Source organism: Megascapheus bottae, chromosome Y (genome assembly GCF_031878675.1).
Source record: "Megascapheus bottae isolate mThoBot1 chromosome Y, mThoBot2.hap1, whole genome shotgun sequence".
Taxonomy (NCBI): Eukaryota; Metazoa; Chordata; class Mammalia; order Rodentia; family Geomyidae; genus Megascapheus; species Megascapheus bottae.
The window spans coordinates 10,230,263-10,357,953 of NC_143548.1; the positions used below are offsets into that span (position 1 = coordinate 10,230,263).

At 41.1% G+C, this 127,691-nt stretch overlaps 1 long non-coding RNA gene and 1 pseudogene across 1 annotated transcript; both read right to left on the reverse strand.

Annotated features, from left to right (window-relative positions):
• Nucleotides 1–16,694: 16,694 nt before the first annotated feature.
• Nucleotides 16,695–91,689, reverse strand: LOC150040334 (uncharacterized). The gene is made up of 2 exons (XR_016534023.1): nt 91,556–91,689; nt 16,695–17,059 (listed from the first exon to the last, which is right to left on the reverse strand). It is a non-coding gene; the product is annotated as an uncharacterized LOC150040334 (long non-coding RNA).
• LOC150040335 (putative ATP-dependent RNA helicase Pl10) lies at nt 23,310–41,117 on the reverse strand (annotated as a pseudogene).
• Nucleotides 91,690–127,691: the final 36,002 nt, after the last annotated feature.

The window sequence follows — 127,691 nt, forward strand, 5'->3', positions numbered from 1 at the left end:
GCATTTATGTACATATATGTACATGTGTATATACACATACACGTGTATGTGTGTGAGTGTGTGTGTGTGTGTGTGTGTGTGTATTGGCCACTCATGGGGCCTAAACTAATGGCCTGGTCACTGTCCCAAAGTTTTTTTGCTCAAAGCTAGCACTTTATCACTTGAGCCACAGCACAAATCATTGCTTTTCCTGTGTACACAATACTGATGAATTGAACTGAGGTTTTCATGCACACTAGTTAAGCAAGCTACCACATTCCCAGACCCTAAATATTTTCCCACCATTAAAAAAAGTAAATATAGGGGCTAGGTGTGCCGCCTAAGAGCACAAAGACCCAAGTTCAATTCCTCGGTACCACATACATAGAAAAAGCCACAAGTGGTGTTGTGGCTCAAATGGTAGATGACTATAGACTTGAGAAAACTCAAGGACTGGCAAAACAAACATAAAGCTAGGGTTATGTGGCAAATGGCAGAATACTGGCTGCCAAACACAAGGCTCTGAGTTCAAATCTTGGTATTTCCCCTAAAATCAACTAGTAAATATAAAATTATAGCTTTATCATGATATTTACTTAACTGAATGAGACCTAAGAAAAATATAAAGTGAAGCCAGGTATAGTGGCTCACACCTGTAATCCTAACTACTCAGGAGGCTGAGATCTGAGGACTGCAGTACAAAGCCAGCTGGAGCATTAAAGTCCAGGAGATTTTTACTTCCAAATAAGCACCAGAAAACAGAAGTTGTGCTGTGGCTCAATCAGTAGGGCAGTAGCCTTGAACTGAAGAGCTCAGGGGCAATACCCAGGCCCACAGTTCAAGCCCCAAGATCAACCATAAATTAAAAAATAGAGAGAAAAAGAGAAAAAAGCCAGATGCAGTAGCTCACACCTGTAATCCTAGCTACTCAAGGAGGCTGAGATCTGAGGATAAAGGATCAAAACCAGCCCTGACACAAAAGACTTTTTTTCTTTTTGCCAGTCCTGGGGCTTGACTTCTTTTTTTTTTTTTTTTTTTTTTTTTGCCAGTCTTGGGGCTTGAACTCATGGCCTGAGCACTGTCCTTGGGTCTCAAGGCCAAACCTCTATCACTTGAGCCACAGCACCACTTCCAGCTTTTTCTATATATGTGGTACCGAGGAATCGAACCTGGGTCTTCGTGCTTGTTGGGCAAACACTCTACCACTAGGCCAAACTCGAGGCTCAGACCTAAGACTTCTATCTCCGTAATTACCTATAGAAAATGGGAAGTAGGGCTTGGTTCAAGGGTTGGGGAGTAGCCTTGAGCTAAAGAGCTCAGGGACAGTGCCAGACCCAGGAAAGAATGAACTAATAAACGAAAAAAAGAGGGAGAGAGAGAAAGAAGAGAAGGAGGAAAAAAAAGAAAAATAAAAAGCCAAAATACAAAGTGAAACAAAAATACATCCTAATTGGACACAATAAGCTAGTCTCTTACACTGTACTCCTACTCAGGAGAATTAAAACTTAAAGCTACCCCCAGTAGAAAATTCTATGGAACTTCAACAAATATTAGACTGGGGACCTGACACATGTGGGTACAGTTTCAGACATGAGTAAAAGAACTGAAAGAGCCACAACACCAGAGCATACATACAACACCATCACCAACAAAAACATATCATTAGAATCCAACAAAACAAAAATAATAAGAGTAATATAGCAACTAAAGCCAGCCCAGGCTGGCTTTGAATTGTGATCCTCAGATCACAGCCTCCTGAGTAGCTAGGAGTATAGATGTGAGCCACCAGTACCTGGCAAGCAAACCTTTTGAAAATGGTATTGTGCTTGTTTTGGTGACAAAAATGTCACATGTTTAAGTCTATCAACATATAATGAAAGTATATGTTCGTTCAATTTTAATGTAATTCAATTGTGCCTTAATAGTTATTTTAATTCAGAAAAGCAGGGAATGACAGTGTATCTCAGTACATTTGCATGTGACAGGAGGCCTTAATTCACCAATGTCTGTACATGGGAAAAGAGAAAAAGAATTCCTTATGGATATAAGCCCACATATAAAATTAACCCAACTGCCAATTAGAAGTCTCACTAAATAACTTAAGTGTTATGCTAATGGTTAAAATCAAATATTTCTCATCATAATCAATAGTTAACAATATACATGCAATATACATATACATTATACTGTAGTTAGTACAGCTACAGTTGAAAAAATGGCTGAGTATGGTTGCTCATTCCTGTAATGCTAACTACTCAGCAGCTCAGTTCTGAGGATTGCAGTTCAAAGCTAGCCCAGGCAGACTATGAGACTCTTATCTCCAATTTCCCACTAAAAAAAACCAGGAAATATGTTTGTGGCTCAAAACAGTTAGGGTGGTAGCCTTGAGCTAAAGACCTTATGGACACACCCAGGTTCTGAGATACGGCAGTAACCTTGAGCTGAAGAGCTTAGGGACAGTGCCCAGGCCCAGTGTTTATGCCCAATGAGCATCAAAAAAAAAAAGAAAGAAAAAGTTGAAAAAATGCCTAGCTTCTCTATTAATATTTAAACCTAAAATAAAGTATAAGTAGGGCCGGGAGTTTGGCCTAGTGGTTAAAGTGCATGTCTAGCATGCACTGGTTGGATCCCTTGGTACCACATACATAGGAAAAAAAAAAAGCCGGAAGTGGTGCTAAGGCTGAAGTGGTAGAGCTCTAGCCTTGAGAAAGTCCAAGGACAGTGCTCAGGCTCTGAGCTCAAGCCCAGGACTGGAAAAAAAAAAAAAAAAAAAAAAAAAAAAAAAAAAAAGTAAGAGAAAATGTTAAAAAAAAAAAAGGACTGGGAGTTTGGCCCAGTGGTTAAAGTACTTGTCTAGCATGCACAAAGGCCCAGGTTCGATTCCTCAGTACCACATACATAGAAAAAAAAAGCCAGAAGTGGTGCTGAGGCTCAAGTGATAGAGCTCTAGCCTTGAGAAAATCCAAGGACAGTGCTCAGGCCCTGAGCTCAAGCCCAGGACTGGCAAAAAAAAAAAAAAAAAGTATAAGTATCATCTAAAAAACTCATTTCCAGCTGATACTTAATATTAGCCATGACACACTAGAAACTAATGTGTACACAAAAGTATTTCATAGCTTAAAATTCTCAACCAGTATTTTTCCATATTATAAAAAATTCAGATTATGGGGCCGGGAGTTTGGCCTAGTGGTTAAAGTGCTTGCCTAGCATGCATGAAGACCCGGGTTCAATTCCTCGGTACCACATACATAGAAAAAAGCCGGAAGTGGTGCTGAGACTCAAGTGGTAGAGCTCTAGCCTTGAGAAAGTCCAAGGACAGTGCTCAGGCCCTGAGGTCAAGCCCAGGACTGGCCAAAAAATAAAAAATAAAAAAAATAAAAAAATTCAGATTAATGTATTCACTATGATAACTAAAGTAATAGATAATGACCATTTGGGGGGGGGGGGAAGAGGACTATTGTTGGACTTGAACTCAGAGCCTGGGCTGTTCTTGAAGTCTTGGTGAGCCCAGTGCCTGGACACTATCATTGGGCTTTCTCAAGCGTAGGGCTCTACCACTTGAGTCATGGCACCACTTCTGGCTTTTTTCTATGTATGTATGTGGTACTGAGGAATTGTGCATGCTATATAAGAACTCTACCAAATTCCTGGCCCCATTCATGAACTCCTTTGCTTAAGGCACAGTGCCATTTTCTTGCTGGATAACTCAAGAAAGAGTCTCATGGACCTTCCTGCCCAGGCTGGCTTTGACTGTCAGATTTCAGTCTCCTGAATAGACAGGATTACAAACATGAGCTACCAGGCCCTATTATTACCTGCATTATTTTTCAAATACTACAACAAACTTCAAGTTGAATCAGAAAATTACCAACTACACTACTTAAAAATGAAAGACTATTATTTTCTTTTTATATAAAGGAAGAAATGAATAACTACTGTATTTAAAATTATTATTCAAGGAGCAATTTTCATTCACAATTTTTACTCCATTTTTCTCAAAAAATAATGAAACCAAGCACAGTGGCTCACACTTATAAAAACATCGCTAGTTGGGGCCGGGAGTTTGGCCTATTGGTAGAGTGCTTGCCTAGCATGCCCGCCTAGCATGCCCAAAGACCAGGGTTCAATTCCTCGGTACCCCACATACATTGCAAAAAGCCAGAAGTGGTGGTAAGGCTCAAGTGGTAGAGCTCTAGCCTTGAGAAAGTCCAAGAACAGTGCTCAGGTCCTGAGCTCAAGCCCAGGCAAAAAAAAAAAAAACCCTCAGTAGTGAGGAGGTTGAGATCTGAAGATCACAGTTCAAGGCCACCTCAGCCACTAAAATCCTTGCGACTCTTATATCCAGTTAACCACCACAAAACAGGAAATGGCACTTGACTCAAGGGTTAAGGTGGTAGCCTTGAGCTGCAAAGCTCTAGGACAACTTCCAAGCCCAGTGTTCAAGTCCCATGACCAGCAACAACAACAAAAAGATTATTATGCTGTACATTCGTGATTATTTGGGAACAAAACAAACAGAAATACCTTAGAAATTTAGAGACTATGCTTAATCTAACTACTGACAAAAATCTATGAAAGTTAAATCTTGTGAAAACATGGTATAGGGGCTGGAAGCATGGCCTAGCTGTAGACTGCTCACCTAGCATACAAAATCCCTAGGGTTAGTTCCTCAGTATTACAGACCCAAAAAAAGCTGGAAATGGTGTTGTGGCTCAAGTGGCAAAGTGCTACCCTTGAAAAGGGTCTAAGGACAGTGCCCAGGTATTGAGTTGAAACTCAGTAGTGGCAAAAAAAAAAAAAAAATGTACATATACAAAATAGCAGGATGAAATCCTGCTATTTACAACAAGGGGAATGAAACTTTTAGATAATTAATGCCAGTTAAATCAGGCATAGAGAGGAAAGTACAATCTGAGTAAAAGAACAAAAATGGTTTTTATCAAAGACCTATCAGGGAGAAGTAAGGATTAGATAAGGAGCAAGCTCCACTATCACTAAGGTACTATATATTTTTAAAATCTATACAAGGGGCTGGGAGTTTTGCCTAGGTTCAATTCTTTGGTACCACATACATAGAAAAATCCATAAGTGGTGTTATGGCTCTAGTGGTAGAGCTTTAGCCCTGAGAAAGGCGAAGACCAGTGCTTAGGCAGAGTTCAAGGGCCACGACTGGCAAAAGAACAAAATAAAAAAAAAACTACAAAAAATAATTTTAAGTTTTCACCATAAAAAAATTGAGATGTTAAAATGATATAAAAAATTGCCCAATGCATGTATATATAGAGAATTATTAATAAACATAGTATTTATAATTTCTTGTATTTGTATCCAAAGAATAAAAGTGGTAATATATCATTTGAAGGTATAAATTGTCAAGTTCTCTCAATTACTGATTTCAGTTAGAAAAGATTAAGTGTATCTTTGGATAGACATAATATACAGAGAGAAAATAAATTGTGTTTTATTCAGAATTTGGTTCATAGCGTAGTAGAGAAACAAAGGTTCAGCGTGGGTACCTGAGCCTCTTATCTGCAATTTACTTGTAGAAAATGGGAAGTGGGGTTTGGGTCAAGGGTGGGGTGGTAACCTTGAGGTGAAGAGTTTGGGGATGATACTGAACCTGAGTTCAAGCCCTATGATCCAGAAAAAAGAAAGAAGAAGGAAGGAAGGAAGGAAGGAAGGAAGGAAGGAAGGAAGGAAGGAAGGAAGGAAGGAAGGAAGGGAGGAAGGGAGGGAGGGAGGGAGGGAGGGAGGGAGGAAGGGAGGGAGGGAAGGGAGGAAAAAGAAAAGGAATGAAAAGAAAGAAAGGTTAGGGCTGGGATTTTAGTCTAGTGGTAGAGTGCATAGTATGCATGAAGATCTGGATTTAATTCCATGGTTCCACAAATATAGAAAAAAGCCAGAAATGGTAGAGGTGTAGCTTTGAGAAAACATAAGGATAATGCTGAGATCTTGAGGTGAAGGCTGAGGATAGATTAAAAAAAAAAAGTTATAAAACCTTTACATCAAAATATCGAGTTGATAGCTTTTAAAATGTTGATTTCAATGTTGAATGTGACTTGGATTCTTGTATAGGAAATGTTTTTTGCTTTTTAAATTAAGAGTCATTGTTTTACATAATGGGCTTCACTATATAGTAGGAAAGATTTTCCTGTTTATATATTTTCCTTTTATTAAAGCTTTTGTGTATTTTTTCTTCCCAGTGTTTCCCGCCATCTTGCCTGATAACAGGCATTAAATAAAGGGCATTGTGCAGTATTTGTGTAGGTTGTTAAATTCTAAAAACATAAATTACTTAATTTCACATAAAAAGTGGTGTAGTCAGTAAGCAGGAGGAAATTACAATGTAAACCTTTGCGGAAGGAGTGTGTATATATATATATATATATATATATATATATATATATATATGAAAGGAGTATATATATAACATAAGTGGGAGGGGAGAAACTATGTAAGTCATGATATGTGAAAACTTCATTCTTGTTCTTTGATGGTAAAATTTAGGTATGACTGAGTTTAGAAGAAAAAAGTTCCGTGAAATAACGGATAATTAATAATATTAATTTGTTGGGGCCTGGTTCCAAAGCGTTGCGTCGTTAGGAACATGATGGCAAGAGCGTGAATGAGTTTTGGACTGCGTCTTGGACATTGTTGTCGGCCATTAAAGGATTGGCGGGGTAGGAGGGAGACTTGGGCCTGGAGGATCAAGAACTGGTAAGCCAAAAAAAAGTGTACTCGTAGTTGTCTTACCTTTGCAAGAAGCGTTTTGGTCGTGGCGCCATCTTCACGAAGGGTTAGGAATCCGAAGAGACGGCTGTGGGAAGAAATACGGCTTGTTAAAACTGATTTCAGAGTGGTAGTTAAAGGTCCTTTCCCGAGAGACAAGCTCCAGTCACCACGGCCGGCAGGCTTCAGTTTGGTGTTTCAGAAGAGTGGCGCCCGCCCATCTGCAGCTAACTTGCCCGGCGGCTGCTGTCTGTACCTGTCCAGTCCATCGAGCGACTCCTTCTCCTTTACGGTCAGACCGAGAGTAAGCTCTTCGCCGTCTGCACCCGCTTTTTCCGCCGCCATTTTACTTTCGTCATCACTGAGGGGAGCAGTGGTAGTAGGGAGGGACAATCCGCCGGATTTCATGAAAATGCAACGAATTTTTTCGACCTCTAGCACTCTCGCCCCTCCCAACTCCTCCCTACCGAGAACTTAACGCTGCTCCTAACTGCAGCTTGACATCGATAAAGTTAATCTCCTCTTTTGGCGGAGCCACAGAAACGTTAAAACAAAACACGAGAGCTATAGATGTAGACACTACAGTGGCCAGGGCAGGATCACTAGAAGAACTTAGCAGTGTTACAGAGCCGAAGAGAAATTCTCAGAACATTACATTTAGCCAGAAGCGCGTAAGTACTGCGCTAATAGTGTCAAAGGGCGAACCCCAAGCAGTTGCCTTGTATTCGCCCCACAGCTACGCAGCCTGACCTATCGAACCTACTGGATCGTCTCACGTGATCTTTCTTGACTTACGTCAGCAATGGTGCCACTAAACTTGCTAGCTGATAAACTCCTCCCTAAAGAAACGTACACCTGCTAAGGAAAACTAACACACTAACTTTAGTGGGTTGTGTTCATAAAAATGCTTATTGGAAATAATTACTGGGACACAAAACGGAGACGCAGTGAAAACTTCGCGCTGTGTAATTCGCTTTTCACCTTGAAAAAACACAGTGTGCAATGTAAATTAACAATCTACTTGTACATATATATTGCTACCTTTCTCTAGCACTTCTCTTTTTTTCTGAATTCAGAAAAATAAAATCCCACCTTATTGTTGGACAACACTGTTTCACACATATATCAAACAGGCCAAAAATAAACAATAATAATCAGCAAAAGGAAAAAAAGAAACCTTTTCATCTTTGGCCGTTTTAACCAACTACTTTATACTACACCTAAGTACATATACAAAAAATGTTACTTCAACGCTTGGAATAAGATTTCTTGTTTTTGCTTTCGTTACAAGGTTTTTTTTCCTTTGATTATAATGAACATGGTCACACTACAAGTAATCACATGAACGACAAAACGCTCTGAAGGCTGGTTTGGTCATCCAACATTATTAAAAATGGCTGACCCTAACAATATATACAAAAATATAAAATGTAAATAAAATAATGAAGAAAAAGCAACACAAAATAGCTGAGACACAGCTGTTAGCAAAGAACTGCAAAATGGAGATTTTTCTTTTCATTTTTTTGACAGGCCTCCATCATTACTACAGCCTAAGCACTGTTCACTTCCCACTATTTCTGTGTATGTGTAGCACTAAGGAATAGAACCAGGGCTTTGTGCATGCTAGGCAAGCACTCTACAACTAACCTATGCTTAAATCTTTTATTAAAGATTTATAGGAACAGTGACACCTAGAAAACAGTATTTTCTTGTCTTTTTAAAACTTTTATTATTTTATCTTTTTTGTGAGTTGAAAGGCTTGATCTCTACCTGGAGCTGTGGGCACTGTTCTTGAATTCTTCAGCTCAACACTACCACCCTACCATTGAGCCAAACCCCATTTCCCATTTAATTAGAGATAAGGATCTCAGGATCCTTGGATCCTGGTATTTGGCCAAGTGCTAGAATGCAGGAGGACACACTTTGATTCCTTGTTCCCACATACATTAAAAAAAAAAAAAAGCCACAAATGGTGCTGTGCCTCAAGTGGTAGAGCTCCAGCCTTGAGAAAGCCCAAAGACAGGTCTCAGGCCCTAAGCTCAAGGCCCAGGACTGGCTAGAAAAGAAAAGAATTTCAGGTCCTTTTCTGCCTGCAGGCCCAACCTCATTTTATTTATTTACTTTTTTTGCCAGTCCTGAGCTTGAGCTGAGGGCCTCAGCACTGTCCGTGGACTTTCTCAAGGCTAGAGCTCTACCACTTGAGCCTCAGCACCACTTCTGGCTTTTTTTTCTATGTATGTGGTACCAAGGAATCGAACCTCAGTCTTCACGCATGCTAGACAAGCACTTTAACCACTAGGCCAAACTCCTGGCCTCCAACCTTATCTTTTAATTGTAACTAAATATTATACTGTACAAGTGTTAATGACATGTAAGTATATATTTATGAGTGATACTTACTTACATAAAAGGCAAATTTATGATAAACATATGGAACATTTCAAAAACTTTTTAGTTAAAATATTACCATTTGCAAATCTTTCCTTTACAAATATAGCAGTTTATATGCTTTTGAAAAATTCCTTGATATCTGAATGGACACATACATTTAAGCTTTTGATATTTAAATTGAAAAGCAGAGCTGGGAACATGGCCTAGTAGAAGAGTACTCACATAGGATGCATGAAGCCATGAGTTGGATTCCTCAGTTCTACATACACAGAAAAAGATGGAAGTGGCTCTGTGTGTAGCTCTGAGTGCTAGCCTTGAGCAAAAAGTGTTCAAGGACACTGCCTAGGCCCTGAGCTCAAGTCACAGGACTGGCAAAAATAAATAAATAAATAATAATAGCTGAGTGTGGTGGCTCCCGCCTGTAATCCTAGGAATTAAGGAAGCTGAGATCTGAGGAACAAGGTTCAAAGCCAGCCATCCACAAAAGGACCTAAGACTCATTGCTAATTAACCTCTTGAAAATGGGAAGTGGAGTTTAGCTCAATGGTAGGGCGGTAGCCTAGAGCTGAAGATCTCAGGAACTGCACTAAAAAGGCAAGTAGAAGTCCCATGACCCATAATGATTATAATAATAATAATAAATTACAAAACAAAGGCTGGCATGGATCAAATCTTATAACATTTACCTAGAATTTTAGAGACTCATTTCTCAAGAATAGGAGAGTAAATAAATAATCTAATTTGCTGGGCATTGTGGCTTATGCCTGTAATCTTAGCTATTCAGGAGGCTGAGATCTGAGGATCCCAGTTCAAAGCCAGCCTGGGCACTAAGTCCGTGAGATACTCTTATCTCCAATTACCCACCAGAAAACTGGAGGTGGTGCTGTGGCTCAAACTGTAGGGTGGTAACCTTGAGCTGAGAGCTCATGGACAGTGCCCAGGAACAGAGTTCAAATCCCACAATCAATAAAAAATAAAATAACAATAACAATAATGATTTAATTAATTACTTGCTTTCATAAAAGATAATCTTGTAAGGAGAAAATGTATCATTATGGAATTGTAGAAATTAGGGACTGAGGTTTAGAGCCCTTTCTTTCTCCCCCTGCCCTCTGCCATTGTTTACCCAGACTTAATACCCTTCCCCATGCTTCCCTCAGTCACCATTTACCTAAACTTAACACCCTTTCCCCTGCCCTTCAGTTACCCAGAATACGCCTGTATCTTGAGACATCTTGGCACCCACAACTCGATGAATCTTGACTATAGATAAAGAAGGAGATTTATGGTGTGAACTGCCCTCTCCCCCACCATGTTTGCTGGCCTCCTTTAAAACCTGCCTGCTTTTGAAGATCAGGGCTGCACTCTGAGATCCCGACCTTGGGCTATAGCCCTATCATGTCAGCTCCTTCCCCGCTCAATAGACTTTAACATCTCAATTGTGTTTGGAGTGGTCTCATAGTTGTCCACCTCTGGACCCACTATAATGTTGGTAATGTTAACATTAATGAGAAGTCATGGAAAATGTATTTTTTCACTGTTCTTTATAAACAAATAGCTAAACCAATTTTATTTTTATTTAATTTTATTTTTTTTTGCCAGTCCTGGGGATTGAAATCAGGGACTGGGCACTGCCCTGGAACTTGCCTCAAAGCTAGCAATCTATCACGTGTGCCACAGTACCACTTCCGGGTTATTGTGTGTGTGTGTATGTGTGTGTGTGTGTGTGTGTGTGTGTGTGTGTTACAGTGAAATCAAAGCCAGGGCGCTTCATGAATACTAGGCAAGCACTCTACCAATACACCATGCTTCTGACCCCTAAATCAATTTTATATAATTCAGTCTATTATTCTCTCTGAATCAAATCTCAACTCAATTTTAAATAGCTATAGAATTTTTTTTTTTTTTTTTTTTTTTTTGGCTAGCCCTGGGCTTGAGCTCAGGGCCTGAGCATAAAAGGTAAATAGAGACTACTGGAAGTGGCTTATCAGCCTGGTTAGTAGGGATGTAAAGACAGAAAACTGAGGATCACCAAGTAGGCATAGTGGCTTATGCCTACAGTAATAGCTATAGAGGAGACAAATGAGTATCACTTTTCAAAGCCAGCCTTGAGGTTGAGAGTTTGTCTTAGTGGTAGAGTGCTTGCCTTGCATGCACTGCGAATTTTAATTTTGAAATTTGATCAAACTGGCCCCGCCAGAGATAGCAGCAGAGAGCAGCTTCAAGGAAAATAGTAAATTCTAGACAACTCCCAGTGCAAAAGCCACCCCAGTGATTAAAGACTCCAGATAACCATTGTGATATCCTCACCAGCTGCCCTGCAGCTGCCCTACAGTTCTGCAAATATTCCCTTGCCAATCAATTCATAAAATGTCAACACTTTGAGCTAACCAATCACTTCCAGCCATATACCTACTCACCAATAGCTGCACAAATCAATTTTGCATATTGTTCTTTGATTTTTTTTCCTGCATCATATTATGATTTGCTCAAATTCCTGACTAAAGTTCCCAAAACCCTATAAAAAGCCTGTACACAGGAAGTTGGGACTCACTGTGTTGGTGTCGGTTGTGAGTCCCAGCCAAACTTGCAATAAAGACTCGTGCTCTTACATTGGATTGGCTCTTTGGTAGTCTTTGGGGACCCTGAAATCTGGGCACAACAGCTTGAAGCCCAATGTTTTGATTCATCAGTACCACATTCACAGAAAGTAGAAGTGGTGCTACGGCTCAACGGGTAAAGCGCTAGCCTTGAGAAAGCCCAAGGACAGTGTCCAGGCTCTGAATGTAAGCCCTATGACTACCAATAAATAAATAATCATAAAATACAATGCAAAAAGGAGAACAAATTAAGATTTGCATATCTATGATTAGCCAACAAAATGTCAAAAGTAGAGGTGTGGCTTAAATGGTAGAGCATTAGCATTAACCAGAAATAAAGGCCACTAGGGGGTGAAGAGGTGTCTTAGTGGTAGGATGCTTGGGTAGGATGCATAAAGCCAGAAATGGTGCTATAACTCAAGTGGTAAAGCACTATTCTTATTTTTCTTTGTGTGTGTGTGATGGGGCTTGAACTTGGCCTGGGTGCTAACACTGAGCTCTTCAGTTCAGGGTTACCACCCTATCCCTGGGCCTGGCATTGTCATTGAGCTCTTCAGCTCAAGGGTACAGGCCTAACTATGAACCTAACCCCACTTCCCTTTCTATAGGCTAATGGGAGGTTACTGGTGTGAACCACTTTGTTTAGTTTGGAGCACTATTCTTGAGAACTCCCAAGGACCTTACTACCTTGGACACATGCATTTAAACTTTTCTTTTTTTTTTGCCAGTCCTGGGCTTGAGCTCAGGGCCTGAGCACTGTCCTTGGACTTTCTCAAGGCTAGAGCTCTACCACTTGAGCCTCAGCACCACTTCTGGCTTTTTTTTTTTCTATGTATGTGGTACCGAGCAATCGAATCCGGGTCTTCATGCATGCTAGGCAAGCACTTTAACCACTAGGCCAAACTCCCGGCGCATTTAAACTTTTGATATTTAAATTGAAAAGCAGAGCTGGGAGTGTAGCCTAGTGATTTTTGAAATGGTGCTGTAAGTGACTCAAGTGCTATCCTTGAAGGATAGTGATCAGGCCCTGAGTTCAAGCCACAGTTTCCAAAACAATAATAATAATAATAATAATAATAATAGTAGTGGTAGTAGTAGTAGTAATAAATTGAAAGACAAAGGCTGGTATAGATCAAATCTTAAAACATTTACCTAGCATTTTGGAGACTTATTTTTTAAGACTAGAAGAGTAATAAATAATCTAATTGGCTGGGCACGGTGGCTTATGCTTATAATCCTATCTACTCAGGAGGCTGAGATCTGAGGATCCTGGTTCAAAGCCAGCCTGGGCACTAGAGACTCTTATCTCCACATCTCCACCAGAAAGTGGTGCTGTGGCTCAAACAGTAAGATCATAGCCTTGAACTGAAGAGCTCATGGACAGTCCCAGATCAATTCAAGCCCCAGGACTGGCAAAAAAAAAAAAAAAAAAATAGGCCACCAAATAAAACATTACCAAAACCACAATTCATCCACAAAATGGGTATAATGGTGATAGCTTTTAATTTCAGCTATTAAAAAGGTAAATAGATGTTAGTCCAAGTTAAACTAGTCATGAATGTTAGAATTTGTGGGGGGCTTTTGGGGGGATGGGAGGTGGTCATTCTGTAGATTAAAGCTATACCACTTAAGTCACATCACCGTTTCTGGCTTCTATGTACGTGATACCAAGGAATCAAACCCAGGTCTCCATGCTTGCTAGGCTGGCATTCTACCATTAGGCCAAACTCTGTAATCCTAGCTACTTAGAAAGCTGAAATCTCAGGATTGCAGCTCAAGGCCAGCCTGACACTGAAGTCTGAGAGACTCTTATCTCTAATTAACCACTAGAACACCACTAAAAGTGGTTCTGTGGCTCAAATTGTACAGCTATAGCCTTGACAATACCCAAGCCAATAGTTTAAGCCCCATGTTTGACAAAAAAAGATAAATTGGGAAAGATATTGTGGCTCATTTCCCCCATCATTCAACCTCAACCTCCAGTACTAAAAACAAACAAAAAACTGAGTTTGAGGGGCTCATGCCTTTATAATCCTAGCCACTTAGAAGGCAGAGATCTGAAGATCTCATTTTTTTACTTTTTTTCCCAATCCTGGGCTTGAACTCAGGGCCTGAGCACTGTCTCTAGGCTTTTTCAAGGCTAGAGCTCTATCACTTGAGCCTCAGCACCACTTCTGGCTTTTTCTATGTATGTGGTACAGAGGAATCGAAAGCAAATTTTCATGCTTGTTAGGCAAGCACTCTACCACTAGGCCAAACTCCTGGCCCCCAAAGATTTCATTTTTAAGCCTAACTAGGCAGAAAACTTTGTGAAACTTTAATATCCAAGGAATATCAAAACCCAGCAGTACAGGTATAGCCTGAGGTAGTGTACCACCCTTGAGTGGAAAAGCCAAACGAGTGTTTGAAACCCTGAATTTTGCCACTTCTTGGCCGGAGGAGGAGGGTTGTGGGCCTTGAACTCTGGATCTGGGTGTTGTCCCTAAGCTCTACAGCTCAAGGGACTGCTCTACCCTAGGGCAAAGCCTCCCTTCCCGTTTTCTAGGGGTTAACTGGAGGTAAGATTCAGAAGTCCTTTTGTGCCCAGCCTGGCTTTGAACCTTGATCCTTAGATCTCAGCCTCCTGAGCTCGATACTAAGTAGCTAGGATTAAAGGCATGAGCCACTTCACCTGGCTCAAAATCTTCTTAGCTCCATTCATTTCCTCCTAAATGACATGGTACATAAACTGATCAGTTCTGGGCTGCTTCTACACTAACCTACATAAATAGTCAAGAAAATATAGAAGTACAAATTTTTTAGCTAAGCACAGTGCTCATGTTTCTAATCCTTAGCTACTCAGGAGACTGAGATCTGAAGATCATGGTTCAAAGCCAGCATGGGCACAAAAGAACCTGAGACTTATCTTCAATTAACCTATAGAGAAATGGGATGTGGGGGTTGGATCAAGGGAAGGGTGGTAGCCTTTAGCTGAAGAGCTCAGGGACAATACCAAGGCCAACGGTAGGGTGGTAGTCTTGAGCTGAAGAGCGCCCACAAAAACAAAACAAATGTTTTTAGTGTATCCTAGTTTATTCTGGATGGATGCCTATGACAGGTATGGCTGGATCCTTGAGTAGTTGGTTTTTGAGATAGCTCCAAACCACTGTCTACAATTGCCTCACCTTACATCTCTGCCAGTTCTCTGCTGTGCTTTTTTGCTTTGTTTTGCGTTTTTGGTTGATCATGGGGTAGAATTAAGAACCTGGGTCCTCTTCCTGATTTTTTTTTTTTTTGGTGGGTCTTGGGGATTGAATTCTACACCTGGGCGCTGTCCCTGAGCTCTGCAGCTGAAGGCTTCTACCCTACCCCTGGAGCCACAATCCCACTTACTGTTTTTCAGAGGTTAACTGGAGAATTTCCTGTTCTTTAGAGCCTGAAATGAATGGTGATCCTCAGATCTCAGCCTCCTGAGCAGCTAGGATTACAGATGTGAGCCACCTCACCTGGCTTGAGGATTTTTGTTTTGATTTTGAGTGTTCTATCACTTTAAAACCACAGCTCCACATTGTTTCTAGTGGCTAATTCAAGGTAAAGACCTCACAGACTTTCCTAGGTTGGCCCTAAGTCAGAATCCTCAGAACTCGGCCTCTAGTAGGATTATAGGTATGAGTCATTATTACTTGACTTGTTTTGTATTGTTTTGTTTTGTTTTTTGGTGGGTCTTAGGGCTTGAACTTGGCCTGGGCGCTGTCCTTGAGCATTTCAGCTCAAGGCCACCACCCTGCCATTGAGCCAAGCCCCACTTGGAGATAAGTCCCAGGTCTCCTGAGATCTGAGTAGCTAAGCTTACAAGTATGACTCGCTGCACCCAGATATTGGTTGTTTTTAATTTCCTTTATGGACAGGGAAGATGAGCACTTCTTCACAGGCTATCCTTCATGATTATCCTTTCTAAGAAGTCTATATAGCTCCATTTCCTTGGTTAGGTGATTGGTTTGGGGGGATTTAGTTTCCTTGTATATTCCTTTATTTTTTAAAGAATTTATTATTTATTAATGTTGATTTTTACATCATATTTTAAATGACAACTTTAACAAACAAGTGTTCAAGGAGGGAATCTCTACTTACAATCACTGGGACTTAGAATTTAGAACTTAATCAAAATTAGGCTAAGGGTTTGAATATCATAGAAACAATAATTTAAGAAATAAAACTTTATGACTATAGATATATTCCTTTATTTTAAATATTAAGCTCTTATATAAATAGATGGTAATACTCTCCTCCCAAGAATAGGTGAAAAAAATATTAGTTTTGGTGAATCTTAAATGCATAAGGAAATTGGATAAGCTAAACATGGTACTTCACTAGCTACATCTTTAATATGAACCACTCAGTAGGCTAAGTACCCTGGGATTTCAAGCCTTTCTGCAGAAAAAGCAGAAAGGCTCTATCTTCTACTAACTAGCAAAATACCATACTAGAAGTATGACAAGAAGTAGAACATTAAGAATGAGCAAAAAGGATTAAGAAAAAGGGCAAATGACAATCTGGGTGCTTACCGGCATGACTCTATAATTGTAGTAAGAGACTGAGGTCTGAGGATCAAAGCTCAAAACCAGTCCATCTAAGTAGGAAACTCCTGGGACTCATCTCCAATTAACCAAACTGAAGGAATGCTGTGATTCAAAGTGGAAGAGAGCTATCAAAACAACTCAGGATCAGTGCAAAGAGTTCATGAACAGCGCTCAGGTTAAGACCCATGACCAACAGAAATTAAAAATCCAGGTACTGGTGAATCATGCCTGTAATCCTACTTAGGAGCTGATATTGTAGATTGTGGTTCAAAGCCAGGCTTGGCATGAAAATCCAATTTAACCACCAGAAAACCAGAAGTGGTGCTGAAGTTCAAAGTGGTAGAACACTAGCTTTGAGCTGAAAAGCTCAGAGACAGTGCCCAGGCCAAAGTTCAAGCCCCATGACTATCCCCCCACCAAAATAAATAAATAAGGATGAAGTTGTCACAGTACATTTATTAACAAATGATCCTTAGTCACAAAATTATAATGCAGTTTGGGGTGGGACTAAGCAAGAGATGAATTAATCCAAACTACAGGTTTTCTTTGAATCAGTTAACAAGGATGCTGATCATTCCTTTCATTTCTTCTTATGTCTGAGCTCCTTTGAAATTTTCAGGAGAATCACAGCTGGTGATACATTGAAGTACTTGAAGCTACAGGAAACATTGTCTGGCTAAAGTTTCATATTAACTTGTATAAAAGGATGACTGCTGAAAGTTTAGTTGCCTCACCAGTCAATCCCCTGGGAGTTATAATTTCCTCCGTATCCATCACTATTGTAGAATGCTCCATATCCACCTATCAAGAAACATTTAAAAAGAGAAATTAGTCCTCTACTGTTGATATCTTTTTCCTCAACTTTTTTTTTTTGTGTGTGGGTCAAGGGGCTTGAACTCTGGGCCTGGGCGATGTCCCTGGGCTCCTCAGCTCAAGGCAACTGCCTTACCTCTTGAGCCAAAGCACCACTTTTGGTTTTCTGGTGGCTAAATAGGGCAAAGAGTCTCACAGACATTCATTCTCTACCTAGCTTTGAACTTCGATCCTCAGATTTGTCTCCTGAGTAACTAGGATTACATGAGCCACCATGCCTGGCTTGAAAGTTTTAATAACTCTCCAAGTAACCACTAGAAAAATTGAAGTGATGCTGTGGCTCAAGTGGTAGAGCCCTACCCTTAGTGACAGTGATAGTGATGGTGTGGGGCCTAGTGGCCCCCTCTTTCACAGCCCAGCATGCTTGTTCCCTTGGTAACATTAGGCCCATCCAGGATAATTAGCTCCCAACCCCCTTGGCCAAGGACAGCTCTCTAAGGCTCAGCTATTACCATGGAGGCCAGCAAGGTTCTCTGATCACCTGAGGTGATCATGCCATGACCATATAAGGTAGTGGGGTCCCTCCCAATCCCTACAGGTTATATAAAGTCATCCCAAACACCAGCCAGTGTTTCATCTCTCTATGTGCTCAACTATGTGAGAGGGAGTCTGCCAGTCCCTTGCCAGCATTAAAGTTCTTCCCTTGTTCCCTATTCCTGGATGTCTGCGTGGTTTTTGGCAAAGTCTACATATTATCTAACATGTGGTTTATGCCTTCAAATCCCACACTTGATAGGAGATCAGCACTACACCTCAGTGTATACTTACAACTATACTAGTTGGGCATAGCAACCCACAGGACTCCTTGCCCTGTTTCACTGAGTCGGAGGCAATATTTTAATCCTTGGTGATACTTTCAAAAACTGGGATTTGTGAGAAAGTTCATGAGAATCCATATTATCTAACACTTAGTGAAAGCCCAAGCACTGAGTTTGAGGAAGGGAAAATGTGACATGGTAAATGGCTGCCAGGGATTTAAAGACACAAGCATAAAGCTTGTCTATGCTGGTCGTGGTGGCTCACACCTTTAATACTAACTACTCAGGAGGCTGAGATCTGAGGATCAAGTTCAAAGCCAGCCCAGGCACTAAAATCAAGGAGACTCACCTTCAGTTAACCACTAGCAAACCAAAAGTAGTGCTGTAGCTAAAGGAGTAGGGTGGAAGGGAACAGGGGCCGGGAGTTTGGCCTAGTGGTTAAAGTGCTTGCCTAGCACGCATGAAGACCTGGGTTCGATTCCTTGGTACCACATACAGAGAAAAAAGCCAGAAGTGGTGCTGAGGCTCAAGTGGTAGAGCTCCGGCCTTGAGAAAGTCCAAGGACAGTGCTCAGGCCCTGAGCTCAAGCCCAGGACTGGCAAAAAAAAAAAAAAAAAAAAGATTAAGGGATCAGCCTGTAGTGAACAGCCTGTAATCCCAGCTACTCAAGAGGCTGAGATTCAAGGATCCCAGCTCAAAGACAACCCAGACAGTAAAGACCTTGATACTCTCATTTCCAATTAATACTAGAAAATGGGAAGTGGTGCTGTGGCTCAAGAGGTTGGGAGGTAGCTTTGAGCTGAAGAGCTCAGAGACAGTGCCCAGGACCTGAGATTCCTCCCTGCTCCTGGGGGGTGGCGCAGAGGGGGAAATAAGGGAACTAAGTCATTTGAGGGAAATGAAGCGTATAGCAAATACAGGAGACATTTCTTTAGGTACTTCACAAAAGTCATTTTAGGAAAAATGAAGCAGGAATCTAAGGAAACTCACGCTTGTGAAAGAAACTCAAAAATATGGTATTCAGCTGGGCACAGTGATTCAAGCCTAGCTAATCTGGAGGCTATTTGCTAGCCCAGACACAAAACGACCGGAAACTTTTATCTCCAATTAACCTCTAGAAAATGCGAAGTGGGGCTTAGTTCAAGGGTAGGGTGGTAGCCTTGAGCTGAAGAGCTCTGAGACAGCACTCACGCCCACTAGCCTAGAGCTGAAGAGCTCAAGGATAGCACCCAGCCAAGTTCAAGCTCAAAGAACCACCAAAAAAAAAGGTATTCAAAAGTGCTATCTTTGCTTCAAAGAAAGATAAGAGAATTCATTTCTTTCTGAGTGACAGCTGACAACGTCCTGTGTAAGGGTAGCAGAACTCCTGCTTAATGGAAGACACCAAGAGATGCTTCTTACACAAAAGCAAGAGCGAGCTTTATTCAGGCATGCTCGGGCTCTCAGGTACACGTGATCTCAAGACCTGTGAGGTTCGGGTCAGTGGCTGAGAGCCCTGAGGCTTTTTGAAGAGGATCTTATATAGGGCTGTACCATCTGTTACCGCAGAGCCAGCGCATTGATAACCAATAAGTTTAAAGCATTACAGTAAGGTCTGCACGCAGGCAGCCAATCCGTTTGGAACAGATCATACACGTTAACCAATCATCTCAGGCAGGAAGGTATGTCCTAATATGGGCTAGCAGGGCCTACGGTTCCAATGGGCCCGAGGTCCTGGGGAAAACGACCCTTGTCCTGGTATAGTCAGCACGGCTGCCGGCCAGCTGCAGATTTCACATAATAGGACATAGGCTTTGTCCTATGCCCCGGGGAGGGGCGAAAGTCCCTTGAGCAGCCTTTCAGGTTTATTTGGTGGAGAATTACTCAATTATATGAGGGGTGGTGGGGTAAGCAACTTAATTTTTCTTTTATGAAGCCTTATACAGAAGCCAAAAACAGCTTGGTTAGACTGAGGGGAAGGGGACTTAATTTTGCTCCCTTACACCCGAGAAAACTAACTACCTGCCCAAAATATAAGTAGCAGGGGCCTTGTCTCAGACTTCTGCTTTATGGAGAGGATACATTCTTCCTTGGAAACTCAACATTAGACAAAGACAAAACACCTATCTTTGCATAACATTCAAGTCAGACCCCTTTCCTTTACCCTGTAAATACCCCAAGTCCTGTTTTTCTTTCTTTGAGAGCTCCTGCCCTGCCCTTCTTTTTATCTGCTTCTAGTCTACTTGTCTGTCTATATACTAAATAAAGCTCTGTCAAGTTTTCTTACTATCATTATTTGCCTAGTGAAGAGCTAAAAAAGCACCCCCATTCTGAAGCAGCAACTGTCTTGTTGTTTATGTAAGCTGTTCAGGGTGTAGAGATGAAAAATAACTACCCTCAGACCCCAAATTATTCCCCTTCAGTAAGCAGAATAAAAAGAAAACTCTGATTCAAAAAATCTCCAATGACCCAAAGGCTGAATAAACAGGAACTTCTGGACCCTAGTCGGCCATTGTTCGCACAGGTGTCCATAAGCTCCAGGAACTAACCTACTTTGTGTCAAAATTAGACTGCATGTATAACATTGTATAGCATTTGTTTCCCAAACCATAAAACTACCTTTTGACAGTTGAATGGTCCAGCCGGCATGAGAACTTCCTGTCAGTTTCCACCAGCCTGGGAAGCTTCCTAATCCCTATCTTATCTCACTCGACCAGCTGATGGCTGTAAACCTATGATGTTTGCCTTTAAAAAGACTGTGTGAACCCTTACTGTCAACTCTCACCTCCCCCACCTCACTGCCTCATTGGGGTGCGCGTGGACAGAGTTCCTTGCCTGGCTCATAACCCGCAATAAACTTTGCTTTTGCATTTTGGATGCCTCTATCTCGGCGGTTTTCTTTGGGGACCCCATCTCAGGGCACAATACCTAGAAATTCTTTTTTTTTTTTTTTTTTGCCAGTCCTGGGCTCGAGCTCAGGGCCTGAGCACTGTCCTTGGACTTTCTCAAGGCTAGAGCTCTACCACTTGAGCCTCAGCACCACGTCCGGCTTTTTTCTATGTATGTGGTACCGAGGAATCGAACCCGGGTCTTCATGCATGCTAGGCAAGCACTTTAACCACTAGGCCAAACTCCCGGCCCCAATACCTAGAAATTCTTATTCTGCATTGAAGTCAAGGACCCTAAGTGAAGAGTTCATATATTTAAACCTCGATCCTCAGATTTCAGCTTCCTGAGTAGCTAGGATTATAATTTATTGAGCAAAAAAGGGTGTGAGACTCTTGTCTCCAACAACAACAAAAAAGCAAGAAATAAAGATGTAGCTTAGTAATAGCCTTTAATTAAAAAAAAAAGAAAGAAAGAAGAGCCACAGCTTAAGAAGCCTGTAGCCCAGGACCATAGCCCAGTTTATTTCCAGTTCTGACCTTAAATACAGTTCTTTAAACTAGGGAACTGCCAGGGGCTACATTCGTACAAACAGTATCAAGTCTCAAATAGGTTGAATGAGAAGCTATCAAGTCCCAAACAGGTTAAATGAGATGCTATTGATACAGCCCAAACTCATGATAAGAGCTTACTTCCTTGTGTACTCAATTGTGCGGGTCCAAGGTCACTGACCCCACAGTCAGTCCCCAACAGAGATCTAGCCTTGAGAAAGTCCAAAGACTGTGGTCAGGCCCTGGACTCAATCCAGGACGGGCAAAAAATAAATTAAAAAAAAACAACAACAAAACCCTAAAGATGGCTGGGAGTTGGCCTAGTGGTAGAGTGCTTACCCAGCATACACAAAGACCCAGGTTCAATTCCTCAGTACCACATACATAGAAAAAAGGCAGAAGGGGTGCTGTGGCTCAAGTGGTAGAACATTAGCCTTGAGGAAAAAGCCCAAGGACAGTGTTCAGGCCCAGATTCAAGGCCCAGGACTAGCAAAAAAAAAACCCAAAAAGGGGCCAGGAGTTTGGCCTAGTGGTTAAAGTGCTTGCCTAGCATGCATGAAGACCCGGGTTCGATTCCTCGGTACCACATACATAGAAAAAAGCCAGAAGTGATGCTGAGGCTCAAGTGGTAGAGCTCTAGCCTTGAGAAAGTCCAAGGACAGTGCCCTGAGCTCAAGCCCAGGACTGGCAAAAAAAAAAAAAAAAAAACAACCCAAAACAAAATGGAAAGAGGTTTTACTATCTAGTAAGCAAGAGGACCTGAGTTTCACCAGGAAAAAAGTAACCTAAAATTTTTGAGTTGTACATATACTTATGTACATTTATATTATTTTCTTTATTTTGCTTTTTTTTTTTTTTTTGCCAGTTCTGGGATTTGAACTCAGGGCTAAGCACTGTCCTTGGGCTTTATCAAGGAAAGAGCTCTACTACTTGAACCACAGCACTACTTTCAGCTCTTTCTATGAATGTAAGTAACAAGGAACTGAACCTAGGACTTCATGCATGTTAGGCACAAACTCTATCACCAGCCGATCTCCCATCCTATTTGAGTTGTATTTTGTGTTCTTCATACTTAAATCTCAACTAGGTAGCTCCTATTTGTATTCCTAGCTATTTCAGAAATTCAGTTACTAGTTCAAAGACAGAAGGCAAAAAAAGATCCCCGAGACTCTCTTTTCAATCCAAATAGGAAAAGTTCAATATGGTCCAAGAGTTTGGCCGAGTGGTAGAGTGCTCACCTAGCATACAGTCAACTGAGACCTGAGAGGGAACCGTACCTAAATGAGTGGGACAGACAAACACAAAGAATGAGACCAAGACAGTGTTCTGATCAACGTCTGTTTATTGAAAGTCAGAGGGGGTTTATATAGGGCTTTAAAGCAGGGGCTAGCGCAGCAGAATTTTTAATTTGCAAGCATATCATGGTAAGCAGGAAACAGGGCCTGAGAAAACAGGACATGGGGCAAGTTAACCTGTCGAGATAACAGTTCAAACATTCCTTAGCATAAGGCAGAGCAGTCTATAGATTAACTTTGTCAAGACAGCCGTCCAGATGTCTCTAAATACAGAGCAAAGCAACCAGTAAATAAAGATAATGATCCAGATGTCTCAGCACAAAGTAAGCAGCCTAAAACTTTTTTTTACTAAGCCTATCATATTAAAAAGTATTAAGCAGCATGTTAAGAGACACTGAGGCAGTCTCCAACAAGTTCCCCTTTTTTGTTTTTAATATAGAACACATATGGCATCATTGGTGATGATAGGCATTAATCTGAGAGGGGAGACAGAGGAACTGATCCCTCATGCACTTTGGAGGTGGAACAAGGGGAGCAAACTGTTGGTTGGTACTCACAAGGCCGCGTCCCATGATGATGGGACACCAACCCCTATGCTATCGCGTGTATCTCTCAAGGGGTCCCACTTGCTAGCCTTACGAGCCCCTTTGCACTAGCAGTGCACCTCTTAAGCAGATGCCTTCACCCAGAGGGTGTGCGCCACGTGGGACTAAGGCACAGTCTCCATAGGAGAGCCATATGGTACATCCAGGTCTTCATGAGCCAATCGGTGGTAATGGATTTGTATGGGTTTTGCCATCAGAGTATCTACCTGCTGCTTAATAAATGAAACAAGTCTATTAACAATACATGGTCCAATCATAGCAATTAGTAATAAAGCAAGCAAGGGTCCTAGCAGGGGCAAGAGATAAGGTAAGAGTCCATTGAATCTGCTCCAGAGGGGGTTATCAGCCAGCTCTTTTCGCCTTCTTTCCAAATCTTCCTGAAGGTTTTTGATTTTGCCCTGGACGATGCCAGACTTGTTTGCATAAAAGCAACATCGTTCCTGTAAAGCCAAACAGATACCTCCCTTTTCTGCAGTTAACAAATCTAACCCTCTCCTGTTCTGAAGTACTACCTCTGCCAAGGAATCTAGCAGGTCCTGTAAATATTGGACAGTACTAGATAATGCTTGTACATCTCCAATTCCCATCACCAAGAGTTTTTCCAGTCCTCTCAGGGAACAGTTGTGTGGTGGTGGTGGAATCAGGCAGGGCAGAATATGTGGCAGCAGCTTCATCTCTCAGGAACTCCAATGGAATATCACACCTCCTGCTGGATTGCCTGCAAATTTCTGCACAAACTGGTTAAAGAAGCTTAACCTAAGGCCTGACTTCGGTGAATTCTCCCAATGATTCCCTTTTTCTAAAGGGGATTGATGGGAGGAGATTCAGCTTCTGTAACTTCTTCAAGCTGACTTAGGGGCATTGTCTCTGTACTTGACCAAGGACCTTAAAAGGTTTAGCCTATTTTACCAAGGGGTTGCCAGGATTAGCTATCAGGAGCAATGATTTGCTCTGAACTAGAGATCATATTCAACATTTAACAACTGCACAAACCTTCTTTGGCTACAATAGTTTAGCTTACTTAGCAACCATTTGCAAAGGCATTTTCTTGATTGTCTGGGGAACGTAATCCCTGTGACTCTAACTATGCTTCAATTGGTCAACACAGAAATAGTCTAAGCATGATATTACCTGAAACCTGGTAAGAGCCAAAGTTACATCTGAATAAGGATTGCTGTCCTTCTCCATGGGCCAGCTGGAAATTGCTATAAGGAGACTTACAAGAGCAGGCTAAATAGCAATTAAGCAATCATTTTGGTAGTCCCTTCACTTTCAAATTTTGTTCAGAAACTCTTTTCTAATGTTCTTTAAAACTTTTACAGATATTTGCTTAAACATTTAACCCTTTAGTCTTTATTTGCATTTGAAAAACCTTCAAGGGCTCAAGGAACTTGCTTTTGTCTCCAGGCCCCCTAGGGATCAAGGCACTCCCCTTACCTTAGAAGAGGCTTTTTGTTTTTTCCTGCAGTTTAGATTACTGCCTAGAACTACAACAGTTTAAACTCAAATAACAGTTTTTCCCTAATGCAAGAACTACGGACAACAGTGCACCAAAAGTCTAAGTCTGGACTTAGTTTCCCTTTTTTTTTTTTTTTAAATACACCCAATTGCATGGAGATAAACCTTTAAACATTCCTTTAAAATACTAATCACATTATCCACATTTTACCATCAGATTTCTAGTGTCAGTCTGCAAGAAAAGACACACAGGCAAAATTTTTGACATTAATAAACAAATTCACATTTAAATCTTTAATACATATCTCCAAACTTTAACTTAAGGTAATAAATCCCAAATTCCCTAATACCTCTGTGCTAAATAGGATACAATGTTTGCAATGTAAACAGCTGTATCCATTGCAATACCAGATTTTTAAAATGCAGATTTCAAGATCTTTAGAAAAATACTTTTTACCAGTTTCCCTTTAGAACAATGCACCTTTGAGACATAGGAAACATTTAAACCTAATACTTTTCTTGAAGTTTAAACAGATTTACCCAATTGCTTTTGTGTTTCAAGTATAAATTTATCCTTTGTTTACGTAGCATGCTGACAATTTAATTTGAATATATTCATTCACACCCATTCACACACACATTCATACTCAAAGATCTTAAAGTGCGCAAAATTAATATCAGGCGTACATTTTCCAGAAGTTTAGTGACAAGAGATTTTTTGCTAATCTTATTCTTGTGGGTAACAACCAAGTTTTAAAACAAAGCTTTTTAATGAAGCGACTAGCTGAAATTTATTTTTTCAGAGCTAGTTCCAGATATTAGACAAATTACCATACCACCTTTTACAGATGAAAGTTGGATGGGAGTCTTAAACTTAGGAGAACTAAGACTGAAATTTGTGTCCTGCCACCAACTGTCTCCAGGCTGTCACTTCAGCAGGTTGTAGGAAAAAGGAAGCTAGAGGAAGCCTGCAGCTGTTTTGTCTGGCCTCTGGTCACCTGAACTGCAGCTGATTGGGAGGGGCCATACCAGGCCCGAGTGGGGCCAAAACTTTTACTTCCCAGAAACATTCAAATAGATAACAAGGATGTGCGCTTGAGTACATGCAGAAAAAACATAAGGATCCATATTTAAAACTGGTACCAATTTTAAAGACAAAACTGGACAAGGAAAAATATGTAACACGAACAAGACAGAGAAGCAGAGACTTTTAAGTAACTCCTAAACTTTTGATGGCATGCTGGGCCTTAAACTACCAGAGTGACGGAAAGATAAATTTCCATTTCCTGGTAGCTGGCAGGCTGAGGCCATCCTCACCTACCTACAAAAGGCTCTGAAACAAAATCAGACATTGACATATAACAAGAAAATTGGACTTAATCAGATACACTTAACACAAAAACATGTGTTCAGATGAATGTTTTCACCAAACAGCTGTTTTTAGATTTAGACAAGTCTTGCTGGTGGGACTCTCAGGCATACCCTGTTATCAACAAGAAACTCAGAAGGGGGGTCAGGCATCCCTTGACCACCCAGGCCTTAGAGACTTTGCTGCATCCAGCCTTCTTTTCTCTCTGTTTTAGGACCACAGTGCACGTTCTTAAAAAGAAAACACAGACATACAGGGGGTCGGCCGATTTCTACTTACCTCCAGAGGCCTTTGCTTTTCACCTAGGCATCTTTTACAAAAAAGGTTGTTAAAGGAAAACCACTGTTTCTAGAAAAAAGCAATCTTTTATCTCAATAGCATAAATATACAAATTATTAGGAATTGGTGAAAGACTTGGGAGCCCTGGTTGGGTGGTTCCCATGAGCATACTTACTGAGGGGAGATTATGAATAAACCTGTATTTGAAACTTGTATTTGCCTGATCCTTCTTAATTTTAGTAGCCCCGATTGTTTTTCCGGCCAATAGGCCACTGCTCCCCATGCGATTAGGCTGTGGCCCCTAGAATTTGGGGAGCAGTTCTATGCCATTTTTTTCATAACTAATGCAGTCATCATAGAATGTCACAACATCTGTATCTTGTCTCTCCCTAGAGATTATAGGGCAGGTTCTCTTTAAGAGCAGCGGCTGAATGGCTATGGCCAGCACAGGGGGCATGCCAATTGCTAAGATGCTGCTAGGCCAGCTACACCCAGGAGTTGGGCCTGCAGCAGTTTCTAGGCCGGAGGCCTTTGCTTTGCTTTTCCAAGCCCTTGGCCGGGAAGAATTCCTTGACTAAGCATTTGCTGTGTTACAATTTCATTTGGCCCACACATAAAAAGCGTCACTTGAGAGAGAATATCCCTCTTCCATAAGTTAACTGGGATATTTTGAACTACATAGGGCTGAACTGTGTCTTTACTTCCTTCTTGATCCTCCCATGTTAAAATTTTTGAGCTCTGGAAAGGTTTGGAAGACTGGCTGATTCCTTTTAAATGTGTTAATGAGGGGGTAAGTGGCCAAGTGACTGGCCATTAATTTTGAGCAATAATGGTGGCATCAGCTCCTGTATCCAAAAGTAATGTGTCTAGAAGGGATAATGGCCTGGACCCAATAGGCATCGGAGGAGCCAAAATTAGAGGATTCTCTAGATTTTAAGAAGCTTGGGTTATTAGTATTTAGGGGTAATAAAGCCAATTGAGCGATTTTCTGTCCCGGATAAATAGAGACAGGGCCATCCTGTGCAAAGGCCATGATTTTTATCTCACCTGTGTAATCATTATCAATTATGCCAGGTGAAATATTATGTTCCTGAATAACTGAGTTGCCTCTTCCTAAAATAAGGCCAAATACATTTGGCGGCAGGGGCCCAAATTCTCCAGTGGATGGAGCTGGGTTCCCACCTCAGGGGTTAATATTGTATGGGTGGAGGAACAGAGGTCAAGTCCTGCGCTCCCTGGGGTGGCCCCTATGAGGGATGAGACACTGCAGGGGCCACCTGCTGTGGGGAACAAATCTGACTGCCCCAGAAGTTTGTTGACTGGGGCCCTGAGGCTGGCTCTTCCTGTAGTTTCCCGCCAGCCCAGAAGTTAAAGGTTTTCCTTGAATACCTGTCTTGGAGTGGCACTCGGAAACCCAATGTCTGCCCTTTTTACACCGTGGACAAAAGGGCGGAATTTGTCCCTGCTGTGGGGAGTTCCCGGGAGCTGAGTTAATAATTTTGGGCTGTGGGCACTCCCGAGCAAAGTGTCTCGCCTGGCCTGAGGGCAGTTAAAACACAGGCAGTTTTTTCTGGGTGTAACTCTTGGAGTGCCGCTCCAATAGCTAGGCCAATATTTCGGGAAGTGGAGTCTACATCTGAGCAGATTTTTATATAATCTGAGAGAGTCTTATGGCGCCGATGAGACCGTAACTTGGCAGCTTGGCAGGCGGCGTTGGTGTTTTCAAAGGCCAGGTGTTTAATAAAATCACTCTCAGTTTCGTCTCTACCAGAAATACGCTCAGCGGTTTCAGTAAGTCTCCCCACAAATTCATTATAAGGCTCTTGTGGTCCCTGACGAATTTTAATGCCATAGTCTTTTTTTGGCCAGTCCTGGGCTTGAGCTCAGGGCCTGAGCACTGTCCTTGGACTTTCTCAAGGTTAGAGCTCTACCACCTGAGCCTCAGCACCACTTCCGGCTTTTTTCTATGTTATGTGGGGTACCGAGGAATTGAACCCAGGTCTTTGTGCATGCTAGGCAAGCACTCTACTACTAGGCCAAACTCCTGGCCCCTCCCTGACGAATTTTAGCAATGGAGGAAAAAATAGAGCCTTCCAGGTCTGCAGCGCAGCAAGCTGGACCTGTGCTAACAACCCAGGAGAAACCCTGGCTTGTCACTCAATAGTGTTATAGGGAGCCTGTCCTAATAATTTTTTAAGCGTCCACTTGGCCATTTCTGGTTTAAGGACATTGCTCCTTTCTTGCTCTCGACATCTTTCAGTATAATCAGCTTTCCAGGAAACATATGGACCTCGGCTAAGAACTGCCTTTGCCAGGGTTTCCCAATCATAGATAGTGAGGTATTATGAGCACAAGGTTTCCAACAGAGACAGAGTAAAAGGGGCAGTTGGCCCAAAAGGAAACAGCATTCTTTAGTTCTTTAATTTGTTTAAATCTGAAAGGCCGATAATTATTTTGGGCTCTGAGGATTAACCGGGGGCCTCTTTCTCCCTCTTCTTCTGACTCCTCACTCTGATTATCGGAATGGTCTATTTGATCTCCTTGAGGGGAGTCATTTCCTGACTCCCCTTCACTCCAGGATTTCTGCCTCCTTGTTTTGGCTGTCACCGCCCTGGGGTAATTTTAATCTGAGAGGGAGTGATTGGAGAAACAAGTAAGGGAGGGGCCTGCTGTTTTACCTGAGACTTGTGTGGATTCTTTAAGGGTCTAACTTTTAACTGGGAGATGTCCAAATCAAGCTGACGCAAGGCCTGCAATGTTAGCCTGCTGTAAGCTTGTGGAGGGAGGAGGGGTCAGAGTCTCCTCGAAGAATATCATTGAGGGACAAAAAGATATTATTAGGCAATTTTAAATAAGGCCTGAGCCATTGAATATCTAAGGGTATGGAGGCAGTCAACACGACATTGACTTTATCAGGAGCTATTTGCAAGCCAAGGTTAAGAAAGGCCTTAGAAAGTAGATCTGGCCTGTCTTGAGCGGCCAACAAAGTATCATCAGGGTATAGGGGAATTGTAAAAAAGCAATCTTTAAGATTAATGATCATTTTAACTACATAAAAACAATTCCTTGTCAAACACATTTGGAAAAGGCTATTTACAGTGTACATGGCCAAGCATACACTATTTATAGTTTCAAGCAGAATATGTTCCTTATTTGACCACAACTGCAATAATTACATGAAAATTCTTATAAAAACATGAATCTTCTTAATCATTTAAACAGTCCCCAACTCTTTGCCATTTAACCTCATTAATCATTCCCTCTTTGGGGAACCAAGGATATAATTCTTCTAGGTAATTGAAAAATGCCTTTGAATCTTTGTTTTTAACCCAAGTTCCTTGTGTTTTGAATGAAGCTTTTAAGCCTTGAACTCTTGCTTACTAAGTTTCTGTCCCAATTCGTCGAATTTCTCCTACCTTGGCAGCAGACGCAGGCGGGTACTCCTCGTGCTCTGAATTTGGGGTGGCTTGGACTGCGCAGTGCTTCTTCGGTGGCGACAGCTTTAGGCGGGGTTCCCATGCCTCGAGCCCCACGCTGGGCGCCAATCTACCCCAGCCCACGGGGTTCAGTCAACTGAGACCCGAGAGGGAACTGTACCTAAATGAGTGGGACAGACAAACACAAAGAATGAGACCAAGACAGTGTTCTGATCAACGTCTGTTTATTGAAAGTCAGAGGGGGTTTATATAGGGCTTTAAAGCAGGGGCTAGCGCAGCAGAATTTTTAATTTGCAAGCATATCATGGTAAGCAGGAAACAGGGCCTGAGAAAACAGGACATGGGGCAAGTTAACCTGTCGAGATAACAGTTCAAACATTCCTTAGCATAAGGCAGAGCAGTATATAGATTAACTTGCCAATGACCCGAGTTCATGTCTTACTATGGGCATAAAAAAGCTTGTTCTTTAGAAAACTCGACTGTACTTGTGTGAAGATGTGTATTGAAGGGACCCCCTCTCTAGATTTCCCCCTAAAATAGGGGCCCCTTTGAGATCCCTCTTCCATTTCCTAAAGGCATTTCCAGGCCTCAAGACAAAAAGTACTTGACTCAAGTTGGGGACTGTAAATTCCCTGAGCTCAGATTACAGGCACAGCCTGACCAGGTGGAGCTACCAGAGCTCCTTGAGGGTAAGGAAATCCCTTTCCCCTTTCCTTTGTTGTCAGAGTAGTGCAGCAGGAGACCACTGAGATAATAGGTCAGCTCAAACAACAAAGGCATCAGTGGTCACCTCAGCAGTCACTCAAGTATGTTGAGATTCCATTGGCTACCTGTGTATGGCCAAGCCCAACCACATGGCTGTAACTAGCCTGTAAGATTAGGCGGGTTGCTCTCTCAATCACATCTTTAATAGAAGGCCCTGACCAGTCATTATGACTCTGGATGCTAGGCGCAGTATAACTCTGTTAACTTCCACTTTTGTGTCAGACTTGTTCCTTTGATCACAGACCCTAATATTTGGGGATTGAAACCTAACATTATATGTATGTGAATGTGTTATAACTTCAATAGAAAGATTAATATTACCTCCACTAAATCCTCTGTTACTACCACCTCCATTACTGCGACTGCTGCTGACAAGAATACTACTAAAACTGGAATTGTTGGATGCACAACTTTGTCGATAGTCTCTGGCACCAAATCCTCCACTGAATCTTTAAGGAAAGATATTATGTAGTGATCCATGGATATGAAATTCAAATAAAATGGCTATTTCTGGTCGGAAGTTTGACCTAGTGGGAGAGTGCTTGCCTAATATGCACAAAGACCTGGATTAGATTCCTTGGTATCACATACATAGAAGAAAGCCAGAAGTGGTGCTGAGGCTTAACTGGTAGAGCTCTAGCCTTGAGATGTAATACCCAAGTCTCAGGAAGACCACCAGAGACCACCAAGAGTCAGATGCTGCGAAATGCAAAAAGCAAGGCTTTATTCAGGTGAGTTGCATTTCCGGCCTTGTCCTTCACACCCATACAGCGGGAGCTTAGGAGAAGGCTCTGAGCTAAATTTTTACATTGTTTTTAAAAAGGCCAAACTCCCGGCCTACTTCTTGCTTTTTCTATCTGGGGTACTAAAAAATTGAACCCCGATCTCTGTGTCTACTAGACAAGCACTCTACTACTAGGCCAAATTTGCAGTCCCATGATCACTTTTTTTTGGTGTGTCAGTCCTGGGGCTTGATCTCAGGGCCTGAGTAATGTTCTTGGGCTTGTCCCTCAAGCCTAGCCCTCTGCCACTTGAGCCACATCACCATTTCTGGATTTTTCCATGTATGTGGTAACAAGGAATCAAACCCAGATCTTTGTGCATGCTTTTTTCCAATTAAAGCGAAAAGTGGTACTGGGGCTAAAGTTATAGAGCACTAACCTTAAGCAAAAGAACTCAGGAATAGTGACCATACTCTTGAGTTCTTGTCAGTGCTCATGATGACAAGAAAAAAAATTAATCTAAAATTAATTCAACTGTTTAGATAACAAGTATAATTTTTTTCTTCTTTCTTTCTCCTTCCTTCCTTCTTTCCTTCCTTCCTTCCTTCATGTCAGTTGTGGGGCTTGAACTCCAGACCTTGGCATTGTCTGTGAGCTTTCTACCATTTGAGCCTTATTACCACTTCTGGCTTTATCTGTTTAGTGATACTGAGAAATGGAGCTCAGGTCTTTGTGCAAGCTAAGTAAGCACTCTACCACTAGGCCACACTCTAACCCACAAAGTATAATTTCTTGTCCAAACAAGTAACAGAATAAAGGCTAAAAATGATATCTATGTCTTAGACCACCCACGACTGCTACCCCTGTAATGGTGTTCTTTCCAACCAAGATGGTACTACTTGTTTAGCTTCAATAAGAAGATCCAACAAATCCTTGATGATATTTATACTTCTTTCATTAAAAAATGATGTGGCAAGGCCTAAAAAATTAACAAAACTACTTAGAAGCCTAAGTTACCTATAATGTAATGATACAAAACATTTTTCATTTGAAATTTTGCCAGATAGTGCAACAACAAAAAGAATTCACTAGCTTTACTTATTAAGTTTCACCCAGAATTAAAGGATTACCTTTTAGGATACTGTGTCAAATACTTTGCAAAGTATATTTTTTAAAAATGATAGGCTTGGGGCTGGGAGTTTTACCTAGTGGTAGAGTGCTTGCTTATTAGTATGCAGGAAGACCCAGGTTCAATTCCACAGTACCATATACAGAGAAAAAGTTGGAAATGGTGCAGTGGTTCAAGTGGTAGAGCTCTAGCCTTGAGAATTCCCAATGATAGTGCTCAGGCCCTGAATTCAAGCCCCAGGACCAACAACAACAACAACAAAAAAGATAGGCGTTAGTGGCACATACCCATAATCTTATCTACTCAGGAGGCTGAGCACTGAGAAACCACAGTCCAAAGTAAGCCTAGGAAAGTCTATGAGACTTTTTTTGTGTTGGTCATGAATTCCACCTGGGTACTGCCCCTGAGCTCTTCAGCTTAAGCCTACCACCCTACCCTTGAGGCACCACTTCCCATTTTCTAGAGGTTAATTGGAGATAAGAGTTTCAGTCTGGCTTTGAATCTTGATCCTCAGAGCTAGCACTAAAAAACAAAAAACATTTTACCCAGGTTTCCTACACGCTCTGTTTGTCCAATACGATGTACGTATTCTTCAATGTCACTAGGCAAATCAAAATTGATAACATGCTTCACATTTGAAATGTCCAGACCTCTTGCTAACACCTAAAAGGAACAAACATTAATTCAAAGAAAGCAAAATTTACAAGTGACTAAGTAAAAAAAGCAAAAAACATATACATACAGCAGTAGCCACTAGAATTGGACTTTTTCCTGATCTGAACTGGTAAAGAGCGTCCTCCCAATCTCTCTGTGATTGGTCTCCATGAATACTTGTGCATGCATATCCTTCATGTTGTAAGTAATCTTCTAGAGAATCTGCACCTTTTTCAGTCTCCACAAATACTAAAGTTAGTGAATATTTCCCTGAAAATCCAGAAACATTTGTTAACAGATACTTGACATTATCATCTTAAAAAACACAAGAGAACAAAGAAAGTTGAAGAGCTAATAGTTAAAGGGACTAAGTTTACACTAACAGATTCTATGATACAATGTTTTACTTGTTGCATTTAAAAGATCAAGCAGAAATGACCTTTTGTCAGAATCTTCTATCCAAACTACTTTTTGTGTGATGTTCTCAGAAGTAGAGCCAACTCTATCTACAGCAAGAAAAATATATTCATCCAAGAAGTCACAAGCAAGCATCTGAAAATGCATGCGTGGGGAAACATTTAAATTATCCTGTAAGTTACATAACTTATCCAAACAATCACCTAAAAACACAAACATTCCACTGGAGGAATTTTAGTAATACCTGAATCTCCTTAGGAATAGTAGCACTAAACTTCATGGTGTGATGAACACCCTTTGATGGCACAGTATCTTGTTGTATTATTCGTTGTATTTGAGGTTCAAATCCCATATCTAGCATTCTATCAGCTTCATCTAACACTAAATATCTGTTAATGAAAAACAGATTTAGGCAAGTTACTGGCTACATATCATAAACATATTGAGTATGATGTTTCTAAAATTAACTATGCTAAACTATTCAGAAACTAAAGAGTCTCAAAATGTCAAATTTCACTTTTCACTGTCATTTTTAAAATCAGTGAAAAATATTAAAATTAAGACAAAGTATTATAAGAAGAAATGATCTTATAATTAAAAACTTTTAGATAAAGCTGGATGTAGTGGCTCACACCTGTAATCCTAGCTATTCAGGAGGCTGATACCAAAGGATTGTGGTTAAACTACTGGAAAACTGGAAGTGGCACTGAGGCCCAAGGGGTAAGGTAGCAGCTTTAAGCTGAAGAGCTCAAGGACAGTGCTGAGGCCCAGAGTTCAAGCCGCACAACCGACCAAAAAAGAAAAAAATTAAAATAGCATTACTATTACAAAAAGTTAATCTCCATTTGTAAAAACTAACATACTTGCTGAAGTCTAATCCAATTTTTCCTCTTTCCATCATATCCAGTAGACGCCCAGGAGTGGCTACTAACAAGCGGCATCCACATTCTAAGTCCCGAATCTGCTGCCCAATTTCAGCACCACCATATATTACACAAGGATGAACTCTAGACCGGTATGAAAACTATAAGCAAAAAAATTTATTAGTCTTAGAAATATTATAATTAATAATTAAATCAACAATCAAAGGCTTATTTACTTTTCTGGCTTCCGCAGAGATTTGTACAGCCAATTCTCTTGTGGGAGCCAATATCAGGGGGACTGGATATTGTTTGCAGCACCCATATCTTCCATTTCCCTAAGAGTAAGTATAACATTAAATAAAATACAATAGTTTCCATTTTTTTGTTTCAAATAAGAACAAGATGACTTATGTAATCTAATTTACCAGAAAGTAATGTATAACTGGTTGTACTAGAGATCTATAGTAATTCTTGTTCATTACTTTAATTAGTACACATCTAGGATTCTTCTTGCAGAGGATCACAATAGTTCAAAAGCTAAGCCGATGGTTAATTTCACGTGGTTACTGCATCTAACTTTGTTATTTGGTATGTTGTATATATGTTTATTTGAAATAGGAAAGGGAAGGAGGGAAAACAAGATGAGTGGGGGGAAGGAAGGAAGTGGGGACAAAAACATGAGAAGATGTATCAATATGTGAGAAGTAATTCACCCACTGCCTGATAAATGTAACTGTAACCTCTTTATACATTACCCCGACAACAAAATAAAAAAAAATCACTTTACGAGTAAGTTTTTACCTTCATCATCTTTACAGCTTCTCCTGGACCATCAGTGTACATCTGGCTCAATATGGGTAGAACAAATGCTGTTTTTCCAGAGCCTGTTTTAAAAAGCCATGCCTTAACAACTTTATCTAAAGAAAATTTATCTTACTTTGTTAAAAACAATTGTCAGTTCTTTATGGTGACAAACTATCAAGTTTGTCTGTTATTAGGACCATGAATGTAGCCCCCATGGTAGAGTACTGGCCTAGCATACATGAAGCCCTGGTTAAATTACTAAGTAACACATAAATAGAAAAATATTTCAAATGACTAAAGAGGTAGAGTTTTAGCCTTGAGAAAAGTGTGAGCTCAAGGACAGTGCCCAGGCCCTGAGTTCAGTCTGGCAAGACAAACAGAAAACAGCCAGAATGGGCTGGAACATAGCTCATTGGCAAAGCATTTGCTAGAAAGTGCAAATGTCTTGAGTTTGATCCTCAGTACAAAAAAGGAGCCAGCCTGGTGCCTCACACCTGTAATCCTAGCTACTCAGGAAGCTGCAATATAAGGATCAAGGTTCAAAGCCAGCCCAGGCACAAAAGGATCTGAGACTCTTATTTCCAATTAACAGGAAGTAGAGCTTGGCTCAAGGGCAGGGAGGTAACCTTGGGCTGAAGAATTCAGGGACAGTGTCCAGGTTCAAGCTCCAAGACCCACAACAACAAAAAAGACAAAAATAAAAACAAACAAAAAACCCCCACATTAACTCCCCCCACACAGAATAAATAAAAACATCCAGGAACAGAAGATATCTGCCAGTGACTCACTGCTATAATCCTAGTTACTCAAGAGCCTCAGATCAGTGATCCTGGTCCAAAGCCATCTGGGGCAGGAAATTCTATGATAAAACTCTTATCTCCAATTAATCACTTTACCATATGATCAAAGCTCCACTTCTGGGTTTTTTTTTTTGGTGTTTGGTTGTATATATAGAGTCTCCTGCCTGAACTAGCTTCAAACCACAGTCCTCATTTCATTTTTCCATCTCCTAACTGGCTAGGATTTTAAAAATGACTACTAGTGCCTGATAACGAAGTTTTCTTTCTTTTCCCTCCCTCTCTCTTCCCTTCCTTCCTTCTTTTTCGTTCTTGTTTCATATATTTGCCAGTCTTAGAGACTGAACTCAGGGCCTGAGCATTGTCCTTTGGGCTTTCCTCAAGGCTAGAGATCTACCATTGAGCCACAGAACCACTTCCTACTTTTCTATGTAATTTTCTTGTTAATTGTTGTATTGAAACATAAGATGAATTTTAGTTGAATACCAAAAATAAAAAGACAAGTTTTTTAATGCAAAGGAAGACAAGCATGTGAATATATATCAATAAACATAAAGCACACAAAACATAAGAAATACTATTCATTTCACCCACAACCAAATTGATAAGCAATTCTACACATCTCTGACTCATTCCCCCAAAAACTGGAATGCACATTTTTATTTTTTTTCCAGTCCTGGGCTTGAACTTCAAGGCATGGGAACTGTCCTTGGGTTTTTCTCAAGGCTGGCACTATACCATTTGAGTCACAACACTACTTTTGGTTTTTGTGCCTGTATATGTTACCAAGGAATAGAACCCGGGGCTTCTGGCAAGCATTCTATCACTAAGGCATGCTCTCACCCCTCTTTTCTTTGTTTTACATATTTTTCTGATTTTTACATTTTGTATTTATAACACTAATTCTCATCTCATCAAATTTATACTTTTTTTTTAATGTGCTAGCAATCTAAGCTGGCAGTTTGCTAAAAACTTCCCCAAAGGCTTTTGCTAAAAAAAAAAAAAAAAATACTAGTCACATTCAGTAAAGATTCAAACGCCTAAGACAAAAAGACATACACCAACTAGTCTTAGCCTATCAGAAAAACAGAATAGACAGGTTTCCCTAAATATTACTTTTTTTTTTGGCCAGCCCTGCCTTGAACTCAGGGTCTAAGTACTATCCTAGGTCTTTCTCAAGGCTAGAGCTCTAACTCTTGAGCCACAGAACCACATCCATCTTTTTCTATGTATATGGTACCAAAGAATTGAACCCAGTCTTCTGCATGCTAAGTAAACACTCTACCACTAGACTCCAGTGCAATTTTTATTCTTTTTTTTTGTGGGTTGTATAGCCTGAACTCTGGGCCAGGGTGCTGTCCTGGCCCAGAACTCTTCACCTCAAGGCTACCACCCTATTCCTGGGCCTGGGTATTGCCCCTAAGCTCTTCAGCTCAAGGCTACCACACCCTCACCTTGAGCCAAGCCCCACTTCCCATTTTCCTGGTTAATTGGAGATAAGAGTCTCAGGACCTTTAGTCCCTGGGGTGGCTTTGAATCTTGATCCTCAGATGTAAGCCTTCTGAGTAGCTAATTTTATTATTCTTTTTTTTTTTTTTTTTTTGTCAGTCCTGGGCTTCAGCTCAGGGCCTGAGCACTGTCCTTGGACTTTCTCAAGGCTAGAGCTCTACCACTTGAGCCTCAGCACCACTTCCGGCTTTTTTTCTATATGTGGTACCGAGGAATCGAACCCCGGTCTTCATGCATGCTAGGCAAGCACTTTAACCACTAGGCCAAACTCCCGGCCTAATTTTATTATTCTTAATTTTTTTTCTTGCCAGTCCTGGGCTTGACCCCAGGGCCTGGGTTGTCCTTGGGTTCTCTCAAGACTAGCACTTTACCACTTCAGCCACAGCACCACTCTGGTTTGCACCCCTCCCCCTCCCCCCACCCCATTATGTGGTACCAAGGAATTGAACCTAGGTCTCCATGAATGCAAGGCAAGCACTCTAAACCAGGTCACAGTCTGGTTTCCTAAATACTACTTTATAGTAAGTCTCAGTTAAAGTATTCTTTTGTTCTTTAACAAGCAAACTTACTTGTCTGCGCACAAGCCATTAAGTCTCTTTTTTCTCTGATAATAGGAATAGCATACTTTTGCACTGTGTAACCAATAAGCTCAATGTTCCCCAGGCTAATTTCTCCCATCTCTATATCGCTGAACTATAAAAGAAGTTAAACTAAGTCAATATAAATAGAAACGTTACATCTATAGGAGTTAGGAGGGTGGCATGATCTGTGTATGCCAGAAATGAGATTGGACTTAAGTTTTGATCCCTGAGTTGGTTTTTTCTTTTTTTTTTTTTTTTTTGTGGGGGGCAGCCCAGTCCTGGGGCTTGAACTCAGGGCCTGAGCACTGTCCTGTGGCTTTTTTCTCAAAGTTAGCACTCTACCACTTGAACCACAGCATTACTTCCCATTTTTTTCTGTGTGTATGGTAGTGAAGAATTGAACCCCAGCCTTCCTGCATGTTTGGACAAGCATTCTATCACTAGGTCAAACTCCCAGCCTGGTCCCTTAAGCTTCTTACTTTACCGTTTGAGCCACGTTTCACTTCTAGCTCTTTGTTCATTAATTGGACATAAGATTGTCCCGGGCTGGGCACTAGTGGCTCATGCCTACAATCCCAGCTACTCTGAAAGCTAAGATCTAAGGATGGTGATTTGAAATCAGCCTGGGCAGAAAAGTCTGTAGACTCTTGTTTCAAATGAATTACTCAGAAAAAGCCAGAATTGGCTCTGTGGTTCAGGTGGTAGAGCACTAGCTCTTAGCCCAAAGACACTCAAGGACACCATCTAAACCCTGAGATTAAGTCCCAGGGCAAAAAAAAAAATACTCTGGATTTCTTACCCAGGCTGGTTTGGAACTATGATCCTGAGATCTTAGCCTTCTGAGTAGTTAAAATTTGCAGGTGGTAAGCCACCAGCATAGAAATTTTTATTTCACACTAATATAATCAAAATAACCCCAATAAATGATTAATATAAATATTTCTTTTCTTTTTTTCTTTGGCCAGTCCAGGGGTCTGAGCTCAGGTCCTTAGCACTGTTCTTGGGCTTTCTGTAGAAAGGCTAGAGCTCTACCACTTGAGCTACAGAACCACTTCTGGATTTTTGAACTCAGCCTGATGTTATCCCTGAGCTCTTCAGCTCAAGGCTACCAGCCTATTCCTGGGCCTGAGTGTTTTCCCAGAGCTCTTCAGCTCAAAGCTACTGTCCTACTCTTGAGCTAAGGCTCCATTTCCCGTTTTCTAGTGGTTAACTGGAGATAAGAGTTTCAAGTTCTTTGAACCTCAGTCCTCAGATCTCAGTCTCCTGAGTAGCTAGAATTAGAGGTGTGAGCTACCACACCTGGCCAGGGTACTCTTTTTTTTTTTTTTTTTACCAAAATGAAAAAAATTCTTGGTCTAATACAGATATTAGTTTCAATTTCAAATTATTCATAATTGTAACTATCATTTTTTTTTCATAGCACATAGCTTAAAAAATAAAACCAGGTGCTGGTGGTTCATGCCTGGAATCCTACCTACTGAAGAGCCACTGAGAATGTAGTTCAAAGCCTGCCCAGGCAAGAAAGTCTGAGACTCATCTCCAAGTAAACACTAGTAAACCAGAAGTGGATCTGTAGATCAGAGTGCTAGGATGCTAGACTCGAGTAAAAGAGTTCAGCACCCAGGAAAGGCCATAAGTTCAAGCCCATGACTGACTAAATAAAAAGTAAACAAAAACTCACATTTTCAATATGTGTAGGACAGTTATTGTCAGTTGCTCCTACTGGTATATCATATTTTTCAAAGTTAATCCCAGTGTTCCCTCCACAAAAAAGTTCCCTGAAATAAAAATTAGTATATATAATAGGAATTTGCTTTGTTCTCATAACTCCATGTTGTTCCCCTCTTAGCCCAACTTTTTATGCATTCAAAAATCCTTTACAAAGGAATTGCCTTTCCCTTTGTGGCCCATTGTTTCTATATACCCAAAGATACTATACGTAGGATAGACCCCACCAAATACCATGTTTGCCCAGGAATGTGATGGCAAGCTGGCCATACATGCAGACTGCCTGACTTCAGCTGGGCAATCTATCCCAACCTGGCTGTAAAAATTTCATCCTGGAGGCTGGGAGTTTGGCCTAGTGGTTAAAGTGCTTGCCTAGCATGCATGAAGACCCGGGTTCGATTCCTCGGTACCACATACATAGATAAAAGCCAGAAGTGGTGCTGAGGCTCAAGTGGTAGAGCTCTAGCCTTAAGAAAGTCCAAGGACAGTGCTCAGGCCCTGAGCTCAAGCCCAGGACTGGCAAAAAAAAAAAAATTTCATCCTGGCCCAGCTGAAAAGCCTCCCACTTCCTTTTGCATTAACTTCTGCCTCATTGCTGAGATAACATGAAAGCCATTCCTGTCCCAGCTCAGACACACAGTCTCGAAGCCCTCAGGAAGGCTGGGTCCCTCACTGTTGCTCAATTAACAGTCCTTACCTATGGAAAACTAAATCCAGACTGTTTCCTTCCTTTCTCCTCCATTTTCAATACATATCATAGTATGTTAAAGGTTTCACTATAAGTATCATACATTTCCAAAGTTAACTTACTGCTCTAAGCGTTCATTTGGTGGAAGAGGTTTGGACCAATCATGTTGATCTGTCACACCAACAACCATGTCCACTTTGTTCAAATTTGCCAAAGCCAGTTCTGTCACCACGGATGCCAATACCCTCACAGTCACTACTACCATGATCATTAAATCTGCACATATATAAGGTATTATATTACTATCTCTAGAAAGGTACCTTAGTAAACAAGGCATTGGTGGCTCTTGCATGTAATCCTAACTACTCAGGCACTTGAGATCAGAATGAAAATTGCTATTTGAAGTCAGCCCAGGCAGGAAAGTTGGCCACACTTTTTTTTTTTTCTCTTTATCAGTCCTGGGGCTTTAACTAAGGGCACTGTACTTGAGCTTTCTCAAGGTTAGCACTCTACTACTTGAGCCAACAGCACCACTTCCAGCTTTTTCTTTGTATGTGATACCTGGGAATGGAACCCAGGGCTTTGTTCATTGGAGGGCAAGCACTAGCTTTGAGCAAAAGAAGCTAAAGAATAGCACCCAAGCCCTGAGTTCCAGTTCTAGTCAGTGCTTGCAGGGGGAAAAAAAAGAATAGGTTCCTGGGTAATAGGTTAATTTTTCTTTTAATTGTGTGTGCTGAGATGAGGGCCCGTAGCTTTTTCTTTTTTGTGTGTGGGTGATGGAGCTTGAACTCAGCCTGGGCACTGTCCCTGAGCTCTTAAGTTATCTAAGTACTGTTGAGTCAAGCCCCACTTCACGTTTTCTAGAGGTTAATTAGATGTAAGAGTCTCATGTCCTTTTGTGCTGGGGCAGCTTTGAACCTTTATCCTCAGATCTTAGTTCCCTGAGTAGCTAGGATTACAGGCCTAAGTCACTGTGATCAGATTCATGGCCTTTTCAACTGCATTTGAATCCACAAGTTTTTTGTTTGAGAGAAGAGTTGTCTCATGCATTTTCCCTCCCTTCCTCCATTCCTCCCCCCCTCAACATTCTGTGGCTTGAACTCTGTCTTAGGTGTTATCTCTGAGCTCTTAACCTCAAAGCTACTGCTTTACCACTTCAGCCACAGTGCCACTTCTGGTTTTCTGGTAGTTAATTGGAGTTGAGTCTCATGGACTTTTGTACCCAAGCTGGCTTTGAACTATGATTCTCAGATCTCAGACTCCTGAATAGCTCAGATTACAATATGAGCCCCTCAAGCCTAGCTCATAAATTTCCTTATCTGAGCTGGGTTTAAACACGCAGATTTCCAGCCTTCTCGGTAACTCAGTTTTAGATATAGATCCCCAGCCCTTACCCAAATTGGATGATGTGTCCTGTGCTAGCCCCACATCAATTCCTGAACCTGCAAATTTTTATTCTGTGGACCAGTTTGTTTACAGAAGGAATCAGGAAATTTGGGAGCCCTCCAGAAAGCACCATCAAAAGTAAAAGTTCTGGAAAATGTTATGGAGGAACCTCCACCAACCTAGGCCCCATTGGAATGTGAAATATCCGCCATGAAAAAATTATGTTCTGAGTCTAAAAATGGGACTACTAAGCAGTGTGGCCAAAGCTGGCTTGACCTTTGCAAAAATGAAAAAAGGAAATTTTACTAAGAGAAATTAGGGTAAATTAGTCATAGTTTCTGTTTGTTATTCTAAACACAAGGCTCAGGGAGAATCAATCAAGGAGATGAATTGCTATTTGTAATTTCTTCTGAACTCAGCTTTCTTGCATAAATGTTAACTCTCACAATGATAGGTTCAATTGTAGACCATAGACCAATGAGACACCTGTTTGATTTAAAATGATTGGATGACTGGTTACCATTCATGTTAGTCTCCCCTCCCCCACCCCCGCTTTTTTTTTTTTTTTGCTTGCCAGTCCTAGGTGTTGAATTTGAGGCTTTATCACTGTCCTTGGATTTTTTCTCAGGGCTAGAACCCTACCACTTCTGGCTTTTTTCTATGTATGTGGTGCCAAGAAATCAAGCCTAGGTCTTTGTGCTTGTTAGGCAAGTTCTCTCCCACTAGGTCAACTCTTGGGCCCCACTAGATGGAAGGCTGTTGCTACACACTATTATCCCACTAGTGGGGTGTAGTTGCCTTGTAGCTTAGTAAAACTTCTAGCTATTTACACTGAATGATGGGGTGCCTCTATGCTTTCTGTGTTATATCACTAGGATTATATGTATAAACCACTGGTGCCATGCTTGGCTCAACTGCTTAACATTTCTAAAAGTAACAATGCCTATAATCCATCCTACTTTGGCAAAAGTGAAGATGGGGCCAGGCGTGGTGGCTCAGATCTCAGGAGGCTGAGATCTGAGGATCAAGGTTCAACGCCAGCCTGGACACAAAAGGACTTCAGATCTTTATCTCCAATTAATCTCTAGAAATGGGAAGTGGGTCTTGGCTCAAGAATAGGGATGTAGCCTTGAGCTGAAGAGATCAGGGACAGCAAATAGGCCAAGCCCCATGACCCACAAAAACAAACAAACAAAAAAGATAAAAAGGAAAACAAAGGTGGAAGGATCACGATAAAAGGCTGATTATAGCCAAAATTTAAGAAAATTTTGGGCTGACCATGCAGCCTAGTGGTAACATGCTTGTCTATTATGCAAGAAAACACAGGTTCGATTCCTTGTCACTGCAAACATAGAAAAAAAGCTGAAGTGGTACTGAGGCTCAAGTGGTAGAGCTCTAGTCTTGAGAAAGCTCAGGCCCTGAGTTCAAGCCCCAGGCTGACTGGCAAAAAAAAAAAAAAAAAAAAAAAAAAAAGTTGTCTAAGAAATGCCTGAAGTATATAGAAAGTCCCTTCTTGAATACTTATTTGTTAAACACGTTACTTGAAATATGATGTCAAAATCAACATTAATACCTTCTTTAAATTAAAAAAAAAAAAAAAAAAGAACTGAAATGCCTGGTAGTGGCTCACACCTATAATCCTAGCTACCTAAGAGGGTGAGATCTGAGGGTCACCATTTTTGCTTATGACAGCAAAAAAAAAAAAAAACCCGAAAACAAAAGTATATATAAGAGGTATGCTTTCCTAGCAAGAGACCATACCTCAAAAGTTGGAATTTCTTTCCTTTCTTCCCTTTTTTTTTTGGTCAGTCCTATGACTTTGAACTCTAGGCCTGGACACAGTCCCTGAGCTCTTCAGCTCAAAGCTACTGCTCTACTACTTGATCCATAGTGCCCCACATCTGGTTTTCTGGTGGTTAGCTGGAAATAAAGTCTCAGTAACTTTCTTGCTGGGGCTGTTTTTGAACTGCAGTCTTCAGATCTCCTGAGTAGCTAGGATGACAGGTCTGAGCCACCAGGGTCCAGATAAAAGCTAGTATTTCTCACACACAAAATTTCTACTTATTTATTATGTCACACACACAGTGTCTCAACCAGTAGGGCAGTAGCCTTGAGCTGAAGAACTTAAGGACAATGCCTAGGCCCAGAGTTCAAGTTCTATGAAATAGTAAAAAAAAAAAAAAAAAAAAAAAAAATATATATATATATATATATATTAACACCATTTGTGAAATGCTCTTTTGACAATATAGAGCATTTACCATAATTTTTATTTATTTATTTTGTGGCTCATGAGACTTAACTTGGCCTGGGTACTGTCCCTGAGCTCTTCAGCTCAAGGCCACCACCCTACCCCTGAGCCTGGGCACACGCCCTGAGCTCTTCAGTTCTAGGCTACCCATCCTATCTCTGGGCCTGGGTGTTGTCCCGAGCTCTTCAGCACAAGGCTACCAACCTACCCTTGAGCAGAGCTCCACTTCCCTTTTTCTAGAGGTTAACTGGAGATGAGTCTCAGGTTCTTTTGTGCCTGGGCAGGCTTTGAACTTTGATCCTTAGATCTCAGCCTCCTGAGTATCTAGGATTACAGAGCCACAATGCCTGAATAACCATAATTTTAAAAATAATATAGTATTCATTACCTAATTTATATATGTAACTCTTTGCATAATACCTTTATAATTACAAATTTTAAAATATAATGTTCAAGCATTTAAAAATTTTAAATATAATGTTCAAGTATTTAAAATGATATTAGTGTTCAATAATTAATTAGATGTTGGCTAATGTATCCTCAACATTTTGCCAAAACCCAATCTGTTGATGAAGATAAGCTTCATGTTAAATTTTTGTGTTTGTGTGCTAATTTCAGGACTTTTCCATTCATTTTTATTATTCTTGGCTGACATATACCACTTTTATGTATACAAATAAGCTAAGTTCTTACCTTAATAACTGGGCTTTCATTTAAAGTCACGAGACTCAAAACTGCTGTAGTCATCTTTATGTTTACTAGAACTCCAACCTCAACTGTCCTTATCATAGAATCCTTGAAGAAAAAAAACAAAATTTAGGGGCCAGGAGTTTGGCCTAGTGGTAGAGTGCTTGCCTAGTATGCATGAAGGCCCCGGCTTTGATTCCTTGGTACCACATACATAGAAAAAAGCTGGAAGTGGTGCTGAGGCTCAAGTGGTAGAGCTCTAACCTTGAGAAAGTGCAAGGACAGTGCTCAGGCCCTGAGCCCAAGCCCAAGACTGGCAAAAAAAAAAAAAAAAAAAAATTTAAAGTTAGTAATTCTTTATTATTCTTGTCTTCGTAAATAATGCTTTATATTATTCCTATCTTCATAAATATATTTGTCGTGCACATAGCTCTGCTATTTGAACCTTGTGGGATTAAAAATCAATGGTTTCTCCACAAATAACTTTTAAATATATTTTTTATGCCAGTACTGTGGCTAAAGTTCAGGATCTCTCTTCTACTTTGTTTTTGCTAAACTCTAGAGTTCTGCCATGTGGGCAATACCTGATTCCCTGCTTTTTGCTGTTTATTTGGAGATAAAAGTCACTCTGATTTGTCTGCCTGGGCTGGCTTTAATCTTTGATCTTCAGGTGTCAGCTAACTGAGTAACACTATAAATGTGAGCCACCAGCAGCTAGCTAGCTAGCTATGTCTCTTGTTTCTCCTTCATCAGAAGGCAACACACAAAGAAAGTTTTTTGCCTCAAGAATAATGTTCTGGTCAGATGACACATTTCTGTAAACCAAAGACAGGGTAAAGCAAGAGGAAGCAGCTGAGTGCTGGGCTCACGCCTGTAATCCTAGCTACTGAGGAGGCTAAGATCTGAGTATCATGGTTCAAAGCTGTCCCAAGGAGAAGACGGTGAAATACTTATCTCCATTTAGTGACCAGAAAACTGAAGTGGTGCTGTGATTCAAGTGGTAGAAAATTGGAAGTGTTGCTGTGATTCAAAGTGATAGAGCAAGGCCAGGAGTGAGGTCTAATGATAAGAGTATTTTGCCTAGCATGCTATGAAGCCTAAGTTCCATTCCTGTACGATAGTATAATATGTACAGCAAAAGCTGGAAGTGGAGATGTTGTTCATTGGTTGCGCAGTACTCTTGAGAAAGCTGAAGGTTAGTGCTCAGGCCCTGAGTTCAAGCCCCAAGATTGGCCAAAAAAAAAAAAAAAAAAAAAAAAAAACCAAATCAGCGAGAAAGCACTAGCCTTGAGCCCAGGAGACAGTGTCCAGTACCAAAGTTCAAGCAATATGGCCAACAATCAAACAAAGTTTATGAGCAGTCTAGCCCTGTATAAATAAAGAGAAAGTGCCCCGGCCCGCGGGGTTCAGTCAACTGAGACCCGAGAGGGAACCCTACCTTAAATGAGTGGGACAGACAAACACAAGGAAATGAGACCAAGACAGTGTTCTTATCAAGGTCTGTTTATTGAAAACCATCAGGGGCTTATAAAGAGCCCTAAGGCAGGAACTAGGCTCAGTAAAAAAACCAAAAGAAAAATTCAGCATGAGTCAGTGGGAACAGGACATGGGCAATTTGGTTGCTAAGATAAGGGGTCTGTGAGAAAGATAACAGGTCTGTGAGAACAAGACAGGGCAATTTGATGGGGGGGAGAGGATGGGGGCAATTTGGTCCAGGTGTTTGTGGTCTTTCCTGAAACAGAGTATAGCAGCCTAAAACCTATCATGTTAAAAGTCTTAGTCAACAAGTTAAGAGACCCTGAGGCAGTCTCCAACAAGAAAGGAATATAGAAAGGAAAACGTTTTATCTGAATCTAAACTAAGAAACACATAAATAAAAAAGCCAGAAGTAACATTGTGGCTCAAGTGGTACAGTGCTAGTCTTGAGCAAAAGAAGCTCAGGACAGCCCTGTCCCTAAGTTCAAGCCTGAAGACTGGCAAAAAAAATACAAATAAAAATAAATAAAATATGAAATAATTTTTTAAAAATAAAAACTTAAGGGGCCGGGAGTTTGGCCTAGTGGTTAAAGTGTTTGCCTAGCATGCATGAAGACCTGGGTTCGATTCCTCGGTACCACATATATAGAAAGAAGCCGGAAGTGGTGTTGAGGCTCAAGTGGTAGAGCTTCTAGCCTTGAGAAAGTCCAAGGACAGTGCTCAGGCCCTGAGCTCAAGACCAGGACTGGCAAAAAAAAAAAAAAAAAAAAAAAAAAACTTAAGATATAGTAACAAAGCTTTTGGTTTACCTAGTTCTGTACTAACATAAGTCACTAACAATCACACAAATAGCTCAGCTTTCACTCCTTACTAGTAAAGATATATGCCCCAGAATATAGGACTTCTCTTAAAATTTTAAATTAATTTGAATTAAATTTTTGGAAGGGACTTCAAAAGATCCTGAAAGACCCGTGGAGACCCGCACCCAAGGACGCACACATGAACCACTGGATGCAATAGGCAAGAGGGTTTTATTCAGGCATATGCTCGGGCTCCCAAGTCCACTAGACCACGAGATCCGCAAGGTTCGGGCCAGTGTCTGGGCTAGGGGCTTCTCAGGTACACATGACCTCGAGATCCGTGAGGTTCGGGTCAGTGGCTGAGAGCCCCGATCTGTCTCGAGAGTGCCTTTTTATACAGTTCTACAGTCCATTACAACAGAGTTCGTGCTTTTACAGCCAATAAGTTTAAAGTATTACAGCAAGGTCTGCACGCAGGCAGCCAATCCTTGGGAAACAAGTTATACAATTTGACCAATTATTGTTCAGACAGGGCCCGGGGGAAATATGTCCTTGGTGTGGGGAGACGATCCTTATCTGAGGTAGCACATGTTATTTATGAGGCAGGGTGGCCAGCTGCAGAGACTGGTCAACAGGATGTGGACTAGGGGATGCGACCCTTATCTGAGGTAGCACATGTTATTTATGAGGCAGGGTATAGAGATAAAAAATAACTACCCCCAGACCCAAAGTTATTCCCCATCAGTAAGCAGAATAAAAAATCCCCAAGGACCCAGAGGTTGCACAAACAGGAACTTCTGAGCCCTAGTCAGCCATTGTTTACACAGATGTCCATAAGCTCCAGGAACTAACCTATTTGGTGTCAAAACTAGACTGCACATATAGCATTGTATGGCATTAATTTCCCAAACCATAAAACTACTCTGACAGTTGAAGGGGCCCGGCGTCTTAGAACTTCCCGCTGGTTTCCACCAGCCTGGGAAGCTCCCCAATCCCCATCTTATCTCATCCGACCACCTGATGGGTGTAGATCTGTGACATTTGCCTTTGAAGAGACTGTGTAAACACTGGCTGTCAGCCTCTCCCCAGCACCTCACAGCATCACTGCTTTGAGGTGTGAGTGAACAAGTTGCTTGCCAGCTCCCTTGGAAGGAGTTGACAGGGTTTACACAGTCTTTATAAAGGCAAAAATCACAGGTTTACACCCATCAGGTCGTTGAGTGAGATAAGATAGGGATTAGGGAGCTTCCCAGGCAGGTGGAAACTGACAGGAAGTTCTCACACATTCAACTGTCAAAGAGTAGTTTTATGGTTTGGGAAACAAATGCTATACATGCAGTCTAATTTTGACACAAAATAGGTTAGTTCCTGGAGCTTATGGACACCTGTGCGAACAATGGCTGACTAGGGTCCAGAAGTTCCTGTTTATTCAGCCTTTGGGTCCTTGGAGATTTTCCGAATTCGAGGGTTTTTTAATTCTTTTATTCTGCTTACTGAAGGGGAATAATTATGGGTCTGGGGGTAGTTATTTTTCATCTCTACATAGCCACGTTTAATCCTACTTCCACCCCAGACCCTAATTAAGACTTCACCATGGTGTAACTCATCAACTTTCTATTACAACAGAAAGTGGGGAGGATAGCCAGAGGTTTTGAAGCCAGAATTATTTGAGCAAGGAGGGAGGAAGTTAGGTCTTCAGTGAAAAGGACATATAGAGAATAAAAGATATACCCCAAAGGAGTGTCCCATCTGTTTAGTTTATTAGTCTAACTTCCATCTTTCTCCTTAGTATGTTACCCTAGACCTTCAGCAGAAAGGTTTGTTTTTTCCTGAAATCAGGTGGTACAGGATTCCTTTCCCCGCTGAATACAACAAAACAGTTGATGTAGGTAACTGCAATCTCAAATGGCAGCTCCTCCTCCAATGCAAAATTTCCCTTCCCTTTTTTGTGTGGCTACAGCTGCAAATGTTAACCCCTTCAACAATGCAGTTTCCTGTCCTCATATCTCACATGAACCAGCCCTTATAAGTCATGTTTGTGATCCAGCCATACTGCTAGTCTGACTTCTAGGTCACTGACAAATGCCTTTTTCCTTTTTTTTGGTGACTATGTTGTCTGGGAGACTTTTTGGGGTAAGTTCATTGGTGATATGACTTGAGTGGGCCCTCCCACCAACCTTGCTCTTGCCCCTGTTGGGAAATCTGAGCTGCTTCAGGTCACTAGCCCACCCAGAACAATCAATCACTGGAGGTATTGTTTCCTTTCTGCAAGTGCTCTGACTTCATATTTACCAGCGGCCATCAAGACCCACTGATCTTTCTTTGGTGAGTGAGTTCCATTCCAGAAAACCAGATTCCATCACTGACTTCTAAAATTCTTGGTATCAAGCTCTGGGATTCTCTTCAGACCCTTTGCCCTTTTATCTTTGTCCAGGACATGTGGATTGTAGGTGACAAATCCCTTTCCCATCTCTTTTGAACTTTTGGGGATTTCTACTATATCTCATAAGCAATACTGTCTATTCCTCATCATGGGAGGGTTCTCCTCATACATCAAATGTATGTGTGATTTAAGAAAAAAAAATTGTTTTTGCCAGTCCTGTAGCTTCATCTCAGGACCTGAGTGCTATCCTCGACCTTTCTCCCCTCTCCCCCCAGTATTTAGCACTCTACCACTTGACTCACATCACTACTTATGACTTTTTCGGTTTATGTGGTCTTCAGGAATAAAACCAAGGAATTCATCATGCATGCCAGGCAAGCACTCTACCACTCTGACATTCACACCCCTTCCAGCAATGTCTTCTTAATAATCTTATTCTGTCTCCAGGCCTCAAGCCTTTCACAGGCTTGTTTGGTTGCATAACTAAATTTGGTTCCTTTATACTCTTGACAATGACTCAAAATGACCACTTAATGATTGTGCCCTCATTCCCAGTATTTTATGGGACTTTTACAACTTCTGTGAACACTTAGAAAATGGAAAGATTCCCCATACACTAGTTCTTTCTCTGCCACTTCTAAGCTACTCCCTTTGTAATTGCTGCTCTTCCTTCTCCAACCAACATCTCCTCCTCCCTTGGATCCTACTGCACTGCTGCTGCTTCTCTTCAGTCTTCCCACCACTGGATCACACTCAACCCACCTCTCTGACACCATTTCTCACACTTTATTTCTTCTAATACAGGACACTCCTTTAGGGTATATCCTATGCTCCCTGTTGTTTTCACCAAATCGCATGTGTCCCTGGTTAAATTCTTTTAGCTTCAAAACCTCTATCTTATCCCCCACCCCTAACCATTCTAAGGTCTTTCTCTGCTAGGAGTTCAGAGCACCGCAAGCTTTCTGTTCTGGGCCAAATACTCAATTGTTGCCACCAGAACTCCCTGAATTTTCATACCCTTTGGCTACACAAGAGGCTGTTCACTATTTGAGGACTCATTCTATCTACTATCTAAAAGCCTTTGTATAAAGTAACCAGCCACAGTCTGTGACAGAGGCACCCCTACACAGACCTAGGAACTCCAGGACACCCCTCCCTTCCTGTCCCCAAGAATCTCTCATATTTTGCTTTGACATCTTTTACCTTAGTCTGGCTAATTTTGTTGTTGTTGTTGTTACTACTGGGTCTTGAACTCAGGGCCAGAGCACAGCCCCTAAGCTTCTTTTGCTTATGGTTAGCACTCTACCACTTGAGCCACAGCATCACTTTTGGGTTTTTCTGTGGTATGTGGTACTGAGGAATCATACTTAGTGCTTCAAGCACGGTAGGCAAGCACTCTACCATTAGGCCATGTTCCCAATTCTAAAGCTCTTGGGCTGATTTACAGCCCCTACCCGCAATTAATTTGTCTACCCTGATCTCGTCTTAGTACTTTTAATTTTGATATTACTTTCTATAAATAACAAAATGGTAGGGGGTCTAAGGCCCCTACACTCAGCCATCTTCTTCCTCCCCACCAGCTTGTTTTGCCCTGCAGAACAAGTTTTTATCTGCTGTAAGTCTCCTGTCATCTCTCCCCCCACCATTCTCTCCCTGCCTTTCTGCAGGTGGGGTCCCTCTTGGTTTTCTCTCAAGGCTAGCCATCCTGGCTTAAATTAGCTAAAATCCTCTTTCCTTAAATATTCCCACACTGTTACCAGGTGATACTGCCTTCCTTTCTGCTTGTCTGCTTTCTTAGTAGAGCTCCACCAATTCCTCTTACCATCCTGACTTTTGCTTTTTAACCTCATGATGGGTTTGCATGTGTTCCTCATCCCAACCTTCTAACAAGTGTATAAAGGTCATTGAGTATGTTAATGTGTCTCTTTACCAAAATTGTTTTTAAAGGTTTTCAGGTAATTGTCTCCAAATGCCAAAGAAAAATACAACAAGCAGTTAAAAAAGATAGACCTCATGCATAAAGTTAGTAAATTTGGTATGTAACTAAGTTGGCTATAATTTTTTTTTTGCTGATCCCGGAGCTTGAACAAGAGGGCCTAAGCACTGTCCTTGGGCTTTTTCCTCAAGGCTAGAGCTCTGACACTTGAGTCACATCACCATCCCATATCCAATTTTTCTGTTTGTGGTACCAAGAAATAGAACCTACACCTTCTTGCATGCTATACAAGCACTCTAGCACTAGGCTAAGCTCCCAAGTATCATTCTTTTATGTCCATCTATAAATGTAATTGTGCCCTAGTAAGTTTCTCAATTTGTTGTTGTTGTTGCTGGTTGTGGGGCTTGAACTCTGGGCCAGGACCCTGGCCCAGAGTTCTTCAGCTCAAGATTAGTGCTCTATGACTTCTCATTTTCTGGTAGTTCATTGTAGACTAAGAGTTTCATGGGCTTTAGTGCCCAGGCTGGATTTGAACCCTGATCCCTAAAGCTCAGCCTCCTGAGTAGCTATGGTTACAGGTGTGAGCCACCTGGCAGTTTCTCAAATTATTAATACGTGTTTCCCAGGTATGTAAGCCATCTTGGATACAGAAACGACAATGGATTCAATCTTAAGTAGTATCCTAAAATGGTAATATTTAAGCAGCTGCTCTTTTATAACCCTCATGTTTGTTTTGTCATTACCAACTTTTATCCTATTTACTTTTTAAAATGGGACCCACAGAAAAACAAACATTGTTTATCCATTTTTAACAAGGTAAAGGTAAACCCAACTTATTATTTCTATTGATCATGTTGCTTTAATTAGGATTAAAAGAGTTAAGTGGCAAAGGCTCACTTCAAAAATTGCAATTCAATACCAGGGCAGAAAAATTCTTCTCAGACTCATCTCAAACCAATATTAGAAGTTACAATGTGGCTCAAGTGGTAACACTAACCCCAAGCAAGAGTTCAAAGAGCAAAAATGAGCAATAGTTTAATGAATAAAAATGTAAATTAGGACAAGCCATTCAACATTCAGTATATACAACCCTGAGATAAAGCCAGTACTGAAAATGAAGGATCATGAAGTGGAGTGAGAAGGGATAGTATCATATCCTAAATAAAGTCATTCTATTCCTGCCCTTCAAAAACTAACCATAACTGGGAGATGAAGAAGGATGAGGAGGAGGATGCAGGGAGAAAAGGAAGAATAGGAAGAGGAAGAAGCAGAAGGAGAAGCAGAAGAAAAAGAAATCAATAATGAACATGCTTGATGTTCAAACCTGTTTATTTTGTTTTATTGGGTTATGGGGTTTGAACTCTCGCTTCTGCTCTGCCTCTGAGCTGTTCAGCTCAAGGTTACCACCCTATTCATGGGCCTGAGTGTTGTTCCCGAGCTCTTTAGCTCAAGACTACTGCCTTACCCCTAGAACCACAGCCCTACTTCCTGATTTTTTTTTTCGGGGGTGGGGAGGTGGGGAGGAGTATGGGACTTGAACTTGGCCTGGGCACTGTCCTTGAGATCTTCAGCTCCAGGCTACTGCCCTAACCTTGAGCCAAGCCCCACTTCTCACTTTATAGAGGTTGAGAGTAAGTCTCAGGTCCTTTTGGTGGATATTGGGGCTTGAATTCTAGGCCTTGGTGCTGTCCCTGGCCATTGTCCCTGGTGTTCACTTCCAGGCTACCACTGTACCCTTGAGCCACAGCCCAACTACCTGTTTTCTAGTGATTAATTGGTGTCTCTCATTCTTGAGTGCTTGGGCTGGCTTTGAACTACAATCCTCAGATCTCAGCCTCCTGAGTAGCTAAGAGTGAGCCACCTAACCTAGCTTCATACCTGTTTTCTAACTAGACAAAAAATTAAAGAAGTGAGTCTTAAGACTCAGAACAGTTAGCCTTGGCAGCTTTTGGGCTCTCCCATATATCTCTATAATCAAAATACCTAACATGCCTCCCATCACCTCATAACCACTCTAATCCAGTCCCAGCTACAGACTGCTTATTAGCTTATCATGCTCTCTCCTACCTAGCTATCCGATGTCAGAAGCTAGGGATTAGGGCTGGAGCAAGGCCTACTGGTAGATACCTGCCTACCATATAAGAAGCCCTGGGTTCAATTCCTTGATACTACACAGAAAAGGCTGGAAGTGGTGCTATGGCTCAAGTGTGACCTTGAGAAAGTCCAAGGACAGTGCCCAGGCCCTGAGTTCAAGTTTCAGAACTGGCAAATTAAAAAAAAAAAGAAGAAGAAAAAGAAGTAGCTAGAAGCATTTTTCACCAACTCTAGGATTGCCTGGAACACAAGAAATAAAAACTAGTATAAATAGCCAAGGGTTCTGCCCTGAAGTTTTCCTTCTGCCTTTTCCAAAGGGTCCTTACAGAACTAAGATTTAGTTTATATATCTAATACCAGTCAACCTGAATGCTCTGCTTACTTTTCACCCTTTCTAATAAATAGGATGGAGCTCATTTTATTATTTTTACTACTTCAATAGCCACCAAGGTCCACAGCTGCCCACACTGGATTCACTCCATTAGCATCAAGTGTGCTCCTCCATCCACCATAGGAACTCTGCTGATCACAAAAAAGGTGGAGCCAAGCCTGCCCAACATTCTGGAAGTCTGAACTGCAGTAAAACATCCTAAGGACATGGTATCCATGGATTAGTGCTCCCCCGCTTTTCAATCATCCCACTACTATCAACTTCTCTTTATTTTGTGGACCAAGCTCCTTTTTTTTGGTGGATCAATGGGGCTTGAACTTAGCCTGGGCACTGTCCCTGAGCTCTTCAGCTCAAGGTTACCACCCTACCCTTGAGCCACAGCTCACTTCCTGTTTTGTAGATGTTAATTGGAGGTAAGAGTCTCAGGTCCTTTTGTGTCCAAGCTGGCTTTGAACCTTGATTCTCAGATCTCAGTCTGGAGTAGCTAGGATTACAGGCCTGAGCCACTGTGCCAGCTCCAAGCTTTGTTTCTACTCCAGGCCCTTCCTATTTTGCTAGATTTAGTTCAGGATTTACATAAGCAACATATGTTATATTTTAGTTTATGTCAAAAGAGATATATACCTTTTTCCAGTGTCTTTTACTCTCTTACCTTCTACTCCATGTGTTTCTCCTTACTCTGGACATTCTGGGAACCTTACAAAAATCCATATGCCTAGAATTTTTATTATACCTATCTCCCCAAAGGAACTCTCCTCTGCCTGGTGCCACTCCACAGGAAACAGTGCACTCATCATCTATTCTTTCTTTGGTAGGCCATGTGGCACATGGCCAGGGTGTTGTCTCTTTAAGCTCTCTAGCTCAAGGCTACTATCTTACAATGGAGCCAAGACCCACTTCTCATTTTCTAGAGATTAACTTGAGATAAAATGTTGGTCCTTTTGTGCCCGGGCTGGCTTTGAATCTTGATCCTCAGATCTCAACCTCCACAGTAGAATTACATGCATGAGCCAAGCACTGAGGCCCATAATCTATTCTTACAATCTAAAACAAGCTTGTACTTAATGCCTGATTTGGAACACTTCACTTCCTCTTGTGTCTGCCCACTGCAAATCTGTCTTTATCTCTGAATCCACAACTTCCATATGTCTGTCCTTCTCCATCTCTATGGTTTTAAAACTACATTCCTCCTGTAGCCTAGATTCTACAAGTGTCTGTTCTAAGCCTGGAAGCAGCTAGACAAATAGGGCACCCCATTTTTTCTTTCCTGAGCCAAATCACTTCAAAATCTGGATTCTTAAATTTCTTCCTCAAGGAAAACTCCAATGAGGATGCTATAGGCCCCTTCTCTCCCCCAAGTTTTCACAGGTCCAAAAGACTGACACCTTGCTAGGAAGATACAAAGGACACATGGTGGGATTTCATGGGACCTCCACTCTCCAAGCTTCACCAAAATTGTTTTAAAGGTTTTGTTTTTGTTATCAATGCTCATTTAAGTACGGATGAACTGTTAAATTGTTTGTTGTTGATTAAATCTTAAGGTTTTTTCATTTACTTTGTGGGCCACGAGGCTTGTACCTGAAACTCTTTAGCTCAAGGCTTACCACACTACTCTTGAGCCAAGCTCCACTTCCCATTTTTCCTAGGGGTTAACTGGAGATGAGTCTCAGTCTTTAGTGTGGGGCGGTCTTTAGTGCTGGGCCTCACTTTGAACCTTGATTGTTAGAGATCTTGAGTGGCTAGGATTACAGGTGTGAGCCACTGTGCCTGGCCTAAGTCCTAAGTTTTGATGTGTTTTGTTTTGTTCTGTCAGTCCTGGGCCTGAGCTCAGGGCCCGAGCTCAGGGCCCAACCACTGTACTTGGGCTTTCTCAAGGCTAGTGCTCTACCACCTGAGCCTCAGCTCTAGCTTTTTCCTATGTATTTGGTACCAAGGAATCATACCTAGGTCTTCATACATGCTAGACAAGTACTCTGCCACTAGGCCAAACTGCCAACTAGCCTCCTGTTATTTCTTTTAAAGATTTTTATTAGCATTGATTTTTTTATGGATTTTTTATTAAAGAATTTAATAACATTGATTTTTACATCATATTTCAAATGTTTAACAAAGTTATTCATGAAGGGATAATCTATATATAATCACGGCCACATACATTTTGAAACAATTAAAATGAAGCTGAGGGTTTGTGTATCATACACACATATTAATTTATATAATAAAACATTGTATCTATAGAGTATATATCCCATCATATATTTTTATGTCAATGTAGTTATATCTCCAGGACCATGTCCAAAACCGTGGGTACGCTAATATTGAGAATGGCTGTTGTACTGTTTGGATTTAATATCCACACATTAAGGAATACCATGTGCCTTTTGTTCCTTTGGTGTTGACTCACTCAACGTGATTCACTCTAGTTCCATTCACTTCCCAGCAAATGCCATTATTTTGTCAGTTGCCAATGTAGAATTCCATTGCATACATATACCGTATGTTTTATCCATTCATCTGCAACAGAGCATCTAGGTTGTTTGTATCACTTAAGTATTGTGAATAGTGCAGAGATGAACATGGCTGAGCAGGTGTCCTCATAATCAGTTATGATGCTCAGAATAAATGCCCAGATGTGGTATGGCGGGACTGTAGGGTCTTTTTTTTGTGGGTCATGGGGCTTGAACCTAGCCTGGGTGCTGCTGTCCCTGTCAGCTCAAGGCTACCACCCTACCCTTGAACCAAGCCCCATTTATAGTTTTCTCAAGGTTAGAGATATAGGCTCTTTTGTGCCTGAGAGGCTTATTTTCATGTTTTTAAGAAACCTCTAGGCTGGGAGCTTGGCCTACTGGTAGAGTGCATGTCTAGCATGCACAAAGACCTGAGTTCAATTCCTCGATACCACATACATAAAATAAAATGCTGGAAGTAGTGTTATGCTCAAGTGGTAGAGCTCTAGCCTTGAGAACAGTTCAAGGACAATGCTCAGGCCCTGAGTTCAAACCCCACAACTAGCAAAAAAGAAAAGAAACCTCTGAACTTGCCTTCTAGAGTGGCTGAACTAGCTTACATTCCCATCAGCGGTGCAGTAGAGTTCTTCTTTCTCTACAATCTCGCCAGCATTCGTCATTGAGTTTTGACTTATTTATCTAGTATTGCCTGATTACTTAGCATTGACCAAGTGGTTCAGTGGGCAAATGTCTTTTGCTATTTAGCCATTGAAATTGAAAAGAACTATGTCTGACTTTCATTTATTAAAAAAAGCCCTAAACAAAAACTATTTTGGTTTACCTATATTTCCCCCCAGTTCTGGGGCTTGAAATCAGGGCCTGTGTAGTCCTTAAGACTTTATTTTGCTCAAGGCTAGTGCTCTGCCACCCGAGCCACAGTGCCACTTGTTTTTTTCTATGTATGTGGTACCCAGGGCTTTATGTATGCGAGGCCAGCAATGTACCACTAGGCCAAACTCCCAGCCCTCTAATTGTACATCTTGTGTCAAGAGTTAACTGTTAATTGCAAGTGTGTCATTTGTTAAAAAGAAATATCTTTTTTTTTTTTGGTCAGGGCCTAAGTGCTGTCCCTGCTAAAAGGAAACATCTTCATCAAGGAAAGTAATAGAAGAAATGAGACCCAGCTCCACTCTTAGACAGTTGTGATGAAAACAAGTAAGAGAAGTTAGTAAAGAAAGCCTTGGAAAGGAAACTGATAGATTCCCTTGCATAAGAAATGACTTGTAAAACACAAGGGGTTAGCTGTAACCCCTTGATTAAATTGCAATTAAAAAATGATTTATAGCTGGACACTGGTGGCTCATGCCCATAGCTACTTAGGAAGATGAAATCTGAGAATTGTGGTTCAATGCCAACCTAGGCACAAGAAAGTCCAAAGACCACCAGAAAACTGGAAATGATGCTGTAGGTCAAGTGTTAGAGCAATAGCCTTAAGGTGAAATGTTCAAGTTCCACAACTGACCTTAAAAAAACAAACAAAAAAAAACTGTCTTAAATGTTTGTTCCAAAAGGAAAAAAGGTAGAAGACAAATAAAAATGCAGCAGATTGGTATAAGTATGTCTTGTAAGACAGTAAAGTTGGTATGCAAAGAAGTTGGCTGTGATTTACACTGAAAATTTGCACCTTTTATGTTCATACATAAAAACCATTATGTAAATCAAAATTCACTTAAATGTTTATGAAAGCTGCCTTGGATACAAAGCTAAAAGGAGGGGCCGGGAGTTTGGCCTAGTGGTAGAGTGCTTGCCTAGCATGCACGAAGACCCAGGTTCGATCCCTCGGTACCACGTACATAGAAAAAAAAAGCCGGAAGTGGTGCTGAAGCTCAAGTGGTAGAGTGCTAAGACTTGAGAAAGTCCAAGGACAGTGCTCAGGCCCTGAACCCAAGCCCAGGAATGGCAAAAACAAACAAACAAACAAACAAAGCTAAAAGGACACCAATTCCTGCTGTTTATATCATAATCACAATAGTGATACTTAACAGTGTCTTAACCTAAAGTGTTTTATATATAATTAAGATGTCACATAATGTTTTAATGGGATAGGTGGTTCAGTCACCCTTGGGTGATGGATCAATAAACCTTATTTCGATTTTTTTTTTTGGCCAATCCTGGGGCTCAAAATAGAACCTTGGACCTCCTCACTGCAAAAAGGGGAACATGCATCTTTAAGAGAAGTATCGCTGCTCTGAACATATATAACAATAGGCAAACTCTTCTGGGTTTGGGCTCATCACTGCAATCATTCCTATAGAATCCACTATTTTTTATTTTTTGGTCGGTGGTAGGGCTTGAATTGTGGGCTTGGGCATTGTCCCTGAGCTCTTCAGCTCAAGACTTCTACTGTACCCTTAAGCCACAGTAGTAAACTGGAGTCTCAAGTTCTTTAGTGCCCAGGCTGGTTTTGAACCATGATCCTTAGATCTCTGTCTCCTGAGTAGCTAGGATTACATGCCTGGAGAGTACACTATTTCTGCTTGACTTAAATTTTTTCTTTTTTAAACCTAGAGCTTGAACTCAGGATCTGGGAGCTCTACCACTTGAGCCTTAACACTTCTAGCTTTTACAGTGCATTTGATACTAAGTAATCCTACTCAGGGCTCAGTGAATGCTAGGCAAAAGCTAGGCCACATTTATGGTCCCACTGTTTTATGTTTAATCTTTTTTTTTTTGGGGGGGGGGGCCAGTCTTGGGCCTTGAGTGCAGGGCCTGCACACTGTCCTTGGGCTTCCTCAAGGCTAGAACTCTTCAACTTGAGCCACAGCACCACTTCCAGCTTTTTTCTATGTATGTGGTACCAAGGACTCAAACCCAGGTCTTACTGCATGCTATGCAAGCACTATACCACTACACTATGGTGGCTAACTGTAGATTATATTCTATCACTTGAGGCATAAATCTACTCCCAGCTTTTTAGGCATCAACTTCTATTCTTATAGACTCTATTCTTTTTCTTTGATCCATGGTGTTTGCACTCTGGACCTAGGCGCTGTGGCTGAGCTCTTTAGCTCAAGGCTACTACCCTACTCCTGGAGACAGTGTCGCTTCCACTTTTCTAGTGATTAATTGGAGATTAAGAGTCTGAAGATTGGGGCTGGGAGTTTGGCCTAGTGGTTAAAGTGCTTGCCTAGCATGCATGAAGACCCAGGTTCGATTCCTCGGTACCACATACATAGAAAAAGCCGGAAGTGGTAGAGCTCTAACCTTGAGAAAGTCCAAGGACAGTGCTCAGGCCCTGAGCTCAAGCCCAGGACTGGTAAAAAAAAAAAAAAAAAAAAAAAAAAGAGTCTGAAGATTTTAGGGCCCAGTCACCCTAGGAGCTGGAATCCTCAGATCTTAACCTCTGTTGTAGCTAGGATTACGTGTCACTTCACCCAGCTTAGACTATTTGTTCTTTCTTCTTGTTGTTGTTGGTCATGTGGCTTGAACTCTGGGCCTGGAAGCTGTCTCTAAACTCTTTAGCTCAAGGCTACTCTACTACTCTAGAGCCACAGCACTACTTCCCATTTCCTGGAGACTTCGCATTTTCTGGAGATTAACTGGAGATAAGGAGTTGTTATGTGCCCAGGCTGGCTTTGAACTATGATGCTCAGATCTCAGCACCTGAGTAGCTATGATTATAGGCATAAGCCATCATGCCTCACCATTCCCAGCAATAATACCAAGTTTTGTACTAAACAATCTTAGAATATTCTATTAACTAAAACTTCCTAATTTTAATCTGTACTCTTAGATCTGAGCTGATCACTGCCACAGTCAACTTTGCAACTTTCTGAAAGACCATCTTGTGTGGAAACTTTCCTGAAAACATGCACTGCTTTATCTTAAAGCAAATAGTTGAAAATTCTAGAAACCATCTGCACCAGTTCTGCTGCAAGGGCAAAACCTAATTTAATGATCATTCAGGCTATATGCTGTGACCTAAGGCTATTTCAAGTAATACCTTTCTTACTTCAATTCTCCCAATTTATTTTATTTCTTCTGCCAGTCCTGGCTTGAACTCAGGGCCTGAGCACTTCCTTGGGCTTTCTCAAGGACAGAGCTCTGGCTTGGCTTTCTCAAAGACAGAGCTCTTCAATTTGAGCCACAGAACCACTTCCAGCTTTTTTCTATATATGTGACACAGAGGAATCAAACCCAGATCTTCCTGCATGCTAGGCAAACACTATACCACTAGGCTAAAATCCCAGCCCCTCAATTCTCCCATTTAATTAGAAGCTAAAATCTGCATCACTGAAGACACATGGAAGTGAAATCTTCCCAGGGCTGCCACCAAAGCAATCTCCTTTCTCTGCCCAGAAAGGATAGGAGTCCCTACCCTGATACAACTTGGGTTTCAGACTTTGGGCCTGGGTCTAAATATATAGATTCAGTTCATTGTACTGAAGGAATTGTGTCTGTTTTCAGTTTAATGTCAGAATCCTAGACAGTTACATAATTAAAGGAACAGTGCTTTTCATGGTTTAAATCCCTTGATCCAGCACCAACATCCCTGGTCTGTCTTTTTCTCTCTTACAGGATTTAGCTGTGTCTTACTTTTAAAACTCATTGCCTCTGAACTGACTCCTCCTTCACACACTCAGAAGGTAGAAGTTCAAAACCAGTTGGGTATTGGCATATGAAATGGATTATCAGTTTATGTGGGAAGAACAGATGAGAGAACTGTGGCCCAAACTTGCCATAGTTAAAAACACCAGTCTGAATTACATTTTTCTAAAGGGATTGAGAAAGATGGGTAAAACAATGGAAAGGATGGCACATGGTGATACTCAAATTTCCCAACAACTCACCAAAAATGTGAAGTGGATCACTTTCACTTAGTGACAACATGGTAGCTGGCACATAAAAATTAGGGTGATAGTATATAGATTCCCTTCTTGAATACCTGTTTGTTAAACAAGTCATTTGAATTATGATGTAAAACTCAATGTTAATAAATTCTTTAATTAAAAAAAAAAACTAGAGGGATAGTACCGAGATCAACAAGATTCACAGGACTAGCACACACATATACACACGAAGATTCAGTATACTATTTTGGTACCAATATGGAAAAGTTCATTTTTATTCATGTATTCTTGGATCTAAATGCCTAGTTATTATGTTACATTATATTCACCCGATAGGTGCACTACTTCACAAACATTGATACCCTTTCTTATGTCTTGGTCCCCATTTCCCTCCCCTCATCCCTGCCCTTGGATCTTTTATTTTATTCAGATTTGGAGAATTTTCCTCTTACAAGTTCACTGTCTAGGTTGTCTATGCCTTTAAGTTTATATATCAGCTCCTTCTTTTACACCAAAGATGCATATGCTTGGCATTTGTACCAAAATTATGGTCCTAATTTATTGGGTTGGTGGTAGTGGGTGGAAAGGGTTTGTATCCATCCTAACTGCCCATGAGTTTTTGTTTCCTTAAGGCTAGTACTTTACTGACTTCAGTTGTAGCTCTTCCAGTAGTTAACTAGAGGTAAGTATCTCATGGGCTTTCCTGCCCAGTCGGTATTGCAGCCTAATCCCTATATCTCAGCTTCCAAGTAGCTACTGGTACCCGGCTCCTTTTTTTTCTTTTGCCATTTCTGGGTCTTGAACTTGGGGCCTAGGCTCTATTCCTGAGCCTCTCTGTGCCCAAGATTAGTGCTCTACTGCCGCAGACCGACTCAGCGGGAGTGCGGGGAGACCAAGTCTGGATTCACAGGTCAGGAATGGATTCGGCGATGACAGACAGACACAAACGCAAGGGAGGTTTGAAGTCTGCTGCGAAGTTTTACTTGTTGAATGTGAGATTATATACAGTCAAAGTAGGAGCATTTTCTTTCAGTTGGCATAAGGTCAAAAGATTACAATCATGTTTAAGAATGGTTACAGGGTACATTTTTCTGAGTAGAAAAGAAACTTCTCCCTCCCTTCTAAGGAGTTATGGTTAATATGTCAGACATTGTGGTTAGGCGTCATCCGCCTTGGCATTAATCAATATTAGTTTTGTTTACCATCTGTTCCATTCTAGTTCTTCCTATGATTTTGTTTCTGAGTCAGTAATTATTACCCTGTGCCAGGAATTGTAAAACCTTAAACCTAAGAGTCCATTGTTGCTGTTCAGTTAGAGCACACCACGGTGCTCTAGCCCTTCTAATCCTTTCCCATATGATTCATTATGTACTTGCAACATTTACACAAGTAATGCAGATGCATTAAAGGCATATTCAGGCAAACTAACATTTATTACTAATTCAAAGATCATGTTTTCCATTTTAGTTTCTAATTCTGTCTTATTATTAATAGAATGAGGTCATTAAGGCTGCTGTGGGTGTGTCTTGTGCCAGAGTAGCCAGGCATGCACTTTTAGTTCCTGGAGCATCTAGTCGCTCAATTAATTGTTTAGGCCAGTAGCTGGCACAGAATATTACTGCCATACCATCAACTATCAGAAATGAAAAGAGTGATAAAAGAATCCCAGCACCCAGCATTATGAGCATTCCATGCATATGTCCCGGTCTCTGCCAGGGACCTCCAGGAGGCCTGATCACCGTTGGTGCGAACCTCAGGACTGGCAGCCATTCAAGCTCTTTCTGCTCCATACTGCACAGACTCCACTGGAGTGGGTGTGGCACTCTACCACTTGAGCCATAGCACCAGTTCCAGTTTTTTCTGTCTATGTGGGAAGGAGGAACCAAACCTAGGATTTCATGCATGCTAGGCAAGAACTCTACCGCTAAGCCACATTCCCAGCCCAACTGGCTGCTTTGTAAAATGTTAATGGGATTACTTACCTTTTTTTATTTTTGGGGGGTGATCATGGGACTTGAACTAGGCCAAGGTGTTATCCTTGAGCTCTTCCATTCAAAGCTACCAGTGTACCACTTAAACCTCAGTGAAACTTCCAATTTTCTTACTGTTAATTGGAGGTAAGAGTCTCCTGGACTTTAGTGCTCAGGCTGGCTTTAAACTACGAGCCTCAGATCTCAGCATCCTGAGTGTTATGAGCCATTGGCACCCTGCCAAAACTTAACAAGTCTTTCTTCCTCTTTTTTGTTGGTCATGCAAGTTGGACTCAGGGCCTGGGCTAAGGCTCTGAGCTCTTCAGCTCAAGGCTACCTACCACTGGGTTGGGCATTGTACCTTAGCTCTATAGCTCCAGGATACCAAAGCCTCAGCATCACTTTTGGGTGTTTTTGTTGTTGTTGTTGTTTTTGCCAGTTGTGGGCTTGAGCTCAGGGCCTGATGTCCTTGGACTTTCTCTACCACTTGAGCCTCAGCACCACCACTTCCAATTTTTTTGTTTTCTATGTATGTGGTACTGAGGAATCGAACCTGTGTCTTCATGCATGCATGCTAGGCAAGCACTCTACCACTAGGCCAAATTCCTGACCCCACTTTTGGTTTTCTAGTGATTAACTGGGTATAAGCCTCATGGTCTTTAAGGCTAGCTTTGAACCACAACCCTTAGATCTCAGCCTCCTAAGTACCTAGGGTTATAGGTGTGAACTACTGTGCCCTGTTGGAATGCACCAATCCTGTAACTTTGTATTTAGTTAAATGTTCCTAGATAAAATTTCAAACATATTTAAATTATATCCTTGGGGAAGAAATTTTCTTGCCATAGCAAGAACAGAAATGTCCCTAGCTTTAATTCTAAAATGCTTCATTTTTAAAAGTCAAGCCTTTAGAAATAGCAGTTGGAATCATATAAATGTTTTCTGAATTTACATAATTGCTGATTTTTGCAATTAGTAATGTCAAAAGATGTAACAAATCAGAAGCTTACATGACATATTGGTTGTAAATGAATTATTGAAGGACAATATCCTCTATATCCTCAACTTACCAAGTGCACTGAAATTCAACATATTCATGGCTTCATGTCACAATTATATATTTTACTTGAGTGGCACAAATTGACTGCCTATACATATTCTCCAAGTGTTTCTCGGTAAGGTAAGACTAGGCAAAATTATTTTTATGCATATTTTGTGTGTGTGTTTGTGCCTGACTTGGGGCCTGGGCACTTAGCTCTAGTTCCAGCTTTATGGTGGTTAATTGGAGATAAAAATTCTCAACTTTCCTGTCTATGATGGCTTTGTGACAAGCACTCTGTGTATTTTTATATTTTAATTTTTTTTATTATGTCAGTCACAGGGCTTGAACTTCTGGGTTGGGAGCTGTCCCTGAGCTGTTCAGCTCAAGGATAAGGGCTTTAGCCAGCCTGGACATAAAAAAACCTGAGACTCTTATCTCCAATTAACCTCTAGAAAATGGAAAATGGGGCTTGGATCAAAGGTAGGGCAGCAGACTTGAGCTAAAGAGCCCCGGGACATGCCCAGGGCTAAGAGCTTTGAGCTAAGAGCTCAGAGACAGCATCCAGGTTGAGTTCAAGCCCCATAACTCACACACACACACACACACACACACACACACACACACACACACAACAAAAAACAAACTTTGGGCTGAGAGCATGGCCCAGTGGTAGTGTGCTCACCGAGCATACACAAAACCTTGGGTTTGATTCCCTGGAACAACATAAACAGAAAAAGTTGGAAGTGGAGCTGTTGCTCAAGTGGTGGAAGGGCACAAACCTTGAACAAAACTTGTCCAAGGACAATGCGTAGGCCGAGTTCAAGCCCCAGGACAAGCAAATCAAATAAATATATAAAATTTTAATCTGTCTCAGTGAAGATTTTAAGGCTGCAAGTATAACTAAAATGAAGATAGCATTTAATATAGTACAAAGCATTACTATAAGTTTGCAGCAAACTCACAAAGAATCAATCTTGGTGCCCACAAAGACAAAGGATGAAGAGAAATATGGTATATACAAACTGGACTATTAGTAAAAGAGAGACTGTTCATTTTTGGGAAAACCAACATGAGGAGAGAAAGGAAAAGAGGAAAGGGGGCTGAATGAAAAACATTATACGCACATATAAATATATCACATAATTCCATTAAAAAATTAAAGGGGGACCATGTAGTAACTCTCAAACTGTAATCATATATTCTTGGCAGGTGGAGAACTGGGAGACTGCTCTGTAAAATTCCGTGACATTTTATCTCAACCATTCTACATTTTTTTGGGGGGGAAGCAGGGGACATGAACTCATCCTGGGATGGCTTTGAACCACAATCCTCAGATTTCTCAGCCCCCTGAGCAGCTAGGATTACAGGTGTGAGCCACTGCATCTGGTTGAGCAATTTATTTTTTTTTCTTTTGCGAGTCCTGGCTTGAACTCAGGTCTACTTGAGCTGGAAAACATAACTTTTGGCTTTTTTCTATGTATGTGGTACCAAGGAATTTAAGCTGGGTCTTCAAGCATGCTAGGAAAGCACTCTACCAATAGGCCAAACTCACAAGTAATTAATGGGTCACCTAAAAAAGTCATGCAGGAGTCAGGCACAGTGGCTCACACCTGTATTCCTAGCTACTCAGGATAGTGAGATTTGAGTATCAAATCTTTTGTGCCCGAGCACAAAAGAACCTGAGAATCTTACCTCCAATTAGCCATTAGAAAATGGGAAGTGGGGCTTGGCCTAAGGTAGGATGATAGTAGCCTTGAGCTGAAGAGCTCAGGGGCAATGTCGGGCCAAGTTCAAGCCCCATGACCCACCAAAAAAAAAAGAAAGGCAGGAACTCAGAATAAGAAAAGCTTAGAAGCTTGGCATACATTAAAAAAAAAAAATCTTAAAAATAAAAAAATAATCAACTAAAAATCATTAAGTAGAAACCTGATGTATTTCTCCATCAAATTGTTAAACATCAGGCTCAGCTCCCCAACTCAAAGAAATAGAGCAGCAGATTGGATCAAAAAACAAAATTAATGCTGGGTACCAGATGGCTCAAGCTTATAATCCCTCAAAAAAACTGAAATGGCACTGTGGCTCAAAATGGAAGAATGGTAGCCTTGAGTGAAAAAGCTGAGAGACAGTGCAGCATTCTGGTTCTGAGTTCAAGACCCTTGGCCCATAAATGAACAAAATAAACCCTCCAATCATTTGTTTCTTCATTGCAAGGAGATCTAGGATTCAACCCTATCCAAAGTTAATAAAATAATCACTAAATGGAGAAAAGAACATAGGAAAGACTTCTTAGAAGAGGTAAGAATTTCAAAGAAACATAAGGAATGCTCACGTCTGGTTGTAAAGGAAATGCAAAACAGAACAACTCAGAGATTCTCTCATTCAGTTAGATTATCTGATACTATGAATATGAACAATAACAAATGTTGGTGGGAATACTTTTATTAACTTAAAAGTTTGTGGTTGAATCCTCATTCTTGTACTGTTTGGATCTCATAGCCACATGTTAAGGATACCATACACCTTCTGTTCCTTTGGTCTTGACTTGTCTCACTCAACATGATTCGCTCTAGATTCATCCACTTCCCTGCAAATGCCATTATTTTCTCTTGTCTGCTGACTATATAGAATTCCATATATATACACACCACATTTTCTGTATCCATTCATCTGGAGTAGGGCATCTGGATTGTTTCTATCGCCTGGCTAATGTGAATAGTGCAGAGATAAATATAGCTGAGCAGATGTCCTTTATCATATCTTGGGGGACTCAATATTTGCATGCCCAATGCTATAGACATGGTATTTGAAATATAAGCAAAACTACATAAACATAAAAACCTATGACTCTAGGGCCTGGAGTTTGGCCTAGTGGTTAAAGTGCTTGCCTACCATGCACGAAGACCCAGGCTCGATTCCACGGTACCACATACATAGAAAAAAGCCGGAAGTGGTGCTGAGGCTCAAGTGGTAGAGCTCTAGCCTTGAGAGAGTCCAAGGACAGTGCTCAGGCCCTGAGCTCAAGCCCAGGACTGGCAAAAAAAAAAAAAAAAAAAACCTATGAGTCTATAGATGTAACATTTTATTTCATAAATTAATATGTATCTATGATATACAAACCCTTAGCCTAATTTTGACTGTTTTAAAAACTAAGTGCCAATGAGTATATATACAGATTCTCTTCTTGAAGACTTACTTGTTAAACATGCCATTTGAAATATGATGTAAAAATCAATGTTAATAAATTCTTTAATAGGGGCCAGGAGTTTGGCCTAGTGGTTAAAGTGCTTGCCTAGCATGCACGAAGACCCGGGCTCGATTCCTCGGTACCACATACACAGAAAAAAGCCAGAAGTGGTGCTGAGGCTCAAGCTCAAGCTCTAGCCTTGAGAAAGTCCAAGGACAGTGCCCTGAGCTCAAGCCCAGGACTGGAAAAAAAAAAAATTCTTTAATAAAAAAAGAAAAAAAAGTTTGTGGTTGAGCATGAAACAATACCTACTATAAAAACAACTATTAACCACAAGAAACTTGAAAAAGGTGATGTGGCTCCAACTGGTGAGCTGTAGCCTACCAGCAGAGCTGAAGAGCTCAGGGACAGTACCGAGGCCCAGAGTTCAAGCCCCATGACCAACAATAAATAAATGCATTAAAAACAGATGCTGGCAGGGGTATGGCCACTGTCCTACTGTTGGTAGGAGTGTAACTTGTTCAGCCACAGTGGTAAGCAGTATGGAGGTTCATCAAAAGTCTGAACATGGAGCTTCCCTATAACCCAGTAATCCGACTCCTGGGCATTTAATAAAATATCCACAACAAGGACACACTAAGCTACTAGCACAACCATGTGCAATGCAGCATTATTTACCATAGCTACAAGGAGTCAACCCAGGTGCCACTCAAGAAGATGTACAATTCTATGCTACTGAAAAAAGTCTTACTAATTGAAGTAAGCAAGACTCAAAGAAACACATATTCCACAGTCTTCCTCATTTGTAATCATTAGTATCTCTTAGAAGAGGATCACAATAGCTCAAAAGCTATGTACATATGGCTATTTAGGATAAGGTTAAGTGAAATGAACTCCAACATGCAGAAACAAGATTTTGGTCTTTATGGGGTTTGTTTTTTGTGGGTTATGGGGCTTGAATACTGGGCCTGAGCACTGTCCCTTACCTCTAATGCCCTACCCCTGGAGCCACAAGTGCCACTTCCAGTTTTCTAGTGGTTAATTAGAGATAAGAGTCTCATTATCCTTTAGTGCCCAGGCTGGCTTTAAACCTATATCCTCAAATCTCAGCCTCCCAAGTAGCTAGGATTACAGGTATGAGCTACCACACCCTGCTGTGGTTGCTTTTTTTAATGTATTATGTAAAGTTCTTTTCTCTTTTTTTCCACTTGTGGTTTATCTCGTTACTCTATGACTCTGCTACCTAGTATACTGTATATGTGTTTATTTATTTATTTGATATAGGTAAGGGAAAAAACAAGATTTAGAGTGGTGAGTGAGGGAAAGGGGGAGAAAAACATGGAAAGGTTATCAATGTTCAAGGAATAATGTACCCACTACCTGATAAATTTAATAGTAACCCTTCTTCTATACATTACTCAGACAATAAATACAATTTTAAAAAATTGGTATTCCAATACCAAAATAAAAGTTACAGACAATAGTAAGCCCTAAAATTGAATTTATCTATTGTCTTAGAAGTGGAGAAGTAGAAATAAATACTGCAAAAACTATGGGTAACCACTAAGAAATAAAAAGCATTTGGTTCCAAATTTTTGGTGCAACATAAATGAATAAAAAATTATACAATTTCCTTCTATTAAGTGACATTGGTATGTCAGATTACTGCTCTCTTAACTTTTACTATCTCCATACCAATTCCAATAACCAAATTAAACAGTGAAAACATGTTTGCTTGTTTGTTTTTTTGTCAGTCCTAAGGCTTGAACTCTCAGTGTGGGCACAGTTCCTGAGCTCTTCAGCTAAAGGCTACATCCTTATTCCTTGAGTCACAGTGCCACTTCCAGTTTCCCAGTGGTTAATTGGAGATAAAAATCTCATGATCTTTACTGCCTAGGCTGCTTGGAACCTCAATCCTCAGATCTTAGCTTTCTGAGCAGCTAGGATTACAGATGTGAGCCACTGCAATCGCCAACGGGCTTTCTTACGTTCTTTTGGCCTACTACAATACTTGCCTAGCAGGCATGAAGAACCTGGTTCAATTCTTCAGTACCACATAAACAGAAAAGCCAGAAGTGGTACTATGGTTCAAGTGGTAGAATTTCAGCCATAATAAAACCCAAGGATAGTGCTTATACTCTTAGTTCAAACCCTAGAACTGGCAAAGAAAACAACAACAACAACAACAACAAAAAGAAATATCCCCCCCAAGAATATCATTTCAGAAAATGTCTGGTGATGGTACATCGGTAAGGACTTCAGTACAAGCTATCTTGGAGACAAATGTGAAATCTTATTAAAAGATAAGTTTACAAGTATAATTGCTTTAATGTGGTTTGTCACAGATCTGTTGCTCTATGAATTTTTTTCTAAATAATGTTATAATCTTAAGATAACCCAAGTCTCTTGTTGTGCTTCTCTGTCCCCAATCTACTTCTTTTTCTAGTTAAAAATATCCTCCCCTGTCAGTGCTGGTGGCTCATGCCTAGCTATAATCCTAGCTACCCAGAGGGGCAAAAAACTGGTTTCAAAGCCAGTCCAGGAATGAAAAAGCCATGAGACTCCTATCTCCAATTAACCACCAGAAAAACAAAAGTGGTGCTATAACTCAAGTGGTAAAGTAATATCCTTGAGCTAAAGAGGTCAGCAGCAGTGCCCAATCCCAGAGTTCAAGCCCCATGACCTATCTTTGCCTTCCCCCTCCAAATATATCTTCCCTTTCTTTTCCCTCCTCTCCTCTGCTTCCCTTACTTTCCCTTTTCCAGATCCTAGGCACTGTCCTTAGGGACTAGTCTTTGCTAAAGACTAGTGTTCTACCACTTGAGTCCCAGCATCACTTCTGACTTTTTCTGAGCAGTTCATTGATAATAATTGTCTCATGGAATTTTCTGCCTGGGTGAGCTATGAATTGCAATCTTCAGATTTCATCCTCCTTGAGCAGCTAATGGATTATAGGTGTGAACCATCAGAGTCTGGCCAAAATATTTTTGTGAACAGAGGCTATACCAAATTTAACAGTATGTTGTAACATGTGAAATGATGTAAGAAAATTTAGCTGGCCAGCTATTTAGACAATGGCCTATTCAAAGACTTAAGACACTAAACTCAGAAAGGACTGAAAACACAAGTAAGTAAACATCCAAGGATTTTTAAGAATGGGTATAAATGGCAATAGACACATTAAGGAAAGGTTAACATCTCTAGCCATGAAGAAAAGACAAAATCAAAACAACACTGAAGGTTAAAGTGTGGCTTAGCAGTACAGTGTATATGGTACCACAGAATTGGTACCATATACACAGAAAAAGCTGGAAGTGATGCTGTGGCTCAAATTGCAGAGCACTAGCTTTGAGCAATCAGTGTCCAAACACAGTGCCCAGGCCCTGAGTTCAAGCCCCAGGAAGGGTAAAACAAACAAACAAAAAAACCACACTGGGATTCCATCTCACCATAGTTAAAATGTTAATTATTAAGACTACAAACCACAAATACCATTGCTGATGTGGGGGGAAATGGAACACAAATACTCTGTTGGTTTATACACTTTTTAAAGCAGTTTGAAGATTTCTCAAAAAACTAAACAGGGGCTGAGAGTTTGGCCTAGTAGTAGAGTATTTGCCTGGCATGCACAAAGACCTGGCTTTGATTCCTTGATACCACATACATAGAAAAAAGTGGTACTGAGGCTCAAGTGGTAGAGCTCTAGTCTTGTAAAAGTCCAAGGACAGTGCTCAGGCCCTGACCTCAAGGCAAGGACTGGCAGAAAGAAAACAACAAAAAAACCCCAACAACAAAAACCACTTAAACAGAGAGCTACCTTATGATCCAGTTGCTCACTGGATCCTGGTTACCACTCCACGAGCATTTACCCAAAAGATTACAAAACATCATACAATAAAACCAATGGCACAACCATACTCACTGAAAAATTCTATGTACCATAGACACACACACACAAGTTAGCCTAACATATAGACAAGTAAACATCTACGGGATCAATCAAATGATACTTTCAGAAGAGCTTCCCTCCCTACTCACTCTCCATATAGCTCATGTATGTGTCATAGTATCAGAAACCTACATTTGCACAGAGTACTGCACAAGAGGTAAAACAGACAATCGAAAGTCACTGTAAAATGGGAAGGTTTAAAAAAGGCTACTATGGCAGGTACTACGAATCAAGTTCATATTCAGGGTTAAAAATGAAGGCCTCAGGGCAGTGAGTTTGGCCTAGTGGTAGAGTGCTCGCCTAGCATGTATGAAGACGCGGGTTTGATTCCTCAGTACCACATACATAGAAAAAAAGCTGAAAGTGGTGCTGAGGCTCAAGTGCTAAGCCTTGAGAAAGTCCAAGGACAGTGCTCAGGCCCTGAACCCAAGCCCAGGACTGGCCAAAAAAAAAAAGATGGTCTCAGACAACAGATTAGTTAAATTGAGTATTTACAGAAAAAAGGAATAGAAGTATAAGAAGAATCTGAAAGACTGAACTATGCCAATGTCATTGTAGATAGCTTTCAAGTATTTAAATCTGGGCAGCTTGTGGAAGTCTTCAGATACATTTTCTCAACTGTTATGTTTTCCTTTTGTAGAAAGCTTTAAAACTTCATACAAAGTTCTGAAATTATTGCTTAGTTTTCTCTTCTGTCCTTGTTCAATGTATTTTTTCTGGGAGTCTGACATTAGTTCTCTGGCTTTGTATTTTTCTATTTTTCTTATCCTTATCTTCGGATAGTTTCTGGAGAATTTTAATGATAACTTAAGTTTCAACTCTTGATGTAAGCACAGAGATCTTCCTCCCTGTATGGCTATTGTTTTTACTGATTCTTACTTCTCTTATTATACTAGGATTATCTAAATTTTTTTAAAATGTTGGTTCCTTCATGTGTTGCTTTGTCCTTTACTCTTTTTTGATACTGGTGTTGATTTATTTTGTGTGTGTACACAAATACCTTCTTACACAATGTTCCTCACTTCACCTCCCTACTCAAACACTTACCTAGACAGAGGTGAACTACTCAGGGACAGTCCCAGTCCCAAAATTCAAGTCTCATGAGTGACCAAAAGAAAAAACAAACAAACAAAAAACACTGTAAATCTAAGGCTCAAATGGTAGAATATTAGCCTTGAGCAAAAAACAACAAAAAAAGTAAATAAAAGTTCAAAACCTCAAAGATAGTGTCCAGGCACCACTGAGTTCAAGTCCTAGGATCAACACACATGAGGAGGAGGAATGGAAAGAAAGATAAAGAGAAGGAGAAGGGAGGTGAGGGGTATGCAGGCAGGGAGGGAGGGAGGAATGGACATAAAAAGGGAGGAGAGGCTGGGAGTTTGGCCTAGTGGTTAAAGTGCTTGCCTAGCATGCACAAAGGCCCAGGCTCGATTCCTTGGTACCACATACGTAGAAAAAGCCGGAAGTGGTGCTGAGGCTCAAGTGGTAGAGCTCTAGCCTTGAGAAAGTCCAAGGACAGTGCTCAGGCCCTGAGCTCAAGCCCAGGACTGAAAAAAAAAAATTCTGAACAGGCTGCAAGTTTGGCCTAGTAGTAGAGTACTTGCATAGCACCCACAAAGCGCTGGGTTCGTTCGATTCCTCAGTATCATGTACATGGAGTAGAGCTCTAGCCTTAAGAAAGCACAAGGAAACAAAAAAAAAAAAAGCTTCTGCACAGAGGATGAGCAAGGAAGCCTCTAAATTTAATGACATCATCAGTAAGCTGAGGTTAACAGACATCTACAGAATTTTCCAACCCACAGCAAAAATTATACATTTTCTCAAAGGCCCATGGAATTTTTTTCAAAATACATCATATCAGACTTCACACAAAGAACTTAATCAGATACCAGAGGGTTACTATATTCCCTTGCCTTCTATCTGACCACAGTGGACTCAAATTAATTCTGAATAGAATAGCACAGTATAAAAACTACTCAAACACAGAGAAGCTAAACACCATGCTACTGAATAACACTTGGGTCATAGAATAAAAAGAAATCAAAAAGTTCCTTCAATGCAATGAAAATGAAAACACATCAAAGAAAATCTTTGGGGGCCGGGAGTTTGGCCTAGTGGTTAAGGTGCTTGCCTAGCATGCATGAGGACTCGGGTTTGATTCCTCTGTACCACATACATAGAAAAAAGCCGGAAGTGGTGCTGAGGCTCAAGTGGTAGAGCTCTAGCCTTGAGAAAGTCCAAGGACAGTGCTCAGGCCCTCAGCTCAAGCCCAGGACTGGCAAAAAAAAAAAGAAAATCTTTGGGACACAGCCAAAGCATTCCTAAGGAGTTAAATTTATCTCCATAGGAGCTCATATTAATAAGACAGAAGAAACTCAAGTAAATAATCTCAAGATGAAATTAAAGCTTCTAGAAGAATAAGAAAAAATTAAATCTGGATTAAAAAAAACAAAACAGGATACCTGTATACAATGGGACTTTACATGGTCACCAGACAAGATATAAAATAAAGGCATTTGCTGGCAAATGGGTAGAATTAGAGCTAAACCTACTTAAGACTAGAGGGTTTTGTTTTTGTTTTTTTGCTAGTCCTGGGACTTTCCTTAAGGCTGGCGCTCTACTGAAATGCCCAGATTCAAGTATCCCCAAAGATGATCAGGAGACCACCACTGAAACAAAAAGCAAAAGGATCTTTATTGCAGGGAAAACTCCAGCCTGGACCCACACTGTGGGTCCCAATTTAGCGGGGCTAGCTGCAAGTCCTGAATGGCATGGGTATCGGTTTTTAATGGGCAAGGTTTAGGGGAGATCCTATTACATTATATTTTTCTGAAACAATTGTTTTAAGCACACATTCTTTGCATTTCTATGATCACTACTAGGGAACCTAATATTATGGGATGGTAGAGGACTTTAAGGAAACTGAAACTCACTAATGGCTCTTTGAGTCTGCAAATTTACAGCCAGTAATGGTGCCTTTCATCCCAGTCACTCATTACCACTTGAGGCACAGTGCCACTTCCAGCTTTTCTATGTATATGGCATTGAGGAATCGAACCAGGGTCTTTATGCTTCTAACATGCCCTGTATTTTCTTAAGCTTCTAAAACAACAGAACATATTCAAATGAGAACCTCTGGGAATGACTATAGCCCTGAAAAATATGTATAAATTCATTAAGTCCCCCAAATTAAAAAAAAAAAAAACCAATTATGAGTAGACATTCCTGGTCATTCTATCTTCCTCCACTCAGAATAGCTATCACCAATAGGATTAACAAGCCAGGCACCAGTGACTTATGCCTGTAATCCTAGCTTCTCAGGAGGCTGAGATCTGAAGGATTAGGGTTCATCTTTTTTTTGTCCAGTCCTGGGGCTTGAACTCAAAGCCTGGGAACTGTCCTTAGGTTTTCTCAAGGCAAGCACTGTATCATCTGATCCACCACACGTTTCTAGCTTTTAATGTGTATGTGGTACCAAAGAATTGAACCCAAGGCTTCATGTATGTGAGACAAGCACTACCACTATGCCACAATTTTGGCCTCTGTGGACTGCAGTTCAAAGCCAGCCTGGGTCCAAAAAGTCCATGAGACTCTTATCTCCAACAATCACACCAACAGAAATGATGGCTTAAGTGGTAGAGGGCTAGCCTTGAACTGAAGAGCTCAGGAGCAACCAGGCCCAGAGTTCAAGCTCCATAATAGACTCCCCCACCCCCAAACAAAAACCCTCAAGTGCTGGTGGCTCCAGGTCACGGGCCTTGGACTCAGCTTGAATGCTGGTCTTAAGCTATTTTGTCAAGGCTAGTGCTCTACCACTTTTGAGCCACAGATCTACTTTTGGTTTCTTATGATTAAAGAAATGAACAGTCTTGCAGCTTTTCTTGCTCTGGCTGGCTTTGAATTGTGATCTACATATATCAGCTTTCTGGGCAGCCAGGATTACAGTCTCTGGTGAAAAAAAAAAATTCTAATATAGTGTTGGTGGGAGATGAACTAGTAAAATTTCTAAAGTAGTATTATTTTCCAAGGAATAGAACTACCCTAAGATCCATGATACTATACTTGGGTATTTATCTTTAACTCAGGATAAAATAATGACACACACCATGTCTGTCACAGTTATGGACAATTAGTCACTAATAATAATAGCCTTTGTGAGAATAATGCAGTGTGGCCATATATAAATATACACACAAACAATAAAAGTATGTTATCAGAGAAGTGGATCAAGGGAGATAAAGTAACAGTTTTCATATTTTCTCTCATGTTAGACCTAAAATACAAATACGTGTAAAAAGACCCATGGTAATATGCATATTGCATGCAAGAGTGAAATTACATGGTATAACATCACTAAACAACTGATAACAGCAATTGGCGGTGGTTCACACCTATAATCCTAGCTACCCAGGAGGCTGAGATCTGAGGATTGAGGTTCCAAGCCAGCTCGGGCACAAAAGGGCCTGAGATTCTTATTTCCAATTAAGCACTAGAAAATAAAAAGTGAGGCTTGGCTCAAAGGTAGGGCAGTAGCCTTGAGCTGAAAAGCTCAGGGACAGCCCTCTAGGGCAGTTCAAGCTCCATGACGCATCCTCCTCCCCCCCAAAAATTGGTAACAAACTTCAGGAAGCTGAAATATGCCCTCACTGAGGAGGTAGTGGGGTGAAGACTACTGAAAGTGGAGAAGAAGCAAAGGTTGAAAATGCACATCACACACACACAAAATCACTGGCAAATTTTTTATTTTCTTTGTTGTGCCTGTTATCTGGGACTTAAAAGCATGCTTCTTACATAGCCCTTTCTTTTCAAAGCTGTTACCATACCACATGATGCACTCTTATACTTCCAGTCCTTCTTCTCTGGCTGGACTAATTCCAATTTCCATCGTTTGTTTATTGGTCTCAAGTAGCTTGAGCCACAGGCACTTGGATATCAATATTCTTTATTGACATGGAATCAGTAACATTAATAAAATAAAACAATGCATAATAAAGTAAAACAATACATAAAGCAGTAAGTATTGCTTTAAAACACTCGAATTCTAAAGTAAATCTATAAAAACTCAGGAAGACAAGAGTTCAAAAGCCAGAAGAGGAAGAAATGTCTATGCAACTCATCTCCAATTAAACACTAAAAAGCCAAATATGGAGCTGTTGCTCAAGTAAAAGAGGGCTAAAAAACCTCAGGGATGGTTCCAAGGCCCTGAGTTCAAACCCCAAGACTGATAGACCCAGGCTATCAATACATATAGTCACAAAGAAATCCTAAGGCTTAAGAATTACAAAAAGCTGGGGCTGGAAGTTTGATCTAATGGTAAAGTGTTTGCCTAGGATGCAAAAAATCTCAGGTTTAATTCCTCAGTACCACATACGTAGAAAGTGCTGGACGTGACGCTGTGGCTCAAGTGGTAGAGCTCCAGCCTTGAGAAAGCCCAAGGACAGTATTCAGGTCCTCAGTTCAAGCCTTAGGACTGGTGGGGAAGAAAAAAAAAAATTTAAAGGCTAATGACTTTTCGACATCAATCTGACATTTAAAACAACTAGTAAACTTAAAGAAAGCAATATCGCTGGGCCATGTGCCACTTTTAACCCTACTACTGAAGAGATCATGATTTGAGAATGGCAATTAGAAACTAGCCCAGATAGACAAACTCCAGACTCTTACTTACAATTTATCAGCCCAAAGCCAGACATGGAGGTACAGATCATGACTGGTGTTCAAGACTGCACTTATACCCCAAATGCAAAACACAAAGAAGCATACATTTATACAAATAGATAATCTTGAAACAAAGTAAAATTTGTTTAGAGATGCATAAGGAACAAGTGATTTAATGAAATAATTTTAGTCATATTTAAAACAAGATAGTAACTAATTTGTCCAGTAATCAATGGAGTATTAAGACGTGTGCAGATCAGCATGAACTATACTACATTCCTATATAATTATCACAAAAACCTGTGGACACTGCCTATTATAGTCCTCAATTTACCTGGCAAGTTAGTAACGTTAACTAAACAGTGAAAGATCCTGAGATACATACAAATGCTACCAGAACAAGCAGAACAGGACCAACGGAGGGCTACAACAGATGCCTACATTGCAGGAACTTAATGAAAAGACTAGAATTGGAAGAGTCCTTGAAATCCACAGTCACTTGCTGTTAATCCTACAAGGGCACCTCAGATCTTGAAGCGTTTGGCTAAATCTAATGAAGCTGTGCATTTTCTCCAGCAAATTGTCCTGGACCCCATTCCAATATAATGACAATGTCTCAAGAATGAATCTGGCACTCATGCCTGTAATCCTAGCTACTCAGGAGACTGAGATCTGAGGATTTTGGTTCAAAGCATGAAATTCTCTGAGATACATCTCCAATTAACCAGCAGGAACCCAGGAGTAACACTGTGGCTCAAGGTGTAGAGTGCTAGCCTTGAGCTGAAGAGAGCTCAAGTAGAGTACCCAGGCCTAGATTTCAAGCCCCATGACTGACCAATGACAAATGACCATACACTCAATGGTTTCTCTCATTTGTAACAATTAGTACACATTTAAGACTCTCCTAGCTATGCACAAAAGATCATATAGGAAGCAAGAGATTTATCTTTGTGATTGTTAATGTATTATGTTATTTCTCTTTTCTTCCCCTAATGGTTAATCTCATGTGATTACTGTATCTGACTTAGTTATATTGTATACATATTTGTTCTACTGTATATACATTTATTTGAAATAGGAAAGGAAAGAAAGGAAGAAAACAAGATGACTAGGAGGGGGTAGGGTACAGAAAAGGGTAACAAAAACATGAGTAGGGCATTGTGCAAGAAGTAATGCATCCACTATCTGATAGTGTAACTGTAACCCCTCTATACATTACCCCACAATTAAAAAAAATCACCTAAACTTTTGTTATCAGCACCCCCTTCAAGGATTAAACATTCCATTTCAACAGGAGGCAACTTCTCCCAGGAAGATGTACTTTAATTCTCTCAATTTTGTTGACACAGAAGTACAGTTTAAATATAATGTTCTTTGCTCCAAAACGTTTTAATCTGCTTAATGAGTCTCGACTTCCTAACTCTAGATATCTCTACTCATTTTTTTCTGCTTTCTTTCATCCTTTATCCCTTCCCTTTCTGTACTTAGTGTTATTTTTGATGCTAAAACTGCAGGGACAGGGGAGGGAGGGAATGACTCTTGGTGCAGTCCCTGAGGGTTTGGGCTTTGTCAAAAGCTAGTGCTTCAACACTTGAGCACTTTTGGACTCTGATGGTTAACCAGAAGAGTCTCACAGACTTCCCACTTGCAAAAAAAAAAAAATTCTTAGAAAATATAAATGTGGCCAGGCATGGTGGCTTATGCCTGTAATCCTAGCTACGCAAGAGGCTGAGATCTGAGGATCCAGGTTCAAAGCCAGCATAGGCATAAAAAGGACCTGAGACTCTTATTTTCAGTTAACCTCTAGAAAATTGAAAGTGGGGCTTGGCTCAAGGGTAGGGCGGTAGCCTTGAGCTGAATAGCTCAGGGACAGTACCCACACTGAGTTCAAGCCGACCCACAGAAGTAAATAAATAAATTAAACTAAAAAAGAAAAGAAAATATAAATGAGAGCCAGGAGTTTGGTCTAGTGGTAGAGTGCTTGCCTAGCATGCACAAAGATCCAGGTTAAATTCCTTGGTACCATATACATAGAAAAAAGCTGGAAATGATGCTGTGGCTCAAGTGGCAGAGCTCTAGCCTTGAGAAAAGTCCTAGGACTGTGTGCAGGACCTGAGTTCAAGCCCTACACCTGGCAATACACACACACACACACACACACACACACACACACACACACACACGAAAAATACATGAGAAAAAATCTACAGTTCATAAAAATCTCTTTCACCTTCCCTCTCAGAGCATTTCTTTAAAGAACTTATAGTTTGATATATGTATTTTTTCTTGTCTTTAGATGTATATATATTTTTATAAAATATAGACAGCCTGATCTCAATTTTTCTCTAAGGAATGTTGTCTCAAGAGCCTGAGAGTTCTCTCTTTCTATCTTTGGAAGGTCACTCAAATAAGCTTTGTGCGATGAGTGGTCCTGTACAGCAGTTACGAACTAATTATTGTTTGGGTTGAGAACAGAGCATTCACAGATATAAGAGATTACAAGTGCTTGACTAGGTAAAAGTACTGTGTTCTCCTAATCTTTGTTTTTATGATGTGTACTACATTCTGCTTTAATGCTTACTGAAAAATTTTTAAAGTTTTTGTCTTCTAAATTTATGAAAGAATTGTCTGAATTGACAGATTTTGTTTTCACAACATCCACTAGTTCCTTAACTGTTTTGGAGATGAAAGAAAAGCCCACATGATCCATGGGTACTACGTATGGATATTGCCATGGGAAAAAAGAGAGATCTTTTCATACATACAGAATTGCATCCCCTCCCCTGCCTATGATTTTAGTAGTGGATTCTACCCACCACTACCTCAGAATGTGACAGTTTTTTGGCTAGGAGCTTTTACAGATACAGTTAATTATAACAAGTCATTTTTTAATATAACAAAACATTTTAACAAATAAGAAAACATAACACAAACTCAAAGACAGAGGAAAGTATCTGAGAAACCATCAAAGTCACTGTAGTAGCCACTGAGAAATTAAGTTTCTACCAGGCATTCAGTCTAGAATTTCATTTTGCTTTTCCTACTACAGTAATACATTGATGGCACACACTTTACATCCTCATTAAAAAGACAGATTCTTTACCCTTTTCTTAAATTTCATGAGAAAAGAAGCTAAAAAAGATCTTTCGTTTAAACTGACACATCCTACAGACCCTGGTGTATGATCTCTGATCAGCTTTCCCTAAAATACAGAACAAATATTTCCATCTTAAGGAAGCAGCATATATATAGAAAGCAGTAGTGGAAAGGAGATGCATATATGGAAACCAGGCAAACCTCTTTAAGACTACTATTTCCTCTTCCATTTATCCCCAAAGGCCTGCTTCTAAAAGTATAGCAAGCAAATTGCAAATATCAGAGGACTTGCTGCTCATTGCTTCAATTAAATCATAAAATTATGTCCAGTGTTACAGTAATCTTGTTGTCTATTCTGCTGTAAGTTAGATGCTTTGGAATAGTCATGGAGCCAAGAGAACCACAGCCCTTCCCAAACTACTGGAATAAGCACAAACTTACATGCAGACAGTTTTGTTGTTGTTTTGGCCAGTCTTGGAGCTTGCACTCAGGGCCTGAGCACTGTTCTTGGGCTTTCTCAAGGCTAGCGCTCTACCACTTGAGCCACAGCACCACTTCTAGCTTTTTTCTATGTATATAGTACCAAAGAATTGAACCCTGGTCTCTGGTCACTAGGCCAAAATCCCTGCCCAAGGCTTAAATTTCTATAAAGTAAGTTTTTGTACAATCCAAGTTTCAAAAGGAACAACAACAACAACAAAAAAACAACACTAAAACCACCCAATGTAGTACAATGTGAAACATTCCACACCTCACTCTCATATAAGACTTATTAAAAGAGCAAAGCAGAGGCCAGGAGTTACAGTGCTTGCCTAGCATGCACAAAGACCTGGGTTTGATTCCTTGGTACCACATACACAGAAAAAAGCTGTAGCTCAAGTGGTATAGGTCTAGCATTGAGAAAGCGGAGCAGAGGATCAAGGAAGTGGATCCGCCAAACCCAACAATTAACTGTAAAAACACAGGACAGAGCAATAAACATTAGCTTGTTAGAGACCCTGTAGAAACCCAAGAGGGGTGGATCTGTAGTGGTAACTTCTAGGACCAGGAAAAAGATAAAAGCCCTTTGTCAGGACTTTAAACAAAAGAATTCTGACACTGAACTTTTAAAAAATTGTCCTTTTAATTGTTGTTTTAGTTTTTGGTCTGAGAAATGCTGATTTGTTATGAGGGCTCAAAGCTAATTAGCTACAAGAATTTAATGAAACTCAAACTGACAGGGGGATGACTCACACCTGTAATCCTAGCTACTAATGCCGATCAAGGTTCAAAACCAGCCTGGCATAAAAGGACCTTAGACTCTTATCTCCAATTAATCTCTAGAAAAACAGGAAGTGGGGCTTGGCTTAAGGATAGGGTATAGACTTGAGCTGAAGAGCTCAGGGACCTAGGGATTAGGCAGTAGCCTGGAGCTGAAGAACTCTTTGCTGGAGACAAGAATAATACATGTGTGTGATTGTGGGACTTGGACTCTGGGCCTGTGGCTGTCCCTGAACACTATAGCAAAGGCCACAGCCCAATCCTAGAGCCAAGCCACACCTCTGTTTTCTAGAGGTTAATTGGAGATAAGATTCTCAGGTCCTTTTTGTGCCCCAGCTGGCTTTGATCCTTGATACTCAGATCTCAGCCCCCAGAGTGGCTAGGATTATAGGAGTGAGCCACCAAGTTCTATTTGGGGACAGAGTTAGCCATCTCTGAGATTGTAACTAGAGGCTGAGACAGAGATCAGCGTAGCCAAATTAATCAATGCATATGACTAAACCTATAAAATTCTTCAAGTTTTTTTTTGCCAGTCTTGGGCTTGAACTCAGGACTTCAGCACTGTCCTTGGGCTTTCTCAAGGTTAGATCTGTACCATCTGAGCCACAGCACCACTTCTGACTTTTTCTATATATGTGGTACTGGGGGATAGAACCTGGGTCTTCATGCATATGTTACGCTAGGCAAGCACTCTACCAGCAGGCTAAACTCCTGGCCCATACTTCAGTTTTTAAGGCGTAAGAGATGGGTAAAGAGAAAAGAAATTTTCTTTTTTCCCCTTTTTCTTGTAGCAGTATTGAGACTTGACTCAACTTCATGTTCCAAGTTCATAAGTCACATCTCCATGTTTTTCCTTTGGCTGATTCACTAGAGATAAAGTCTCCAGGATCTGTCAACACAGGTTGGTTCCAAGCCTTAGAATCCTCTGATCTCAGCCTCCTGAGAAGTGGGTGGTAAGAATGTCACAGGCATTTGGCACTTTACCATTTCTTTTTCTTTTTGGTGGGTCATGGGGCTTGAACTCTGGGCACTGTCCCTAAGCTCTTTAGCTCAAGGATACCACCCTACACCTTCAGTCACAGCCCCACTTCCTGTTTTCTAGTAATTAATTGGATGTAAGTGTTTCATGGTCTCTGAACCATGATCCTCAGATCTTAGCCTCTTGAGTAGCTAGGATTGAGGCATGAGCCACCATGCCCGGCTCTGCACTTTACCATTTTTAACAAATTTTAAAAGGGCTAAAAGTGCCAGATGCCAGTAATTCTAGGTATCCAAGAGACTGAGATCTAAGGATTAAGCATCAAGGCCAGGAGTATAGCCTAGTGGTAGAGTGTTCATCTAGCACACACAAAGCTCTGGGTTCAATTCCTTGGTACCACAAATAGAAAAAACTAGAAGTGGTGTTGAGGCTCAAATGGCAGAGCACTAGCCTTGAGTAAAAAAAGTGTCCAAGGGCAGTGTCCAGGCCCCAGGACTGGAAAAACAAAAACAAAGTTCACAATCAGCTAGGAAAACAAATCCAAGATAAATTCCTCTGTAACTAACCACCAAAAAGAAGGAAATAGAGGAGCGTAAAGTCACAACTTTCAGAGAAAAGTCAAGAAAGACTGAGAGCCCCCAGTTCATGCCCTAGTACAAGCACATATGCACAAATTTTTTTTAAAATGCATTCAAAAACTAAAAAAGAATAAAGCTTTTTAAAAATCAGGTTAAGTTCTAGTTCTAATGTTAAGAAGTTGCAAAATTAGAGGAGATAAACATAGATCTGGCTGCATCTATGTCTATCTAGACAGACATTTAAAGTTAGCAGCTATTAGATTTGACATAAGATTTCCCTCCTCTCCTCTCCCTCTCCTTTAGAAAGTATAAAATCTAGACAGTAACTACCCATCTTAATCTTTTTTTTTTTAGAAGGGTTGAGGGGGAGGTCTGAATTCTGGGATGTGAACTCTGGACTAGATACTGTCCCTGAGCTTTGTACGCAAAGCTAATGTTCTTGAGCCACAGCTCCACTTCCAAATATATGTGCGTGTGTGTTTATATATACATACATATACATATATATACATATATATATATTTTAAATTTACTGGACATCAGAGTCTTACAGGCTTGCCTATCCAGGTAGGCTTTACATTGTAACCCTCAGGTATTAGCCTTTGAAGCACTAGGAAAACAAGCAGTAATATACCAGGGCCTGGTTAAAATTTTAACCTTTACTTTCCATTTCCTGTATGGGGAGCAGGAAACGTTTATAACTTTTTTGTATCTCTCACTTCTTTAATCCTGTAATACTAAATTTATCCTTGCAAAAACTTTCGCCTTTGGGCCGGGAGTTTGGCCTAGTGATTAAAGTGCTTGCAAAAATAAATAAATAAATAAAAACAACAAACTTTCATCTAGTGAGACTCTTTTTTTTGTGATATTCTCTAAAATAATTTTCATGAATGGGCCTGAGTCTTTATGGAAACTGAAAAAACTAAAGAAAGCCTTTACCTACCCTCTGGTGACAACTTTATGCTTCCTGACTTGTGTCACTTCTGCAGCATGTCTATGCTCAGTGAATTGCAAACACAGACCTCTAGAAGGAATTCTACCTGTAAGAACAGTAGTTTACAGAGATTAAGGCAAGGGAGAGCTCAGTCTTTGCAGACCCTTATTAGGGTCATGGAGGACAGAGCAATATCCTGGTGGAATATACATGACTCTTATTAAAAATATGAGCCAGGTAGAATGAAGAAGTGGGACAAGCCTGTAACACAGAACAGGTGGAAAAGAGATATTAAAATCCAGCCTGGATTTCGGTCGAAGAAGACCGAGACAATAGGGACGCTGCCTGGCTCTCTCCCACAAAAAGAAAACCAGGGAATCCCACAAGCCGCCTACCTAAGAAATCCACAACAACAAACTCAAGCAACGGAGAAGGACTCAAACTGGAAAAGAAATCCAGATAAATCTTACATCCAACTTTCTCAAAGAATTCGAAACGAGAGGACAACTCCTCCACCCCTCATCGCCGGCTCCAAGCCGAAAAAGCCTAGGCAGAGGGAACAGAGCAGAAACTAGCTGGTCCAGCTGAGAACTCTTGGAAACTCCCAAACTCCAGACCCTTGGCCAGGGGCCCGCCCCTAGAAACAGTGCAAAAAACCAACCGGCCACCCAGCACGCTGAGACTGAAACTCGAAGACCCAGCCGACGGCCCACTATGTGGCCACTTGTTGGGGGGAGAGCCAGTCATGCAGCAGCACACAGCCTCTGGGAACAGGCCAAATACCTGCAAAAACTGCAAACTCTGACCTAGTCAGCAGAGGAATCAATTTGGCTGAGACCCACAGGTATACATACATTCCCAAAACCACTGGTCCCAATCCAAATAAAATCGCCACCTACCAACCACAGAGTGAACTACATCAACAGTTGTCCATGCCTAGGAAGAGCCCAAAGACGAATTATGACATACACAAAGCCCAAAGGGAAACAAGAGCGAAGGGACGAGAGAGATGTCATCATCCCAAGAAATGACACCTGAAGAGACACGAAATAGGACTCAAATCAAGGAGATGATTTTGGAAATGACTAACGAAATTAAGGCTGAATTCCAAAAAAATAAGCAAGAAATTTCCAAGGAACTCTTCAAATTCAAAAGAGAAGTGGAAGAAAAGTTCAATACCCTCTCAGCAGACATGATCAGCTCAGTGTCTACACTTCAAGCAAAAATGGAGACATTAAGCAGCAGATTGACTGATAGAGAATAGAACATCAGGAATGGAAGATAAAATACAAGAGCTGGAACAGAGAATCACCACCTTGGAAAAACCAGTCAGAATCCACCAGAGAGAACTCCAGGACCTGACAGATGCAGCAAAGAAGTCTAATCTTCGTATAATAGGGACTGATGAGGAGGCCGAATTTCAGGACAAAGGAATGCAACTCTTCTTCACCAAAATCATAGCAGAGAACTCTTCCAATCTCAAAAGGGAAAATACTCACAATATTGAAGGTTTCAGGACTCCAAACAGGCAAGATCCTAGAAGGAACTCATTTAGACATATCATAGTGAAGACACTAGACCTGAAAACCAAGGAATTGATCTTAAATGCTGCAAAAAAAAAAAAAAGAAAAGAAAAAGCTATACTATAATGGGAAAAAATTTGAATTACAGCAGATCTGTCCACGCAAACCCTAAATACAAAAAAGCTTGGAAAAACATCATTGATGTCCTGAAGACCAACAACTCCCAACCCAGACTGATATATCCAGCAAAACTAGCATTTACATTTGAAGGAGAAGTAAGAATATTTCACTCCAAGAGAAGCTTTATGAATACGTGCACACTAGACCAGTGCTACAAAAAATGTTAATTAATCGAGAACAAATTGTAGAACATCATGAACCCCCATCAAGAAGCAAATATCTATAATTCACTAAACACAAAAAGGGAAAAAAAAAGAGACAAAAAGACTTAGAAGTAAAAATAAATAATGACAATGGACATTGACCACTTCTCCATAATTTCCCTAAATATGAATGGGCTGAACAATCCAATCAAAAGACACAGAGCAGCAGACTAGATTAGGAAACACCACCCATCCATATGTTGCCTCCAAGAGACCCACCTCACCACCAAAGACAGAAACAAATTTCAAGTGAAAGGATGGAAACAAATTTTTCACCCCAATGCACCATGCAAAAAAGCAGGTTCCACGCCAATGCACCAATGCAAAAAAGCAGGAGTAGCAATCTTAATCTCCAACAAAATTAACTTCTCAGTAAAATCAGTACATAACGATAGAGACAGCCATTATATATTAGTAAAGGGTACAATCCATGCCCATAATATTACAGATATAAACATTTATTCCCCCAACATGGGAGCACCCAAATCAGAAATTATCAGAATCTGATCTGGGCACCCAGATCAGAAATGAAATTAAAAACTTCCTTGACAATCAAGAAACATCACAAAGGAACTTATGGGACACATCAAAGACAGTTCTAAGAAGCAAATTTATCGCACTCCTAGGAGTGCACATTAAAAAGACAGAAGAAGAGCATGTAAATAACCTAAAAATAAAAAAAAAAAACTAAAACACCTAGAGGAGCAAGGAAAAGTTAATTCTAAAACAACTAGAAGGACAGAAATAAAAATATCAGAGATTGAAATAAGATCTACTATACACAAAATCGATGAGTCATAGACAGACCCCTGGCAAGATTAATCAAAAAAAGGAAAGGGGAGACTCAAATAAACAAGATTAGAGACCCCCACGGGAACAATCACAACTGATTTCCAAGAAATTCAGTCTACAATGAATAGATACTACCAGGGCCTATATTCAAAGAAACAAGAAAATCTAGTAGAAATGGATGATTTCTTAAATAAATATAGGCTACCCACATTGAACAATGAAGAGGTAAACAAACTGAACAAACCAATCTCTTACAATGAAATTGTGGAAAAGAGCCCAAGTCCAGATGGTTTCACTGAGGAATTCTACAAGATGTTTAAAGATGAAATAACACCAATACTCTTGTAACTCTTCCGAGAAATAGAAACAGAAGCAGCAATACCAAACCCATTTTATGAAGCTAATATTACTCTCATCCCCAAACCAGGGAAAGACCAACAAAAAAAGAAAACTACAGACCTATCTCTCTACTGAACACAGATGCAAAACTCCTCAATAAAATATTAGCCAACAGAATCCAGAGATAAATTTTAAAAAATCATACACTATGATCAAGTAGGCTTCATCCCACAGATGCAAGGCTGTTTAACATTCGCAAATCAATGTAATACATCACATCAATAGAGCTAAGGGTAAGAATCATGGTAATTTCTCTGGACGCAGAGAAGGCATTTGGCAAAATACAACATCCATTATTCATGTTGAAAGCACTAGAAAAAATAGGAATAAGAGGTACATTCCTCAAAATAGTGAAAGCCATATATGAAAAACCTACAGCCAGTATTATACTGAAAGGTGAAATACTGGAACCATTCACCTTAACATCAGGAACTAGACACAGATACCCACTCTCTCCACTCCTCTTCAATATAGTGCTGGAACCCTTAGCCAGAGCAATAAGGCAAGACAAGGACATCAAAGGGATCCACATAGGGAAAGAAGAAATTAAACTATCCCTATTCGCAGACGACACGATCCTCTACTTGAGTGACCCAACAAACTCCACTCCCAAACTTCTAGAATTAATAAACCACTTTAGCAAAGTGGCAGAATACAAAATCAATCTTCAGAAGTCAGTAGCCTTCTTGTACACCAACAATACAAAAACAGAAGGCCAAATAAAGAAAACGATCCCATTTGCAATAGCCCCCAAAAGAATAAAATACTTAGGAATATACTTAACCAAAGATGTAAAGGAATTATTTAATGGAAACCATAAAAGCCTAATGAAAGAAATTAAAGAGGACACTAGGAAATGGAAAGACATCCCATGCTCATGGCTAGGGGGAACCTATATAGTGAAAAATGGCTATACTGCCAAAATTGATATACAAATTCACGGCAATCCCCATCAAAATCCCAAAGACATTCTTCACTGAAATAGATATAAATAAAAGATATAATCCAAAGATTCATATGGAACAAGAAAAGACCTACAATAGCCAAAACAATTCTAAGCAAAAAGAGCAATGCTGGTGGTATTACAATACCAGGCTTCAAAGTCTATTACAGAGCCATAATAACAAAAACTGCTTTGTATTGGCACAAATACAGACCAGAAGATCAGTGAAACAGAATAGAAGACCCAGAAATAGAACCACATACCTATAGTCAACTTGTAGTTGACAAAGGAGCCAAAAATATACAGTGGAACAAACACAGTCTATTCAATTATTGGTGCTGGCAAAACTGGGCAGCCACATGCAGAAAACTAAAAATTGACCCTAGCCTTTCGCCATGCACAAGCATTAACTCAAAGTGGATCAAAGACCACAACGTCAGACCAGAAACCGTGAAACTGCCACTTGGTAAAGTAGGAGAGACACTGGAACTCATAGGCACAGGCAACAGATTCCTGAACAGAATCTCAGGGTCACAACAGATTGGAGAGAGACTCGATAAATGGGACTACCTAAAAACAAAATTTCTGTACAGATAAAAACATAGTCGGGAAAGTAGAGAGACAGCCAACCAACTGGGAAAAGATATTCACCAATAATACATCTGACATAGGAAAACAAAACATCTCACCCAACCAATATCAACTGGATCCAAGGCAATCTCAGAGAAGCTAACATTGCTTACATGAAGGATGAACAGAAATGGGACAGCATTTGGCCCAGACTAGAACAATGATTCCAAGCTGGTAAACTAGAATGGAAGAGAATCCTTGTTTCTAGAATCCATAGTTAATTCATATTTGGGGAGAGATGGACAAAAAGTTAACAAACTTTCAGGTCCATTCACTAACTTAATGTTAGTAGAGCCAACTTAAACCTCACAAAACTCTTGTCATTCAGCAGATTATGCCAATGGTCAGGCTCTGTCACCCATAACCAGGATTTGCCCATTTTCTTGAGCCTCAAGTTGTTTCTATATGAAATAAGGATGGTTTGTTAAGGCAAATTACTGTCATTGCACCGACATAAGATTCAGTAGTAGAGAATGTACCAAGAGTAGGTTGCCTCTGTCAAATGCAGGTGAGCTTTGAATCCACAGGTTATTGTTCTCTTTAACTCTAAAATGTGTCACCTATAATCTGCACAGGCCTCAGAAGATATAAGCTATCACTCTACCCAAATTACATGCAAGAGAAAAGGGAAGACAAATTTTTTTTTTTAAGGTAGCTGTATTGCTTTACTACAGGAAAGAAAAAGCAGAAAAACACTCCCAACAAACCTAATCATCTCTGATGGAGAGGTGAGGAGGGATGCTATGGTGTGATCTGAGGAGAATTAGTAAAAATAGAGACTGAGCTGGTCAGAGGACAGGGTTCACAGGTAGCTTGAGAGTTCGAAGAATTTCACCAGTTTATGCTATAGTCTAAAAGTTCCAGTAAAATATTGTTTGAATCCCTACCCCTTCCTTTAGGAATTAGGCCCACTCAGCATCTGGGTGGTGGGACCTCACTATATCTACCAAAAAGCCAAGATGGTGCCAGGTAAGCCTAATTCCTTATCTATCACACTGTCACAAGTGGACCCAGAATCTAATTTCATTAGGTGACCACCAACCCTTCACTGTGGAGGTGGGAGAGCTAAAACTACCTTTCTTTCTTACTGGGAAGACAAGTTTCTTGTATGATGTCAGGAAATGGGGCAAAATCAAATGTTTGCAGAAATCACTAGTCTACATAATCACTGCTTTGGGGTAACTGCCTGTGAAAGCTAGGCTGCCTGGAAGAAACTCTACTAAAGACCACAATAAGGTTTGTAATTTCAGGAAATGTATCTTGCAGACAGGAAAGATAGGCAGTCATATGTTGTCAGAATAGTAGGTGTGCCAGTGCTAGTGTATCCAGGTTGCACAATAAGTGCAGTTCCTGGTTTGCAGTTTTGTTCTCTCTTTTCTTTCTTTTTGTGGGTTACAGTGCTTTAACTTGGCCTGGGTGTAGTCCCTGAGCACTTTAGCTCAAGGCTACAATCCTCCTCTTGAGCCAAGCCCACTTCCCATTTTAGAGGTTAATTGGTCTCAGGTCCTTTTGTACCTGTGCTGCTTTTGAACCTTGATTGTCAGACTTTAGCCTCCTGAGTAGCTAGGACTACAGGTATTGAGCTACCATACCTAGTTCCTAAGACTCCAATTAACCACTAGAAAACGAAAGTGGGTTTGGCTCAAGGGTACGGCTGTAGGCTTTGGTTGAAGAGCTCAAGAACAGTGCTCAGGCTGAGTTCAAGCCCCATGACTCACCAAGAGAAAAGAAAAGAAAAAAAAACAAACCTAATGTGTCTCTCACCTCCAACAAGTCCTTAGAGCTCCTGCCTCCTATCTTTATCAGTTCACTGAAACTCAGGAAACCTGGGTTTTTATTAGCTATCCTCTCTCAGTCTAGTTCCCAGAATTCAAATTCACTAATGTCATCGCTTAGACACCTTTAATATATTATATGTATACATTATACATATACAGATTCTATGTAGTTATGACGACATTCAGAATGTCTCAGTTGCACGGTGTGCTCCGGGCTATTTGATCTACCTGTATAATCGGGAGGACCTTTAAGGCACACAACGGGGACAAGCAGGTGCGACGGCTGAACCCACACTCGCGATACCCCAGTGCCCACTGGCGGGAGTTTCCCAGTTTAGGTTCACGAGTGGTGGAGTTTCCGAGCGTCCGTAATGTACCTGAGACTGCAAGCTGAACCTGCGGTCTGGCGGCGCATGGCGGCGGGAAGATTCCCAGCATGGCCGTTAAGCAAGCAAACTTCGACTCCGGTGTCTCAAATACAGGTCAGGGGAGCGAAACCCGCGTCCCGAATGTGCTCTACGCCCCTCGGCCCCAGCAGCGTGAGGACCGCCACACCTGGACCTGCATCTGGACCTGGACTCGGACCCGGACTCCGACCCGGACCCCGACCACGACCCGGACCCCGACCCGGACCCCGACCCGGACCCGGACCACGACCCGGACCCCGACCCGGACCCCGACCCGGACCCGGACCACGACCCGGACCCGGACCCAGACTCCGACCCGGACCCCGACCCGGACCCCGACCCGGACCCTGACCCGGACCCCGACCCAGGCCCCGACCCGGACCCGGACCCCGACTCGGACCCGGACCCCGACCTGGACCCCGACCCGGTCCCGGACTCCGAACCCGACCCGGACCCTGACCTGGACCCGAACCCCCGACCCGGACCCCGAACTGGACCCCGACCCGGTCCCGGACTCTGAACCCGACCCGGACCCCGAACTGGACCCCGACCCGGACCCGCACCCCGACCCCGACCGGGACCCGGACCCGTATCCCGACCCCGACCCTGACTCGGACCCGGACCCCGACCCGGACCCGCACCCCGACCCCGACCCGGACCCCGACCCGGACTCCGACCCGGACCCGGACCACGACCCGGACCCCGAACTGGACCCCGAGCCGGTCCCGGACTCCGAACCCGACCCGGACCCCGAACTGGACCCCGACCCGGACCCGGATCCGGGCCCCTCCCCCTCCCCCACACACTCACAGCCTCCCGCTAGTGTGTAGGCTCCGAGAAAAGCGTTCCTTTCCGAGGTCGCCGCGCCGAAGCAGCCCGTCAAGCTCGGCTGCCACCCTCTCCCCACACGCCAAGCCACCCCGACCACAGCGGCGGCCTGCGCCTACCCCTCCTCGGCCGCCGTGGGGCCGTGGTCGCCCCGTCCGCAGAGAGGATGCCTCCTTCGCCCTCGCCGCGGCCCTCGACAGACGACAAAATGGCGGCTGCCACTTCCCTTGGCGAGGGAAACCGGAAGGGGCGGCAGAAGAGCCCCACCCACCCTGAATTCCTTATGACGTCACACGCCTCGCGATACTCCATTTGTATGGACAGGTCTTACCCAAGTGCTCACTTTTCAGTTCAAGTTTCATGTTACCAAGAGAATGAGAATGAGAAGCTGTTACCTTGGCATAGTGGCTCACACCTGTAATCTTAGCTACACAGGAGGCTGAGATCTGAGCATCAAGGTTCAAAGACAGCCCACCTACTAAAAGTCTGTGAGACTTTTATCTCAAGGGATACGGCTGTGCTTCAGCTAAAGAGCTCAGGGACAGTGCCCAGGCCCCGTGTTCAGGTTCCACCACCGACAAAAATAAAAAGGGAGGAGTGTAAGAGTCCCTTAGAATAGAAAGCCTCTTGACTAAGTTGAGAAGCTGAGCCAGGAGTTGGACGCTTACTGGGGAACTAAGGAATGCTACAAAACAGCAGTTTTAGTTTAACTCAACCTCAGGCCTGGTTTTGGGAAGAATGTCCCTGGACCCCCTATGGAGTAATGTGAAAGCACCTTTCCCTCCCCCCTGCCCAGTAATGTGTAACTACATTTGGTAAGGTCCTTTGTTTCAAAAGAGCTGATGTTATATTAATGGAACCCTACAACTAAAACTGTTTGGGATGCTTACCCTTAGAAGCCTAACTTGAGACCCCTTTGGGGTCACAGTGGTAGCTCTGCACTGTGTCTCTGGCCAGCCAGATTCTGCAAGACCTTAATAAACTTCTTTGAACCCTAAATTCACATTGGTGGGCTCATTCTCAGACCCATAACATTGTGTACATGCCTTTTAGAGCACCTGGGTCCCCTAGTGAGCATGTGCCAGCTTAGGCATGTGTATCTGATGAAGCATGTGTGCCCACCAGGGCCTGTGAGTCAGTTGTTGTGCCTGCACATTTTAAAGCTCGAAAATTCATAACATAATTGCTGTTTCCACATTAGCATATTATGCTTTAATCATTTTTTCATGTTCTTTTCCTTGAATCATGTTTGACTATTTCTCCTGCTTTCAAGATAAAACAAAATAATATTGCATCTGTTCTTTTCTACTGGTCACTCTCAAAGTATTTCCAAGAATCTGTTTTCATTGTATTTTTTTCTGTATAAATGAGCTTTGTACTCAGTAGTACTCAGGTTGCACATGACTGATACACAGGGGTTTCATCAAACCTCCAGCTGTTTCTTGATTTTAATTTTTTAATTTGTTTAGCGATTTAGTTTTGGCCTAGGGCTTGCTCCTGCAGATATCATTCTTTCTAATCCTCCACATAACTTAGGTCACAGGTATATTCCACTATTTTTAACTTACCATGAGGTCTCACACATTTCTTCTTCCTCTCATGTCTTCAGACTGACTGACTCCTCCATGATAGCTACATGTGTTGCACACATGATCGTTCATGTTGGGGCATTTATTTTGACTATTACAAGTAAGTTTGTCTGAAAACTATACTGTTTTATTCGTGTGTGTGTGTGTGTGTGTGTGTGTGTGTGTGTGTGAATGTCAGGGCTCAGGGTCTATTATGCAGCAATGCTCTAGGCTATGGCGTAAACTGAATCCATGATCTGCCACATTAGACATGAGGCTGGGTTGGAGACTGCCTCAAGGTCTCTTAACTTGTTGCTTAGGACTTTTAATATGATGAGCTTAGTAAATAGTTTTTAGCTGCTTTACTTTGTGCCAAGAGACATCCCGACTGCTATCTTATCTTATAACTTATTTTGCTCTGTGTTAAGAGACACCTGGACCTTTATCTTGACACCAAATTGCCATGTCCTGTTCCCACAGACTCATGCTGAAGAAAATTTTTTCTACTGAACCTAGCCCCTGCTCTAGAGGCTTATATAAACCCCCTCTGACTTTCAATAAACAGACCTTGATCAGAAAACTATCTTGGTCTCATTTCCTTGTGTTTGTCTGTCCCACTCATTTAGGTATGGTTCTCTCTCGGGTCTCAATTGACTGAACCCCGGGGCAAGGCTGCAGAAGCAGCAGTGCCCCTGCTTCCCACTGATATATGTTTGTGGCCTGGTTGTGATATGATCACGCAGCTAATTCTGACTGACATTGAAAGGGAAATGGTAATATGTGTTCCTTGGGAAACATGATAAGTTTACATGCACATGATTTCCTCTGGCTCTGGTGCTATATTGTAGGGTGCATACCCAGACAGGATAAGAAGCTACTCAGACATTCTCAATGTTATTTTTGGCTGTAAAGCCAGTAAGGGTAAGGGTAAAGGGAACACCGACACTGAGCTGTGAACCTGGAAAAGTTTGGAGAGGCTGGCTGCCCTCTATATAGCACTTGGAATGCTGAAAAGCTGTCCATCCAGGGTTAATTCAGACCACTCTGGAGAGAATTATGAAACTGGAATGCTGTACCCCCTACCTTAGTACTGGAAAGGCTGACACTTTAGCTTTGAGAGCTAGAGATCTTGATAGCTTAGCCCTGGGGCAAGATAAGTAGACCTGTGTCTGGACTATTGCTGAGCTGCAGGCTGCTATTTTAAAAAATAAAGGAACCAATGTCTCTTGCAAACACGATTTTTTTCTGATTGTAATATGCATGTTTTTGTATGTTTCCATGGTAATCTTCCCTGTGTGAACCTGCAAGTAAACCTGCATGCATTTGGAGACTCAGGGACCAAGTGCCTATAGTCCCATGATGCCTTACACCCTACTTAGGTTTTCCCACTACATCTGTCTCTGCATTTCCTAATTTTCTTTGGTTCTTATATGTTCTTGCTCTGCCTTTGTTTGAAATTAGCAACACACTGGAAAGCCCTGTGCTCAGTATTCTGTCCTTGATTAGGGTAATGAAAGTGAAGGCAGTTCACTACTTATGCAATCTAATGATAAACTGGTTTACACCTAAATTCAAGACTCAAGGAACTTCAGAGTCACAGGTGAGCAAAGGGTCCACCTGGGTTCCAGCAAATAATTTGAACCTTGAGATCAGTGGGTGCCCAAGAAACCTTACAGAGAAGGCTATAGGTGGCCTGCATTCATGAGGGCTGCAGAGCCTTCCAACACCTCCCTGGAAGACCCTGCCAGACCTCGTGCATCAGCTCCTCCACTGCCTGGAAGCCCCTTCCAACCTGCAGCATCCAGGATCAAGCTGCAGCTTAGAACTAGAAAGGGCTTTCTTATCCCAGCCAAGGTGACCAGTATGCAAGCCACTCACTGAAGTGAGAGAGATTCTCTCCAGGACTGTAACTTCTAGAGAACTTGTGCTTATTTTTGGCTGGAGGTGGGCAGGGAGAGTCAGAGACAGAGACAGAGAGAAGCCCATAAAGACAACATAAACATTGCAAATATTTTCATGGAGCTCTAAGATTGGGGTCTTGGTTCTGTTAAAACCTAAAGATCCAGGGAACCCTGTTTTAGGTAGTTCTGTTTCTGCACTTCCCTCCACTCAGGAAGACTCACTTGATGCTACTCAGCTTAGTCTCATAGTACTGACTACTGCCACATGACTATAACCTAACCCAGTATCTGCTATTTTGGATTTTCTCAATGCAGTGTGTGTGTGTGTGTGTGTGTGTGTGTGTGTGTGTGTGTGTGTGTGTGCTTGCATGCACATGCACACATGTATGTGTTCTGATGAGTGGAAATACAAACTCCATGCATATTTGCAACAGTGTGAAGTTACACAGTTTATTTAACAATGCCTTCTATGGTTCTGAAATACAGGGAGAGAATTTGGAATGATTTCTAGGTGACTGAGTAATGGAGTAGAAACCATCAAAGTACTCATACTCTTTGGATTCTGTGAGTGGCCAGGGGATCTCTGTGGAAAGATGAAAGATCCTTATTAGAATATTGCCTGCTTGGCCTTTCTCCTGTGTTCCTGTCTTTCCTACTACATGTGTTGTTGGGACTATGCACAGGTACACAAAAGAAAATCCTATGGGTTCTTTTTCACAAAGGTGAGTACCTTCCCATTCATCCTTTCTCAGAAAATCATGCTCCTGTTGGGGTACTTCTTGGACATTTGGGAGGGGGGTGAAGTGATGATGGAGCCCACAAATAATCCCAGGAACACAGACTCCAAAGACCATACTCCAGGTGCAGATTGAACTTTATTAAAAAATGTGGTAGCTTATATACAACACATCATCCAATGGTAGCCACCTCATACCACCAGCAGCAAATAGGGCCTTCCTGTTGCCACTGTCAACCAATGGTGTCCTGAGACTCACACTCTTACCAGGAACTTCCAGGAGCTCCTGCTTGCAGCAGAAGTACTCTCAGGTTCTGGACTACCTACCTCACTCGGTGTTCTCAGGGGTATATGTGCTGATAGCACAGAGTCTCAGAAGTGCAGAGAGCAATCTAGGCTTCTAAGCCACCAGCTAGGAGGCCCCACAGAGTCCACTTACAAACTTACGAAATATTACTGCTGATGGGACATAGCTGCCTTCTCTTGCAGGGAATTACATCATTTTTGGGAATAGTATTTCTCTTGTCATGTATTTCAGCTCTAGATACCCTACAATAACCTCGACATCTCTTACACAATGGATGCATTCATCTTAAGTTGGCTCTTTAAGAGAAAGCAATTCTAAACAAGCATTCTGTCTTGGGGAAGGATTTATAATTACCATCTCCTCTGGATTTTTTTTAGTGTCCTTTATTCCCATATATGTTTACAGTACACTTTTAACAAATCTACCCATTCCACTTGATACACTTCTCTCCCAAACAATTCTACTATGCTTCGTTAATATTTCCATGCAAAAATATAAAGTGTTTATACTCTCCTCAGCCATTTCTTTTTCATTTCCTTTCCCTTTCCATCCTCAGATAGCTCTCTGTCATCCTCAATTTTTTTCAAACTCAAATGTTGGTACTATTCTTTAAGTAATTTTCTCATGTATGAGTAACTCAGCAATAAATTCGTACAAGACATGACACTTCATGCAAGTACTTTTATTCTGTCCAAATACAAATACACATGGTAACTTTACAGGGTTTTATACTTACTAGAACAAATTTATTAAAACATGCTATAGTTGTCAGAGGAGTTCAAGGTATAGCTTCTCTGAAAAACTAGTGCATTGCATAACAAAATAAATATCTAGGAGCAGAAACATGCTTAAGGATGTGGAGAACATGACTGGAGGGAAGACAGTTGGGAGAATGAGGTACCACTTATTGTAGCCACCGAACCAAATGGCACCCTTTTTTCAGCCATTGCAATGGTCACACATGCACAGCAGTAACAGAAATACCTAGTTCATGGAGAATCAAGCCAAGGAAAGGTCTTCATAGAATTGCTAAAATAAGTTGGTGCTTACTCTGTGTAATAGAAGAGAGGAAACATAAGTCTTGCTGCCAAAAAACTGTGAGAACAGGGTTGTAGAACAGGGTTGCAGTAGCAGTGGGTCTACGTCAAGTTCTTGCTAGGATAACATGAGAAGTGGGGACTGTAGAGATTTCCTTCCTGAATACTTGTTTGTTAAACATGTCATTTGAAATATGATGTAAAATCAATGTTAGTAAATTCTTTAGAAAAAGTGGAGAGTGTACATAACTGTCAGTCCTCCCTCATCATCTGAGTCAGTGACTACCAGCATGATTTTACTACTGGTATCTCCCATAGTAGATCTTGTCAAAATCAGTCTCACCAGGCCTTCAGGAACAGGTCCCCCTACTGCTGTGGAAGTGACATAGGTGAAATCTTGTCCCCCTAACACCAGTTGAGTGACCCTGGAAAGGTCAAAGCAGTTTCTCCTGCTGTTGCAGTCCTGTGTTCACTGACCTGTGCTCACCTGGTCCCAGGACCCCTGCTGTTGTCTGAATGGGTGGTTGTTCTCTTGCTGGCTCCTGTTTCACTGACCAGCATGCAGGAGCTGACACCTTTTAGTCCATATTCCTACAATGATGGATCCCCATGCTTTTCAAACTGATTGACAGAGATTGACCCTTCTCACATTTAGAGTAGTTTAATGAGAGGAAATTTTAATACCTGACTCTTGGTGCACAATCTTTTCAGAAGTGACCTGTGAGGCACTTAGAGAGGCAGGTGCAGTATAATTGAGACTTGGATGACTTGAAGTCATTATAGAGATTGGCAGGGGCTGATCAACCCCAGAGACATGATCCATACTAGAGACAATTGCATTGGCATAGATAGCATCAAACACTCCAGAGGAAAAGCAAACAAGAGACCATACCAGTCACACCATGTGCTTCCAGCATGGGAAAAGACCCTGACCCTATGGCTACAATGCACTAAGGAGAGACTGAGTCAGAATGCTCATACATCCAGAAGGTCCTGCTGACTGTGTTTCAGGAGCAGTGATACTCTCAAGGAGGAAAGGTTCAGGAAATGGTGCAGTTTTGCAGCACATAATCCCAGAGTCCATACATCATGACTGGATTACTCTCAGGGTTGAGGAAGGACCTTCTGATGGTGCATTCTCTGACCAGTGCTGAATTTCCCAGCCACAAGGCAGTGATTCTGAAGTCCAGAGCAGATACAGGATTTGCTGTGTGCCACATGAACATATCTCTGCTGCTTCACTCCCAAGTGTCAACTATCCCAGGAACCTTAGCATTAGTAGGAGATAAGGCCAAGAGGACATTTGGGCATCCCCATTTAGCAACAGACCTTGTGTTATGGGGTCAAGAGGAGGGGATTCCACATCCCTCCAGGTGGGGATTCCATGTCCCACCAGAGTCCACCACACAGAGACAGTCTCATATAAAAGGTGAATTTATTGGGGAAGTAGATGGAAAACTGACCGGCCAGGGGAAATAGATGGTGGTGAACTGACCGGCCAGGGACACAGTGCAGACTCAGGAGCTGACACTGTGACCCTGAGCGGCTCTCATGCAGGGTTTTTAAGGGCAAAACCCATGCGGTCAAACCTGGCCACACAGGTGACCAATGGGATAGTCACATACACAGAGGAACCATTACCAGTATTGTGCCCAGAAACTTGAAGCTCCCCCCCCCCATAGCCAGAGACCAAAGATCAATGCAAATTGCAATGAGTTGTTTATTGATGAGTTTGAGCACAGGTCTCTGCGCACTGATAGTGCAGACCAGAGGCCCCGAGCACAAGATTACAGCCCCTTTTATACATTTTTTGGTAGGCTAGTTGGTATTGAGGAGGTCGTGGAGAAAGAGGTCAATGGCATTGGAAATATACTTCAGGAAATCATCTCAGAGAATTTCCCAAATATCCAGAAGGGCAGGCCCATCCAGATATGAGAAGCTTTTAGAACCCCAAACAGGCCTGACCAGAAAAGAACATCCCACTGCCACATTGTGATCCGAACTGGATCAATAGAAACGAAAGAAAAGATCCTAAAGGCAGCCAGGGAAAAGGGATCAGTAACCTATAAAGGCAAACCAATCAGAATAAACCCAGATTTCTCAGCAGAGACCATGCAAGCACGAAGTGACTGGAAGCATATATGTCATGCCCTTAAATCAAATAACTACCAACCAAGAATACTGTAGCCAGCTAAGCTCTCATTCAGCAAGTAATAGCAACAAATCAATATGCCACATGGGAAATTTATACTATAATTCCATTAAATGACTGGTGCAATACAAAGCAGGAAAGGGGTCGTGGCTAATCATTGGTCAGTCTAGCTGGCTGTCATTTTAGGAGGATGGTTTTATGCCAGATATGAGTCTAGGGGGATCTCCATGGTGACGGGCTTGTGATTGGCTGACATCTGCCCTAGTTTGCTGGGCTTACAAGTTCGACCTTGCAGGTACCAGATGGCTACTATCTCTAGCTCCCAGCTTGGAATGTGTGTACTCCTTACTACAGTGTAGCTCAGTCTGGGAACCAAGGACAAATGGGTGGTTGTAGATTAGCCACAAGGACAGCAGTTGCATTTCTCAGGATTTTAGCAAGCAGATATACAGAAGCAGAAAGGCAAGTTAAGGAAATACAAGTATAACCATCCAAATGAATACAAGTATGAAAATACAAATGGCTAACACAGGTTTATAGAAAATATATAGATATTTTCTATGCTCCTCACCAGCTCTGGCCACACGCAGGTAGCCAATAGGGTCACAGTCCAGTGTTTGAATTTACATATTACCTTAGTGGAATTGGCCCGCAAATTGGAAAGGTCCACACAAAGCTGGCCCCCTTCTCACCAAAGGGGATATCCCTCCTCATGGTAGGGACAAGGTCAAGGTTGCCCCTCTCTAGAAGGGCAAAGGTGGCTGGGCTGTACCACATATTCCTCCTCATGGGGGGGTGGGGGGCGTGGGGAGGTCAAGGTGGCTGGGCTGTACTACTGTCGACCATCCACAATGGGGTGGGGGAACTCTTAGGCATTCTGGATGGCGCCAGTCCCTGCTCCCCTCAACAGGTGTAGGCACCAGAAAGATGTGCTACTTAATCCATCCCCACACATACTCATTCTTTCCCTCTGCTCCCCTAAAAAGGTATTCACCTTTTTTTTTTTTGCCAGTCCTGGGCTTGGGCTCAGGGCCTGAGCACTGTCCTTGGACTTTCTCAAGGCTAGTGCTCTACCACTTCAGCCTCAGTATCACTTCTGGCTTTTTTTCTATGTTATGTTGCATGGAGGAATCCAACCTGGGTCTTTGTACTTGCTAGCTAGGCAAGCACTCTACAACAAGGCCAAACTCTCAGTCCACCCTTCTGCTTTTTTTTAATACACTGACTTTATTTTTACTTTTACTCTCCAGATTCACACATGGTAAGAATTCTCTTCTCTAAAAACACAAAATTAGTTTATGAAAGTAAGTTATGTGAATGTCCATAGAAGCAAAGTTTGGCAGGATTCAATCAACTCTAGTAGTTCTTATCCAGAGAAACAAATTTTTAAAATTAAAAAACAACAGCTTTTCCTTAGTGGTACCCTGGGTTTGATTCCTTGGTACCATGTACACAGAAAAAGGCAGAAGTGGTGCTCTGGCACAAGTGGTAGAGCTTTAGCCTTGAAAAAGCCCAATAACAGTGCCATGGAACTGACTTCAAGCCCAAGGTCTGCCAAAAAATAATAACAGCTTCTTTTAACATGTTATACCTTAACATATAAAATAATCAATCTCTGGTTAAATAGTTCCTCAACAGCATGGTATACAAATAAATTATTACATAAAATAAAAGAAATTTTGTCTTTGATCTGAACAATAAAAAAACAAGGCACTTCTACAAGTGAGATAAGGAAGCAATCACTACTCAATTATTTTATGTGTAAAAAACAATGTTGAAAGTATTGCAAAAATACAACACTGGAGTTTTCAAATGATAAACCACTTCTATCTTTTTTACCAAAAGTTTACAATTAACATATGTTTTCTTGGTCCACACTGGAAAGTTATTATTCCATGTGTATGTCAGGGGCATTCAATCTTTAGGAGGCCATTTTGGATCCCACACTGATGATTTTCAAAATACTACAATTAGAAATGAAATACAAGAAAAATTAAACCATTTTGCTTCTTATCGTAACCATCAGACCTCAGTAAACATACTGTATGTGACACATGGTGATTTTCATCTTGCAAAATTAACAGAATCTCCTGGCCAGCAGATTTTTTCAGAGAATCTCATTTTCTAGTCAGTTTTTAAAAAATTCATCCAAATATCATGGAGATAACTGCAACTCCATTTCAAAAAAGGGACTGGGTCCTCTATAACGATCTCAATACCTAGTAGGAACATCAACATCTATATTACAGGTAAGTTAGTTGGAAGTAGGAATATTATGAGGAGGAGTATTATGGAAGTAGGAGTATTATGAGAAAGGGCAAAGTAAAAACTTCAAGTAGTCAAATTCCAGAAACATATTATTTCAGATGAGAAGGGGCACAAATAAGGAGATAGTGATTATTAGCCAGCAGGGGGAGCAGAAGCAGTGGTTCTGCAATAGTTCTATAAACACATCATCATCCATTTTTTTCTTTGTCACAACAGTAACAACCTGAAGTGCCAGAGGCCCTCACATGGATACTACTTATGGAAGCAATTCTGATGGTTTATCAGAGAAGTGAGCCTAAAGTGAGAACACAACATGAGAACTAGTCAACTGTGATTTTCTAAGCAAAAAATGAGTTTATATACTGCTTAGCATTTTAAATGAGATCTTAAGCAAACGAGACCAAACATGAATCATCTCTCCAGGTTTTCTAGTATGTACTAACATCAGATCTATATAAGAGCAAATGTTATTCTTGTTTGTCCCCTCATTATCAGATGTTCTGAAGCCCTTGTATTTCTGTGGAAGGAGGCCCAGTGTAGACATCAGGAACATTCCCAGGGGGTAGCCCCAGAGAATGGAACTCACTGGGAAGCAATAGCTTGCTGGTTACAAGTTCAGTGCTTGTAGCGCTCTGCCATTTTCTGTTAGGTGTGGGAACTCTGGAATGCCTCAAGGTAACCTTTGTCTTTTGGAACAATCCATACCTCCAGGAAAAAGTGGTTGTTGAGGAATAACTTGTGGATATAACTGATAAGAACTGTCTTCCAGGCAGAAAAGCCTTTGTGTTTCTCTGGATCGAGGCAGGTTGTAGTATTGATAGCATGGATGGGGCAGAGATGATGGTCCATATATTGTATAAGCTCAGAGCCAGTTGGCCGGAAAAGAGGAAGCTCCCCCACCCCTGAATAAGGTTGGTAGACTCCAGAGTAAACAGCTTCTGGGATGTAGCACTTCAGTTTCTTATCCTCAAGGTCCAGCATTGTGGAACTTATCGCCTATTAACACATCTTTGGTTTTGTCCTTGGTTATGCTATTCAAGTAATTCAGGATGTGATGGATGGTCACAAAAACATCTTCCTCATCCTTTAAAATGAGCTCACTTCTCTGGGACAGAAGTATTCATTTGCCAGATAAAGAGCCCTTCATTCAGAGGCATGTTAAAGAAAGTGTCTCATTGTATTATTATCTTGAGATATTTTGGTCTCAAATTTCAGCATATTTGCTTTCTCTCCACACACTATTACAGAATTATCCTTCTAATAGAATACACACATTCCAGCATTACTGGTCTCCACCATTAATTGCTCCTTGAGTCTTGCCTTCCTCTTTCCAGTCTCCAGGTTGTAATCATGAATTTTTAACTTCCTGTTGGCAATTACCAAACCTTCTGGCTCTTCTTCTTCTACGTTGTCCCTTGATATGTGTATGATATGTGTACTCAGTGCAAAATCTACCTGTTCATTCCTCTCCCCAAAGTATTCTAGTAAGCATCAGTATTGTTTTATAAGATTTGTTGATCACACTCACTCAGTGCTTCTCCATTTCTTTCCTTCTTCATCCTCAATTGTCTCTCTTACTTTTTCCCTAGGTTCAAACTTAAATGTTGGTACTTTTCTTATGTATGTGTGAGGCAGCTATAAATTCAGACAGTAGATGGCACTATAGCTATGTACTTTTATTCTGTAAAAATACCAACAGACAGGGTACCTTAGACAACACAAATAACACAAACAAACTGAGTTAAAAGAAAGTATAGTTGGAGAAGGAATCCAAACATGTTACTCCTCTGAAACCTAGTGCAGTTTAACAAAATGAATATGGGGAGCAGAAACTTGTTTAGCTGTGGAGAGACAGGTGGGAAAGGGCAGTGCACATTTAAAACTTAACTAACTTGAGAGTAGAGATGTGGCGGGTGTTGTGCCCTGAGACAGAGTACCCAAAGAAAACCACCAACATTGAAGCATCCAAAATGCAAAAGCAAGGATTGTTGCGGGTTACAAACCAGGCAGGGAACTCTGAAGGAGTTGTTAATTAGGGTCTACACAGTCCTTTTAAAGGCAAAAATCACAGATTTACAGCCATGAGGTGAGGGTCAGGTCTGTAGGATTGGGTGAGATAAGGTGGGGATTAGGGAACTCCCTGGGCTAATGGCACATTCAACTGTCAGAGAGTAGCTTTATGGCTTGGAAAACAAATGCCATCCCTTAAATTTACCTGAGTTTTGATTAATTTTAACACAGACAGGTTAGTTCCTGGGACTTAATGGCACCACAATTCTGTTTCTTTAATTTATGTGCACTTTTGGGTCACTCATAGTTTATATAAACAGCAAGATGGAGCCGGGAGTTTGGCCTAGTGGTAGAGTGCTTGCCTAGCATCCACGAAGACCTGGGTTAAAGTCCTCGGTACCACATACATAGAAAAAAGCCGGAAGTGGTGCAGAGCTCAAGTGGTAGAGCTCTAGGCTTGAGAAAGTCCAAGGACAGTGCTCAGGCCCTGAGCTCAAGCCCAGGACTGGCAAATACATAAATAAATAAATAAATATACAGCAAGATGGTTACTACCTGGGAATGGCTCCTCAGTGGGGAAAATGAGTGAGAAGAAGGGAGGGGGCAACATTGATCAAGGTGCAATGTACTTGTCAGGCTTGGTGTCTCACATCCATAACACTAAGTTATTCAGGAGCTTGAGGTCTCAGGATTCCAGTGGGAAGCCAGCCTGGCAGCCTGGGCAGGAGAGTCCAGAAGACTCTTATTTCCAACACTGCTCAGGCCTTGAACTCAGGCCCAGACACTGAGTTCAGGCCCAGAACAAAGCACACACAGAGATGCTTGTCTGAGCACCCACATCCACATGCTCACACTCACTATACTTATAAACAGATTACATAAGCACAACCTTTTTTATAGCTCCTACTAATAAAATTTTAAGTAATGATTCTGACATTTAATCCCCCATTCTAATGTCCTTTTCTCAAGAAACATAAACACCAGTGGATCAGTTCAAATGTACTGTTTGTTCAGATAAAAAATACCATTTTAAACATGAACATAAATTTATGCTTGTTCTCTAAACTAAAACATTTTAGAAATACTCACTTATCATTGAAAAGAACCATTTGATTTGTATGTTGGAAAATAAAATTTGGCATGCAAGTGAAAAATGCTGCTAATATCTCTCACTCCTCTTACAAGCTTTCTTCCATAATCACCCAATCCCCTGTGAACCTACATTTCCTGAGCTACTTTTATGACTCATGAGGAGCCTCGTAACCCCTCCCCTGAGAAGGAAGAGGCCCTCTTTCTCGTCTCCCACCATACTGATGATCACACAAATGGGTATCTCTTTGGCTGCTCGCAGTATGTTCATCTCTTCCTCTCCATTCATATTGTGAGCTGCAGTTATCATCATATTGACTGTTTCCACCACAGGTCCTGGTGAATTTTTGTGTAGTTGGTGCAGTATGGTAATCCTCTGCTGCAAGATCAAAGATGAGATGGCATAGTACTGTATGACAACACTGTTTTTGTATCATACATGAGTTTTAAGTAGCAAATGTCAAGAAATACTTGGTTTTGACATGCTCAAATGACATAAATTCTAATTATTCATGTTATTGCTGCTTCATAGAGTTAAGCATTCTTTTACCCTATGCTGTGACAATTTTCCTTAAAGTAAAAAGTTATGAGATACCTTATCCAGTTTTAAATTTGCTCTAAGGAAAAGCGATTAAGACTTCACAAACATACTCAAAGTAACCAAAAGCTGACACTAGTTTTCCCTGCTTGGGTAGCAATATAATTCTGTCATTTACGTGTCAACATTGGACTCTTTCTTACCACAACAGTCATCGGCGTCTCTATACGAACCTCCACTGGAATGATAATTTCTAACATGACTTCCATCATAGCCACCACGATCACTAAATTGAAACCAAACGCAGCAATCAATGCAACCATTACCAACTTCAGTTAGCATATTTAGTAGAACGGGTAATACCTGTAGCTTTTAGAAGTACGTTTTTCTTTTGAGTAGTAACCTCCATAATCACTGTATACATATTCTCTAGGTGCTCCAGCATAATCCTTGATGTCTCGAGAACTCATGTGGTCTCCTCTAGTGTAATTCAAAGTAGAAAATGAACTATGACAACGTTTAACTTACAGAGCTCAAACACGTCTTGGAAAACAGGAAAGGCCCCCAAGGTAAAAATGGGCAGAGGAAGTGAGCAGATGTTTCTCCATATCACATAAACCAATGCCCAAAACACATATGAAAATCTTCAGAACACAATATAGAACACAAAAGAATGCATTCATCAGAAGAATTTATGCCTGTTACAAGGCCTGTCATTTTGTTATCTTATTTACCTGTACTTAGTAGAATACATATCAGCTCTCGGTGCTGCATAGTCATCTCTCTCAAAAGAGACTAGATTTCTCCAGGGCATCATGTCATGTTTCTTTTCCACATGACAATGAACCTTTAATTTTAAAATGATTACATTAGGTATTTCATGTTGAGAATGAATGAAATAAAATGAAAATTTAAACACTGTTCTACCCTGTGAGAAATATTTCTAAAGTATTCCAAAATATACCAACTTCTTCCTCTAATGTTAATTTCTAAATGTCATTTGTTTCACCTTTCCAATTTAATTACTGTTTGTTAAAGTACCTGATAAATTTAAACTCCCACATCAATGTGCTTCTAATGTTTGTAACATCTGTTGTCTCTTCTCATCTACTTGTTGTCAGGAATATTATAAACCATATGTGACATAGTCATTCATAAGTAAAGATACACACATACTGGTATGTTTTCATACATGAAACATACACTGAATATACCTCATCTACCACAGTTTATCAAACAAGTGCCTTGTGTAGATGCGTATCTCCCACTTCACTTATCATCTACTTTGCTCTTTCAAAATCAACACAATCCCTCATGTGCAGTGAGGAATGTAGTGCCAATATAGTTGAAAATCTCTTCTAATACTTAAATGTTATTACCATTCTGGATAAAATCTTTTGATAGCTCCTCAGAAAAAATTAGTTTATACATGTTGTTACTTAAACAGTCTCCTATCTTTCCAAAGCACCATTTAAAGTTTCGCTGTATACTTATAGAGTTATTCCATGCTTAAATGAGCAAATATTTTGCAGAATATCTTTTGAATGTCTTATTAGTATAGCAAAGACATTAACAAACATAAGAGAATCTTCTTGATTTAAAGTGAGGTTACATTCCATGAAACATCATAAGCTTAAAATATCTAACAAGGAAAATATACTTATCACACATCTCATCTGATATAGCTTATGAACATGCTGGTCTTGTGGATGGAAAATAGCTTAGTGTATCCTTATCATGGTGTGATGGTATGCTCTAGCTTGTTGCCACTGCCTTGAGACACATGAAAACTACACAGCAATACAGCCCAGAAAAATAAAATAAAAATTAAAAGTTCAAAGTATAGGTTTTTACACACCCTTGTAAAATGAATATATATACACATATGTGTGTATATATATGTATGTATGTATGTATGTGCATGTCTGTGTTTCTCTCTCTCTTTCTCTCTCTCTCTATTAATATATATATATGTATATATATATATATGTATATATAATATATCACAACATGCCGGGGCCAGCCGGCAGCAAACCAGGGTTCGCAGATTGGGGTTCCTGAAATAGGGGGCAAGGACTAGGAAAAAATAGAAGAGAGACAGACACACCGGGTCCGGGATGTCTGCAGCCCAAGTAAAGACTGCCTCGTTTATTCAACTCCAGCTTCTTCCTTCTTGAAACCAGGGAACTTCCAACTGTTACATTCATATGGTAAATCTCAGGTAATTTAAACAGAATAAGGCCATAAAACAATAGGACAATAAAGCCATGGTCTGATGCAAATCAAGGTACAATTTGATTCTACTCTGGCTCCCAACATATCCCCCGTTTTTATTTTAAAAGAAACTCAAGTGCAATTTTTACTCTTTCCTATACCTCTAATTATCCTGTCACATTTTCCAAAAATGACTTTGGTCCCTTCATCTAACAGAGATTGATGAGCGGAGATTCAGCTTCTGTGACTTCTTCAAGCTGACTCAGGGGCCTTGTCTCTGTGCTTGACCAGGGACCTTAAGAAGCCTAGCCTGTATTATCAAGGGATTGCAAGGATTAGATATCAGGAATAATAATTTACTCCAAACTAGAGATCATATTCAACATTTAACAACTGCACAAACCTTCTTTAGCTACAATAGTTTAGCTTAAAGGCATTTTCCTGATTGTCTGGGGAACTAAATCTCTGCAACCTTAAACAATGCTTTAGTTGTCAGATCTAAACAGATTAATAGAGACACAAGCCTCAGATCCACAAACTTTCCTGAATTTGTGGCTGGAGTCAAATCAAACTTTACTCAGTTAGAACTTTAAACTACCCGCTATCACAGAAGATTAACAAGTTCCTGCCCAGTTATGAAAGGCACGGGCATTAGTAAGGCATGCTTACAAACTATTCTATGACCTCCCGGCTCTGATTAATTTGAGTGGCCAAGCACAAGTGACTCTAAGACCTGACACCATCTCTGCCATCCAAGCAGAGGCTTTCGTGTCCCAGCAGTGTCTCTCCACACAGGGATAAACATGCCATTGGCATTTCACTTTGTTGGTTGCTGTAATTGAACTCGGGGCCTGGGCACTGTCCCTCAGCTCTCCAGCTCTAGGCTAGCACCCTGCCACTGTGAGTCCCTAGCTTGGTGCTTGAGTGCTTCCCCCCAGCTTTTCAGCTCAGAGGTAGCACTCTGCCACTTCGAGCTCCAAAGCAACTCTGTCCCAGCATCCTGCTGGCAGATTAGACACCACAGTCTCACAGGGACTTTGCTTTGCCCGGGCAGGCTCAAAGCTGCGGCTATCAGATCAATGAGTCCTACAAAAGACCATGTTACTCCAATTAAAGCAAGAAGGTGGTCAACTCAGAAATAGTCTAAGCATGATCTTACCTGGAACCTGGTAAGAGCCAAAATTACATCTGAATAAGGGTTGCTGACCTTCTCCATGGGCCTGCTGGAGATTGCTATAAAGTAACTTACAAAAGTAAGCTGAAATAGCAATTAAGCAACCATTTTGATAGTCCTAATTTTCCTTGTTTCTTTTTTAGAAACAAAACTTTAGGACAACTTTTACTTTTAAATTTTGTTCAGAAACCATTTCTACTTTTCTTTAACTTTTACACTTTTTAACTTAAACTCTTAACACTTTGGTCTTTATTTGCATTTGAAAAACCTTTAAGGCTAAAGGAATTCCATTTGCCTCCAGGCCCCCTAGGGCCCAGGTCACTCCCTTTGCCTTTAGAAGAGACTTTTTGTTTTATTCTGCAGTTTAGATTATTACTGTCTAGAACTCCATTAACAGTTTAAACTCAAATAACAGTTTTTCCCTAATGCAAGAATTACAAACATCAGTGCACCAAAAGTTATCATCAGACTTCCAGTCTCAGTCTGCAAGAAAAGACAGATAGGCAAAGTTTCTGACATTAATGAACAATTTTACATTTAAATTCCTAATACATGTCTCCAAACTTTAAAGGTAATAAATCTCAAATTCCCTAATACCTCTGGGTTAAACAGGATACAATTTACAATGTAAACAGCTCTAAGTATTATGAAACCAGATTTTTTTTTTCAGGATGTTTAGAAAAGTACTTTTTACCAATTTCTCTTTAAACCAATGTAATAATCCTTTGAGACATTGTAAAACATTCAAACCTAATATTTTCTTGAAGTTTTAAGCTTAGATTTACCCAATTGTCTTTGTGTTTAAGTATAAATTTATCCATTGTTTTATACAGCATGCTGACAATTTAACCTTGAACATGTTCACTCACTCATTCACACACATTCATACTCAAAGATCATAAAGCGCGCAAAATTAATATCGGCCGTTCATTTTCCGGAAGTTTGTGTCAAGAGAGCTTTGCCAATTTTACTCTTACAGGTGAGAACCAGGTTCAAAACAAAACTATTTGCAAGGCAACTTAGCTGGAATTTATTTTTCCAGGGCTTGTTACAACTGCAGACACGCGGGAGCGGCCATGCTAGGCCCAGAAATGTTCAAATAAATAACAAGGATGTGTGCTTGAGTACGCACAGAAAAACCATAAGGATCCATACTTAGAAATGGTACCAATTTTAAAGACAAAACTGGACAAGGAAAAATATGTAACACGAACAAGACAGAGAAATGGAGACTTTTAAATAATCAGACATTGACATATAACAAGAAAATTGGACTCAATCAGATACACTTAACACAGAAAACATGAGCTCAAATGAATGTTTTCACCAAACAGCTATTTTTAGATTTAGACATGTCTTGCTGGTGGGACTCTCAGGTATGCCTTGTTATCGACAAGAAACTCAGAAGGGGAGGGGGGGTCAAGGCGTCCCTTGACCACCCAGGCCTCTGTTTTAGGCCCACAGTGCACCTTTTCAAATAAAATAAAATAAAATAAAATAAAACGCAGACATACAGGGGGTCAGCCGACTTCTACTTACCTCTGGAGGCCTTTGCTTTTCACCTGGGAATCTTTTACTAAAAGGGTTATTAAGAAGAGGGATGGTAAAGACAAAATAATGTTACATATTAAATTGTGTAGAGTCAATGAATATGTTAAAAGGTCCCCACATAATAGTAAAAGGAGGAGAAACACAGCTCATATGAATGTGTTGAACAAGTGGATCAGTAGCAGTCCCAATTGACATGCACAAATAACTCAGGTCCTTCCCACGTCGCAGGATGCACCACTGGAGGGTTGGGGGTGTAGGCCCAGTGAGTCACTGCTTGGATGGCCACTGTCACTCTCCACAATCCGAACGCAGCGTTCAGGCAGCCAGCAGGCGTCATTTTCTCCTTGTGAAAAAACGCATACATGCCCTCGACTCCAGGTTAGAACAGGATCGGGCCCGTGCCAAGCACCAGTTAGGGGATCCTTCCACTTTACTAAGGCAAAGGCACGCTGCTCTCTTTTTTCCCAGAATCGCTGAGCAGCAGATAACTTATTTGAATCCAAATTAAAAAAATTTAAAACAAATAAAGCATGATTAAGTATATTCACAGGGGTAGCGAGATACAACTCTCCTTTCTGTATTTTAGCAATTTGATGTTTTAATAATCCATTAGCTCTCTCCACGATGCCTTGACCTTGAGGAGTGTACGGAATGCCTGTAATATGAGTGATATTACAGAAATGGCAGAAGGATTGAAATGCTCGGCCTGCATAGCCAGGGCCATTATCTGTTTTTATTTGCCAGGGAATCCCCATCACAGCAAAGCATCGAATGCAGTGAGAAATACAATGTTTAGTAGCTTCCCAGCAAGGAGGGTGGCCAGGATAAAATTAGAATAAGTATCTACAGTAACATGAACATATTTTAATTGGCCAAATGATGGAAGATGTGTGACATCCATCTGCCAAATGTGATTAGAAAGCAGTCCTCGTGGATTTATGCCTAAATGGGGGGCTGGTGAGAAGGGCACACAGTTGGAGCAAGTCTTAACTATTTGTCGTGCTGCTTCTCTAGATAATTTAAACTGTAGGCGCAAGGCTCGACTGTTTTGATGTTGGATGGCATGTGACTGCTTAGCAAGTTCAACCTGAGTAAAGTAAACTCTGGTGGCGGAGTCAGTAACTGCATTGCCCTCACTTAAAGGGCCAGGAAGATTAGTGTGAGCTCGAACAAAGCCAAAAAAACAAGGGTGGTTGCGAGAACAAAGCAAAGTTTGTACTTGGCGAAATTGGGTCTGAATATTGGAGTTAGTAGTTCCAATAAAGGGAACAGTTTCTATGACTTGAAGAGCACGAATTACATATTGACTGTCTGAGTATAAGTTAAAGGGCTCGTCTTGTAACAGGACAAGGGCTTGTAAAACAGCCTCTAATTCTACCTCTTGGGCAGAGGAAAAACCCGTAACTCAAGATTGAGTTTTCCCATTAATGGTCAAAGCAGCCATTCCATTAGAGGATCCATCTGTAAATACCAAAGCAGCAGAAGATAAAGGCGAGGCCCATACTATGGAAGGAAATAGAAACGTATGACACGCAGCAAATTGGAGAAGTTTGTTAGATGGGTAGTGATGCAAAATTTTTCCCGTATAATTGGCTCAAGCAATGGCCCAAGGATCGCAATAGGCGAATAGCCAATCTTGTTGTTGTAGATTATATGGGACACAGATAAAATGAGGTTCCTGACCTAAATATTTACGGGAATCCACTCGGCACATATGTATCAGATTAGCTACCAATTCGTAGTAGGGGGTCAGCACTTTGCCAGTTGTTGATGGTAGATAAAGCCATAAAAGTGGGCCATCCTGCCACAATACAGCAGTTGGGGAGTGAGAAGTAGCTAAAATGTAAACTCCCCATGGTTTAGAATAGTCACAATAGGTCACTTGTTGCTGGGAAATTGCCTTTTCTATGATTTGGATGGCCCTCCTGGCGTCGGGATTTAATTTGCGCAAGGATGTAGTGTTGCTATCTCCTTTTAAGAGATCAAAGAGGGGTTTTAACTCCCCTGTGGACAGCTTTAGATAAGGCCGAAGCCAATTTATATCTCCTAAGAATTGCTGAAAATCATGAAGAGTTCTTAAGTGTGAAGTTTTTAATTGTATTTTTTGGCTTTTAAATTAGTGTGGGCCTAATATATGGCCTAGATATGTAAATGGGGGGTGTTCCTGAACCTTTTCAGCTGCTATTATAAGGCCAAAGCGGCTCAGATCTTGCTTTAGTTGTCCAAAGGCTTGTTGTACGACAATAGGGTCAGAAGAAGCTAACAAGATGTCGTCCATATAATGAACAATATAAACAGAAGAAAATTTTTCACGAGTGGAAGAAATGGCTCTAGCTACAAAACTTTGACATAAAGTTGGGCTGTTTGCCATGCCCTGTGGAAACACAAGCCAGTGATATCGCTTCATGGGTTCTTTAAAATTAACAGAGGGGACGCTGAAGGCAAAGCGCTTACAGTCTTGAGGCGCCAGGGCTATAGGATAGAAACAATCCTTCAACTCTATAATAATCTTATAAGTATCCTTTGGGATTGCCATGGGTGAAGGCAAGCGGGCTGTAGGGCCCCCATCAGTTCCATAATTGCATTTACCTTTCTCAGATCCTGTAACAGCCTCCATTTACCTGACATTTTCTTTATAACAAAAATTGGAGAATTCCATGGAGAGTTAGAAGGCGCCACATGTCCCAAGTCCAGCTGTTCCTGTACCAGCTGCTGAGCTGCAATGATCTTTTCTAGAGAGAGAGGCCACTATTCGACCCATACCAGTTCTTCAGAGAGCCAATTTATGGGATCAGCATGAGGGGCAGGACAAACAACAGCCCCCGTTAAAGAATACCCTAATCCTTGTCTCGGGGGGTGAGACTGGGGTTGGAGTGGCTCTGGCTCCCCCTGTGCTGCTCGGCCTAGTCCCCTAAAGGGGAGGAGGCCTTGATCAAGTAACTGCTTAGTGACCGCAGCACTAGGGCTAAACATATACACTCCCATTTTTTCCATGATATCACGACCCCATAAATTAATTGGCAGATGATCCAGGACAAATGGCTGAAAATGACCAGAGTGCCCTTCCTCATCTCTCCAAACAAGGATCGCACTGCTCTGCTGTGGGTCAGTTGCATGCCCAATCCCCTGTAGGGAAGTCATAGAGGTTGTCAGGGGCCATTGGGCTGGCCAATGTTTTTTAGATATCGCAGACACATCTGCTCCAGTGTCTAATATTCCTTTAAAGGGCTTTTCTTGTATAAATATAGTCATCTCAGGCCTCTGTTGTTTTATGCTTTGTACCCAATAGATATCAGAAGATCTAAATCCTCTCTGTTCACATGGGGAATTAGCAGTCTCCCCGGGAGGTAAAGGCACAAGTATTAGTTGTGCTAATTTTTGACCGGCTGGGATCGATACAATGTGTTTCGGGGCAGAGGCCATAACTTTGATTTCTCCAGTAAAATCCTGGTCAATTTTGCCAGGTGTAATCTGTATCCCTTTAAGGGCTGAGCTACTTCGCCCTAACAGCAATCCAGCCACTCCCGGGGGAAGGGGGCCGAAGACCCCCGTGGGGAGAGCTTGTGTCCCCATCTCTGGGGTCAATACTGAGCAGGTGGAGGAACAGAGGTCCAATCCTGCACTGCCTGGGGTGGCACGGAGGAGGCTGGAGACTGATTTTGGGGGGCTGTTAGAAGATGCACTTGTGGCCGAGAAGAGGGAGGGACTGCCCCATGGTTTTGCGGGGCCAGGGGCTGGCCCCTTCTCCAGTTTCCCGAAAACGGGCGGCCATTGCGATTTGTTGCTGACATGCAATCTTTAGCCCAGTGCTTCCCTTTACCACAGCGTGGACATGTGCCAGGTGATTTTTCTCTCTTTAACCTGGCTTGGCATGGGCATTGCATCATCCAATGTCCTATTTGTCCACAAGAAAAGCAACGCGCTGGGGGTCTAGCATCCCGAGAATGCCGCTGACCTCTATATTTTAGAGACTCACTAACAGTCTTTCCTTGAGGAGCGGCGGCTAAAGTAAGGCCTTGTACATGGGAGGGTCCAATATCAGCACACAGTGAAATAAAGTCCGTGATTCCTCCCTTATTCCTATGGGGTCTGATAGCTGCCTGACAGGCGGCGTTGGCATTCTCAGAGGCTATGTGTCTAACTATAATCTTCCTTGCGTTCTCATCTTGTACTAGGCAGTCTGCAGTCTCCATTAATCGAGACAAAAATTCTAGATAAGGTTCATTCGGTCCCTGTTTAACTTTTACTAGATTTTTTGTACGATTGGAATTGCGTAACCTTTTCCAAGCCTCTCTCGCCCCAGCATTTATTTGTAAATAGGCCTCCTTTGCATAACCCAATTGATCTTCGGTGTTTTTATAGGTTCCCTCTCCTAACAACTGATCAACAGTGTAAGGCAGGTTCTTAGACCTATTTGTTTCAATTTTAGCCCGACACTGTGCAGTGAACTCTGTCTCCCATAATAAGTACTCTCCTGCACTAAGGCATGCTCTGGCAAGCCGCTTCCAGTCATTTGGGCATGCAATACCAGCACACGCGGCCTCCAATATTACTTGCATAAAAGGGGCAATTGGCCCATATTGGGAGCAGGCACTTTTTAAATCCTGTAATAGTTTAACAGGAACAGGTTGATGGTATACTTGTTCATCATGATCAACTAAACTAGGGAAGCATCGAGGCCCTGAAATATCTTCCCTCTCTCTAGCAGCCTGAGTCAGGTTTAATTGCGATGCACTGTGCCTTGTTGTAGTGCCTGTTAAAAGGGACTTGTTGCTAGGGCCTTTAGGCTTGCCTAAAGGTTGAAAAAGGGATTGAGGCCGTAAGGCTGTAGCCAGAGGCGGTGGGTGTGAGGGGTAAGATTTAGAATCAGACACCATAGTGGCTTGAGGGTCATATTTCTTTCCTACTTCTGGGGGGGCTCTCTGCTCCGTTCCCATTTTCAATAGAAGATGTAGGATTTCTTCTAACTTCTTCTGCATCGTAGCCATCCGGCCCTCCATTGACTCATCATAACTTTCCTCCTTGATATTCAAACCTGAATTCTGATACTCAATATCTACTGGTTGTTGTTCCCTTTTCAAGATCTCACTTAGACTCTCTTGGGCTGCGGCATATGGCTCAGCCTCAGGTTTTTCAGAAGGGTCCTTTAACTCATAAATTTCTCTTAATTCAAGATTAAGTTCAGCATTCTCATGTTGAGGATTTTTGCATTCACTTACTAAATTCCATACAGTAATAGCCTCTACTGGGGTCTTTTCGGGGCCATATACATTATAATAATCTTGAATTCCTTTTCCTATCCGCTGCCAGGTTTTTAGGAATTCCTCCTGTATAGACCTCGGGCATGCCTCCTGGACAAAGTGTAGGAAGCTCTGAAGCATCCCTTTTTCTACCCACGTTCTTTGGGCTTCAAGTAGGCCTATTAAGATTGGTACATATGACCTATGGCTATGAGTTTGACCCATAATTTTTACTCCTGACTATACACTCTCTTAAGATCCTCTCTTAATAGTCCTACGATGTGTTACTCACCACAGCGGGGTCCTTCACCTTCGTCCCAGATTTTCAGGGTCCCTGTTCGGGCGCCAGTTGCCGGGGCCAGCCGGCAGCAAACCAGGGTTTGCAGATTGGGCAAGGACTAGGAAAAAAAAGAAGAGAGACAGACACACCGGGTCCGGGATGTCTGCAGTCCAGGTAAAGACTGCCGCGTTTATTGTCAACTCCAGCTTATATCCCTTCTTGAAACCAGGGAACTTCCAACTGTTACATTCATATGGTAAATCTCAGGAATTTAAACAGAATAAGGCCAGAAAACAATAAGACAATAAAGCCATGGTCTGATGCAAATCAAGGTACAATTTGATTCTACTCTGGCTCCCAACAACAACAGTTGTAGGTAGGGACTGTTTTAAAGATGAAGTTACATTGAATGATGTTGAGGGCCCAAAATGTGTGGCTTAGTGCACAAATTCTTGGTTCTTCAGCACCACATATACAGGAAAATCTGGAAGTGTTGCTGTGGATCAAGTGGTAGAGTGCTAGTGTTGAGAAAGCTCATGGGAGTGTGTAGTTACTGAATTCAATCCCTAAGATGCCAGAAAACAAAACAAACAAAAGCCTAGAGTGATAATGAATGTGACATGTAGACATTTGTTTTTCTGTAGCCACTTCACTTCCTTTCCTTTTCTGTTAAAACCTATCTCCACTGGTTTTGCAACTACTGTTAGATTAGATATAAACACTTCAAGTGTACCCAGTACAAGAAATACAAATCAAAACAACTCTAAGATTCCACCTAACTCATTCTAACTCAGTTAGAATGGCCTTGATCAAGAAATCTAATAACAATAGTTACTGGCAGGGATGTGGCCAGAGGGATCACTACTACACTGTTGGGGGGAGTGCAAACTTGTTCAACCACTATGGAAAAGCAGTATTGCAGTTCTTCAAAAGACTAAACATAGAGAGAGCTCCCCTATGACCAAGCAATTCCACTACTTGGCATTTAAATCATCCAGAAACAAAGACATACTAATTCCACTAGCACAACGATGTTTGTTGCCACACTATTTACCATAGCAAAGATATGGAACCAACCCAGATGTCACTCAGTTGATGAGTGGATCAACAAGATTTGGTATTTATTCACAATGGAATTCTATGCTGCTGTCAAAAAGAGCAACATTGCATTTATAAGGAAATGGAAAGACTTAGAAAAAAATAACATTGAATGAAGTAAGCCAGACTCAAAGGAACATAGGCTCAATGGTTTCCCTCATTTGTCATAATCAGTAGCAACCTTGGGCTCTACTAGCAGAGAGTTGCAATAAAACAAAACCTAGATACATAAGGCCATATAGAGTGACACCAAATGCAACGACCTCCAGGATATAGAAACAAAAGCCATATAATGCATGATTGTTCTCCCTAATATACTATGCTATCTCTCATCTCTTTTGCTGTCCTTTAGTTATCTCATATTGTTACAGTATTTCACCTGGTTATCTGATATACTGTATATATGCATATTTGATATTTGGAAAGGGGGGAAAACAAGATGATGGGCAGGGATGGGGAAGGGAAATGGGGACCAAGACCTGAGAAAGGATATCAATGTTTGTGAAGTAGTATATCTTCTATCTGGTGATTATAATGTAACCCTTCTATCAGTTACAATCACAATTAGAAATATATGGGAAAAAAAGTGTACATAGCACATCATTTAGGCAAACATTGTACACGCTTAATATTTTTCTTTCTAAACCTTAGAAGTTCCAATTTGAATAGTTCTTAAAAGTTCAGATGTCTTTATAATTCTTTCTAGACCTGAGATGAGACAAATAATCACTTAGATTGTAAAAAAATTAATGCTTGGTCCTTACATTTAAGCAATGCTTTACAATGTTTATTTTCTTTTCTATTCCTGTAGTGGGTCTAGGAATTGAAATGAAAATCAGAAGTCCTCCACACTCTTTATTAATTTAATTTCTATGTGAATTAAGATTTAACTCTCCATTTCTTAGCTCACAGAAACAAATCACCTATTTCCCTGATAAAAATGAAAACATGACTAGATATGGTGGCTCACATCTATAATCCTAGCTACTCAGGAGGCTGAGATCTGAAGATCACGGTTCAAAGTCAACCTGAGCACTGGCGTCCGTTAGACTCTTATATCCAGTTAACCACTACAAAATTGCAAGCGGTACTGTGGCCCAGTGGTGGGGCGGCAACATTGAACTGAGGAGCTCAATGACAACACCCAGGCCCAGAGTTCAAGTCCCACCATTGACAATAAAAATTGAAACCCTGTATTGACTTTTCACATGCAGACTCCTGTCCATGTACATTCATTCTAATTTGTCTTCATTTGTTGGGCTCCATAATAAGCTTGTGGAGCAAGATTCCCTTATTTTATGCTAATTTCATTTCCTATTGAATGATGTCATTATTATCTAAAAGTTTACCTATATAGAGAGATACAGATAGATATTAATATACAGATAAAAAATCAATATATAAATATATTTTATAATATGTACTTAATATGGAATATACATACTATATCTTCTAAAATCATGTGTAAATAAAAATCTTCACAGACTAACTCACCTTCCTTATTCCTAGAGCTAACCTATGTTGATTACTGTTTAATCTCCTAGTGGAAATATGCTGGTTGTTTCTACCTTCTACACGTAAAATGTAAATAGACCATAAAGGGCCGGGAGTTTGGCCTAGTGGTTAAAAGTGCTTGCCTAGCATGCATGAAGACCCGGGTTCGATTCCTTGGTACCACATACATAGAAAAAAGCTGGAAGTGGTGCTGAGGCTCAAGTCGTAGAGCTCTAGCCTTGAGAAAGTCCAAGGACAGTGCTCAGGCCCTGAGCCCAAGCCCAGGACTGGCAAAAAAAAAAAAAATGTAAATAGACCATAAAGTTCCTTCCTCCCAATTCAAAAGTCAAGCAAAAGTCCTAAATTTATGACTTCCAAATTATTGGCTATCCTTTCAACTTTATGCCAGTATCTATCTATTCTTTCATCTCTTCTGCTCAATCCTCATTTCCAGTTTTGCTACTTTAGTCATCTCAGGCTTACTTTGAATTCTGTGCTCAAGTCATTTCAATATTTCCATTAGGCATGTTTTGAGACTATAAATGTATGGCCATAGTGATTTATGTGCTTCATATTGCAAAAAGAATTGCATTTTGAGATTTACATGTAACTAAATAAATCTCTTATTTTTAAGGGGAGCAAGGAGTGTTAAGGGGAGGAGGGACTGGCACCATCTGGAATGCCTAAGAGTTCCCCCTGCCCATTGTGGAAGGTCGACAAGGGTACAGCCCAGCCACCTTGACCTCCCCACCCCCCCCCATGAGGAGGGATATGTGGTACAGCCCAGCCACCTTTGCCCTTCTAGGGAGGGGCAACCTTGACCTTGTCCCCACCATGAGGAGGGATATCCCCTTGGGTGAGAAGGGGACCTGCTTTGTGTGGAGACCTGCCCAATTTGCAGGCCAACTCTAACTAAGGTAATATGTAAATTCAAACACTGGACTGTGACCCTATTGGCTACCTGCGTGTGGCCGGAGCTGGCTGTGGTCCCTCTGTGTCCCATCGGCCACCTGTGTGGCCATGTTCGACCACATCGGTTTTGCCCTTAAAAACCCAGCATGAGCACTGCTCAGGGTCACAGTGTCAGCTCCCGAGTCTGCACTGTGTCCCTGGCTGGTCAGTTCAAATCTACTTCCCCAATAAATTCACCTTTTATATGAGACTGTCTCTGTGTGGTAGACTTTGGTGGGACATGGAATCCCCACCTGGAGGGGTGTGCATCCCCCTCCTCTTGACCCCATAACATTAGCACTTTAAGTTTGCCTCTTGAGCTTTTGAATTTTATTTCAAATACCATCTAAGCTTCCAGTGATCTCTTTTCTGCTCATGAGAAATGATGTTTCACAGTAGAGTCCTCCTGTATCATTTGTTCTTATTTTCCGGTTCCTTCAGCAACACAATTTTTGGCAACATAAAGTGGATCACTATACTTTCATATGCCTTGCTATTATTACTTAAGCAAAATCAATAAGTCATGTTAGGCATCACTGTAATATTGCAAATGTAACTTGTAATTTTTACATTGAAATATAGTTAATAGGCTTCAAGAGGAAGAATTCCTACAGAGGTAAGGATTACTTATCATATTTGGGTTTGAGAACAATTTTAATATAGGACTGTCATTCAAATAAAAAAGTTACTTTCACCTATGGCACAGAATTAAAAACTAGAGCAGACATACAAAAGAAGAAAACTCTCCTATAGAGAGCTCATATAACCTATTAAAAAGAAACTTGAGTAGCAGAGAATCCTGATAGAAATTTACACAGAAATTCTCCAAGATATCTGAAAGCAATGCACATCTTACGATGGCAATAAACTGAATATTACACCAATAACCTGAAGCACTGATTTTATACTACTTTAAGAACTATAACCATCAAATAGTTACATCTCATGAATCTCAAAGATCACCTGATGAGAAAAGCTCAACTGATCTCTCAATCAAAATGCCCACATTGTTCTCACCACCTATTTTGTTTCTTACACTCAAAGGACTTACCTGACAACAGCTTCATCTCATTCAAAGGATACTATACTCACTCACAAGAAGCTCTCTTTTACTAGGCAGTAGATACCTTGTTCTCCTGCTTTAAAACTGCTTCGCTCTACCATTTGAGCCATGGCACCTCTTCTGACATTTTTCTATGTATGTGGTACTGAGGAATGGAACCCAGGCCTTTGTGAATGTTGGGTAAGCACTCTACCTCTAGGACAAACTCTTGGCCTCTGAAGATCACCTTTTGAAGTCAGCCAATCCTGGAGGCTCTTATCTCCCACTAATGGGCACAGAGATGGAAGCAAAGCTCTGAGTTCAAGCTCTACTGACCAGCATAAAAACAAACAAATAAAATTACTAGGAAGAGTCGATATTGGGAGGTGATTAAGTCAGGAAAATCCTCATCAATGGCACTTAGGCCCTTACAAAAAGAAGATGTAGAAAACACTGTAGTCACTTTCAACACCTCAATCACTCAACTATCTTTACTTCTACAGAAGGCAAACCTTCACCGGGCCTCTTCTGTCACCATTGATAGCAGTCTCCTAAAGTGCAGTAAAGAACTGCTTTCTTTAAAAAAAAATTTTTTTTTACAGTAAAAAGGTAAAAGGGGAGCTGTGACCCACCTGGTAGAGTTCTAACTTGAGTATGAAAATTCAGGGGAGGCTATCAGGCCCTGAGGTGAAGCCCTAGGACCACCAACACACACACACACACACACACACACACACACACACACACACACACACACTCAGTCTTTGTCATACAGGTCTTCCTTGCCTCAGAAAAAACTAAGTAAAAAAAATCTCTTTATTAATTCCTCACTTAACTAGAGTAGTCTAAATTTTTTTAAGAATTAAGAACACTGTTTCTAGCTAGTATGTAAGATGTTGAGTTGAATAATCCACCAAACATTTCAATCAGCATGACAGGGATACTGTTCTAAAGAGAAGCAGTTGGCACACTGGGACAGAACTAAATAGAGAAGGAAAGGTGAAGAAAACCTACATATAGCTAGTATGAAAACTAATCCCAAGAGATCTACTGATAGTTAACTAAAAGATTGATCTGTAGAGACATATAGCAAGGTTCCCTACATGGCCTTGAGTTTCTTTCATTTTTATTTTTATATTTTATTTTATTGTAGGTCATGGAGCTTGAACTTGGCCTGGGTGCTGTCCTTGGGCTCTTCAGCTCAAGACTGCTGCCCTACCCTTGAACCAAACCCCACTTCCCATTTTCTAGAGATTAATTGGAGATAAGAGTCTCAGGTCCTTTAGTGCCTTCAGGCTGGCCTTGAACCTTGATCCTCAGATCTTAGCTTCTCAGCTCTAGCCTCCCAGCCAGCATTATAGACAACAGCCACCACGCTGTGCCTCAGTTTCTTTTATGATAACTACTGAACACACAGACATACCAGGAAAAGCAAATGGGGAAATAAGCAAGAAAAATAAGAAAATTTGCAGGTAATATCTTATGCAAATAAGAAAGACTAAGGTGAACTAGATAAATATCTTCAATCATTTAAAGTCATGTTTTGTATGATGAAAGCATAGTATCTCTTATTTATGCAACACAATTACTACTAATACATGAGCAAGGAAACACACACAGTTGGGCTGGGAAATTTGCCAGGTGATAGAGTGTTTTCCTAGCATGCAGGAAGATCTGGGTTCAATTCCTCAGTACCACATACATAGAAAAAACAAAAAACAAAACAAATGGTGCTGTGGTTCAAGTAGTAGAGCTCTAGGTTTGAGAAGCATAAGGAGAAACTTCAGGCCAATGTTCTAAACTCAAACAATTAAAAATGCTGGCGGGGTTGTGGAATAGAGGAACTCTACTGCACTGTTGCTGGAATTATAAACTAGTACAGCCACTCTGGAAAGTAGTGTGAAGGTTTCTTTAAAAACTGAAAATAGGGGCCAGGAGTTTGGCCTAGTGGCTGAGTGCTTGCCTAGCATGCAGGAAGACCCGGATTCAATTCCTCGGTACCACATACATAGAAAAAAGCCAGAAGTGGTGCTGAGGCTCAAGTGGTAGAGCTCTAGCCTTGAGAAAGTCCAAGGACAGTGCTCAGGCCCTGAGCCCAAACCCAAGACTGGCAAAAAAAAAAAAAAACAAGTAAAAAAAACAACTGAAAATAGACCTTCTTTACAATCCTGTCATACCACCTGTTCTTCTACCCTAATCATCATAACCCAGGATATAAGGACACCTGCTCAGCTATGTTTATCTCTGCACTGTTCACAAAGCCAAGTGATAGAAACAACCAAGATTCCCTACTACAGATGAATGGATACAAAAAATCTGATATATATATATATGTATATATATTAATTCTACATAGGCAACAAACTAGATAAAATAACAGCATTAGCTGGGAAGTGGATAAAACTAGAGCAAATCATGTTGATTGAGGTAAATCAAGACCAAAGAAACAAAAGGCACATGCTCTGCTTGGATAGGTAGATATTAGAACTAAAAGAACAAGAGCAATGATTCAGTATTTGGGTACTCAATGTTATGGACATGGTCTTGGCGATATAAACATAAAAACATACACATAAAAATCTATGATTGGCTATATACTCTATAGACATAATACTTTATTATTTTTTTATTGTAATTAAAAAAAGGGTTACATGATATTTGCCAGATAGAAGGTGCATTAATTCACATACATTGATACCCTTTCACATGTCTTGGTACCCGTTTCCCCCCCCCCACATCCCCCACCCATCTTGGTTTTCCCCCATAATACTTTATTATATAGATTGATATATATCTATGACATACAAACCCTCAGCTTAATTTTAATTATGTTCTAAAATCTGTGTGCCAGTGATTATATAGAGAGAATCCTTTTTGAATACTTGTTTGCTAAACATGTCATTTGAAATATGATGTAAAAATCAGTGTTAATAAAATCTTAAAAAATAAAACATTCAAATGCCAGCTATTGCTTTTATAGAGTACTGGCAACATTTTCAACCCTTTCAGCCCTTTCAGATCCTTGAAAAAATCAGGGTAGTATAGATATTTGTCTTTAGAGTTAGGACTTTTAAAATTATGGTTGTTAAACAGGGTATTGACTCATGCTGTAGGTGAGCCACCCAATTGTTTATTTCTAGCCACTGAAAATAAGCAGAGTTTTCCCCAGGATAGATAAATTTTGGTCATTCTGGTCAGTTTGGCCTAAATTAACCTATCAAACTTTCCTTATATTTTCTAAAGCTATATTTTCTTTAAAAGGAATGGTGCTAATTAGTCCCTTGATGGAGGAAAAGCCTAGCAACTTTCTGCAGAAAACTCTAAAAGATACATGGATGTGTAAGTCTGAGATTGTGACTGAGGGCAATGGAGTGCCTATTAGTACATGCATATTAAACCTAGTTTCTGGATGCCATCTTATATAGTTTTCACAGGTGAATTACTGAAAACAAGTATGATGTATCTAGACCACTGTGTATAGTTTGTACATAAAATTGATGAGCAGTGTTTATAAATATTACTTTGTAATTTATTTTGATCAATACTTTTTATTGCCTGGGTGATGTATAGAGGTATAGATGTATAGAGATGTAGTGGGTATATTACTCCTTGAACACTGATATCTCTTTTTGTGTTTTTTTCCCACTTTCCTTTACCCACCACTTCTAATCATCATTTTCCCTTTCTTTTCCCTATTTCAAGTAAACAGATTAATGTATATACAGTATACCAAGTACCAAAGTCAGACAAAGTAACAAAATAGATAAATAAAGGGGGGAGAAAAGAAATAACTTTACATATGCATTTTATTTTAATTATAGGCATATTTAAAGCATTTATTTATGCATATTGGTTATTACTCCAAAGGGGTAGGGGAAGTTACTCCATTTTGGAATTAACCACACTTTTAATTTTCCTTTATGAAATCAGTCTCTGTTGGAGCTGTAGAAAGTCAGGACACCTCTGCCCGCATGGCTGTTGTGAGCATTCTCTTTTTTTTTTTTTTTGCCAGTCCTGGGCTTGAGCTCAGGGCCTGAGCACTGTCCTTGGACTTTCTCAAGGCTAGAGCTCTACCACTTGAGCCTCAGCACCACTTCCGGCTTTTTTCTATGTATGTGGTACCGAGGAATCGAACCCGGGTCTTCATGCATGCTAGGCAAGCACTCTACCACTAGGCCAAACTCCCGGCCCCTGTTGTGAGCATTCTCTTGGCCAGACTCCCTCCATACCCATTGAGGAGCTAGATGTGAACAAACAGTTCCCACAAGTCATTAGCACAGAACATATTTGAAAGCTCTAGAATACTCTAAATCTTAATATTTCTGTGAGACTTGTGCAGATTCTTAGAGCTTTAAACCATGACATAGCTTTTAATTATTTAACTCTAAAATTGTAACGCATTTGACTGGAAAGGGAGCCCAGAACCTAGAATGATGCTATTTTGTTTTTGAGTTTAGAACACTGAGGCCCTGGTAAGGTATTGATGTTGAATTCCACAAGAACTTAACCACATTTATGCTGAACTATTTAGAGGTTTTAGCATCATGTAGACTCATTGTCACAAGAAAAATTTTTCCCAAGGAACAAGAGAGAAAGGAAGGAGAGGAGAAAGGAGGGAGCGGGGAGGAGAGAGAGAGGAGAGAAGAATGAAGAAGCCACTGTTCAATGTTACTTTAGGTTATTTCTCTGAAACCTCATACAATAGAAGACTAAACAAATTGCCCCTTTCTACCTGAATCTGTAGCTTTGAAACCCCTGCCCCTAGAGGGATGCACAACATAATGTGAAATCATTTATTATTGGAAAAAGAACAGTACTGAGGCTGCAATTTACCTTTCTCTTGTTTTGGAGCATAATCTTTTCTTTCCTTCCTTCCATTCTCCCTCCTGTGACTCTCTCTCTTTCTTTCTTTCTTCCTATCTTTCCAAGTCCAGCTTATAGTACCAAAAATGAGGAGTTGGCAGGGTGGTAGTACAAAGCAAAGAAGAAATGTTCAGAAGTAGTGCAAAGTATAAGAAACAATTAGTTATCTGTTGTGGAATAAGGTGATGGGGTATGTAGTGTGCCATTTGTCTGGTACATATCAGGTTTCATCAGTTTGGGAAGACAATTCAAGGATAAGTAAATATTATTCTTACTGAAGAATAATCTGTTCTTTACCCTAATTTTTGGTAAGAGAAAGTATAGAAAACTGTATTTGCATGCTAGGAAAAACAAATTATCATAAATTTGTCAGTAGAGACCTATAAATAAATAAGTATATGGGCACTGTACCCCTGAACATTATGCATGCTGATCTGGTGCTTAATTTATTTGCGTGTTTACCTATTTATTACTAATAAATATCCCTCCTTAGGATGTGAATTTATAAATGTTTTAGGCAGAATTTGGGGTCCTGGCTTAAAAAACAAACAAACAAGCAAGCAAGCAAAATCTCTGAAACCTTTACAAATCAGAGGTGATAAGTTCTGGTGTTTACACGCATTTGGGGAATAGCAAGGGACAGAGAAAGTGAAGATTAAGCTAGCCACGCAACACGTCTGGCTGCAGCCCAGGACCCTTTTCAAGTAGCACTACCCAGGTCCAGTTTCTTCCCAATCTATAATCTGGAGGGAAGCCAGTGCTGTATTTCTCTAAGAATCCAGAGGGAACGACCAAGCTCATATTTGGGAAGGAGAGGCCCTTCCGCCAAGAAACTCAAACTAGCCCCGACCACACTAGAAATGAGCATTTGAACTAGACCAGGTTACTTGTGGACCTTGTGTCTGAACACCAATCCTTAGACAATGCCTTCCGTTTTGCACCTGCCCTTAGTTTGTCAGGGCACTTTGGAACCGGGAGAATCATGGAGGGAAAGAGAACAAGGGAAAAAAGGGAAGCCCGAGTTCCAAGGGAGGCTTGGCTTGTCGCCTTGAGAGTCCCCTCCACTAAACAACTAAGCTTAAACTAGTTCTAGAGCAGAGACAGCAAGAGCTCTATCGGAGCAGAGGACGTGACGCATAGGTTAAGACTTCACAAAAGATGAAGCTGATTCATGATTCTAGGCGAGGGATGAGAGAGAGAGGAGCCCTCCCATTCAGAAGTACCCAGACAGCAGGTGAGGTGAAAACTGGCAGCCTGCGCAGAACTGGGTTTGGTCTGGGAGAGAGAAGAAGAGGACCGGATGAGTATCAGGTCACTGTCATTGGGAAGACACCATTCTCCTTACGCTAGATCTGAAACACAGGGGGCAGCAAGCCCAGCAAGTAGTGGCTGCGGAGCCTGTGAATGGGGAGCAGAGATGAAAGAAAGGCAATAACCTGAACCTCCCTGCTCAAAACTCTGATCCAGTTGCTCTCAAACCCATTGCTCAGTTTAATTCACTGTCCGGCAGGAACAACCACAAAAAGTGCTTCTGCCACACAACGAGTGAAGGAATTTCTCTTTGTCCAGAGAGAAACAGTAGCTTGAAATTTTCCGTTAAGTCTTCTACCTGTAATAGATTTTATTTTTGAGTCTCCCTTATTTTCTTGTCTCTCTGCTTTGCAATGTGTGTCTGCCTGCAAGCGTCTGCACCAAGTGAGGAAGTGTGTAAGAGCAAGTGAGTATGTGATCCGAAATGTGTACGTGAGTGCGCGTGGCATGGGTAGCAAGCACGCAGTGAATAGACCTCCTGGCACGTTGGGGACTCGCTGGAACTAGAGGAGGAGGTGTGGGTCTCTAATTTGGGAGTAAACGTCGCCTGCCCTCCAGTAACAGGGAACTCGGAGGCAAACGCACCATAGTCTCTATACACTAAATTTCCAAAAGGACTCCTTATCTTTTAGTTCTGGCTGGAGAACAGATGGCTGATTAGGTTACCACGATGACCATGTGAACTGTGGGGGAAGAGGAGAAGGAAAGGGGTGAGTATTTCTGTTATTTTCTTAATTGTTCCTCTCCCTACTCTTGTTTTTTGTTGTTGTTTCTTGCTTTTCATTGGACCACCAACTGGACCAAGGCACTTTTTATTTTTTGGTTGTTGTTGTTTGTTTGTTTGCTGGGTCACCCTTGTAGAAAAAGGAGGAGGATCTAATGGGTAGCAGCACTTGGTCCACCCTGGCTTGGGCACCCACTCACCTTGGACAGCCAGGCTTATGGTTCTCTGCTGCATCACATTGCAGCTCCAAGAACTAAACCTGCAGGTTGAGATTCCTTCTAAGAATAAACATGTTTGACCTCTTGGTAGAGTGCCTATTATGCATGGAGACCCAGGTTCAATTCCTCGGTATCACAAACATAGAAAAAAGCCAGAAGTGGTGCTGTGGCTCAAATGATGTAGTGCTAGCCTTGAGGAAAAAAGCCCTCATAGCTGTACTTCTATCTACTCAAGATCTGAGGATCAAGGTTCAAAGCCAGCCTGGGCCCAAAAGGTCCTGAGACTTTATCTTCAATTAACCTCTAGAAAATGGGAAATGGAACTTGGCTTCAGGTAGCCTGGAGCTGAAGAGCTCAGGGACAGCGCCTAGCACAAGTTCAAGTCCCATGACCCACAAAAAAAAAAAAAGAATCAATTTAACATTGAATGGCTGATAGATTTGCCTACATTCATTCCACTAACAGAGGCAGTGATCCTCTGACTCTGCC